This window comes from Nerophis ophidion, linkage group LG01 (genome assembly GCF_033978795.1).
Source record: "Nerophis ophidion isolate RoL-2023_Sa linkage group LG01, RoL_Noph_v1.0, whole genome shotgun sequence".
In the NCBI taxonomy this organism is placed as follows: Eukaryota; Metazoa; Chordata; class Actinopteri; order Syngnathiformes; family Syngnathidae; genus Nerophis; species Nerophis ophidion.
Genome location: NC_084611.1, coordinates 85,915,102 through 86,022,601, shown reverse-complemented (window position 1 = coordinate 86,022,601; position 107,500 = coordinate 85,915,102). Strand labels below are relative to the sequence as shown.

Genomic DNA, 107,500 nt, shown 5'->3' with positions numbered 1-107,500 from the left:
GCTCTATAGCCCACAGACTTTTTTTGGGCTCTGAGAATCACTAATAAACTGGAGCTCTTTGAACGGATATTTCTTGCCGGGGTATATGGTACAATAGGATGGAGCTAGACCGTGAAGTATTTTATACGTAAGTAGTAAAACCTTAAAGGCGTCTTTTTCCACTTATCAAAAGTCGGGTCGGACCAACCACTTTGTCCAGCTTCCCGTGGGCGGTACCGGGGCATTGGGGTTACATAATCTCCACAACATGTCCTGGGTCTTTCCGTTGTCCTCCTCCTGGCCGGACATGCCCTAAACACCATACCCATGGATGAGTCTGGGGGCATCCGGACTAGATGTCCCAACAACCTTATCCGTCTCCTTTCGAAGTGGTTTTGAACGGTTTTACGACCTTTTCTGTAAACTGTTTTACAACCTTTTCTTTGAACTGTTTGTAACCAAAGGCAATGGGAGTTTATGACCCCTGTTCCTTAGAAACAGCTGTTGCCATGTAATCAGGTCCAAATAAGAGTGGAGGCGTACAATCTTTTGCCAGAGCGTGGTGAGACTGTAAAAAGAGGACAGTCCAGACGTCTCTCCTCAATTGAGCCAAATTTAATCCTGTCTCTGTTTAATTAATTGCTTCTTGTCTTGTTTAATAGATGTCATCAGTGTTTGAACTTGACAGATAGGAATGTATATCGACCAGTAAATTGAGAGCTTTGCCTTCCGGCTTTGCTCCTTTTTCACCAAGACGAATTGATACCAAGGAGTCATATTGTAGTTTTTCTCGACATTTAAAAGACTTCCTTGTGATTTATAAAACATGTGGTGCTTTGGTCTAAATTGGGAATAGATTTAGTTTTACAGATCATCTTCAAGCCTCTTTCTGGCTCTCTCTCCAGAATGCGCCAAAGTCCTCCTCCAAGTTCCGTTTGACTGCATGTCCACTTGGTCAGCCATGTTGTGTTTTTTAAGCACTTCCATATGGAGTCTACTAAAAGATATCTTTGAACTATACGTTACTTTGTATTAGAAATGGAAACAGCGGAGAATGCATGTGCATGTATGAGCCAGTCTGCCCCACAACAAGGGGATGGAGAAAAAGCTCGGGGTTGGAGAGGAGACCCTGTCCCAAGTGGAGAAGTTTAAATACCTCGGAGTCTTGTTCACGAGATAGGGAAGAGTGGATCATGAGATCGACAGGCGGATCGGTGCGGCGTCTTCAGTATTGTGGAGGTTGTATCGAGCCATTGTGGTGAAGAAGGAGCTGAGCTGGAAGGCAAAGCTCTCAATTTACCGGTCGATCTACATTCCCATCCTCACCTATGGTCATGAGCTTTGGGTCATGACCGAAAGGATAAGATCACGGGTACAAGCGGCCGAAATGAGTTTCCTCCGCCGGGTGGCGGGGCTCTCCCTTAGAGATAGGGTGAGAAGCTCTGCCATCCGGGAGGAACTCAAAGTAAAGCTGCTGCTCCTCCACATGGAGAGGAGCCAGCTGAAGTGGTTCGGGCATCTGGTCAGGATGCCACCAGAACGCCTCCCTATGGAGGTGTTTATGGCACGTCCTACCGGTAGGAGGAAACGGGGAAGACCCAGGACACGTTGGGAAGACTATGTCTCCTGGCTGGCCTGGGAACGCCTTGGGATCCCCCGGGAAGAGCTGGACGAAGTGGCTAGGGAGAGGAAAGTCTGGGCTTCCCTGATTAGGCTGTTGCCCCCACGACCTGACCTCGGATAAGCGGAAGAAGATGGATGGACACTTACCAGTAACAGACAACGAGGGAATATGGAAGCGGTATCCACTGAAGTTGTCTGGTTTTGTGTCTTCCAACACAACCAGACCCTCCTCCAGGCTGCTGGTGACCTTTCCCAGGGTGACCCTTCCTACATGGCTGCCGGGGACGGACATCAGGATCCAAAAATGAGCCACGACACTCCCCTGTCTGTACAAAACACCAACATTAGTGATGGCTTTATGCACATATGACAACACGGTCTCTGGTTAGATACAGATGTGGTACCCAAAGGCAAACACGGTGGTGCTGTTCAGGTAATGGCAAAGAACGGACCGCCTTAGAATCCCCTCTACCTGAAAGACAGTGGGGTTTTTTTTTTTCTAAATCACCAGTCTTGCATCCAATTATTCACCTGGCTCTTTCTCACTATGTTCTGAGCACCCTTGGCCTCCTCTTCAAAAGCAGGACTGCTCTGAGAGGACAGCTCATCAGAGAAGTTCCTGTTCAAGATGGTCAAGTAGGCTGCGTAACGCTGCAGAACGCGAGGCTCCAGCACCCAAACTCTGTATCCTGTTAGCGCGAGAATGGGAACAGTGCCACAGTCAGGATGGCTGGACAACAAGAGGATCGAAACGGTCGCTTTTTTCTATGAACACACCCAATAAATACCAGGCGAGCGCCATCCCTCCGGCCAAAACCAGGATGAAAAGGACAACGAGCAAAGACACGACGCACTTCAAAGGGCGTGTCTTCCAGATGGGCAAAACCACCACTTCCTGTAGACACAAAACACATTCTGGATGATCAAATGTTGTTGATATCTCTCCCAACTTTTGAAGAGTCTTTCAAATGCAGCTCAAAGGACAGAAAGGTTCTAGGTTCCATTTCCCCAAAAACTAAACACTCTACACTCACAGCTAACTAAGCTGATTCCAATACCAATCATCCATGAGTGACCGATACCGATACCAATTACATGTATTAAAAGGGTCATATTATGATTTATACCTACTCAGTGGCCCTGGGGTTAGAGATCGGTAGGTTGTGAGATCAAACCCCGGCCGAGTCATACCAAAGACTATAAAAATGAGGCCCATTACCTCCCTGCTTGGCACTCAGCATCAAGGGTTGGAATTGGTGGTTAAATCACCAAACATATTCCCGAGCGCTGTTGCTCACTGCTCACTGCTCCCCTCACCTCCCAGGGGGTTTACAAGGGGATGGGTCAAATGCAGAGGACAAATTTCACCACACAGGGGTTAGTGCATGTGCCTCACAATACAAAGGTCCTGAGCAGTCCTGGGTTCAATCCCGGGCTCGGGATCTTTCTGTGTGGAGTTTACATGTTTTTCCCCGTGACTGCGTGGGTTCCCTCCGGGTACTCCGGCTTCCTCCCACTTCCAAAAACATGCACCTGGGGATAGGTTGGTTGGCAACACTAAATTGGCCCTAGTGTGTGAATGTGAGCGTGAATGTTGTCTGTCTATCTGTGTTGGCGACTTGTCCAGGGTGTAAACCGCCTTCCGCCCGAATGCAGCTGAGATAGGCTCCAGCACCACCCACGACCCCAAAAGGGACAAGTGGTCGAAAATGGATAGATGTATTATGATTTATTTTCTACATACAGTACTTTTTTGGGGTGTACATAGCATGTAACCGTAGTTCTTTGGCCAAAATGTTTTACAGACCGTTTTCTAACAGTCTCTTCAGAAAGGACTTATTTACTTCGATTTTAATACTCTTGTATTAAAATCGGCAACAGCTGTGAATATACGTTGAAAAGGATTTGCAAATCATTTTATTCTGCTTTTATTTACCATTTACACAATGAGCCAACTTCATAGGTTTTGGGTTTTGTAATATAAGAATTGGTCGGAGCCGTTTCTTTATTTCATGGAGGAATGTAGCTATTCATGGATTTGGCATTCATTGTCATTAAAAAAAGTATTGATTTTGAATTGAGAATCATTTTGAATCGATTGAAGTGGTGCCCAAAGATCCACAGCCCTAATATAGATACACAATCTATAGGGGACTACAAATAAATACAGTCAGCCAGAGGTAGGGGTGTAACAGTACACAAAAATTTTGGTTCGGTACATACCTCGGTTTAGAGGTCACGGTTTGGTTCATTTTTGGTACAGTAAGAAAACAACAAAATATACATTTTTTTGGTTATTTATTTACCAAATTTGCAAAATCTTCCACCAAAAATATTTTTCTTATTGGAATATTTGATGTGAAGTAATGGGAACTTTGGATAGGTCAATAATGTTGCGATTAGGTGGGCGCATTGTGATGCGCGGAGGTGTCGGCCCCAAGATGCCAAAGACGGGAGCAAGCAGGAGTGGAGGTAGGAACCAGATTTAATAATAAAACACAACAAAACACTTGACAAAGGAAAAGAAAAGGCTAAATGCTATTTGTAACAAGGGTTGAGTTCAAAAGTCCGTTAGCAGCGTGGGCCGAGCGCGTGGAAATCTAAGCTAAAACTTAGCAGAGTGAAGCAATGAGGAATAACAATCGTAACTTGTTGCGTGAGCAACGGGATGGGTAGAGTCCAAAACATAATCAAAACATAGTAGGACAATACAAAAGGGGACTAAACATACTAGAAATGTGTGATCCGGAAGCCGGATCACAACATTACCCCCCCCTTAAGGGCAGATCTCAGATGCCCCAAAAAAAACCAGCAATAAAGAGAACCCCCTCCCACAATGAGACAGTCTGAAAATGAAGGGAGGGTGGAGGGAGGACCTGGTGGAGGGTCGATAAGTCCTGTGTCCCCGGATCCACCGAGGACGCGCTAAGTGGCGGCGGCGGGTGGAACGTCGCTGCCACAACAGTCCAGGCGGGCGGACCCGCAGAGGCCACCTCAGTGGCTGTCGAAGACCCGGGTGCGTCCTACTAGGAGGACGCCCGGGGTAGGGCCACAGCCGTGGCCGTCGTGGAGGTGGACGCACCCGTTGAGGGGGACGCCCGTGGTACGGCCACACCCGTTGAGGGGGGCGCCCGTGGTACGGCCACACCCGTGGCCGGAGTGGAGGTGGACGCACCCGTTGAGGGGGACGCCCGTGGTACGGCCACACCCGTGGCTGACGTGGAGGTGGATGCACCCGTTGAGGGGGACGCCCGTGGTACGGCCAGACCCGTGGCCGGAGTGGAGGTGGACGCACCCGTTGAGGGGGACGCCCGTGGTACGGCCACACCCGTTGAGGGGGGCGCCCGTGGTACGGCCACACCCGTGGCCGGAGTGGAGGTGGACGCACCCGTTGAGGGGGACGCCCGTGGTACGGCCACACCCGTGGCTGACGTGGAGGTGGACGCACCCGTTGAGGGGGACGCCCGTGGTACGGCCACACCCGTGGTACGGCCACAGCCGTGGCCGTCGAGGAGGTGGACGCACCCGTTGAGGGGGACGCCCGTGGTACGGCCACACCCGTGGCCGGAGTGGAGGTGGACGCACCCGTTGAGGGGGACGCCCGTGGTACGGCCACACCCGTGGCCAGGGTGAAGGTGGACGCACCCGTTGAGGGGGACGCCCGGGGTAGGGCCACACCCGTTGAGGGGGACGCCCGTGGTACGGCCACTCCCGTGGCCGGAGTGGAGGTGGACGCACCCGTTGAGGGGGACGCCCGTGGTACGGCCACACCCGTGGCTGACGTGGAGGTGGACGCACCCGTTGAGTGGGACGCCCGTGGTACGGCCGCGCCCGTGGCCGGAGTGGAGGTGGACGCACCCGTTGAGGGGGGTGCCCGTGGTACGGCCACACCTGTGGCCGGAGTGGAGGTGGACGCGCCCATTGAGGGGGACGCCCGTGGTACGGCTACACCCGTGGCCGGAGTGGAGGTGGACGCGCCCATTGAGGGGGACGCCCGTGGTACGGCCACACCCGTGGCCGGAGTGGAGGTGGACGCACCCGTTGAGGGGGACGCCCGTGGTACGGCCACACCCGTGGCTGACGTGGAGGTGGACGCACCCGTTGAGGGGGACGCCCGTGGTACGGCCACACCCGTGGTACGGCCACAGCCGTGGCCGTCGAGGAGGTGGACGCACCCGTTGAGGGGGACGCCCGTGGTACGGCCACACCCGTGGCCGGAGTGGAGGTGGAGGCACCCGTTGAGGGGGACGCCCGTGGTACGGCCACACCCGTGGCCAGGGTGAAGGTGGACGCACCCGTTGAGGGGGACGCCCGGGGTAGGGCCACACCCGTTGAGGGGGACGCCCGTGGTACGGCCACTTCCGTGGCCGGAGTGGAGGTGGACGCACCCGTTGAGGGGGACGCCCGTGGTACGGCCACACCCGTGGCTGACGTGGAGGTGGACGCACCCGTTGAGTGGGACACCCGTGGTACGGCCGCGCCCGTGGCCGGAGTGGAGGTGGACGCACCCGTTGAGGGGGGTGCCGGTGGTACGGCCACACCTGTGGCCGGAGTGGAGGTGGACGCGCCCATTGAGGGGGACGCCCGTGGTACGGCTACACCCGTGGCCGGAGTGGAGGTGGACGTGCCCATTGAGGGGGACGCCCGTGGTACGGCCACACCCGTGGCCGGAGTGGAGGTGGACGCACCCGTTGAGGGGGACGCCCGTGGTACGGCCACACCTGTGGCCGGAGTGGAGGTGGACGCGCCCATTGAGGGGGACGCCCGTGGTACGGCTACACCCGTGGCCGGAGTGGAGGTGGACGCGCCCATTGAGGGGGACGCCCGTGGTACGGCCACACCCGTGGCCGGAGTGGAGGTGGACACGCCCATTGAGGGGGACGCCCGTGGTACGGCCACACCCGTGGCCGGAGTGGAGGTGGACACACCCATTGAGGGGGACGCCCGTGGTACGGCTACACCCGTGGCCGGAGTGGAGGTGGACGCGCCCATTGAGGGGGACGCCCGTGGTACGGCCACACCCGTGGCCGTCGTGGAGGTGGACGCACCCGTTGAGGGGGACGCCCGTGGTACGGCCACACCCGTGGCCGGAGTGGAGGTGGACGCACCCGTTGAGGGGGGCGCCCGTGGTACGGCCACACCCGTGGCCGTCGTGGAGGTGGACGCACCCGTTGAGGGGGACGCCCGGGGTAGGGCCACACCCGTGGCCGACGTGAAGGAGGACTCTGCTTGGCAGCAGCAGACGAAGGCGCGGGGGCTGCAGCCAAAGCAGGCACCGATGCTGGCTGTTTCCTGTTACGATTTGGTGGGCGCATTGTGATGCGCGGAGGTGTCGGCCCCAAGATGCCAAAGACGGGAGCAAGCAGGAGTGGAGGCAGGAACCAGATTTAATAATAAAACACAACAAAACACTTGACAAAGGAAAAGAAAAGGCGTGCCACCGCACGGAAGCCGGATCACAACAAATAATTCATAATAACATTGATTTTGATTCAATATTATGTTTCGAGCAATGACAGTTTGAAAGGGAAAAAAACAGCTTTGTTTTATTAGTCAACGTTGCAACTATTTCTAAATTACATTTAACCTTTAAACTTTTTTGTTGCACTTTTATTTATGTTTTTGTTTATTTTAATAGTATTTTTAGAATGTGCAGTGGGCCTTTAAAACATTAGCTGTGGGCACTCCTGCTATAGAATATAAAAAATAAAATCAGATAAATCAATGGATAAAAAGCAGAGCCTGGCTCTCTCCGTCTCTGCCCCTCCCTCACCAATGCTGCTGCGTGCACAATTTGTTTGGTTTTTAACCCCTTCTTAACCCAAACATACATTGAAAATACACGCAACCCTAACTTAAAATGCCGGACATTTGAGGCATTTAAAGGGGAACATTATCACAATTTCTGAATGGTTGAACCCAATAAAAATCAGTTCCCGGTGGCCTATTTTATTTTTCGAACTTTTTCTCAAAATTTTACCCATCACGCAATATCCCGAGAAACGGCTTCAAAGTGCCTGATTTACACCATCGCTATATCCACCCGTTTATTATCCTGTGACGTCACTGCGTGAAGCCACCAGAAACAAACATGGCGGTTAGTACAGAAAGGTATAGCATAGTAGCTCGGATTCAGACTCGGATTTCAGCGCCGTAAGCGATTCAACAGATTACGCATGTATTGAAACGGATGGATGGAGTGTGGAAATTAAAGAAGAAACAGAAGCTTTTGAGCCATATTACGACAGACAGCGGCACGGGAGGAAGCGCGGACGAATTCGGCGATCGCCTTCTAACCATTGATTGGTATATGTTTGTTTGGCATTAAATGTGGGTGGAGGGAAAGGCTGGATGCAAATATAGCTACAAATGAGGCATAATGATGCAATATGTACATACAGCTAGCCTGAATGGCATGTTAGCATCGATTAGCTTGCAGTCATGCCGTGAGCAAATATGTCTGATTAGCAGACTCCACATAAGTCAATAACATCAACAAAACTCACCTTTGTGATTTCGTTGACTTTATCGTTGGAAATTCATCTGCTTTGAGTGTCGCAGCATATCCACACATTCTTGCCATCTCTGTCGTAGCATAGCTGTCGTCGGTAAAGTGTGCAGAACAAACGAGGGACTTTTGCATCTTTTGACCACTGTTGCAACTTGAATCCGTCTCTGTTCGTGTTGTTTCACTCTCCGACAACACACCGACGAGGCATGATGTCTCCAAGGTGCGGGAGAACAGTCGAAAAAACGGAAAATAACAGAGCTGATTTGACTTGGTGTGTGTAATGTGATGTGACGTCACGGGTGAAAGGTCATCGCTCCGACAGGCGAACAATTAAAAGGCGTTTGATTCGCCAAATTCACTCTTTAAGAGTTCGGATGTCGGTTAAAAAAACACGTGGTCAACATCAAAGTATATATTGACGCTTACATAGGTCTGGTGATAATGTTCCCCTTTAAGAAACTCCACCCGGACAGCCCTGCAAAAGAGGACATATCCGTTGAAAAGAGGAGGTATGGTCAGTCTATCGTAGCCCGGTCGCCGCTAGCTTGCCTTGTGTTCTGCCTCGATGTGCATTGTTTACACAACGTGCGGAACGCTACTTAATATGTCCGTGTGGAAACTCGTTCGATACACCTCCGAACCGAACCGAAACCCCCTTACCGAAACGGTTCAATACGAATACATGTACCGTTACACCCCTAGCCAGAGGGGATTAACGTTTGTGATCGGCATTAAAAAGCATTCATCGGCAATGGCGCGCGAGTACTTTTTCCGCGAAAATCGTCTGATACTGATCGATCGGCACATCCCCGAGTACTTACCTCATTTTTCAGAGGAGACGGGCTGACCTCCTGGGTCAGCTTCTCACACCCGCCGATGCCGAGCACCATGGCGTCAGTCTACATCCCGTCTTCTCCCACAGGCCATCGCAGGGTTCGAAATGCGAAAACGAGCAAGTATTTTAGCATATAATCTCGAGACCTTAGTTATAATTCCGGGTTGGAACTGAGTCAGCTGGCCAACGCTGACGCCTGGCAACGGCGACACTCCCCCAGGTGCCGACGCTCCCCTGATGACAACGAAGCAGGGCTGGGATGTTTGTGCCTCGTTTTTCCACGTCACATTTTGAAAGACGACAAGGGACGGCATATGTGTGTAGAAAAACAGTTTATTGTTCATATGCAGCATCAACCATTGCAGTAAGGATATGAATTCTAAACACAAAATAATGCAACAGAAGTATCCCACACTTCTCTTTTTGTAAAGTACATCCGTACAGCAGACTGGACAGGATAGCAACATTGGAACCATGAGAACAATAGGTAAATGATAAATGGGTTGTACTTGTATAGCGCTTTTCTACCTTCAAGGTACTCAAAGCGCTTTGACATTACTTCCACATTTACCCATTCACACACACATTCACACACTGATGGAGGGAGCTGCCATGCAAGGCGCCAACCAGCACCCATCAGGAGCAAGGGTGAAGTGTCTTGCTCAGGACGCAACGGACGTGACGAGGTTGGTACTAGGTGGGAATTGAACCAGGGACCCAATAAGTCTCCTTTAGATCCGAGCGTTGAGGTAAATAACAATCATAGATTCATAGTAGCGATGCATACCCAAATCTGCGGTCCTCCCCAAGGTTTTTCATTGTCATCCCACTGGGTTGAGTTTTTCCTTGACCTGATAGATAGATAGATAGATAGATAGATAGATAGATATCAGCATTCACAGGCCTGATGGCCTGTGGGTAGAAACTGTTTGTCAGTCTCGTAGTCCTGGATTTCAGGACTACGAGACTGACAAACAGTTTCTACCCTCACTGTTTGTCGGTCTCGTAGTCCTGAAATCCAGGACTACGAGACTGACAAACAGTTTCTACCCACAGGCCATCAGGCCTGTGAATGCTAGCTCTCGTCCCCCCCGTTTTTACTTTTGTCTTTTTGAACAAAAGACAGCTACCTTGACCACCCCCGAACTGTGAACCATCACTGTAGACACTTTTCACCTTTGATAAATAGATAGATAGATAGATAGATAGATAGATATTAGCATTCACAGGACATCAGGCCTGTGAATGCTGATATCTATCTACAGTTTCTACCTGTGGGTAGGAACTGTTTGTCAGTCTCGTAGTCCTGAAATCCAGGACTACGAGACTGACAAACAGTTTCTACCCTCACTGTTTGTCAGTCTCGTAGTCCTGAAATCCAGGACTACGAGACTGACAAACAGTTTCTACCCACAGGCCATCAGGCTTGTGAATGCTAGCTCCCATCCCCCCCCCCGTTTTTACTTTTGTCTTTTTGAACAAAAGACAGCTACCTTGACCACCCCCGAACTGTAGACACTTTTCACCTTTGATCACTAAAGACACTTTAACTGCTGTTGTGACCCAAGGTCACCTCCATATTTATACTGTTGTCTGTCAATCAGAATGTGCAATAATGTTATGTTACTTACTGTGCCTTGTATATACATTTTTATTTTATTTTTTTAGCTAAGTACCGGGTGACTTGTTGAAGGGTGGACTAGCAAAGTAAGATTTTCATTGTACTGCAAACTGTCTGTTAAACTGTGCATATGACAATAAACAATCTTGAATCTTTAGATAGATAGATAGATAGATAGATAGATAGTACTTTAGTCCTTCAGGAGAGTTCCCTCAGGAAAATTAAAATTTTCAGCACAATCCCATTCAAGATCAGACAAACATTACAGGGAGACAGAACAGGATCGCTGACGGGTCTGCCAATTTCCTCACAAAAAAGGTGAGATACAGGTAAACAAGTGGGGGGAATGGGAGAAAAAAATAAAATATTATAATAAAAAAAATCGGTCTAAGCCTGGGCCCCTGGAGAGGGGAAAAAAAAACTACTCATAGCCAGAGTATACATCCTTACAGGAGTGTAAGATGGAAACATCAAAGAAAACTAAGGACATGAAAGACATTAAAGTAGCGGAGCTGATACAACCAGCCACTTCTACATACAGCTACGAATAAAAAGTAAAAGAAACATATACACTGTGGTGGCCTCTGCGGTGTTCCACGCCATGGTCTGCTGGGGTGGAGGGAGCATGGCCAGAGACAGGAGCAGACCCAACAAAGCAACCAAGAGTGCCCACTCCACTCTCGGTTGCAGACCAACTCTCGGCCAGGATTAGCAAGGATACATCCAAGGAGACTGAGGTGTCCGATGTGGGATCTGAACCGAGGATGTCGTTGTGGCTTTTGCAGCCCTTTGAGACATTCGTGATTTAGGGCTATATTAATAAAAATTGATCTATTGATTGATTATCCCTTTTTTATGTTTTCTAAATTATTTTAATAGTATTTGTACAATTGGCCGTGGGTCGTACTTTGGACACCCCTGGCATAATGCTTTCATGTCCAGATGAATATTCAGTTATTGACTAACGTCCTCATTTTCAGGCGTCTTCCTGCAGACGGCCATGTAACCGCCACTGGAGGGTTCCACTGATGACGTCGAGTCCGCATGAGACTGGAGGAGAGCTTGCAGACTTTGCAGAGGTTGACCTAAACATCCGTAGAGGCCTGAAGGCGTGAATGAAGATGAGCACTGAGGTGAAGGAGGAAACCGGAATCTGCTGGACTTCTCGCCCAAGATGTCCTCTAAACTCTCCTCTTGACTTCCTTGTTCCTCACCCACACTGCTGATGCCAGAATCCAGGCTGGGAAGCTCGGGGCTGTCGTCATGTAGCGTGTGGACACGTTCCTTGTCGAGAAAAACCTGAATGGAGCCTTCAGTGATGCTCCCCTCACAGAACTCCTGAAGAGCTCCCCACTTGCCCGCTGTCTCTTCATCACTGCCTTCTTCTGCCGCCTCGTCACTGACCTCTTCCGGCGTCCGGACGCAACCAACCTGAAGCGTCTCGATTTTGGCGTAGTCCGAAACAACTGGCATCGCCTCACTGCCGTCGCTGCCTTGGGAGAGCTTCAGCAGAAGTTCCAGGACATTCTCCATGTCCTCATCCCAAACCTTGTTGAGGCCTTCGCCATCCCCGGGAGTCGTAATGGGCCCGTAAGGGGAGTCGGCCGCACAGGGCTCCAGGTCGCCCGCGGTGAGGGAGTGGACTGGAGGAGGCCACAGCTGGGAGTACCTGGGGTTGAAGAAACTCAAGCCAGTATACCTGCTCCTGGTCTTCTCCTGCAGCGATAGCTCTGGACGGCAAGGTGAAAAAACGTCCACATGGCCAACCGACTTCACCGGGAGAATTTCCTCGAGCTTGAAGAAGGTCTGCAAAGACTCGCTGCTGAAATGGGGACTCACCCAGGTCTGAAGGAGAAAATGTCAAAGGTAAGTGTCACGTTCAAATCTACTAAACAAGACAAGAAGCAAAGAATTAAACAGACGGAATTAAATTCGGCTCAATTTGGGGAGCGATGCTTGGACATCTAAAGTTAGAGCACCAATGATTGTCACACACACACTAGGTGTGGTGAAATGTTTCCTCTGCATTTGACCCATCCCCTTGATCACCCCCTGGGAGGTGAAGGGAGAAGTGGGCAGCAGAGGTGTCCGATCCCGGGAATCATTTTTGGTGATTTAACCCCCAATTCCAACCCTTGATGCTGAGTGCCAAGCAGGGAGTTAATGGGTCCCATTTTTATAGTCTTTGGTATGAGTCGGCCGGGGTTTGAACTTACAACCAACCCATCTGAGGGGGGAAACTCTAACCACTTGGCCACCTTGTACAGTATCATTACGCCTTCCCCTTTATTTGGACTTTCTCTGACCACATGACAACAGCTGCTTCTAAAGGACGAGTTCGTAAACAGCCATCGTGTAAGGACCGGGTCGCATGGTGTTGTTCTCCCAGGAATAGCTGACGAGCCTCGGACACAGCGTGAAGGTAAGAACAAATAATTTATTTAAAAATAAATCAGACTGTGGAAAATAAAAAACTTGCTCAAAGCACTGAATGTAAAACAAAAGAGCTTAGCATGGAAGCTAGCATAAACCAAAGAGCCTAGTGTGGAAGCTAGCAGGAACACAGAAGTCGTTACTTGTTGCGTGAAAACAAACTACGTAGCCAGACGGACTGCCGGGAGAAGGCAGGCTTAAATAACGACAGTCCATCCATCCATCCATCTGCTTCCGCTTATCCGAGGTCGGGTCGCGGGGGCAGCAGCCTAAGCAGGGAAGCCCAGACTTCCCTCTCCCCAGCCACTTCGTCTAGCTCTTCCCGGGGGATCCCGAGGCGTTCCCAGGCCAGCCGGGAGACATAGTCTTCCCAACGTGTCCTGGGTCTTCCCCATGGCCTCCTACCGGTTGGACGTGCCCTAAACACCTCCCTCGGGAGGCGTTCGGGTGGCATCCTGACCAGCTGCCCGAACCACCTCATCTGGCTCCTCTCGTTGTGGAGGAGCAGCAGCTTTACTTTGAGTTCCTCCCGGATGGCAGAGCTTCTCACCCTATCTCTAAGGGAGAGCCCCGCCACACGGCGGAGGAAACTCATTTCGGCCGCTTGTACCCGTGATCTTATCCTTTCGGTCACGACCCAAAGCTCATGACCATAGGTGAGGATGGGAACGTAGATCGACCGGTAAATTGTGAGCTTTGCCTTCCGGCTCAGCTCCTTCTTCACCACAACAGATCGGTACAACGTCCGCATTACTGAAGACGCCGCACCGATCCGCCTGTCGATCTCACGATCCACTCTTCCTCCACTCGTGAACAAGACTCCTAGGTACTTGAACTCCTCCACTTGGGGCAGGGTCTCCTCCCCAACCCGGAGATGGCACTCCACGACAGTGATTTACAAAAACAGGTGTGCGTCCGGAACAAGCGGCAGGTGAAACTAATACGTAACTATGGTGACAAAACAAACAAGGAAGTGCGACCAGGAACGAAAGAAGTCCAACACTAAAAGAACATAATTGATTACAACAATTCAAAAGAAAAGGTCGTAAACAGTTCACAGAAAAAGGTCGGTAAAAGAGTTCCAAAAGAGGTCGCCTGGAGGGGAGTCTAGTCCTGCTTCCTTTTCGCTTTTGTAGTTCTTGGGTCAGACAATATCTTTCTGTTTGTCTACAATACATGAAAGGAACAGAACACCTTCATTTTGCTTCCCCGCTCCACAGTGAAGTTTTACGAGCCTTCTTCCTGGTAGGTTTCAAAGACATCTTTTGGTCTTCTCGCTGGGAACTCATTTCAACTCAAAGTTTTTGTGATAACTTATAAACAATTATTCTAACAGTAACCAACGAGGGGTGTAAACCCTTGGGAGCCTAATGCAGTGTTTTTTCAACCTTTTCTGAGCCGAGGCACATTTTTTTTCCCCGTTGAAACAATTCTGAGGCACACCACCAGCAGAAAACATTACAAAATGAAACCCAGCAGCCGATATTGACAATAAAAAGTCATTCTCGCAACTGTTTGATTCGAATTCCAAGCATAACCAAGCATGCATCACTACAGCGCTCGTCTTGTTTTGATGTTTTCATGTGTGGAGTGTTTTAGTTTCTTGTCTTACGCTCTTATTTTGTTGTTGATTGTCATGTCATTTACGGATGTACTTTGTGGACGCCGTCTGCTCCTGCTCAACACGCTGTAAGTCTTTGCTGTCGTCCAGCATTATTTTTTTGTTTACTTTGCAGCCAGTTCAGTTTTAGTTTTGCATTACCTTCTCTAAGCTTCAATGCCTTTTCATAGCGGCACTCGCCTTTTGTTTTTTTTTTCGTTTAAGCATCAGATACCTTTTTACCTGCAAACCATTGTCGTTGTTCCCCACATCTACAAAGCAATTAGCTTTTAGCAATCATATCTCATATTTTTGACTCTTTATCTCATAATTTCCACTTTGTATCTCATAATTATGACTTTTTAATCTCATAATTTTGACATTTTATCTCAGAGTTTCGACTTTTTATCTCAGAATTTCGACTTTTTATCTCAGAATTTCGACTTTATACCCATAATTCTGACTTTATGTCTCATATTATGATTTTTTTTAACCTCATAGCTTCAACACTATAATCTCATAATTTCGATTAGTTTTATCTCATGATTATGACTTTATAGCTCATGATTTTGACTTTCTTATATAAGAGTTTTGATTTATTTCATAAAGTAAGACTTTTTCTCACATAATTATGACTTTTTCTCTCTCACAATTTCGACTTTTTATCTCATAATTATGACTTTATAGCTCATGATTTTGACGTTCTTATTTAATAGTTTTGAATTATATCATAATTATGACTTTTTCTCAGATAATTTAGACCTTTTATATCATAATCATGACCTTTTATCCCATAATTGTGACTTTTTATCTCATTATTTTGACTTTTTACCTCAGAATTTCAACTTCATATCCCATAATTATGACTTGATATCTCATAATTATGATTTTTTTTACCTCATAATTTCAACATTATTATCTCATAATTTCGATTTGTTTTATCTCATAATTATGACTTTATAGCTCATGATTTTGACTTTCTTATTTAATAGTTTTGAATTATCTCATAATTATGACTTTTTCTCAGATAATTTAGACCTTTTATTTTTGATTTATTTATTTTTTTATGTTGATGTTCCAGGCAATCTAATTTTCTGTGAAGGTATAGGATAGGCAAATATAAGCTTTGGCTTCAGCCTATTCCTTTTTTGGTCATTCTTTTTCTTTTCTTTTATGTGTAAATGTGCATTATTGTATACATATAACATGTACTGTAAAACTGATCACACACAATGGTTGATTGATTTGATTTGATTGATTATATGACCGAAATAAACTTATTTCATTCATTCATTCATTTTATCCCATAATTCCATCCATCCATTTTCTGCCGCTTATTCCCGTTCGGGGTCGCGGGGGGCCCTGGCGCCTATCTCAGCTACAATCGGGCGGAAGGCGGGGTACACCCTGGACAAGTCGCCACCTCATCGCAGGGCCAACACAAATAGACAGACAACATTCACACTCACATTCACACACTAGGGCCAATTTAGTGTTGCCAATCAACCTATCCCCAGGTGCATGTCTTTGGAAGTGGGAGGAAGCCGGAGTACCCGGAGGGAACCCACACATTCACGGGGAGAACATGCAAACTCCACACAGAAAGATCCCGAGCCTGGATTTGAACCCAGGACTGCAGGACCTTTGTATTGTGAGGCAGACGGACTAACCCCTCTGCCACCGTGAAGCCTATCCCATAATTGTGACTTTTTATCTCATTATTTTGAGTTTTTATCTCAGAATTTCGACTTTATACCCATAATTCTGACTTTATGTCTCATATTATGATTTTTTTTAACCTCATAACTTCAACACTATAACCTCATAATTTCTATTAGTTTTATCTCATGATTATGACTTTATAGCTCATGATATCGACTTTCTTATATAATAGTTTTGATTTATCTCATAAAGTAAGACTTTTTCTCACATAATTATGACTTTTTCTCTCACAATTTTGACTTTTTTCTCATAATTATGACTTTATGGCTCATGATTTTGACGTTCTTATTTAATAGTTTTGAATTATCTCATAATTATGACTTTTTCTCAGATAATTTAGACCTTTTATATCATAATCATGACCTTTCATCCCATAATTGTGACTTTTTATCTCATTGTTTTGACTTTTTATCTCAGAATTTCGACGTTATACCATAATTCTGACTTTATGTCTCATATTATGATTTTTTTTTACCTCATAGCTTCAACACTATAATCTCATAATTTCTATTAGTTTTATCTCATGATTATGACTTTATAGCTCATGATGTCGACTTTCTTATATAATAGTTTTGATTTAGCTCATAAAGTAAGACTTTTCTTACATAATTATGACTTTTTCTTGCAAATCTTTGACTTTTTATCTCATAATTATGACTTTATAGCTCATGATATCGACTTTCTTATATAATAGTTTTGATTTATCTCATAAAATAAGACTTTTTCTCACATAATTATGACTTTTTCTCTCTCACAATTTTGAATTTTTATCTCATAATTATGACTTTATGGCTCATGATTTTGACGTTCTTATTTAATAGTTTTGAATTATCTCATAATTATGACTTTTTCTCAGATAATTTAGACCTTTTATATCATAATCATGACCTTTTATCCCATAATTGTGACTTTTTATCTCATTATTTTGACTTTTTACCTCAGGATTTCAACTTTATATCCCATAATTATGACTTGATATCTCATAATTATGATTTTTTTTACCTCATAACTTCAACATTATCTCATAATTTCGACTTGTTTTATCTCATAATTATGACTTTATAGCTCATGATATCGACTTTCTTCTATAATAGTTATGATTTATCTCATGAAGTAAGATTTTTTCTCACATAGTTATGACTTTTTCTCTCATAATTTTGACTTTTTATCTCATAATTATGACTTTATAGCTCATGATTTTGACTTTCTAATATAATAGTTTTGATTTATCTCATAATTATGACTTTTTCTCAGATAATTTAGACTTTCTATCTCATAATTATGACCTTTTTATCCCATAATTATGACTTTTTATCTCATAATTTCGACTTTTTATCCCATAATTTTGACTTTTTATCTCATAATTTCGACTTTTTATCTCATAATTATGACTTTATAGCTCATGATTTTGACGTTCTTATTTAATAGTTTTGAATTATCTCATAATTATGACTTTTTCTCAGATAATTCAGACCTTTTATATCATAATCATGACCTTTTATCCCATAATTGTGACTTTTTACCTCATTATTTTGACTTTTTATCTCAGAATTTCAACTTCATATCCCATAATTATGACTTGATATCTCATAATTATGATTTTTTTACCTCATAACTTCAACATTATTATCTCATCATTTCGACTTGTTTTATCTCATAATTATGACTTTATAACTCATGATATCGACTTTCTTATATAATAGTTTTGATTTATTTCATAAAGTAAGACTTTTTCTCACATAATTATGACTTTTTCTCAGATAATTTAGACCTTTTATATCATAATCATGACCTTTTATCCCATAATTGTGGCTTTTTATCTCATTGTTTTGACTTTTTATCTCAGAATTTCGACTTTATACCCATAATTCTGACTTTATATCTCATATTACGATTTTTTTTAACCTCATAACTTCAACACTACAATCTCATAATTTCGATTTGTTTTATCTCATGATTATGACTTTATAGCTCATGATTTTGACTTTCTTATATAATAGTTTTGATTTATTTCATAAAGTAAGACTTTTTCTCACATAATTATGACTTTTTCTCTCTCACAATTTTGACTTTTTATCTCATAATTATGACTTTATAGCTCATGATTTTGACGTTCTTATTTAATAGTTTTGAATTATCTCATAATTATGACTTTTTCTCGGATAATTTAGACCTTTTATATCATAATAATGACCTTTTATCCCATAATTGTGACTTTTTATCTCATTTTTGACTTTTTATCTCAGAATTTCAACTTTATATCCCATAATTCTGACTTTATATCTCATAATTATGATTTTTTTTTACCTCATAACTTCAACATTATTATCTCATAATTTCGATTTGTTTTATCTCATAATTATGACTTTATAGCTCATGATTTTGACTTTCTTATATAATAGTTTTGATTTATCTCATAAAGTAAGACTTTTTCTCACATAATGACTTTTTCTCTCACAATTTTGACTTTTTATCTCATAATTATGACTTTATAGCTCATGATTTTGACTTTCTAATATAATAGTTTTGATTTATCTCATAAAGTAAGATTTTTTCTCACAGAGTTATGACTTTTTCTCTCATAATTTTGACTTTTTAATCTCATAATTATGACTTTATAGCTCATGATTTTGACTTTCTAATATAATAGTTTTGAATTATCTCATAGTTATGACTTTTTCTCAGATAATTTATGACCGTTTTATCCCATAATTCTGACTTTTTATCTCATAATTTCAACTTTTTATCTCATAATTTTGACTTTTTATCTCATAATTTCGACTTTTTATCTCATAATGTCGACTTTATATCCCATAATTCTGACTTTATATTTCATATTTATGATTTTTTTTACCTCATAACTTTAACATTATTATGTCATAATTTCGACTTGTTTTATCTCATAATTATGACTTTATAGCTCATGATTTTGACTTTCTTATACAATAGTTTTGATTTATCTCATAGTTATGACTTTTTCTCAGATGATTTAGACTTTCTATCTCATAATTATGACCGTTTTATCCCATAATTCTGACTTTTTATCTCATAATTTCGACTTTTTATCTCATAATTTCGACTTTTTATCTCATAATTATGACTTTTTATCTCATAATTATGACTTTATAGCTCATGATTTTGACGTTTTTATTTAATAGTTTTGAATTATCTCATAATTATGACTTTTTCTCAGATAATTCAGACCTTTTATATCATAATCATGACCTTTTATCCCATAATTGTGACTTTTTATCTCATTATTTTGACTTTTTACCTCAGAATTTCAACTTTATATCCCATAATTATGACTTGATATCTCATAATTATGATTTTTTTTACCTCATAACTTCAACATTATTATCTCATCATTTCGATTTGTTTTATCTCATAATTATGACTTTATAGCTCATGATATCGACTTTCTTGTATAATAGTTTTGATTTATCTCATAAAGTAAGATTTTTTCTCACAGAGTTATGACTTTTTCTCTCATAATTTTGACTTTTAATCTCATAATTATGACTTTATAGCTCATGATTTTGACTTTCTAATATAATAGTTTTGATTTATCTCATAATTATGACTTTTTCTCAGATAATTTAGACTTTCTATCTCATAATTATGACCTTTTTATCCCATAATTCTGACTTTTTATCTCATAATTTCGACTTTTTATCCCATAATTTTGACTTTTTATCTCATAATTTCGACTTTTTATCTCATAATTATGACTTTATAGCCCATGATTTTGACTTTCTTATTTAATAGTTTTGAATTATCTCATAATTATGACTTTTTCTCAGATAATTTAGACCTTTAATATCATAATCATGACCTTTTATCCCATATTTGTGACTTTTTATCTCATTATTTTGACTTTTTATCTCAGAATTTCGACTTTATACCCATAATTCTGACTTTATATCTCATATTATGATTTTTTTTAACCTCATAACTTCAACACTACAATCTCATAATTTCGATTTGTTTTATCTCATGATTATGACTTTATAGCTCATGATATCGACTTTCTTATATAATAGTTTTGATTTATCTCATAAAGTAAGACTTTTTCTCACATAATTATGACTTTTTCTCTCTCACAATATTGACTTTTTATCTCATAATTATGACTTTATGGCTCATGATTTTGACGTTCTTATTGAATAGTTTTGAGTTATCTCATAATTATGACTTTTTCTCAGATAATTTAGACCTTTTATATCATAATCATGACCTTTTATCCCATAATTGTGACTTTTTATCTCATTGTTTTGACTTTTTATCTCATAATTTCGACTTTATATCCCATAATTCTGACTTTATGTCTCATATTATGATTTTTTTTAACCTCATTGCTTCAACACTATAATCTCATAATTTCGACTTGTTTTATCTCATGATTATGACTTTATAGCTCATGATATCGACTTTCTTATATAATAGTTTTGATTTATCTCATAAAGTAAGACTTTTTCTCACATAATTATGACTTTATAGCTCATGATTTTGACGTTCTTATTTAATAGTTTTGAATTATCTCATAATTATGACTTTTTCTCAGATAATTCAGACCTTTTATATCATAATCATGACCTTTCATCCCATAATTGTGACTTTTTATCTCATTGTTTTGACTTTTTATCTCAGAATTTCAACTTTATATCCCATAGTTATGACTTTATATCTCATAATTATGATTTTTTGTACCTCATAACTTCAACATTATTATCTCATAATTTTGATTTGTTTTATCTCATAATTATGACTTTATAGCTCATGATTTTGACTTTCTTATATAATAGTTTTGATTTATCTCATAAAGTAAGACTTTTTCTCACATAATTATGACTGTTTCTCTCTCACAATTTTGACTTTTTATCTCATAATTATGACTTTATGGCTCATGATTTTGACGTTCTTATTTAATAGTTTTGAATTATCTCCTAATTATGACTTTTTCTCAGATAATTTAGACCTTTTATATCATAATCATGACCTTTTATCCCATAATTGTGACTTTTTACCTCATTATTTTGACTTTTTATCTCAGAATTTCAACTTCATATCCCATAATTATGACTTGATATCTCATAATTATGATTTTTTTACCTCATAACTTCAACATTATTATCTCATCAATTTGACTTGTTTTATCTCATAATTATGACTTTATAGCTCATGATTTTGACTTTCTTATATAATAGTTTTGATTTATCTCATAAAGTAAGATTTTTTCTCACAGAGTTATGACTTTTTCTCTCATAAATTTGACTTTTTATCTCAATTATGACTTTATAGCTCATGATTTTGACTTTCTAATATAATAGTTTTGATTTTTCTCATAATTATGACTTTTTCTCAGATAATATAGACTTTCTATCTCATAATTATGACCTTTTTATCCCATAATTCTGACTTTTTATCTCATAATTTCGACTTTTTATCTCATAATTTCGACTTTATATCCCATAATTCTGACTTTATATTTCATAATTATGATTTTTTTACCTCATAACTTTAACATTATTATGTCATCATTTCGACTTGTTTGTCTCATAGTTATGACTTTATAGCTCATGATTTTTACTTTCTTATATAATAGTTTTGAATTATCTCTTAAGTCAGACTTTTTCTCTCATAATTATGACTTTTTATTCCATAATTATGACTTTTTATCTCATAATTTTGACTTTTTAATCCCATATTTTTGATTTTTTACCTCATATTATAACTTTTTAAAGACACATTTTTCACATTATACCTCATAATCATGACTTATCTCCTAACCTTGACTTTCTCATATCATAATTTTGCTGTAGCTCATATATATATATATATATATATATATATATATATATATAAATATATATATATGGCTTTTTTATTTTATAATTAAACTTTTATCCCATAATTATGACTTTTTATCCTATGTTTAAAAAAAATTATCTCATAATATGACTTTTTATCTATTATATATTATTTTCATAATTTTGTCTTTTTATCTGATAGTTGACTTTTTATCATTTTGACTTTACATCTCCTAGTTTTGACTTTCTTATCTCATAATTATGACTTTTTACCTCATAACTTCAACATTATTATCTCATAATTTCGACTGGTTTTATCTCATCATTATGACTTTATAGCTCATAATTTTGACTTTCTTATATAATAGTTTTGATTTAGCTCATAAAGTAAGACTTTTTCTCACATAATTATGACTTTTTCTCGCAAATCTTTGACTTTTTATCTCATAATTATGACATTATAGCTCATGATTTTGACTTTCTTATATAATAGTTTTGATTTATCTCGCAAGTAAGACTTTTTATCTCATAATTGTGACTTTTTCTCACATGATTTAGACTTTTTGTCCCATATTTCTGACTTTTTATCTCAAAATTATGACCTTTTTAATCCCATAATTCTGAGTTTTTATCTCATAATTCTGGCTTTTTATGCCATAATTCTGACTTTATCTCATAATTATGACTTCTTCTCGCATAATTTAGACTTTTTATCTCATAATTATGACATTATAGCTCATGATTTTGACTTTCTTATATAATAGTTTTGATTTATCTCGCAAGTAAGACTTTTTATCTCATAATTGTGACTTTTTCTCACATGATTTAGACTTTTTGTCCCATATTTCTGACTTTTTATCTCAAAATTATGACCTTTTTAATCCCATAATTCTGAGTTTTTATCTCATAATTCTGGCTTTTTATGCCATAATTCTGACTTTATCTCATAATTATGACTTCTTCTCGCATAATTTAGACTTTTTATCTCATAATTATGACTTTTTACCTCATAACTTCAACATTATTATCTCATCATTTCGACTTGTTTTATCTCATAATTATGACTTTATAGCTCATAATTTTGACTTTCTTATATAATAGTTTTGATTTAGCTCATAAAGTAAGACTTTTTCTCACATAATTATGACTTTTTCTCGTAAATCTTTGACTTTTTATCTCATAATTATGACTTTATAGCTCATAATTTTGACTTTCTTATATAATAGTTTTGATTTAGCTCATAAAGTAAGACTTTTCTCACATAATTATGACTTTTTCTCGCAAATCTTTGACTTTTTATCTCATAATTATGACTTTATAGCTCATGATTTTGACTTTCTAATATAATAGTTTTGATTTATCTCACAAGTAAGACTTTTTATCTTATAATTCTGACTTTTTATCTCATAATTATGACTTCTTCTCGCATAATTTAGACTTTTTATCTCATAATTATGACCTTTTTATCCCATAATTATGACTTTTTATCTCATAATTCTGGCTTTTTATCCCATAATTCTGACTTTTTATCCCATAATTCTGACTTTTTATCTCAAAATTACGACCTTTTTTTCCCATAATTCTGACTTTATCTCATAATTATGACTTTTTCTTGCATAATTCTGACATTTTATCCCATAATTCTGACTTTTTATCTCAAAATTATGACCTTTTTTTCCCATAATTCTGATTTTATCTCATAATTATGACTTCTTCTCGCATAATTTAGACTTTTTATCTCATAATTATGACCTTTTTATCCCATAATTCTGACTTTTTATCTCATAATTCGGCTTTTTATCCCATATTTCTGACATTTTATCCTATAATTCTGACTTTTTATCTCAAAATTATGACCTTTTTTTCCCATAATTCTGACTTTATCTCATAATTATGACTTCTTCTCGCATAATTTAGACTTTTTATCTCATAATTATGACCTTTTCTCGCATAATTTAGACTTTTAATCTCCTAATTATGACTTTTTATCCCATAATTCTGACTTTTTATCCCATAATTATGACCTTTGTATCCCATTATTCTGGCTTTATCTCATAATTATGAGTTTTTATCCCATAATTTAGCCTTTTATCTCAAAATCTTGACTTTTTCTCTTATAATTATAATTATTATCTCATTATTATGACTTAGCATTGGGATATATTTTAGTTAGTGGCGGAAACGGCCTTGCACATGCATTAGTGTTTATTGCAAACCTACGTTCTGCAGGAAGGACTTTGATGGGTCTGGTAGCGGTGGCCCTTTTATCTTCTTTGCCGTTTTCACCCTGAGAGACAAAATGTCATGCCGCTTAACACATAGCAACATTTAGTGGGAATGTAAAGTATTGATGTCCGTGCTTACCAGGTGGTCCTGTCAGTTCGGAAGACGAGAACCGCCAGAAACAGGGCGAAGGCTGTGCCCGAGACTGTAATTCCTAGAACGAGCGCAAAGAAACCTGACAGAGACAACAATGATTATTCAGACTTTTAATGCTTGGTTTTGCTATTCAAACCAGTGCGTGAAAGTCACTCGGTTTAGGTGTAACAACGCGCACCTGAGGGCGTCGCCTCGGCCACTCCAATGGCTGAAGTCCACGATGCTGTAGGGCTCCAGTCGCTCCATGACGACGAGTCAAAGTCGGACGGCCGCACCCGAACGCGCGCCTCATAAGTCGTGCCACGCGTCAGCAGTTCTTCCCTCAGCTTCGTCTGGCAGCAAGACTCACATTGCCCTTCTTCGCTCCGCACCCGTGCGCCCTGATAGCCACAATAAATGCATGTCGTCTTTCCGCGGGCCGTGGACGTGTTCTTGCGTGTATACACTACACACATTCCACGGCTGATCCTTTGACTTCCACTGCAGCTGGAAGGTGTGACGGGAGATGTCGTGGTGCTCGGCTGCTTGGGGCACAGAGGAGACCGTTGTCATGTTGACTCTGGGTTCTGTCGGCGGATACAGCTTGACTGCAGGACGACAGGTGCGGCAGGTGTGTTTAGCAGCAGGACGATGAAGTATAATAGGGGTGGGCAAATTAATGCGTTAATTACGCGGTAACTCATCAATCTATTAACGCCGACAATTATTTGATCGCACATTTGCGTATGTTGTTTACATGCTTTTATTTTGTTAACGCCTTTTCTTAACAAGATGGCGTCGCCCGGATAAGCTTCGGCGTCGAGGGGCTCTTGGTAAAGATGGAACATTTGGCAAAAATACCGGACACTTCTGCAAATTTCATGGCTGGCTTACAGCGTGGTCACTCCGGGATCACTTACGACCGCCAGACAATTCTGAATGTGGATAGATCGGGCCGTTTTGGACTGAATGACGTGTGCTTGCTAGACCGGCTAGCTAGCATGGGAATACTTTGCCGGCTACATCCAGCGGCCTGTGAAGCAGCGGAGTATATGTGTTGTCTGTCTATTTATGAATAATGCAGATGAGGAGTGTTGGCTGAGTTCTTAACGTTTGCTTTTAAGAGCGTGCATATCACAACATACAAGATGCCGTCATGGCGACACACAACCTATACCGGGCTACCGCGCATGCTCGTCACTCCTGTTGCATGCTGGGTAGAGTAGTTCTCATAACATCACAATATAGTACCATGTATATGATGCGTTCAGTTTATCAAAGCACCAAGCAAACAATCGGAAAATTCCCATCGTATCAATTCCTAGATATGGTCATAATTATTTTAAGTGCACTACGCAGAATAAACACAACATTATTAATATTGCTACTACAGATAATTTGATCAAAAATTCCCTAAAACAGCCCACTACCTATAATATAGGTTTTTTAAACATAAGATCCCTGATAAAAAAAAAAAATGTTCCTGCTGTTACCTCAGAAATTGCCTGTTCAGATGTTATGATTGTGGCTCAGAGATTTGTATGTAGATTATATTTATTTTCCATAACAAACTGGATAACTTAAATACCCTGGCAGTGGCAATAAGCTTAAATGTTTGTATTTACATGTTTGGAGTTGATTTTCATAAAATATGCTATTTAACTGCTACTGTTTAACAAGGACTGATTTAAATTGTGTTTGCACAACAAATGTTTTGGCGCTTTTGTTCATGTGGGAGAATATTCCAATAAAGGTGCACTACACACTACTTTTGAATTCATTATTGGGCTTTGCGTATACAATGCAGTTAATCGCGATTAATCAGAGAAATAGTGCGATTAACTTCGATTAAAATTTTTAATCGTTGCCCCGCCCTATTCAAAAAGTATTTCCGTGAGAGCCATATCATATTATTTAACACTGAATACAACTAAATGTGTGCATTTTTAAGTAAGACCAACATTTTTAGAGTATAATAAGTTTCTTATTCTTTTTAATAACATTGTTATTCTGAAGCTAACCAATAATAAATCAAATGTCATGTCTGTTGATCATGTTTTTGTTTGGCCGTGTGCTGTTTGTCCTTTGGACTCTTTAAGTTCCTGTTTTTTTCCACTCCCTTGTCTTGTTTCCTTGGTTACTCATTTTGTCCACCTGTCTCTGGTGGACAAAATGCCCGCTCACCTGCTTCCCGAGTGTCAGGCTTGGACTACGATTGAGTGTGATCCTTCAATGCAGAGGGAATATGGGACGAGCCAGGCGTGAACTAAGGTACATGATGTTTTATTTGGATTCTAAATACAAAAATAAACAAACCAAGGGCGCTCACAAAGAGGTATAAAACCTGGCTACAAAAATACAATCAGGAAAACAAAACAACTGCTCGATGGCATGAAAGACAATGAACTAACTTAAACTTGCACTGTGGCAAAACTATGAATAACTAACACAAAAAAAACTTATTCTGACAGGTACAAGGGGCGTGGATTGCAAGGTAATTGAGGGTGCATTCTGCTTCATGCCTTCACGCACCCTCAATTACCTTGCAATCCATGCCCCTTGTACCTCTCACAGTAAGTTTTTTTTTGTGTTAGTTATTCATAGTTTTGCCACAGTGCAAGTTTAAGTTAGTTCACTGTCTTTCATGCCATCGAGCAGTTGTTTTGTTTTCCTGATTGTATTTTTGTAGCCAAGTTTTATACCTCTTTGTGAGCGCCCTTGGTTTGTTTATTTTTTAATTTAGAATCCCAATAAAACATCATGTACCTTAATTCACGCCTGGCTCGTCCCATATTCCCTCTGCGTCGAAGGAGCACAAACAATCCTAGTCCAAGCCTGACAGAAACAGAATGATATAAATAGCAGCTATGATGATTATAAACAGGTATGGGACTGAGGGCTGGGCGTGACTTGGAGACCAGCTGGAAACTAATGGGTTACTATGGAAAAACAAAACCAGGAAGTGTAAAACGGAAAACAAGAGTCCAAAAACAAAAACATAACATGACAAAACAAGATCCATAGGTGTGACACCGAGCACTAATCAGAGGCAGTTTTTAAGCTCGTCTTTGCCAGTCAGTTGCTCTGGCGTCAATGTGATCTTTTCTTGCTCTCTGTTGACTTGTTTCATGCCTTGCCATAGTTTCGTGCTTCATGCCATGCCAAGTAAGTTTTGTTTGATTTATGTTCATAGTCTGTTTATACGTTAGCTTTGTTCCTTAGCCCAAGTTGTGCCTCCACTGTGAGCGATTTTTGTTTGTATCTTTTTGTAGTTTGAATTAAATCATATTTTTACCTAAAAACCATGTCCCGAGTAGTCCGTCTGCCTTCCTGGGGGAACGACCCTGCAGCAAGCTGCGACCCCCCCATCGTGACATAAAATACTTCTTACCATTAATGCGACTTCTTGAAACAGGTGCGGTAGAAAACGGATGGATGGATTTAAATGCATGAGAATGTTTTATATTTTGCACGTTATTTTCAGCACTGTGATTACCAGCGAAATTATTCATAATTATCGTGTTAAGCAATGTCAGCTAAGATTTATCTGAGAGCCAGATGCAGTCATCAAAAGAGCCACATCTGGCTCTAGAGCCATAGGTTCCCTACCCCTGAAGTACGGTATTTACTAGGGATGTCCGATAATGTTTTTTTTGCCGATATCCAGTATTCCGATATTGTCCAACTCTTAACTACCGATTCCGATATAACTAACACATTATTGTGGCTAATTTTGTTGTCATGCTCATGTTCGTCCTTCGTTTTCAAAGATGACGAGGAGACTTCACGTTGATTTGTGTGTGCGAAGATGGCTGATGACGCCAATCCTTGCACGGAATGACCGGCTGCAGTGTGGACAGGTTATGGCTGGGGGGTGGCTGGCTGAGAGGGAAGAACAGTCTCTCGTCTTGCGGAGCTGTCGCTTCTGTTCGGCTTCATGGATATGTTTTTCCTCGAAGTCTAATTAACACGTTATTGTGCCTAATTTTGTTGTGATGCCCCGCTGGATGCCTTAAACCAGGGGTGCCCATTACGTCGATCGTGAGCTACCGGTCGACCGCGGGGGGTGTGTCAGTCGATCTCCAGCCAGGCTTTTAAAAAAATTGGACCTAAAAATGAGTGATCTTCAATCTTCACCAAGACGTCACTTAAATGACATTCATGGTACCGGAGGGTCTTGTGAGATGACGCTGGCTGCTGCAAGATCATTATTATGAAAATATGACCGAGAGGAAGGCGAGAAACACTTTTTATTTCAAGAGACTCTCGCGCCGTCAAAACTCTAAAGGCCGACTGCACATTTCCTATCTTCACAATAAAAGCCCTGCTTCATGCTGCCTGCGCTAACTAAATACAGAGTCTCGGAAAACTGGCGTGCACAAGCGATCCCTCAGAAAGCTGGCGTGCACATCACTTGTGCACGCCAGCTTTCCAAGACTCTTATTTTGTTACCGCAGGCAGCATGAAGCAGGGCTTTTATTGTGAAGATAGGAAATGTGCAGTCGGCCTTTAGAGTTTTGACGGAAGGGACGGCGCGAAAGTCTGTTGAAATAAAAAGTGTTTCTCGCCTTGCTCTCTGTCATTTTTTCATAATAATGAACTGGCAGCAGCCAGCGTCATCTCACAAGACCCTCGGGTGCCGTGAATGTCAATCAAGCAAGCTACGGAATTTGCCGCCAATGGTTTTCTTGTAAAGTGTATGGAAGCTGGATGAATTAGATGCCAAAAACCAACCACTTTCATGTGGTATTGTACAGAAAGGACAACTTTTTTTCTCCTCCATTTGAAAATGTGGGCGTTATCATCATTACTGTCTGATTCCAATCAATGCAAGTCATCAGAATCAGGTAATACACCAACTTATATTCTTGTCTTCGTGAAAGAAAGACATCTATATGTGTTACACATGCTTGTATTATCATTAAACACATTTAACTTGTTTACAAAAATGTCTCTTTCATAAATAAATAAATATAAATGATATATACAAATGAGGTAGATCCCCTCGAGTTGGTCAATTAAAAAGTAGCTCGCCTGCAGAAAAAGTGTGGGCACCCCTGCCTTAAACAATGTAACAAGGTTTTCCCAAATAAATCTCGCCTGTGTATCGGTTGGGGACATCTCTACGCTGCTGATCCGCCTCCGCTTGGGATGGTTTCCTGTGGACGGGACTCTCGCTGCTGTCTTGGATCCGCTTTGAACTGAACTCTCGTGGCTGTGTTGGAGCCACTATGGATTGAACTTTCACAGTATCATGTTAGACCCGCTCGACATCCATTGCTTTCGGTCCCCTAGAGGGTGGGGGGGTTGCCCACATCTGAAGTCCTCTCCAAGGTTTCTCATAGTCAGCATTGTAACTGGCGTCCCACTGGATGTGAATTCTCCCTGCCCACTGGGTGTGAGTTTTCCTTGCCCTTTTGTGGGTTCTTCCGAGGATGTTGTAGTCGTAATGATTTGTGCAGTCCTTTGAGACATTTGTGATTTGGGGCTATATAAATAAACATTGATTGATTGATTGAAGAATGGTAAGAAGTATTTTATTCATTATCAGTTAGCTTCAGAATAAAAATGTCATTAAAAAGACTAACAGACGTGTTATACCCTAATGTTGGTTTTACATAAAAATGCACACATTTAGTTGTATTCAGTGTTGAAAAAAAATATATGGCTCTCACGCAAATATATTTTAAAATATTTGGCTTCCATGGCTCTCTCAGCCAAAAAAGTTCCCGACCCCTGTTCTAATGGCATTATTCATCTCTTGCTCTGCCCATGTTGGATCACTCTTGTTTTTTCGGTCCATGCCATAGTTCTCAATACCGTAAGTTGTGTTGACGTTTTTTGGTTTCCTGCGTTAAGTTTTGTGCCTCCGCTGTGAGCGCCTTTTGTTTGTACCCTTTGTAAGTGATAAATTAAAACATGTATTGATTGATTGATTGATTGATACTTTTATTAGTAGATTGCACAGTACAGTACATATTCCGTACAATTGACCACTAAATGGTAACACCCGAATACGTTTTTCAACTTGTTTAAGTCGGGGTCCACGTTAATCAATTCATGGTACAAATATATACTATCAACATAATACAGTCATCACACAAGTTAATCATCATAGTATGTACATTGAATTATTTACATTATTTACAATCCGGGGGGTGGGATGAGGAGCTTTGGTTGATATCAGAACTTCAGTCATCAACAATTGCATCAACAGAGAAATGTGGACATTGAAACAGTGTAGGTCTTATTTAGTAGGATATGTACAGCCAGCAGAGAACATAGTGAGTTCACATAGCATAAGAACAAGTAAATACATTAGAAGTACATTTGAGTTGTTTATAATCCGGGGAGATGGGATGTGAATGGAGGAGGGTATTAGTAAAGTGTTGAAGTTGCCTGGAGGTGTTTTAGAGCGCTTTTGAAGGAATATAGAGATGCACTTACTTTTATACCTGTTGGGAGTGCATTCCACATTGATGTGGCATAGAAAGAGAATGAGTTAAGACCTTTGTTAGATCGAAATCTGGGTTTAACGTGGTTTGTGGAGCTCCCCCTGGTGTTGTGGTTATGGCGGTCATTACAGTTACAGTTGATGAGTGGTTTTGAATGCGATTTTGGGACTTTTAACTTTTACCGAAGTAATTTGACATGTACTTCGGTATCAAGGAGGTGTAGCAGATTTTATAGACTAGGCTCAGTGCAAGTTGTTTTACTCTGTCCTCCACCCTGAGCCAGCCCACTTTGGAGAAGTGGGTTGGATTGAGGTGTGATCTGGGGTGGAGGTCCAAAAGTAACCGGATTAGCTTATTCTGGGATGTTTGGAGTCTAGATTTGAGGGTTTTGGAGGTGCTGGGGTACCAGGAGGTGCAAGCGTAATCGAAGAAGGGTTGAATGAGAGTTCCCGCTAGAATCCTCAAGGTGCTTTTGTTGACCGGAGAGGAGATTCTGTAGAGGAATCTCGTTCTTTGGTTGACCTTTTTGATCACCTTGGTTGCCATTTTATCACAGGAAAGATTAACCTCTAGAATGGAACCTAGGTAGGTGTATTTACCTTCAAACCATGTCCGGTCCAGTTCGTTTGCATTCCGGGATAACAATCCACGCAGTAAACTGCATCAAAATCCACGTTCTTACACAACTCAAGTTATGGAAAAAAAAAGGCCAACACTGCCATATTTATTATTGAAGTCACAAAGGGCATTATTTTTTTTTAACATGCCTCGAAACAGCAGCTTGGAATTTGGGACATACTCTCCCTGAGAGAACATGAAGAGGTTGAGATGGGGGGAGGGAGTAGGAAGAGTTAGAGATGCAAGGGGTTCTGGGTATTTGTTGTGTTTATGTTGTGTTTGTCATTATTGTTTGGTGTGGGTTCACAATGTGGCGCATATTTGTGACAGTGTTAAAGTTGTTTATACGGCCACCCTCAGTGTGACCTGTATGGCTGTTGACCAAGTATGCCTTGCATTCACTTGTGTGTGTGTGAAAAGCCGTAGGTATTATGTGATCGGGTCGGCACGCAAAGGCAGTGCCTTTGAGGTTTATTGGCGCTCTGTACTTCTCCCTACGTCCGTGTACCACTCCGTACAGCGGCGTTTTAAAAAAGTCATAAATGTACCTTTTCGGAACCGATACCGATAATTTCCGATATCATGTTTTGAAGCATTTATCGGACATCTCTAGTATTAACTGTACTCACCGTGGCAGTACGGTGTGTAGTTCATCCGCACAGAGGAACAGTCCAGAGAAATTCCCAGCATGTGGTAGGACTGAAACTGCAGAATTGATTGGTTATGATTGGTAGCGATACATGGGAGATGATCACTACTCCATACATCCCTCAGGAAATCTTCTGGATGAACTTTGTAAGGGCTGAATATTACACTCAGATCTAATTATATTGCTGTGAGTGTCACTGACTCACAATGCCTGGTTTCTTGAAGATCAAAGAACACGCCTTAAGTCCCGGTGTGGAGACCTCAACTGGTGCCAGTACACAGGAAGCGTTGTAATAACGCCTAGAATTGTAATAACGCCTAGAATAAATAAAAAATAGGACACAATAAATTTCAATTTCTCTTTTGACAGCAAGAAAACTGTATTTTATAAAATCCTTTCATTGTCCCAAAACTCGACAGTGCGCCTTATAACCCGGTGCGCCCCATGTACGGAATCATTTTGATTGTGCGTACCGACCTCGGAGCTATTTTATTTGGTACATGGTGAAATGATAAGTGTCACCAGTAGATGGCAATCATACATAAGAGATATGTGTAGCAAATACAGTATTAGCTTTCACTGTTATGCTGATGACACCCAACTCTACATGCCCCTAAAGCTGACCAACACGGCGGACTGTAGTCAGTTGGAAGCGTGTCTTAATGAAATCAAACAATGGATGTCCGCTAACTTTTTGCAATTTAACGCCAAAAAAACGGAAATGCTGATTATCGGTCCTGCTAGACACCGACTTCTATTTAATAATACAACTTTAACATTTGACAACCAAATAATAAAACAAGGTGACTCGGTAAAAAATCTGGGTATTATCTTCGACCCAACTCTCTCCTTTGAGGCACACATTAAAAGCGTTACTAAAACGGCCTTCTTTCATCTCCGTAACATCTCTAAAATTCGCTCCATTCTGTCCACTAAAGACGCCGAGATCATTATCCATGCGTTTGTTACGTCTCGTCTCGATTACTGTAACGTATTATTTTCGGGTCTCCCCATGTCTAGCATTAAAAGATTACAGTTGGTACAAAATGCGGCTGCTAGACTTTTGACAAGAACAAGAAAGTTTGATCACATTACGCCTGTACTGGCTCACCTGCACTGGCTTCCTGTGCACTTAAGATGTGACTTTAAGGTTTTACTACTTACGTATAAAATACTACACGGTCTAGCTCCAGCCTATCTTGCCGATTGTATTGTACCATATGTCCCGGCAAGATATCTGCGTTCAAAAGACTCCGGCTTATTAGTGATTCCTAGAGCCCAAAAAAAGTCTGCGGGCTATAGAGCGTTTTCCGTTCGGGCTCCAGTACTCTGGAATGCCCTCCCGGTAACAGTTCGAGATGCTACCTCAGTAGAAGCATTTAAGTCTCACCTTAAAACTCATCTGTATACTCTAGCCTTTAAATAGACCTCCTTTTTAGACCAGTTGATCTGCCGCTTCTTTTCTTTCTCCTATGTCCCCCCCTCCCTTGTGGAGGGGGTCCGGTCCGATGACCATGGATGAAGTACTGGCTGTCCAGAGTCGAGACCCAGGATGGACCGCTCGCCTGTGTATTGGTTGGGGACATCTCTACGCTGCTGATCCGCCTCCGCTTGAGATGGTCTCCTGTGGACGGGACTCTCGCTGCTGTCTTGGATCCGCTTGAACTGAACTCTTGCGGCTGTGTTGGAGCCACTATGGACTGAACTTTCACAGTATCATGTTAGACCCGCTCGACATCCATTGCTTTCGGTCCCCTAGAGGGGGGGGGTTGCCCACATCTGAGGTCCTCTCCAAGGTTTCTCATAGTCAGCATTGTCACTGGCGTCCCACTGGATGTGAATTCTCCCTGCCCACTGGGTGTGAGTTTTCCTTGCCCTTTTGTGGGTTCTTCCGAGGATGTTGTAGTCGTAATGATTTGTGCAGTCCTTTGAAACATTTGTGATTTGGGGCTATATAAATAAACATTGATTGATTGATAGACTGCAATATGACTCAAGTAAACACCAAAATTAAATATGTTCCATTGAAAATATAGAACATTACACACGGCGCTCACAAATATATCAACATTTTTTAGTACGACTTTGGCAAGGATTGTACTTTACCGCTCTGTACCTACTCAGTGGCCTAGTGGTTAGAGTGTCCGCCCTGAGATCGCCAGGTTGGGAGTTCAAAGCCTGGCCGAGTCATACCAAAGACTATAAAAAAATGGGACCCATTGCCTCCCTGCTTGGCACTCAGCATCAAGGGTTTGAATCGGGGGTTAGATCATCATTAATGATTCCTGGGCGCGGCAACGCTGCTGCCCACTGCTCCCCTCACTTCCCAGGGGGTGAACAAGGGGATGGGTCAAATGCAGAGGACAAATTTCACCACACCTAGTGTGTGTGTGACAATCTTTGGTACTTTAACTTCAACATACTAGTATTTTTATGGTGTGTGTATAAGGTAAGACGTTTTGGCGTTTTGTTTCGCAATTTTATGCAAATGCAACTTTTCTTACCTTCTGGTACCTGCTGATCTGTATTTGGGAGCTGCATAAGTCCAAAAAATCTGCGCGCATCCACCTTTGTTTTCTCTATCTTCTTGTTATGGGACATTTATCCTCCACTGTTGCCATTTGTAATATAGTGTAACATTCCATCTTAAATCTGTCTGTAAACTTGCCATGAAAGCACTAAAACATACCGGTGTAGTGAATTTACATTATTCACCCAAGGAACTTTAGTTATTGGAGAGTTCCGGTCAGTCGTTTTTTGTTGTAACACCAGTGAGCCACGGATGACGAGACGCTGCTCCGTTATTGACTGAAGTAAAGTCTAAATGTCATTAAAACAGTTAGCTCCATCTTTTGAAACTTCTTCCACCTCCGTCCTTGCACGCTACACCGCTACGACAAAGATGACGGGGAAAAGACGTGCCTAAAGGCCCAATATTGTTGTCCGGGTGGAAATCGGGAGAAATTCGGGAGAATGGTTGCCCTGGGAGATTTTCGGGAGGGGAACTGAAATTCGGGAGTCTCCTGGGAAAATTGGGAGGGTTGGCAAGTATTGTCCTTGCACGCTACACCGCTACAACGAAGATGACGGGGAGAAGACGCCGTCGAAGGTGAGCCACGTAAATAATGCGCATCCTGAAGCGACTGTCAGAAAGCGGCTTGAAGATAATCTGTAAAACATCATCCATGCAACATTTTGAGCAAAGAACCACCATTACATGTTACGTAGACCACAAGGAAGTATTTTACATTTAGAAAAAAAATCATAATAATATGACTCCTTTAATGCGCCTTATAATCCGGTGAGACTTTTGAATGAAAATAAACCTCGACTAGGCCCGTTCATTAGGGCTGGGCGTATCGATACCAAGTATCGATAGTATCGATACTTGGTGAGTATCGGTATCGTATCGATACTGGCGTGATGGTATCGATACTTCACCAAATTAAGCGAATCACTCCGATTTAAAAAAAAAAAAATGTGAGCGCAGCGCTCCTCACCACTACATCCCTCCTCCCTAGTGATAAGTCGCGAACGAGATTTAAAAACACTTAAAAATTCATCTTCAACCCAAAATAAAATAAAATAAATACAATTAACATGACGTTTGGTGCGTTTGCGCACACACATCAGTATAATTCGCTCCGAGGTTCAGTCGGACACGCACACACACACACACACACACGCGTGCGTTTCCAGTGCGACTTAATGTCTTGGTTGTAAACTGTAAAGTATTTTATTGCACTAAAATAACGATAATAATTTCTCAGTTCTTTTGTTTTGTGTTCATTTTTACAACTGTTTAATAACGAGTGTTTTCTTTTTTTACTTAAGTTCTTGTGTGTTGTGAGGCGACTCGCCAAGTTCAGTATTTGTTTTCACCTTATTTGCACTACTTACTTTATTGTAATTGATATTATTACTTTTTTATTCGAATTTCTCAGTTCTTTTGTTTTGTGTTCATGTTTACAACTTTGTTCGATAACTAGAGTTTTGTTATTTACCTTAAGTGTTTGTGTGTTTCGAGGCGACCAGCCAGGTTCAGTAGTTGTTTGCACCTTATTTGCGTCACTTTATTGCTATTGATATTACTTTTGTAATAAATATTTTATTTTTTTACTTAAATCGTTGTCCTGTGTTGTATTATTATCATAATTAACAAAGGCAAAAGTACAAATTTGTTTTTTCAAAAGTATCGATACCCCGAAGTCACCCCCCCCCTCCCCCCCCCACCCCCCATCAGATGACGACACTTTTGGTATCGGTATCGGCAATACTGGCCGGTATCGGATCGGTATCGATACCCAAATTTGCGATATCGCCCACCCCTACCGTTCATCGGCAGTGCGCCTTACAATCCGGTGTGCAATTCTGGTCACGAGTTTCCATTGTTGCATGGCAGAGGTGGAGGGCTTAATCATATGTACCGTATTTTCCGGACTATCCATCCAGCCTAAACACGGAAACCCAGACTTCCTTCTCCCCAGCCACTTCGTCTAGCTCTTCCCGGGGGATCCCGAGGCATTCCCAGGCCAGCCGGTAGACATAGTCTCCCCAACGTGTCCTGGGTCTTCCCCGTTGCCTCCTACCGGTCGGACGTGCCCAAAACACCTCCCTTGGGAGGCGTTCGGGTGGCATCCTGAGCAGATTATCGAACCACCTCATGTGGTACCTCTCCATGTGGAGGAGCGGCGGATTTACTCAGAGCTTCTCACCCTATCTCTATCCGGCAGAGGGAACTCATTTCGGCCGCTTGAACCCGTGATCTTGTCCTTTTGGTCATAACCCAAAACTCATGACCGTAGGTGAGGATGGGAACGTAGATCGACCGGTAAATTGAGAGCTTTGCCTTCCGGCTCAGCTCCTTCTTCACCACAATTGATCGGTACAACGTCCGCATTACTGAAGACGCCGCACCGATCCGCCTGTCGATCTCACGATCCACTCTTCCCTCACTCGTGAACAAGACTCCTAGGTACTTGAACTCCTCCACTTGGGGCAGGGTCTCCTCCCCAACCCGGAAATGGCTCTCCACCCTTTTCCGGGCGAGAACCATGGACTCGGACTTGGAGGTGCCGATTCTCATTCCGGTCGCTTCACACTCGGCTGCGAGGTATCCTCGTAACAAATGTAACCCGGTGTAACGAGGCAATGCGGCGTTGTGGTCAGACTTACTTCTTCTCCGTAATGTGGATTCTTTCTGCGTGTACGCGGCACGGCGTGTTGTCCGTGCGTAAAACGCCGGTGTCGTTCCACAGGCACGTGATGTTTTGACTGTAGTCGTTGTAACAGATGAGACCTGAGAGAAACGGCGACAGGTGTGTTATATATTTGTTTTTGTTTCGTGCTTCTGTACAAAAATTTAAAAAGGGGATTCCGGCAACGACTGACGTTCGTGCTGGCGCTCGGGGCAGGCGGGTGTTTTGGCGGCGTGGACCCGTAGCAGGGAGAGGAGGGGGAAAAGCAGAACGGCCCTCATGTTTCTCTGCGGTCGATGCAGGATGGAAGTCACCGCTTCCTCCTCCATCTCACTCTGTGCACACGTGCAAATGAGATAACTTTTGATTTCTGCATTTGGAAGCCGGAGGCAGCGGGCGATGGGGAGAAAAAACAGAAGTAGACGTTTTAGGTTGTAAGGTTCACTTTCACATGCACACTCGTCATCACACACCTGTGATTTGCTTTTTTTTTTTTTTATATGAAAAGGAAAATAACATGGGCTTCACGGTGGCAGAGGGGTTAGTGCGTCTGCCTCACAATACGAAGTTCCTGCAGTCCTGGGTTCAAATCCAGGCTCGGGATCTTTCTGTGTGGAGTTTGCATGTTCTCCCCGTGAATGCGTGGGTTCTCTCCGGGTACTCGGGCTTCCTCCCACTTCCAAAGACATGCACCTGGGGATAGGTTGATTGGCAACACTAAATTGGCCCTAGTGTGTGAATGTGAGTGTGAATGTTGTCTGTCTATCTGTGTTGGCCCTGCGATGAGGTGGCGACTTGTCCAGGGTGTACCCTGCCTTCCGCCCGATTGTAGCTGAGATAGGCGCCAGCGCCCTCCGCGACCCCAAAAAGGGAATAAGCGGTAGGAAATGGATGGATGGATGGAAAATAGGCGGATCGGTGCGGCGTCTTCAGTAATGCGGACGTTGTACCGATCCGTTGTGGTGAAGAAGGAGCTGAGCCGGAAGGCAAAGCTCTCAATTTACCGGTCGATCTACGTTCCCATCCTCACCTATGGTCATGAGCTTTGGGTCATGACCGAAAGGATAAGATCACGGGTACAAGCGGCTGAAATGAGTTTCCTCCGCCGTGTGGCGGGGCTCTCCCTTAGAGATAGGGTGAGAAGCTCTGCCATCCGGGAGGAACTCAAAGTAAAGCCGCTGCTCCTTCACATCGAGAGGAGCCAGATGAGGTGGTTCGGGCATCTGGTCAGGATGCCACCCGAACGCCTCCTTAGGGAGGTGTTTAGGGCACGTCCAACCGGTAGGAGGCCACGGGGAAGACCCAGGACACGTTGGGAAGACTATGTCTCCCGGCTGGCCTGGGAACGCCTCGGGATCCCCCGGGAAGAGCTAGACGAAGTGGCTGGGGAGAGGGAAGTCTGGGTTTCCCTGCTTAGGCTGTTGCCCCCGCGACCCGACCTCGGATAAGCGGAAGATGATGGATGGATGGATGGATGGATGGAAAATAACATTTGTCAATACCTTGCCTTTGATAGTTTGTGAAGAGCACAAACTATCCATCCATCCATTTTATTCCCTTTGGGCTCGCCTATCTCAACTGCAATCGGGCGGAAGGCAGGGTACACCCTGGACAAGCTTCTCTGTGAATAACTTGGATTTTATTTCTACTCAGATCTAGTAAACGTAGAGCAGTAAGACCTTGGAACGTATCTCTGCCAATTTCCTCTATTTGGTTGTGCCGAAAACTTATCTCCTGCAGTAAGACGCAGACCTGAAGGGATGGTACTTCCTTGATCTCATTGTAGGATAAATCTAGTGTTTCAAGGAGCTTGAGATTCTCACACAAATCAGCGGGGAGGGCCGATATCTTGGTTCCTGACAGCGTCAGGCTCTCAAGGTTGTTGGTCCTTGTGAGGACAAACTACAAACCCCGTTTCCATATGAGTTGGGAAATTGTGTTAGATGTAAATATAAACGGAATGCAATGATTTTCAAATCCTTCTCAAGCCATATTCAGTTGAATATGCTACAAAGACAACATATTTGATGTTAAAACTGATAAACCTTTTTTTTTTGTTGTTGCAAATAATCATTAACTTTAGATTTTGATGCCAGCAACACGTGACAAAGAATCAATCAATCAATCAATGAATGTTTACTTATATAGCCCTAAACCACTAGTGTCTCAAAGGGCTGCACAAACCACCACGACATCCTCGGTAGGCCCACATAAGGACAAGGAAAACTCACACCCAGTGGGACGTCGGTGACAATGATGACTATGAGAACCTTGGAGAGGAGGAAAGCAATGGATGTCGAGCGGGTCTAACATGATACTGTGAAAGTTCAATCCATAATGGATCCAACACAATCGCGAGAGTCCAGTCCAAAGCGGATCCAACACAGCAGCGAGAGTCCCGTTCACAGCGGAGCCAGCAGGAAACCATCCCGAGCGGGGGCGGGGATGTCCCCAAGCCGATACACAGGCGAGCAGTACATGGCCACCGGATCGGATCGGACCCCCTCCACAAGGGAGAGTGGGACATAAGAGAAAAAGAAAAGAAACGGCAGATCAACTGGTCTAGAAAGGGAGTCTATTTAAAGGCTAGAGTAGGGGTCGGGAACATTTTTGGCTGAGAGAGCCGTGAAAGGCAAATATTTCAAAACGTATTTCAGTGAGAGCCTTATCATATTTTTTAACACTGAATACAACTAAATGCGTGCATTTTTAAGTAAGACCAACATTTTTAAAGTATAATAAGTCTCTTATTCTATTTAATAACATTGTTATTCTGAAGCTAACCAATAATAAATAAAATGTCATGTCTCTTGATCATGTTTTTGTTTGGCCATGTGCTGTTTGTCCTTTGGACTCTTTAAGTTCCTGTTTTTTTCCACTCCCTTGTCTGGTTTCCTTGGTTACTCATTTTGTCCACCTGTCTGTGGTGGACAAAACGCCCGCTCACCTGCTTCCCGAGCACTAATCAGAGGCAGTATTTAAGCTCGTATTTGCCAGTCAGTCGCCCTGTGCTGACTTGTTTCATGCCTTGCCATAGTTTTGTGCTTCATGCCATGCCAAGTAAGTTTTGTTTGATTTATCTTCTTAGTCTGTTTATGCGTTAGCTTTGTTCTTTAGCCCAAGTTGTGCCTCCGCTGTGAGCGATTTTTGTTTGTATATTTTTTTGCTACAAAGACAACATATTTGATGTTCAAACTGATACATTTTTTTTGTGTGCAAATAATCATTAACTTTAGAATTTTATACCAGCAACATGTGACAAAGAAGTTGGGAAAGGTGGCAATAAATACTGATAAAGTTAAGAAATGCTCATCAAACACTTATTTGGAACACCCCCCAAGGTGCGCAGGCTAATTGGGAACAGGTGGGTGCCATGATTGGGTATAAAAACAGCTTCCCAAAAAATGCTCAGTCTTTCGCCAGAAAGGATGGGGCGAGGTACACCCCTTTGTCCACAACTGCGTGAGCAAATAGTCAAACAGTTTAAGAACAACGTTTCTCAAAGTGCAATTGCAAAAAAATTAGGGGTTTCAACATCTACGCTCCATAATATCATCAAAAGGTTCAGAGAATCTGGAGGAATCACTCCACGTAAGCGGAGGAACCAACATTGAATGATCCCTCAGACGCCACTGTATCAAGAACCGACATCAATCTCTAAAGGATATCACCACACAGGGTCAGGAACACTTCAGAAAACCACTGTCACTAAATACAGTTCGTCGCTACAGCTATAAGTGCAAGTTGAAGCTCTACTATGCAAAGCGAAAGCCATTTATCAACAACATCCAGAAACGCCGCCGGCTTTTCTGGGCCAGAGATCATTTGAAATGGACTGATGCAAAGTGGAAAAGTGTTCTGTGGTCTGACGAGTCCACATTTCAAATAGTTTTTTGTAAATATTCGACATTGTGTCATCCGGACCAAAGGGGAAGTGAACCATCCAGACTGTTATCGACGCAAAGTTCAAAAGCCAGCATCTGTGATGGTATGGGGGTGCATTAGTGCCCAAGGCATGGGTAACTTACACATCTGTGAAGGCAACATTAATGCTGAAAGGTACATACAGGTTTTGGAACAACATATGCTGCCATTTAAGCGCCGTCTTTTTCATGGACGCCCCTGCTTATTTCAGCAAGACAATGCCAAGCCACATTCAGCATGTGTTACAACAGCGTGGCTTCATAGTAAAAGAGTGCGGGTACTTTCCTGGTCCGCCTGCAGCCCAGACCTGTCTCTCATCGAAAATGTGTGGGGTATTATGAAACGTAAAATACGACAGAGGAGACCCCGGACTGTTGAACGACTGAAGCTCTACATAAAACAAGAATGGGAAAGAATTTCACTTTCAAAGCTTCGACAATTGGTTTCCTCAGTTCCCAAACGTTTTTTGAGTGTTGTTAAAGGGGAACATTATCACAATTTCAGAAGGGTTAAAACCAGTAAAAATCAGTTCCCAGTGGCTTATTTTATTTTTCGAGGTTTTTTTCAAAATTTACCCATCATTGAATATCCCGAAAAAAGCTGAGAGCACAGCAAGATATAGCGACATTAGCTCGGATTCAGACTTGGATTTCAGCGGCTTAAACGATTCAACAGATTACGCATGTATTGAAACAGATGGTCGGAGTATGGAGGCAGATAGCAAAAACGAAATTGAAGAAGAAACTGAAGCTATTGAGCGAATAGCTATTGACGCTATTCAGCCATGTCTGCCTTAGCATCGCCGGTAAAATGTGCAGACCAAACCGATCGGGACTTTCCCATCTTGTGACACTGGAGCAACTTAAATCCGTCGATTGGTAAGTGTTTGTTTGGCATTAAATGTGGGTGGAGGGAAAGGCTGGATGCAAATATAGCTACAAATGTACATACAACTAGCTTAGATAGCATGTTAGAATCGATTAGCATGCCAACTTAAAAATCATGAAACCGAAGTTGACAAATTTAGTTTTTAGATATATACAGTCTCTTTTGGACTATAGAGAGAAACTAAACAAAAGCCACACCCATCTCATTTTTGGACAAATTTAATTCATGCTAATCGATGCACACTCTACGTAAACAACTTGAATCCGTCCCTGATCGTGTTGTTACACCCTCTGACAACACACCGACGAGGCATTGATGTCTCCAAGGTACCGAAAAACAGCGGCGACTGTTGAACGACTGAAGCTCTACATAAAACAAGAATGGGAAAGAATTCCACTTTAGCATAGCTCGGTTGGTAGAGTGGCCGTGTCAGCAACTTGAGGGTTGCAGGTTCGATTCCCGCTTGTGCCATCCTAGTTACTGCCGTTGTGTCCTTGGGCAAGACACTTTACCCACCTGCTCCCAGTGCCACCCACACTGGTTTAAATGTAACTTAGATATTGGGTGTCACTATGTAAAGCGCTTTGAGTCACTTGAGAAAAGCGCTATATAAATATAGTTCACTTCACTTCACTTCACTTTCAAAGCTTCGACAATTAGTTTCCTCAGTTCCCAAATGTTTATTAGAGTGTTGTTGAAAGAAAATGTGATGTCACACAGCGGTGAACATGCCCTTTCCCAACTACTTTGGCACGTGTTGCACCTATGAAATTCTAAGTTAATTATTATTTGCAACAAAAAAAATGTTAATGAGTTTGAACATCAAATATCTTGTATTTGTAGTGCATTCAACTGAATATGGGTTGAAAAGGTTTTGCAAATCATTGTATTCTATTTTTATTTACGTCTAAATCAATTTCCAGACTCTTATGGAAACGGGGTCTGTATTTTGAGTCATTTTTCAAATGACCAATTTGTACAATCTGACTAGTTTTTATTCCACACAACAAATGTAGTATATAATATCTAGAATAAACCTTTTCAACATGGAAGACTTGTTCGTGAAATACATATTTTTGTGTGGCTTTACCTGTCGTAGAAGCTGCAAAAAGTCCCTTCCAGTCCGTCCGAAGTCATGTCTATCAACACCGCAGCCTATGACGACTAAAAAGGTGAGGGAAACGTCATTTTATATCACATGTGCTGCTTTCATGTCCTCCTGGTCTGACTCCGCCCTGAAAACACACTTCAAGTTATGAACCCTGGCTATAACTGAATAAAAAAAACAAGTGCTGGCAATAGGGATGTCAATGTTGCAAACTTTTATGCAGCCTTTTTAATAAAAGGTGCACGAGTCGCTTACACGCGACATTTAAACTGTGGTGAAAAACGCAACTTTTTTTTTTTTTGGGTCCTTCGCACGTTTCCGTGCAGGAAGGAAGGCACAAGCGCTCGCCTCACTTACCTGTTTTTGAGGTTTGGGTTAAGTTCCATTAGTGACTTCCTGCTCTCAAACAAAAGCATTACATTGTGTGCTTTTAACGTTGAGTATAAATTGTTGTGGCTTGTGCAGCCCTTTTGAGACACTTGTTATTTAGGGCTATATAAATAAACATTGATTTGATTGATTGATTGATATAAAGTTTAAATTCAGTGGTGAAATAGTTCAGTGCAGGGATGTCCAAACGTTTTCCCGGAAGGATGCAAGGGCCGCTTTGATACATTGTGTACATTAAATGTCCTAAAACCAACACACATTCACGGCACCCGAGGGTCTTGTGAGATGACGCTGGCTGCTGCCAGTTCATTATTATGAAAAAATGACAGAGAGGAAGGCGAGAAACACTTTTTATTTCAACAGACTTTCGCGCCGTCCCTTCCGTCAAAACTCTAAAGGCCGACTGCACATTTCCTATCTTCACAATAAAAGCCCTGCTTCATGCTGCCTGCGCTAACAAAATAAGAGTTGTGCACGCCAGCTTTCTGAGGGATCGCTTGTGCACGCCAGTTTTCCGAGACTCTGTATTTAGTTAGCGCAGGCAGCATGAAGCAGGGCTTTTATTGTGAAGATAGGAAATGTGCAGTCGGCCTTTAGAGTTTGGACGGAAGGTACGGCGCGAGAGTCTGTTGAAATAAAAAGTGTTTCTCGCCTTCCTCTCGGTCATATTTTCATAATAATGATCTTGCAGCAGCCAGCGTCATCTCACAAGACCCTCCGGTACCGTGAATGTCATTTAAGTGACGTCTTGGTGAAGATTGATGATCACTCATTTTTAGGTCTATTTTTTTAAAAGCCTGGCTGGAGATCGACTGACACACCCCCCGCGGTCGACTGGTAGCTCGCGATCGACGTAATGGGCAGCCCCTGATCTACGGTCTGTAGTATCATCAAAAAGGTTCAGACAATCTGGAGACATTACAGATCTTTGATCCCTTAGGCGGTACTGCGTGAAAAACCGACATCCACTGCCCAATGTCGCCTATTATTGTGCTTGTTTTACGGCAAACGTCAACAATATGCTTCTGATATTTTCACCCGCTTTTATCGCTTCATTTTCTCGAAAAGGGAATCAAGCACGCTTATGAGAGCGACGAGGTAGAAGTGAGAGAGACAGACGGCAACGAAGGGGAAGCGAGGAAAGTCTAAATTGGGAATGAGATTCGAAAGACCTACTGTGCATCATGATGACGCAAATCGCAACAAACTTCCCACATAGACAAACATCGTAAAAAAACGAGTTTCCACCACAATATCGACTGTTCCATCAGGTTTTTGTATTTTTTTGTCCTCAGATTTCCCATCAAACTATAGGCTGCTGGGAGCTAGTAGCTTAGACACGGAAACTCAGCACACACAATCAATCAATGTTTACTTATATAGCCCTAAATCACAAGTGTCTCAAAGGGCTGCACAAGCCACAACGACATCACCGGTTCAGATCCCACATAAGGGCAAGGAATGGGATGTCAATGTGAATGACTATGAGAAACCTTGGGGAGGACCGCAGATGTGGGTGACCCCTCCTCCCCCTCTAGGGTAGACCAGATGCAATAGACGTTGAGTGGGTCTAACTTAATATTGTGAAAGACCAGTTCATAGTGGATCTAACATAATAGTGAGAGTCCAGTCCATAGTGGATCTAACATAATGGTGAGAGTCCAGTCCATAGTGGATCTAACATAATATTGTGAAAGTCCAGTCCATAGTGGCTATAACATAATAGTGAGTGTCCAGTCCATAGTGGATCCAACATAATAGTGAGAGTCCAGTCCATAGTGGATCTAACATAATAGTGAGATTCCAGTCCATAGTGGATCTAGCATAAAAGTGAGAGTCCAGTCCATAGTGGATCTAACATAATCGTGTGAGAGTCCAATCCATAGTGGATTTAACATAATAGTGACAGTTCAGTCCATAGTGGATCCAACAGAATATTGTGAGAGTCCAGTCCATAGTGGATCTAACATAATAGTGAAAGTCCAGTCCATGGTGGATCCATCATAATATCGTGAGAGTCCAGTCCATAGTGGATCTAACATAATAGTGTGAGAGTCCAGTCCATAGTGGATCTATCATAATATTGTGAGAGTCCAGTCCATAGTGGATCCAACATAATAGTGAGAGTCCAGCAGGGGGTGTATATTGTAGCGTCCCGGAAGAGTTAGTGCTGGAAGGAATTCTAGGTATTTGTTCTGTTGTGTTTATGTTGTGTTACGGTGCGGATGTTCTCCCGAAATGTGTTTGTGATTCTTGTTTGGCGTGGCTTCACAGTGTGGCGCATATTTGTAACAGTGTTAAAGTTGTTAATACGGCCACCCTCAGTGTGACCTGTATGGCTGTTGACCAAGTATACATTGCATTCACTTGTGTGTGTGGGAAAAGCCGCAGATATTATGTGATTGGACCGGCACGCAAAGGCAGTGCCTTTAATGTTTATTGGTGCTCTGAACTTCTCCCTATGTTGGTATACACAGCGGCGTTTTAAAAAGTCATACATTTTACTTTTTGAAACCGATATCGATCATTTCCGATATTACATTTTAAAGCATTTATCGTCCCATGATGTCGGTTAGTCTGATATTATCGGACATCCCTAGTGAACATCCCAGTAAAAGAAGTAAAGACTTTATAAACAAGTTGTGACAACGTTCACAAAACATCACCTGCTGCAAAACATCAAATAGTTTTCTTCTCCGCTGTATACTTTTAGTCTACATCTGTCTCCAATATTGTCCAAACCTGTCTCCATCTAGACCGAAACACAGCAGTGTGCTCTTGAACGCACGACGGGAAGCGAGGGAAAATGACGTTAAACCAAGCGCTTGTTTACTTCGAGGGGAAATCTCCCGAGCAAAGTCCGTGTAGTTAGTCCGCCATGATTATCAAGCTAAACTTGAAAATGCATTAATAAATGACGTTTTTTGGGGGTAATTATCATTATACCGCTTTTAACGATAAAAAGTCAAGGGTGGTCACGGTATGTTCCTGCCGCAATTTTTGGGGGGCATTACGGCGAAAGACGGTAACGGTTAAATTCCTGCCCTGCATACAAAGTCTCCAAGGCATCATTCAGCTTACTGTGTCATGAGCTATCCATCCATCCATTTTCTACCGCTTATTCCCTTTTGGGGTGGCGGGGGGCGCCGGCGCCTATCTCAGCTACAATCGGGCGGAAGGCGGGGTACACCCTGGACAAGTCGCCACCTCATCGCAGGGCCAACACAGATAGACAGACAACGTTCAGGCACTAGGGCCAATTTAGTGTTGCCAATCAACCTTTCCCCAGGTGCAAGTCTTTGGCAAATTCAATGAGCTAAACTTCATGAATTATACAGGCCACTAGATGTTGCCGAAAAACAAAAACACTTCAACTTAAAGGGGAACATTATCACCAAACCTATGCAAGCGTCAATATATACCTTGATGTTGCAGAAAAAAAGACCATGTATTTTTTTAACCGATTTCCGAACTCTAAATGGGTGAATTTTGGCAAATTAAACGCCTTTCTGTTTATCGGTCTGGAGGCGATGACGTCAGAACGTGACGTCACCGAGGTAATACAGCCGCCATTTTCATTTTCATTTTCACATTACAAACACCGGGTCTCAGCTCTGTTATTTTCCGTTTTTTCCGACTATTTTTTGGAACCTTGGAGACATCATGCCTCGTGGGTGTGTTGTCGGAGGGTGTAACAACACTAACAGGGAGGGATTCAAGTTGCACCACTGGCAAGAAATCTGCCGCCAGACCCCTATTGAATTTGCCAGAGTGTCTGCCGGCGATGCTAAGACAGACCATGAATTGATTAACGTGGACCCCGACTTAAACAAGTTGAAAAACTTATTGGGGTGTTACCATTTAGTGGTCAATTGTACGGAATATGTACTGTACTGTGCAATCTACTAATAAAAGTATCAATCAATCAATCAAAAGACATGGCACAGAGATGTATGGATAACCTGCAGATGCATTTGCAACAATAAAGTCAACAAAATCACAAAGGCGAGTTTTGTTGATGTTATTGACATACGTGCTAATCAGACATATTTGGTCGCGGCGTGACTGCCAGCTAATCGATGCTAACATGCTAGGCTAATCGATGCTAACATGCTATTTACGCTGGCTGTATGTAAATTTGAAACTAGATACCCACATTTAATGCGAAACAAACACTTACCAATCGACGGATTTAAGTTACTCCAGTGTCACGAGATGCAAAAGTCCTGATCGTTTGGTCCGCACATTTTACCGGCGATGCTAATAAGGCAGCCAGGCTATGGGCCACTTCATTAGGTACACCCACGCTATGGCCGAATAGCGTCAATAGCTATTCGCTCAATAGCTTCAATTTCTTCTTCAATTTCGTTTTTCGCTATCTGCCTCCATTCTCCGACCCTCTGTTTCAAAACATGCGTAATCTGTTGAATCGCTTAAGCCTCTGAAATCCGAGTCTGAATCCGAGCTAATGTCGCTATATCTTGCTGTGGTAACCTCCATGTTGTTTGTATTGGCAGCCCTGTATGACGTCACAGGGAAATGGATAGTGGTTTCGAAGATAGCGAAAATAAGGCACTTTAAAGCTTTATTTAGGGATATTCCGGGACCGGTAAAATTTTGAAAAAAACTTCAAAAAATACAACAAGCCACTGGGAACTGATTTTTATTGTTTTTAACCCTTTTGAAATTGTGATAATGTTCCCCTTTAAAGACTGCATACCGTATTTCCTTGAATTGCCGCAGGGCATATAGTATGCGCCTACCTTGAATAACTGCCGGGTCAAACTCGCTTCGCAAAATAATTAGCGCATGCTTAGTATTACCGCCGGGTCAAACTGGTGACGGCCTTCTTTCATCTCCGTAATATCGCTAAAATTCGCTCCATTCTGTCCACTAAAGACGCTGAGATCATTATCCATGCGTTTGTTACGCCTCGTCTCGACTACTGTAACGTATTATTTTCGGGTCTCCCCATGTCTAGCATTAAAAGATTACAGTTGGTACAAAATGCGGCTGCTAGACTTTTGACAAGAACAAGAAAGTTTGATCACATTACGCCTGTACTGGCTCACCTGCACTGGCTTCCTGTGCACTTAAGATGTGACTTTAAGGTTTTACTACTTACGTATAAAATACTACACGGTCTAGCTCCATCCTATCTTGCCGATTGTATTGTACCATATGTCCCGGCAAGAAATCTGCGTTCAAAGGACTCCGGCTTATTAGTGATTCCCAAAGCCCAAAAAAAGTCTGCGGGCTATAGAGCTTTTTCATTTCGGGCTCCAGTACTCTGGAATGCCCTCCCGGTAAAAGTTTGAGATGCCACCTCAGTAGAAGCATTTAAGTCTCACCTTAAAACTCATTTGTATACTCTAGCCTTTAAATAGACTCCCTTTTTAGACCAGTTGATCTGCTGTTTCTTTTCTTTTTCTCCTATATCCCACTCTCCCTTGTGGAGGGGGTCCGATCCGATCCGGTGGCCATGTACTGCTTGCCTGTGTATCGGCTGGGGACATCTCTGCGCTGCTGATCCGCCTCCGCTTGGGATGGTTTCCTGCTGGCTCCGCTGTGAACGGGACTCTCGCTGCTGTGTTGGATCCGCTTTGGACTGGACTCTCGCGACTGTGTTGGATCCATTGTGGATTGAACTTTCACAGTATCATGTTAGACCCGCTCGACATCCTTTGCTTTCCTCCTCTCCAAGGTTCTCATAGTCATCATTGTCACCGATGTCCCACTGGGTGTGAGTTTTCCTTGCCCTTATGTGGGCCTACCGAGGATGTCGTAGTGGTTTGTGCAGCCCTTTGAGACACTCGTGATTTGGGGCTATATAAGTAAACATTGATTGATTGATTGACTTCCCCTGTCATCATTTTCAAAATGGAGGAGGCTGATTTCAATAACGGTAATTTGAAATCGCATAAAGGGAAGAAGATTAAGAGCTATTCAGTAGGATTTAAGGTCCAAGCTTACATCACACTAAATTTTTTACTGCATGCCTTTGGTAAGTGCCGGAGTGAGAAGAGGTTTTGAAATAATTAGCGCATGCTTACTTTTACCGCATGCCTTTGGCAATTCAAGGAAACACGGTAAGTCCATTCCGGATGGTTAATAATAACAATAATAAATAGGTTAGTGCTTTTAATACCTGCCATTGTTCTGTGTGACTAATTTCACTTGAGCAAACATTTCCTAACATTGCATAAGAATTCATGCCGATATTGTATCGGATTAACGTCGGTATCGGCCAACACTACAGGTACCAGTATCGGAAGTGAAAAATTGTATCAGGACAACCTTCATTTTGAGTTATCCTCCACTGCTAAAATGTCGAATCAAATGATTAATCGGTGTTGACATTTCCCCCGCCTCGATAAATGCAAGCATGTGCGGTAATGTTCACTTATTGGAACCAGCCTTCGCTTTCGTGTAAGAGTAGGGCAGGAAGTGGTTTGTGAGGGGGTTTAGTGCGAGTGTGTAGTTCCACCTCGGTGTGTGACGGACAAGTGTCAGCTGTGGCGTTAAAGGAAGGAGGGGAAAGTCCAAATGGTAGAATAGAAGCAGAAGAGGTCTGAAGGCTGACGTGGTGTCGCTAAACCGGTTGCTGGGATTTACGACGATTTTGCCAGCTTCCTTTTCTATGGTGACTGGGAGGAATGATTAATGACTGGGAGACATGCAAACTGATGATAGTTTGACCCTAGAACAGATTATATCCATTGATTGATTGAGACTTGTTTTAGTAGATTGCACAGTTCAGTACATATTCCGTACAATTGACCACTAAATGGTAACACCCGAATTTTTCAACTTGTTTAAGCGTTAATCAATTCATCCATTCCCCTTTTTTTTCCATCAAAAGTTGTCCAAGTTCCCAAAGAGTGTAAATGTACACGAGTTAGTAATTTTTCGGTACAGTGTTCCCTCCATTATTCCAGAATTCCCACAAAGTAGTATTTCTTTTTTGGATTTATACAACTATTATATCAAATACATTCATTTTGAGTTATAATATTACATATTGAATATTATTTGTAGTTTGTTTAGTCAACTTTGACATAAAATACAGTATACAGTAGTACCTCGGCCTACAGGTTTAATTGGTCCTGTGATGGAGTTTGTACCTTGAGAAAATTTGTTTAAATTAAAAAAATGTATTTAATCGGTGCTTGGCTGCCTAAATCATCACAAATCTAACGTGTAACGTGTTTTGTTTTGTTTTTTTAATACATTTTAGATATAAAATTATAAATATATATATATATATATATATCCATCCATCCCCGCGACCCCAAGCTGGCGCCTATCTCAGCTACAATCGGGCGGAAGGCGGTGTACACCCTGGACAAGTCGCCACCTCATTGCAATATATATATATATATATATATATATCTCCATCCATCCATCTCCGCGACCCCAAGCTGGCGCCTATCTCAGCTACAAACGGGCGGAAGGCGGTGTACACCCTGGACAAGTCGCCACCTCATTGCAGTATATATATATATATATATATATATATATACACATACATACATACATATACATATATATATATATATATATATATATATATATATATATATATTTATATATATATATATATATATATATATATAAATATATATATATATATCCATCCATCCATCCATCAATCCATCCCCGCATCCCTGCGACCCTTGGGGTCATCTCAGCTACAATCGGGCGGAAGGCGGCGTACACCCTGGACAAGTCGCCACCTCATCGCAGTGTATATATATATATATATATATATATATATATATATATATATATATATATATATATATATATATATATATATAGGGCTGAGAATCTTTTGGTGTCCCACGATTCGATTCAATATCGATTCTTGGGGTCGCGATTCGATTATGGATCGATTTTTTTCCGATTCAACGCAATTCTCGATTCAAAAACTATATTTTTCCGATTCGAAATGATTCTGTATTTATTCAATACATAGGATTTCAGCAGGATCTACCCCAGTCTGCTGACATGCTAGCAGAGTAGTAGATTTAAAAAAAAAAAAGCTTTTATAATTGTAAAGGACAATGTTTTATCAACTGATTGCAATAATGTAAATTCGTTTTAACTATTAAACGAACCAAAAATACGACCTATTTTATCTTTGTGAAAACATTGGACACAGTGTGTTGTCAAGCTTATGAGATGTGATGCGAGTATAAGCCACTGTGACACTATTCTTCTTTTTTATTATTTTTATAAATGTCTAATGATAATGTCAATGAGGGATTTTTAATCACTGCTATGCTGAAATTATAACTAATATTGATACTGTTGTTGATAATATTCATTTTTGTTTCACTACTTTTGGTTTGTTCTGTGTCGTGTTTGTGTCTCCTCTCAATTGCTCTGTTTGTTGCAGTTCTGAGTGTTGCTGGGTCAGGTTTGGTTTTGGAATTGGATTGCACTGTTATGGTATCGCTGTGTAGTGGTTTGTTGGATTGATATAAAAAAAAAATAGATTTTTTTAAAAATCTGAATGAATTCTGAATCGCACAACGTATTCGATTCAATTCGTATTCGAATCAATTTTTCCCCACCCCCCTAATACATACATATATATGCAACCTAAAGGAGGTTTTCTAACTTTTAACCTGTTTTGACAAAGTTTTATACCAAATATTACAACGCGAGAGCTAGTTTGAAAGGAGAATCATTTCCTCACCCCAGGAATCAAAATCACTTCAAATCATGAGGTGCCCAAATATTCACACTCCTAGTACTTACCTTGGAGAGGGAGACCTTTCTAGTATCTCCTTTCAGCTGACCGTCCTTTACCTTGTTTACCTTCTATAATACTTGTTGTACCTTAATTTACCTTTTATTTACCTTATTGGATGCCCTCTTACCTTGCTTTACCTTCTATAATACTTGTTGTACCTTAATTTACCTTTTACCTTTTTTGACCCCCTCTTACCTTGTTTTACCTGCTATATTATTTTTCCTTTAATATACTTACCTTCCATTTAACTTATTTTACCTTCGAATCACCTTCTTTGACCGTCTTTACCTTGTTTTACCTTCTATAATACTTGTTGTACCTTAATTTACCTTTTATTTACCTAATTAGATGCCCTCTTACCTTGTTTTACCTGCTATATTATTTTTCCTTTAATATACTTACCTTCCATTTAACTTATTTTACCTTCGAATCACCTTCTTTGACCGTCTTTACCTTGTTTTACCTTCTATAATACTTGTTGTACCTTAATTTACCTTTTATTTACCTAATTAGATGCCCTCTTACCTTGTTTTACCTGCTATATTATTTTTCCTTTAATATACTTACCTTCCATTTAACTTATTTTACCTTCGAATCACCTTCTTTGACCGTCTTTACCTTGTTTTACCTTCTATAATACTTGTTGTACCTTAATTTACCTTTTACGTTTTTTGACCCCCTCTTACCTTGTTTTACCTGCTATATTTTTTTCCTTTAATATACTTACCTTTCAGTTAACTTATTTTACCTTCGAATCACCTTCTTTGACCGTCTTTACCTTGTTTTACCTTCTATAATACTTGTTGTACCTTAATTTACCTTTTATTTACCTTATTGGATGCCCTCTTACCTTGTTTTACCTTCTATAATACTTGTTATACCTTAATTTACCTTTTATTTACCTAATTAGATGCCCTCTTGCCTTGTTTTACCTTCTATAATACTTGTTGTACCTTAATTTACCTTTTATTTACCTTATTAGATGCCCTCTTACCTTGTTTTACCTTCTATAATACTTGTTGTACCTTAATTTACCTTTTATTTACCTAATTAGATGCCCTCTTACCTTGTTTTACCTTCTATAATACTTGTTGTACCTTAATTTACCTTTTATTTACCTAATTAGATGCCCTCTTACCTTGTTTTACCTTCTATAATACTTGTTGTACTTTAATTTACCTTTTACCTTATTTGACCCCCTCTTACCTTGTTTTACCTGCTTTATTCTTTTTCCTTTAATATACTTACCTTTCATTTAACTTATTTTACCTTCGAATCACCTTCTTTGACCGTCTTTACCTTGTTTTACCTTCTATAATACTTGTTGTACCTTAATTTACCTTTTATTTACCTTATTAGATGCCCTCTTACCTTGTTTTACCTTCTATAATACTTGTTGTACCTTAATTTACCTTTTATTTACCTAATTAGATGCCCTCTTACCTTGTTTTACCATCTATAATACTTGTTGTACCTTAATTTAACTTTTATTTACCTTATTAGATGCCCTCTTACCTTGTTTTACCTTCTATAATACTTGTTGTACCTTAATTTACCTTATATTTACCTTATTAGATGCCCTCTTACCTTGTTTTACCTTCTATAATACTTGTTGTACCTTAATTTACCTTTTATTTACCTTATTGGATGCCCTCTTACCTTGTTTTACCTTCTATAATACTTGTTGTGCCTTAATTTACCTTTTACCTTTTTTGACCCCCTCTTACCTTGTTTTACCTGCTATATTCTTTTTCCTTTAATATATTTACCTTTCATTTAACTTATTTTACCTTCGAATCACCTTCTTTGACCGTCTTTACCTTGTTTTACCTTCTATAATACTTGTTGTACCTTAATTTACCTTATATTTACCTTATTAGATGCCCTCTTACCTTGTTTTACCTTCTATAATACTTGTTGTACCTTAATTTACCTTTTATTTACCTTATTGGATGCCCTCTTACCTTGTTTTACCTTCTATAATACTTGTTGTGCCTTAATTTACCTTTTACCTTTTTTGACCCCCTCTTACCTTGTTTTACCTGCTATATTCTTTTTCCTTTAATATATTTACCTTTCATTTAACTTATTTTACCTTCGAATCACCTTCTTTGACCGTCTTTACCTTGTTTTACCTTCTATAATACTTGTTGTACCTTAATTTACCTTTTATTTACCTAATTAGATGCCCTCTTACCTTGTTTTACCTTCTATAATACTTGTTGTACCTTAATTTACCTTTTATTTACCTTATTAGATGCCCTCTTACCTTGTTTTACCTTCTAGAATACTTGTTGTACCTTAATCTACCTTTTACCTTTTTTGACCCCCTCTTACCTTGTTTTACCTGCTATATTCTTTTTTCCTTTATTATATTTACCTTTCATTTAACTCATTTTACCTTCGAATCACCTTCTTTGACCGTCTTTACCTTGTTTTACCTTCTATAATACTTGTTGTACCTTAATTTACCTTTTATTTACCTAATTAGATGCCCTCTTGCCTTGTTTTACCTTCTATAATACTTGTTGTACCTTAATTTACCTTTTATTTACCTTATTAGATGCCCTCTTACCTTGTTTTACCTTCTATAATACTTGTTGTACCTTAATTTACCTTTTATTTACCTTATTAGTTGCCCTCTTGCCTTGTTTTACCTTCTATAATACTTGTTGTACCTTAATTTACCTTTTACCTTTTTTGACCCCCTCTTACCTTGTTTTACCTGCTATATTCTTTTTTCCTTTATTATATTTACCTTTCATTTAACTTATTTTACCTTCTATTCACCTTCTTTGACCGTCTTTACCTTGTTTTACCTTCTATAATACTTGTTGTACCTTAATTTACCTTTTATTTACCTTATTAGATGCCCTCTTGCCTTGTTTTACCTTCTATAATACTTGTTGTACCTTAATTTACCTTTTATTTACCTTATTAGTTGCCCTCTTACCTTGTTTTACCTTCTATAATACTTGTTGTACCTTTATTTACCTTTTACCTTATTTGACCCCCCTCTTACCTTGTTTTACCTGCTATATTATTTTTCCTTTATTATATTTACCTTTCTTTTAACTTATTTTACCTTCGAATCACCTTCTTTGACCGTCTTTACCTTGTTTTACCTTCTATAATACTTGTTGTACCTAAATTTACCTTTTATTTACCTTATTAGATGCGCTCTTGCCTTGTTTTACCTTCTATAATACTTGTTGTACCTTAATTTACCTTTTACCTTATTTGACCCCCTCTTACCATGTTTTACCTGCTATATTATTTTTTCCTTTCATTTAACTTATTTTACCTTCGAATCACCTTCTTTGACCGTCTTTACCTTGTTTTACCTTCAATAATACTTGTTGTACCTTAATTTACCTTTTATTTACCTAATTAGATGCCCTCTTACCTTGTTTTACCTTCTATAATACTTGTTGTACCTTAATTTACCTTTTACCTTTTTTGACCCCCTCTTACCTTGTTTTACCTGCTATATTCTTTTTTCCTTTATTATATTTACCTTTCATTTAACTTATTTTACCTTCTATTCACCTTCTTTGACCGTCTTTACCTTGTTTTACCTTCTATAATACTTGTTGTACCTTAATTTACCTTTTATTTACCTTATTAGATGCCCTCTTACCTTGTTTTACCTTCTATAATACTTGTTGTACCTTAATTTACCTTTTATTTACCTTATTAGTTGCCCTCTTGCCTTGTTTTACCTTCTATAATACTTGTTGTACCTTAATTTACCTTTTATTTACCTTATTAGATGCCCTCTTACCTTGTCTTACCTTCTATAATACTTGTTGTACCTTAATTTACCTTTTATTTACCTTATTAGATGCCCTCTTGCCTTGTTTTACCTTCTATAATACTTGTTGTACCTTAATTTACCTTTTATTTACCTTATTAGTTGCCCTCTTACCTTGTTTTACCTTCTATAATACTTGTTGTACCTTTATTTACCTTTTACCTTATTTGACCCCCCTCTTACCTTGTTTTACCTGCTATATTATTTTTCCTTTATTATATTTACCTTTCTTTTAACTTATTTTACCTTCGAATCACCTTCTTTGACCGTCTTTACCTTGTTTTACCTTCTATAATACTTGTTGTACCTAAATTTACCTTTTATTTACCTTATTAGATGCGCTCTTGCCTTGTTTTACCTTCTATAATACTTGTTGTACCTTAATTTACCTTTTACCTTATTTGACCCCCTCTTACCATGTTTTACCTGCTATATTATTTTTTCCTTTCATTTAACTTATTTTACCTTCGAATCACCTTCTTTGACCGTCTTTACCTTGTTTTACCTTCAATAATACTTGTTGTACCTTAATTTACCTTTTATTTACCTAATTAGATGCCCTCTTACCTTGTTTTACCTTCTATAATACTTGTTGTACCTTAATTTACCTTTTACCTTTTTTGACCCCCTCTTACCTTGTTTTACCTGCTATATTCTTTTTTCCTTTATTATATTTACCTTTCATTTAACTTATTTTACCTTCTATTCACCTTCTTTGACCGTCTTTACCTTGTTTTACCTTCTATAATACTTGTTGTACCTTAATTTACCTTTTATTTACCTTATTAGATGCCCTCTTACCTTGTTTTACCTTCTATAATACTTGTTGTACCTTAATTTACCTTTTATTTACCTTATTAGTTGCCCTCTTGCCTTGTTTTACCTTCTATAATACTTGTTGTACCTTAATTTACCTTTTATTTACCTTATTAGATGCCCTCTTACCTTGTCTTACCTTCTATAATACTTGTTGTACCTTAATTTACCTTTTATTTACCTTATTAGATGCCCTCTTACCTTGTTTTACCTTCTATAATACTTGTTGTACCTTAATTTACCTTTTACCTTTTTTGACCCCCTCTTACCTTGTTTTACCTGCTATATTCTTTTTCCTTTAATATACTTACCTTTCATTTAACTTATTTTACCTTCGAATCACCTTCTTTGACCGTCTTTACCTTGTTTTACCTTCTATAATACTTGTTGTACCTTAATTTACCTTTTATTTATCTTATTAGATGCCCTCTTGCCTTGTTTTACCTTCTATAATACTTGTTGTACCTTAATTTACCTTTTACCTTATTTGACCCCCTCTTACCTTGTTTTACCTGCTATATTCTTTTTTCCTTTATTATATTTACCTTTCATTTAACTTATTTTACCTTCTATTCACCTTCTTTGACCGTCTTTACCTTGTTTTACCTTCTATAATACTTGTTGTACCTTAATTTACCTTTTACCTTTTTTGACCCCCTCTTACCTTGTTTTACCTGCTATATTCTTTTTTCCTTTATTATATTTACCTTTCATTTAACTTATTTTACCTTCGAATCACCTTCTTTGACCGTTTTTACCTTGTTTTACCTTCTATAATACTTGTTGTACCTTAATTTACCTTTTATTTACCTTATTGGATGCCCTCTTACCTTGTTTTACCTTCTATAATACTTTTTGTACCTTATTGGATGCCCTCTTACCTTGTTTTACCTTCTATAATACTTGTTGTACCTTAATTTACCTTTTACCTTATTTGACCCCCTCTTACCTTGTTTTACCTGCTATATTCTTTTTTCCTTTATTATATTTACCTTTCATTTAACTTATTTTACCTTCTATTCACCTTTTTTGACCGTCTTTACCTTGTTTTACCTTCTATAATACTTGTTGTACCTTCATTTACCTTTTATTTACCTAATTAGATGTCCTCTTACCTTGTTTTACCTTCTATAATACTTGTTGTACCTTAATTTACCTTTTACCTTTTTTGACCCCCTCTTACCTTGTTTTACCTGCTATATTCTTTTTTCCTTTATTATATTTACCTTTCATTTAACTTATTTTACCTTCGAATCACCTTCTTTGACCGTTTTTACCTTGTTTTACCTTCTATAATACTTGTTGTACCTTAATTTACCTTTTATTTACCTTATTGGATGCCCTCTTACCTTGTTTTACCTTCTATAATACTTGTACCTTAATTTACCTTTTACCTTATTTGACCCCCTCTTACCTTGTTTTACCTGCTATATTCTTTTTCCTTTAATATACTTACCTTTCATTTTACTTATTTTACCTTCGAATCACTTTCTTTGTCCGTCTTTACCTTGTTTTACCTTCTATAATACTTGTTGTACCTTAATTTACCTTTTATTTACCTTATTGGATGCCCTCTTACCTTGTTTTACCTTCTATAATACTTGTTGTACCTTCATTTACCTTTTATTTACCTTATTTGACCCCCTCTTACCTTGTTTTACCTGCTATATTATTTTTCCTTTAATATACTTACCGTTCATTTAACTTATTTTACCTTCGAATCACCTTCTTTAACCGTCTTTACCTTGTTTTACCTTCTATAATACTTGTTGTACCTTAATTTACCTTTTATTTACCTTATTTGACCCCCTCTTACCTTGTTTTACCTGCTGTATTATTTTTTCCTAATTGTCCAGGGTGTACCCCGCCTTCCGCCCGATTGTAGCTGAGATAGGCGCCAGCGCCCCCCGCGACCCCGAACGGGAATAAGCGGCAGCAAATGGGTGGGGGATAGGGTATATTTACCTTTCATTTAACTTATTTTACCTTCGAATCACCTTCTTTGACGGTCTTTACCTTGTTTTGTCTTCTTTTACTTACTATATTCCCTATTTTACCTTTTATGTATCTTATTTTACATTTTATTTCTTGTCTTTTAGATTTAGTTTATTTTTTGTCAGATTTTTTTTTTACCTGATTTGACCTTTTATTTAACTTGTTTATTACCTTTTCCTTCTTTTACCTTCTATTTACCTTGTTTTACTTTTCTTTCCCTTATAATAAAATTAATAAAAGATACAATGTATTTTATCTTTTATTTACTTCATTTACTTCCTGTATTCCTACCTTTTATTTAGTATTTATTCAATTCTATTTTATTCTATTCTATTTGTCTTCCATTGACCTTTCTTCCCACTTTTATTTTACATTTTCCCCCCATATTCTTTAACTTTTAATACCGTTATATTACTTTCTATTTACCTTTTTTACATTATATTTACCTTTGACCATCTTTTAGCGTCTTTTCGAATTGTCTTCCTTACTTAATATATTTTTATTATTAACACTTATTAAACAAATAATCGAAACGACAGAATATGAATAAAAAATTTCTTACAATCAAATTAATCGATTTAACCGATTAATCATTGCAGCCTTCGACGTTCTAAAAGACGCTCGTTCCTTACTTACATTCTTGTCCAACTGACAGATGTGTGAGCTAACCTGCTAACCAGCCTTGTCCCTTCCACGTACGAAGCAAACACTAGAACCAAAAGCGTGACTTACCTGCCAAGCAGAGCTGACTCAGACTGAGCCATTGTTTGGACTTCCCGGCAGACCTTCATTCATTGTGGCCACGCCCACAGAATGTGCCTTCCGCCAATACTCGACCCGTCAGACCGACGACAGAGTGCGTCGTCCCTTCTTGTGGTTTCATTTTCCTTCACTGCGGTCGCTCGCTCTTCACAGATGACTTTGTGTATATGAAACATTGTTTCCCTTCTTTGTCAGCCTCGTATCGCCAACCAGTCTGATGCTTTGTGTTCATGGTAGTCTTCTTTCATTGACAGGCCTTCGAATTCTCTTGCAACATGAACAGAATGTCACGTGTGGCGAGGTCGGGTCGGGGTTTGTTCTCCCGGGATGCAGAACGGACGGCTCCGGACGACAGCGTGAGGTAGGAGATCATTTATTTCTCATACATCATAAACGTACCAAAAAGACAGAACAAACAAAAGAAGAACGTGCCGATCGCACGGGAAGCTAAGGAAACGCAGGAGCAAGAATCAGGAACATCAAAACCCACTAATCAGAGGCAGGTGAAACCAATTAGCACCCATGGTAACCAAAACAAAAACCCAAAGTGCACGAAACAGGAACTAAGGGAGTCCAAAACTAACCGAACATAACTAAACAAAACATGATCCGGACCACGGATCATGACACAGAAGCTTTTCGAGAAGGCCAGAATCCCAATCAGCTTCATTTGCCAGGTGGGTTTAGGACACAAGTTATTTGACTTGCCGCTCTTTTTTTGTGATACTCTGACCATACTTGCCAACCTTGAGACCTCCGATTTCGGAAGGTGGGGCGGAGGCGTGATTGGGGTGGGGGGCGTGGTTAAGAGGGGTGGCGTATAAATCACCAACTCGAGTATTTCATATATATATTATATATATATATGTATGAAATACTTGACTTTAAGTGAATTCTAGCTATATATATTTATTTTATTACATATATATAAATAAAAGAAATAGTTTAATTTCAGACGGCACCTATCAAATACAAAGTAATAAAAACTCAGTTGTTCTACTAACTGTACTGTGCTTGCTGGTTACTAAAAAAACAACAACAACACTTACCTTTCACTATTTGAGTAACCTTTGTTCTGCCATTTGCGTATTGGCGAGCGATCTCCGAATCCGGGAACATCCTTCACACGGATTTGTTGTAGACATCCGCAAATGAGAACGGGATGTTGCTTCCAGCTATCAGCATAGCCATCTTTGTCTCAGCTTAAGATACACCACCGGGTCTCCATTTTGCGAAGTGGGCTATAATACTGGGTTGTGAACGATGCTGAGTGAATCCGTGCACAGTGTTCAATGGAGAAGTCTGTTCTACAAAATTTACAGACAACATACCCCTTACCCTTCGAACTCTACTAGATGAACTGAAATTCTTGTTTCCAATCGTTCTGGAACTTGCAAGCGTATTTCTTAATTTTGCTCGTCTACGGTGTAATATATTGGGTTGGAGTCAATAACCAGGCGACGTGATGAAGTTACGTCTCTTTACCGTGGGCTTCAGAACAGACATTCTATTTTATTTACAGTAGAGGGCAGTATTGTCCTGTTTAAGAGGGTCACAACATTGAGTCAGGTTCTCATGGAGCTGGAGTGGGCGTGGCCTCCAGCTCCGTCTGAATTTCGGGAGAAAATTTGTCCTGGGAGGTTTTCGGGAGAGGCGCTGAATTTCGGGAGTCTCCCGGAAAATCCAGGAGGGTTGGCAAGTATGACTCTGACGGTTTAGCGTTCATCAGCTTAGAAACGGTTCTTATGACGGGTTGTTCCTGACAGTGATTTGTAACGGCCACCGATGGGGGATGAGTTTGGACTAAGGTTCACACTGCAAAAAGTCAGTGTTCTCAATAATAACAAGTGCACTTTTCTTGGTAGAAAAAAAATGAGAGCGTTTTGCTCGATATGTTGAAAAATATTCTTAAATGAAGTAAATGCTAGTGCCATTATCATGACTTAATGATATGCACTCTGCATTACATTTCTTGAAACCAGCAAACCTATACTAAAAACTAATTTATTTTGTTTACCTTCTGTTAGATTTTGTTTACCTCATTTGGCCTTTTGATTCAACTTATTTATTACTACCCTTACCTTATTTTACCTTCTATTTACCTTGTTTTACTTTTTTTTACCTTATAATGAAGTAAATAAAAGATCAAATGTATTGTTGTACCTTAATTTACCTTTTATTTACCTTATTTGACCCCCTCTTATCTTGTTTTACCTGCTCTATTCTTTTTTCAACCTTTTATTTACCTTTTATTTAACTTATTTTACCTTCTATTCACCTTCTTTGACCGTCTTTTACCTTATTTTGATCTTCTTTTACTTGCCATATTCCTTACTTCACCTTTTATTTACCTTATTTTACTTTTTATTTCTATTCACCTTCTTTGATCATCCTTTACATTGTTTTATCTTCTTTCTCTTGCTATAAACCTTATTTTACTTTTTATTGACCTTTTATTCATCTTATTTTATAAGTTTTTACTACTTTTACCTTCTATATACATTACTTGACCTTCTTTCACCTTTTATTGACCTTTTATTTACATTTTATTCATCTTGTTTTACTTGTATTTACTACCTTTACATTCTATTCACATTCTAACTTTTTTTGTACATTATTTTGCCTTTTATTTATTGTCTTTCAGATTTTGTTTACCTTCTGTTAGATTTTAACTTATTTATTACCATTACCTTCTATTTACCTTTTTTTACTTTTTTTTTACCTTATAATGAAGTAAATAAAAGATAAAATATATTGTTGTACCTTAATTTACCTTTTATTTACCTTATTTGACCCCCTCTTACCTTGTTTTACCTGCTATATTCTTTTTTAACCTTTTATTTACCTTTTATTTAACATTTTTACCTTCTATTCACCTTCTTTGACCGTCTTATACCTTGTTTTGATCTTCTTTTACTTGCCATATTCCTTATTTCACCTTTTATTTACTTTATTTTACTTTTTATTTCTATTCACCTTCTTTGATCATCCTTTACATTGTTTTATCTTCTTTCTCTTGCTATAATCCTTATTTCACCTCAATTTACCTTATTTTACTTTTTATTTACCTTTTATTCATCTTATTTTATAAGTATTTACTATTTTTACCTTCTATATACATTACTTGACCTTCTTTTACCTTTTATTTACCTTATTTTACCTTTTATTTACATTGTATTTATCTTGTTTTACTTGTATTTACTACGTTTACATTCTATTCACATTTTAACTTTTTTTGTACCTTAATTTACCTTTTATTTACCTTATTTGACCCCCTCTTATCTTGTTTTACCTGCTCTATTCTTTTTTCAACCTTTTATTTACCTTTTATTTAACTTATTTTACCTTCTATTCACCTTCTTTGACCGTCTTTTACCTTGTTTTGATCTTCTTTTACTTGCCATGTTCCTTATTTCACCTTTTATTTACCTCATTTTACTTTTTATTTCTATTCACCTTCTTTGATCATCCTTTACATTGTTTTATCTTCTTTCTCTTGCTATAAACCTTATTTTACTTTTTATTGACCTTTTATTCATCTTATTTTACTTGTATTTACTACTTTTACCGTCTATATACATTACTTGACCTTCTTTTACCTTTTATTTACATTTTATTTATCTTGTTTTACTTGTATTTACTACGTTTACATTCTATTCACATTTTAACTTTTTTTTTACCTTATTTTGCCTTTTATTTATTGTCTTTTAGATTTTGTTTACCTTCTGATAGATTTTATTTACCTCATTTGACCTTTTAACTTATTTGTTACCCTTACCTTCTATTGACCTTGTTTTCCTTTTTTTTTTTTACCTTATAATGAAGTAAATAAAAGAAAAAAATATTTTATCTTTTATTTACTTTCTTTATTCCTTCCTTTACCTTTTATATACCTTATTTTATCTTCCATTGACCTTCCTTCCTACTTTTATTTGACCTTTTTCCCCCATATTCGTTTACCTTTAATACTGTTATATTACCGTCCATTTACCTTTTTTACATCATATTTACCTTTTGACCTTCTTTTACCATATTTTACCGTCTTTTCAAATTGTCTTCCTTCCTTACACTCATTAAGCAAATAATCAAAAGAACAGAATATAAATAAAAACAGCAACCAGGGACGGCTGCGTCTCCTGATTGTCAATCAGGAAAGACGTGAGAGCCCCAGTGCTAGAAAATAGTCTTCAAGGGTGAAATGGGGCCAACAGGAAGTGGAAACAAAAAATAAGAGCGCTGAACAGGAACTAATACAAAACTCGGGAAACAAATCATGACTTTCAGTCTTGTTCCTCCAAAGTAAACACCATCAAAACCACCTCCTTTATTGTTCGTCACAGTCCGGTCAAGCGCAGGTGCTTCCCGCGACCCTCCGACACCACGTTCTCAGGCACGGCGCGCGCGTACCACTCGGACCAGCCGCCGTCGTACACCGCCACGCCCGGGTGACCGCAGCAGTGGGCCGCCAGCGCCACGTGGCAGGCGGTCACGGCCGAGCCGCACGACACGCATACGGGGCGGCCGAGGTCGACGCCGGCCCCGGAAAACAGAGCCCGGAGTCTCTCCTTGGGTAGGAAGTGGCCCGACGGCGATAAGAAGGAGCGAAAAGGCATGCTGATGGAGCCGGGAATGTGGCCCGGTTCTGTGTCTGCGGGGAAGAACCAAGAGAGGGAGATTAGACTACACCAGGGGTGCCCACACTTTTTCTGCAGGCGAGCTACTTTTCAATTGACCAACTCGAGGGGATCTACCTCATTTATATATATCATTTATATTTATTTATTTATGAAAGAGACATTTTTGTAAACAAGTTAAATGTGTTTAATGATAATACAAGCATGTGTAACACATATAGATGTCTTTCTTTCACGAAGACAAGAATATAAGTTGGTGTATTACCTGATTCTGATGACTTGCATTGATTGGAATCAGACAGTAATGATGATAACGCCCACATTTTCAAATGGAGGAGAAAAAAAGTTGTCCTTTCTGTACAATACCACATGAAAGTGGTTGGTTTTTGGCATCTAATTCATCCAGCTTCCATACACTTTACAAGAAAAACATTGGCGGCAAATTCCGTAGCTTGCTTGATTGACATTCACGGCACCCGAGGGTCTTGTGAGATGACGCTGGCTGCTGCCAGTTCATTATTATGAAAAAATGACAGAGAGGAAGGCGAGAAACACTTTTTATTTCAACAGACTTTCGCGCCGTCCCTTCCGTCAAAACTCTAAAGGCCGACTGCACATTTCCTATCTTCACAATAAAAGCCCTGCTTCATGCTGCCTGCGCTAACAAAATAAGAGTCTCGGAAAGCTGGCGTGCACAAGTGATGTGCACGCCAGCTTTCTGAGGGATCGCTTGTGCACGCCAGTTTTCCGAGACTCTGTATTTAGTTAGCGCAGGCAGCATGAAGCAGGGCTTTTATTGTGAAGATAGGAAATGTGCAGTCGGCCTTTAGAGTTTTGAGAGAAGATACGGCGCGAGAGTCTGTTGAAATAAAAAGTGTTTCTCGCCTTCCTCTCGGTCATATTTTCATAATAATGATCTTGCAGCAGCCAGCGTCATCTCACAAGACCTTCCGGTACCGTGAATGTCATTTAAGTGATTGATGATCACTAATTTTTAGGTCTATTTTTTTTAAAAGCCTGGCTGGAGATCGACTGACACACCCCCCGCGGTCGACTGGTAGCTCGCGATCGACGTAATGGGCACCCCTGGACTAGACTGACCATACCTCCTCTTTTCCCCGGACATGTCCTCTTTTGCGGGGCTGTCAGGGCGGGGTTTCTTAAATGCCTCAAATGTCAGGGTTGTGTGTATTTTCAATGTACGTACAGGGTTAAGAGGGGTTTAAAACCAAATAAATTGTGAAGGTGTGCGCACGCAACAACATTCGTGAGGGAGGGGCATAGACAGAGAGATCGAGGCAGTGGATTGACTGTCAATCAAGTCATACTTGGTCAACAGCCATACAGGTCACACTGAGGGTGGCCGTATAAACGACTTTAACACTGTTACAAATATATGCGCCACACTGTGAAGCCACACCAAACAAGAATGACAAGCACATTTCGCACTGTAACACAACATAAACACAAAAGAACAAATACCCAGAATACCTTGCAGCACTAACTCTTCCGGGACCCTACACTATACACCAGGGGTAGGGAACCTATGGCTCTAGAGCCAGATGTGGCTCTTTTAATGACTGCATCTGGCTCTCAGATAACACGATAAGTAATGAATAATTACTAATCACAGTGTTGAAAATAACGTTCCAAATATAAAATGTTCTCAGATATTGGGTTTCACTATGTAAAAGCGCTGTGAGTCTCTAAAGAAAAGCGCTATATGAATACAATTTACTTCACTTCATGCATTTTAATCCATCCATCCAGTTTCTACCGCACCTGTTCAAGAAAATGTATCAATGGTAAGAAGCATTTTCTTTATTATAGGTTAGCTTCAGAATAACAATGTTATTAAAAAGAATAAGAGACTCATTATACTCTAAGAATGTTGGTCTTACTTAAAAATGCACGCATTTTGTTGTATTCAGTGTTAAAAAAAAAATATATGGCTCTCACTGAAGTACATTTTAAAATATTTGGCTTTCAAGGCTCTCTCAGCCAAAAAGGTTCCCGACCCCTGCTATACACCAACCTTTCGGTTCGGTACGTACCTCGGTTCAGAAGTCACGGTTCAGTTCATTTTCGGTACAGTAAGAAAACAACAAAATATAAATTTTTGGGTTATTTATTTACCCAATTTTCAAAATCTCTCTGTCTCTGTCCCTCCCTCATGAATGCTGTTGCGGGCACAATTTGTTTTGTTTTCAACCCCTTTTTAACCCTGAACGTACATTGAAAATACACGCAACCCGAACTTCAAATGACATTTGAGGCATTTAAAAGAACTCCACCCGGACAGCCCTGCAAAAGAGGACATATCCGTTGAAAAGAGGAGGTATGGTCAGTCTATCGTAGCCCGGTCACTGCTAGCATGCCGTGTGTTGTGCCTCGGTGTGCATTGTTTACACAACGTGCGGTACGCATATTTCCAATCATTTTGGAACTTGCAAGCGTACAGTACTTCTTCTTCTTACTCGTCGTCGCCATGTCTCCTCTTCGTTCTTCTGCTTCGTCTCTGTTATGTTTTCGGACATCACTACTTGCCGTGGTTTTGAAGCAATGCATGATGGGAATCCGGATGTTGCGTGTCAGTGGATTAACATGCCGGGTGGAATAAACATAGGCTGAGAAATAGCTCCGTGCCTGCCTACTTTATGGGTTATAGGTAAACCTATGGCTAACGGTGACATATATAATAGTCTCCTTTTCAGGTGAGACAGGACACTAAAGGCAGTGCCTAAAGGCACGGGCCCAATATTTTTGTTCCTGCTGGAAATCGGGAGAAATTCGAGACAATGGTTTCCCCGGGGGATTTTCGGGAGGGGCACTGAAATTCGGGAGTCTCCCGGGAAAATCGGGAGGGTTGGCAAGTATTGTCCTTGCACGCTACACCGCTACAACGAAGATGACGGGGAGAAGACCCTGTCGAAGGTGAGCCACGTAAATAAGGCCGCCCACAAAACGGCGACTGTCAGAAAGCGGCTTGAAGATTATCTGTAAAACATCATCTATGCAACATTTTGACCAAAGAACCACCATTACATGTTATGTAGACCACAAGGAAGTATTTTACATTTAGAAAAAATTATGATAACATGACTCTTTTAATGCACCTTATTATGCGGTGCGCCCTATGGTCCGGAAAATACGGTAATCTGCCTGGCCGACAATGGGTCGATCTTAAAGTAAAGTTAAAGTACTAGGTGTGGTGAAATTAACCTCTGCATTTGACCCTTGTTCACCCCCTGGGAGTTGAGGGAAGCAGTGAGCAGCAGTGGTGGTCGCGCCCGGGAATCATTTTTGGTGAGTGCCAAGCACGGAGGTATCGGATCCCATTTTTATAGTCTTTGGTATGACTTTGCCGGGGTTTGAACTCACAACCTACCGATCTCAAGGCGGACACTCTAACCTCTAGGCCACTAGTTTACTTGTAAACTAAACTTACTGTCTCTAGGTTCAGGTTCCAATCCTCTGAACCTGCCCGTTGGCCTCGCGTCTACCACCTGGAACTCTTTGGAGTTAATGGGTCCCATTTTTATAGTCTTTGGTATGATTCTGCTGGGGTTTGAACTCACAACCTACCGATCTCAAGGTGGACACTCTAACCATTAGGCCACTAGTTTACTTGTAAACCAAACTTACTGTCTCTAGGTTCAAGTTCCAATACTCTGAACCTGCCCGTTGGCCTCGCGTCCACCACCTGGAACTCTTTGGAGTTAATGGGTCCCATTTTTATAGTCTTTGGTATGACTCTGCCGGGGTTTGAACTCAACCTACCGATCTCAAGGCGGACACTCTAACCACTAGGCCACTAGTTTACTTGTAAACTAGGCTTACTGTCTCTAGGTATACAGTATAGGTTCCAATCCTCTGAACCTGACCGTTGGCCTCGCATCCACCACCTGGAACTCTTTGGAGGTAATGGGTCCCATTTTCATAGTCTTTGGTATGACTCGGCCGGAGTTTGAACTCACAACCTAACGATCTCAAGGCGGACACTCTAACCTCTAGGCCACTAGTTTACTTGTAAACCAAACTTACTGTCTCTAGGTTCAGGTTCCAATCCTCTGAACCTGCCCGTTGGCCTCGCGTCCACCACCTGGAACTCCTTGGAGTCCAGGTTATCCACAAGGTCCTGGTAGGTCTTGACACAACTGCGGTTCAGGGAGACCTTGAACTCGCCGGGTTGAGGTCTGACCCGTTGGTCGCTCACCGGCCGCCCCTCCCGCAGCCAGTTGATGAGCCCCCCGTCCAGCACCGACACCCGGCTGTGCCCGAACACCCGGAACATCCACCAGGCTCTCGGGGCGGAGAAGGCGCCGAAGTCGCTGGCGTCATACACCACCACGTGAGTGTCCTCGTCCACGCCCAGGCGGCCCACATAGTCTGCGAAGTCCCGCTCGGAGGGCAGCATGTGCTCCAGAGGGGAGGTTCTGTCACAGCACTCGTCCAGGTCCAAAAAGGTGGAGCCCGGGATGTGACCGCCGCGGAACTCGCTCTTGGCGCTGCGCCTCGCCTTGGGCCAGTACCAGGAAGCGTCCAGGATGCAAAGTTTCTTGTGGCGCAGTTTGGCGGCCTCCACAAGCCACCTGGAGGTGACCAAAGCCTGAACACTCATGACCGGTTGCAGTCAGATAAGACAACCGCCGCTTGCACGCACTTACAAGTGTCTGCGCTGAGGGTGGGACGAAGGCTGACCACACACACACACACACACACACACACACGCACACACACACACACACACACACTCTTGTATTGTTACCTTCTTGAGACCTCTGGAAAATGCCTACCTCTTTGGGACCACCCTTTCTTTATATATAAAGATGTGTATGTACAACATTAATAATATATATACATACTATGCAAATATAAAAAAGGTAAGATTTTAGTTAATTATATATATCAGGGGTCGGCAACCCGCGGCTCCGGAGCCGCATGCGGCTCTTTGATTACTCTGGTGTGGCTCAGCACATGCTTGCCGAACCCCCGATTTTCCCGGGGCGGGTTTCTGATTTCAGTACCTTTCCCAAAAATTGTCTGGGGTAAGCATACTCCGATTTTCACCCGTACAGCAACATTAAGGCCGGGCAGTGACGGCAAAACCCATAACTTTCTCTAAAACATGTCGTTGTTCCCCTAACCACAACACTATGTGCATGCCGGCCGGTAACGTGTTGTGTGATGATATTTTACTATATTTAAGGGACTGCAAGGCATACTTGGTCTACAGCCATACAGGTTAAATGATAAATGGGTTGTACTTGTATAGCGCTTTTCTACCTTCAAGGTACTCAAAGCGCTTTGACACTACTTCCACATTTACCCATTCACACACACATTCACACACTGATGGAGGGAGCTGCCATGCAAGGCGCTAACCAGCACCCATCAGGAGCAAGGGTGAAGTGTCTTGCTCAGGACACAACGGACGTGACAAGGTTGGTACTAGGTGGGAATTGAACCAGAGACGCTCGGGTTGCGCACGGCCACTCTACCACTGCGCCACGCTGTCCCCACTGTTACACTGAGGGTTGTGATATAAACACTTTAACACTCTTAATTATATGCGCCACACTGTGAACCCACACCAAACAAGAATGACAAAGACATTTCGAGAAAACAACCGCACTGTAACACAACATAAACACAACAGAACAAATACCCAGAATCCCATGCAACCCTAACTCTTCCGGGGCTACATTATATACCCCCGCTGCCACCAACCCCACTCCGTGCGTCGGTTGAGGTGGGCGGTACCGGGCCGCAGAATTATTTTAATTTTTTATTATTATTTTTTTTTTTTTATTAAATCAACATAAAAAAAACACAAGATACACTTACAATTAGTGCACCAACCCCAAAAAACTTACTTTTTCTTGACAAAAAAATAAAAATAACCCCACCCCCCCCCAACCCCCCGCCGGGCCGCGGGACAAATTATCAACCGTTGACTGGTCCGCATCTACAAAAAGTTTGCGGAGGGACGGCATGGCGCAGTGGGAGAGTGGCCGTGCGCAACCCGAGTGTCCCTGGTTCAAATCCCACCTAGTACCAACCTAGTCACGTCCGTTGTGTCCTGAGCAAGACACTTCACCCTTGCTCCTGACCCAACCAGCACCCATCAGGGTGCTGGTTGGCGCCTTGCATGGCAGCTCCCTCCATCAGTGTGTGAATGTGTGTGTGAATGGGTAAATGTGGAAGTAGTGTCAAAGCGCTTTGAGTACCTTGAAGGTAGAAAAGCGCTATACAACTACAACCCATTTATTTATTTATTTATTTATCACTGCATTAAAGGACACTCATAAAACTCGCGGGCCGCACTAACATTACATTTTCATATTTAATTGCGGGCCGCATGTCTGAGACCCCTGATTTTTTTACATAGCACAAAGCAACAAAAAAAAACCCTCTGTATGCAGTGTTATTTCATTATAAATTTCAAGAGTTTTGTGGCTCCCATTGTTTTCTTTATTTTGTGAAACGGGTCAAAATAGCTCTTTGAGTGGTAAAGGTTGCCGACCCCTGATATATATGCGTATATTTTTGTTAATTAGTTGTTAATCTTCATTATTTACTTCAAGTTATTACAGTATGTCTCTACATACATATGTGGAGGTTTCTTCCCTCCGGGTTCCTCGGACCACCAATCACCGACATTACTGCTCCTTTTTAGCTTTTAGAACACTTTTTTTTTTCAACAGTTTTTTTGTCTGGGCTATTCAGCAGGTGTCTCCTCCTCTGACTCTGTCTCGTTCGCGCTACAGCTCCACCTCCGACTCCTCTCTCCTCCTCGGCTGCTGCCTTTTAACAGAGCGACAGTTGATTAGATAATCAGGCCCAGGGGGCGGGGGAGCCATCTACGCACCTGTCGCTGATCTCAAAGCCGGTCCTGGCACACCCCGTTTTTCGCTGCAAGTCCGAAGGCCACGCCCCCCTCCACAACATATTTATTTTATTTTCTTAAATAAATTTTGACCAAAGAGGGCGCATTTGAATTTCTTACACACACTTGTTATTTCATATGTTGGCCAGAGGGGGAGCACTTCAATTTTTTATACACACACTTGTTATTTCATATGTTGACCAGAGGGGGAGCACTTTTAAAACCGACACACAGTCAATTTGAAAAATCCCTCCTTTTTGACACCACCCTAATTTTGATAGATTTCATCACCAGGGGTGCAAATAAGATCTGTATTTTTTATTTTTTGTAATGTGCTTAAGGCCGATGACAAAGGAGACACGGACCACAGATGACCCCCGTGCCGCACTTTGGGCAACCCAGCTGTAGAAGCTCAATCAATCAATCAATCAATCAATGTTTATTTATATAGCCCCAAATCACAAATGTCTCAAAGGACTGCACAAATCATTACGACTACAACATCCTCGGAAAAACCCACAAAAGGGCAAGGAAAACTCACACCCAGTGGGCAGGGAGAATTCACATCCAGTGGGACGCCAGTGACAATGCTAACTATGAGAAACCTTGGAGAGGACCTCGGATGTGGGCAACCCCCCCCGCCCCCCTCTAGGGGACCGAAAGCAATGGATGTCGAGCGGGTCTAACATGATACTGTGAAAGTTCAATCCATAGTGGCTCCAACACAGCCGCGAGAGTTCAGTTCAAGCGGATCCAAGACAGCAGCGAGAGTCCCGTCCACAAGAGACCATCTCAAGCGGAGGCGGATCAGCAGCGTAGAGATGTCCCCAACCGATACAGGCGAGCGGTCCATCCTGGGTCTCGACTCTGGACAGCCAGTACTTCATCCATGGTCATCGGACCGGACCCCCTCCACAAGGGAGGGGGGGACATAGGAGAAAGAAAAGAAGCGGCAGATCAACTGGTCTAAAAAGGAGGTCTATTTAAAGGCTAGAGTATACAGATGAGTTTTAAGGTGAGTTTTAATTGTTAGTGGCCACTATAGTCTTAGTCTTAGTGTTCATCCTATGGTCACATATGGGACGCGGGTTGTCTTACGTCAGCACCGGAAGTCGTAAAATTAGCTTGTTCACCTGGCGGGTTTTTCCGGGGGATGAATGGGGGAAGTCCTTCTTTAGCTGCCGTCTTGTTTTATCAATGTTAATGTGCACATTAAAACCAACAAAAAAAATCCTGACTTTGGAGCAATGTTCACGGACTCTAGTATTTGGCTCTCTGTTAGATGCAATGGTTTTCCTTATTGGGACCATGATTTTGGTCTTTACTTGTTCACCGGTTCTCATACGGAAGGTACTTTTCCGTGTTGATGTCTCAAGAAGGGTAGAAATACAAGAACACACACACACCAGCTGAAAGTGACATCTGCTTTGTCACCACCACTTCAGTCTATAAGTGAACAATGTGTTTCCCACGTATTAGTTGTAGCACAAATTTTGCAACCTTTCCACCAATTGACCAAGTTGAGGAGAGCTACCTCATTCATATATATATATCATTTATATTTATTTATTTATTAATGAAAGAGACGTTTTTGTTTTAAAGTTAAAATGTCACGGCTGGTTACACCCGTCCGTGCTTTTATGTTGGGTTTTGCTGTTGTTCTTCTCTGTTTGATGCTTGGTCCTGTCCAGCGCTCTTATTTTGGTGGTACTTTCTATTGTGTTGGTTTTTTTTCCACAACACATGCCTTCAAGCACTTTTCCCCCACTTTTAAGACCATTCAAGTCGGGGCGGCATAGCTCGGTTGGTAGAGTGGCCGTGCCGGCAACTTGAGGGTTCCAGGTTCAATCCCCGCTTCCAGAACGATGACGTAGCGGTTGGCTACGGGGTGTAAGCCAGAGGTGTCCAAAGTGTGGCCCGGGGGCCATTTGCGGCCCCCAGGTAATTTTTTTAACGGCCCCACGGCACATTTTAAAAATACAATTGAAAAACTTTTTGAAACGCAAAAAGTGATATAAATCAGTGGTCCCCAACCTTTTTGTATCCGCGGACCGGTCAACGCTTAATAATTTGTCCCGCGGCCCAGGGGGGATCTTGTTTTTTTTTTTGTTTTTTTTTCTTCTTTGTCATGAAAAAGGGACGTTTTTGTCATGAAAAAGGGAGGTTTTTGTGGTTGGTGTACTAATTGTAAGTTTATATTGTGTTTTTTAATGTTGATTTAATAAAAATAAAAATATATATGTATATATATATATATATTTTTTTTTTTAATATAAAAGTGAATATTTTTAAAATACAATTGAAAAACTTTTTAAAATGCAAAAAGTGATATAAAGCAGTGGTCCCCAACCTTTTTGTATCCACGGACCGGTCAACGCTTAATAATTTGTCCCGCGGCCCGGGGGGGTGGGGGGGATCTTTTTTTTTTTTTTCGTCTTTGTCATGAGAAAGGGACGTTTTTGTCATGAAAAAGGGAGGTTTTTGTGGTTGGTGTACTAATTGTAAGTGTATATTGTGTTTTTTATGTTGATTTAATTTTAAAAAAATACATATATATATATATATATATATATATATATTTTTTTTTTTTTTTTTTTAATATAAAAATGAATAAAAAATTATTCTGTGGCCCGGTACCCGGTGGTTGGGGACCACTGATATAAAGGAGCAAACAGGTGAAATGTAACAAGAAAATGTTGCAATTTTTTCTCCAGTAACACAAAGCTGCCATGCAGGCTCTTTCTTTCTTTAAAAAATAATAATGAATCAAAATCAATGTCATTATGAATTATTGACCTATTCAAGGCTCCAATTATGTCACGTTAAATTTTCCACTTTGAGATATTTTGGGGGGAAAATGTTGCATATTTTGTGTTTGCCATTTAAAAAAACTGAGCTGTTTTTTAAAGAAGGGCCTAAAATGAACAAACAAAAAACATAAAGAATAAAATTTATGATGGATGGATAGATCTGAAGTAGATCTCGAGATTATTGTGTTAAAAGTAAACAGTAAAAAAATGTTAATTTATTTTTTAACACTTTAATGAGTAGGACACTTTTGGATCCCCAATTATTTTAGTGTGATTTGTTTTTAAGTGTCATTGCTCAAAAAATAATAATGAATTAAAATCAATGGTGTTATTGGTTATTGACTTTTTTAAGGCTCCAGTTAGTATATAATCTCAAATATTACACTTAAAAAAATATTGGGTGATAATATTGCATATTTTGTGTTTTTTTCCATCAAAAAAACGGTTTTTCTTTCACAAAAAGAGCATACAACTTAAATCTTTAAAATCATTATATTGACAGATGGACCTATTATTGATCTGGAGATTTAAAACTTGAATAATAATAAAACAAAATACTGAATAATGACACATTTTTAATATTTTTTTGACCAAGACACTTTGGGGTCCCGGGGATCAAGCTTGAGTGGAGGCCTAAATGTATATTGGTTATACATATATGGAATTGGTTTTTAAAATAAAATAAAAATAAAAAATGGCCCCCTCTTGCTTTGATTTTTCAGTCTGCGGCCCTAAGTGGAAAAAGTTTGGACACCCCTGGTATAAGCCAATGACTTTGGCTGGGGGGGCGGGACTTTCGGGGAGAGATATGGAAGTTATGTCAATTATAGGAATGTAAGCTCATACAACTTAACAAGTTCAAAAATGTATTCGGGTGTTACCATTTAGTGGTAAATTGTACGGAATATGTACTGTACTGTGCAATCTACTAATAAAAGTTTCAATCAAAAAAGGTCACTTCCTTATCTCACCCCGGAAGTCCCGCCCCCCAGCCAAAGTCATTGGCTCACACCATGTAGCCCGCAGCGACAATATTTACTGTTATCTCAGCTTGTGCATTTATTTTAGTTATCATAAAAACTATTTAAATATTTTATTAAGACTAGCAATGGTGTTTTTGTGCACATTTAACAAAATTGTGATAATAAAGATAACCAAGACAGAAATTTGTTATATTTCATATCATAACCTTTGTCCACTTAAGTATTGTTTATTCTCAATTTTTTATTTATTTATTTATTTCGGCAATCTTCACATAAAACAAAGAACAACAACAAAAAAAGAAAAGAAAAAAACACTCATTTGAGCAATGATTGAGCCGAAAGGGTGTAGGTTGAAGCAACGCTTATATAAACCTACCCCATCACAACAAGAACAAGGTTCAAAATATATAAAATCTAAAACATGCTTCTCTTATATTACATCTAATATTCCGTTGATTATATATTATGTTTATTTTTAGACACATTTTGGTCAACTAGGTATATAATCTATAAAGCTGTGTTTTATTCATTGAAAAATCTTCTTCCGGTGTCACGGAAGTAGTGTGTTTTGTTCCACCCGGACCCATTTAGCGTTTGTACACGGATGGTACACCTCACCGGATGTTGTTCCGAAAGCTCACATGTTGACAAGTAAAATCGTTCTTTTTTTTTTTACTCTAACGGTGTTTAGGTTGTCCATTTAAACGCTAGACGTTCCGAATCATGTCGGCGTCGATGGTCAGGAGAGGACTGGAGCTGCTGAGCAATGACATCAAAAGTAAGTTTAGACTTTTTGCCTGCTAGCTTGCTAACTAGCTAACGTGAGCTACATATTTGATTTGAAATATGTATAATAATACCTGCCAAGTGTCCCTCTTATATTGTATTTGCATTATTTTAAATGAAATATAAGTGTCATTTTATAGTTCTATATGTATACTTTTAATGGTTTTATGTAGAGATGTCCGACAATGGCTTTTTTTTAAACCGATATCCCGATATATTCCAACTCATAATTACTGATTCCGATATCAACCGATACCGATATATACAGTTGTGAAAATTAAAACATTATTATGCCTAATTTTGTTGTGATGCCCAGCCGGATGCATTAAACAATGTAACAAGGTATTCCAAGATAAATCAACTCCATCTTCTTCCACTTATCCGAGGCCGGGTCGCGGGGGCAGCAGCCTAAGCCTCTCCCCAGACCTTTCGTCCAGCTCTTTCCGGGGAATCCCGAGGCGTTCCCAGGCCAGCCGGGAGACATAGTCTTCCCAAAGTGTCCTGGGTCTTCCCCGTGGCCTCCTACCGGTCGGACGTGCCCGAAACACCTCCCTAGGGAGGCGTTCGAGTGGCATCCTGACCAGATGCCCGAACCACCTCATCTACTTCCTGTCCATGTGGAGGAGCAGCGGGTTTACTTTGATCTTCTCACCCTATCGCTAAGGGAGAGCCCCGCCACCCGGCGGAGGAAACTCATTTCGGCCGCTTGTACCCGTGATCTCGTCCTTTCGGTCATAACCCAAAGCTCATGACCATAGGTGAGGATGGGAACGTAGATCGACCGGTAAATAGAGATCTTTGCCTTCCGGCTCAGCTCCTTCTTCACCACAACGGAATCGATACAGCATCCGCATTAGTGAAGACGCCGCACCGATCCGCCTGTCAATTTCACGATCCACTCTTCCCTCACTCGTGAACAAGACTCCGAGGTACTTGAACTCCTCCATTTGGGGCAGGGTCTCCCCCCCAACACTGAGATGGCACTGCACCCTTTTCCGTGCGAGAACCATGGACTCGGACTTGGAGGTGCTAAATCATCTCAAGTTATGGGAAAAAATGCCAACATGGCACTGCCATATTTATTATTGAAGTCACAAAGTGCATTATTTTCTTAACATGCCTCAAAACAGCAGCTTGGAATTTGGGACATGCTCTCCGTGGGAGCGCATGAGGAAGTTGAGGTTGGGAGGGGTGTATATTGTAGCGTCCCAGAAGAGTTAGTGCAGCAAAATGTGTTTGTCATTCTTGTTTGGTGTGGGTTCAGTGTGGCGCATATTTGTAACAGTGTTAAAGTTGTTTACACGGCCACCCTCAGTGTGACATGTATGGCGGTTGACCAAGTATGCTGTGCATTCACTTGTGTGTGTGAAAAGCCATAGATATTATGTGATTGGGCCGGCATGCAAAGGCAGTGCTTTTACGGTTTATTGGCGTTCTGTACTTCTCCCTACGTCCGTGTACCACTCCGTACAGTGGCGTTTTAAAAAGTCATACATTTTACTTTTTGAAACTGATACCGATAATTTCCGATATTACATTTTAAAGCATTTATCGTCCGATAATATCGGCAGTCCGATATTATCGGACATCTCTAGTTTTAGGATAGTTTCTTTTAAGGCATAAAAAGTCTTTTGCAAGTTGCTCATCAGATTTGTGGTTTGTTTACTTAATGTATTACCAAAAAATAAAATATCATCACTAAAATAAATTCCAATATAAAAAGTTATATCAAAGTACAAAATTCCAGAGCGCAGCCACCGCTGCTGCTCACTGCTCCCCGCCCAGGGGGGTGAACAAGGGGATGGGTCAAATGCAGAGTTTAATTTGACTACATCTAGTGTGTGTGTGACTATCATTGGTACCGTAACTTTAAAGTGCACTATCCAACTAATCATCTCCATATATATGTTATATTTTATATTGCTTTTAGTCTATTTTATACCTGCATTGTCCTTTCCATCATTTGTAACTGAGCTACTATGTGGAACAATTTCCCTTGTGGATCATTATTAAAGTTTGTCTAAGTCTAATAAGAATAATATAGAGAAAAAGAAGAAGCTCATCGACTAGGGACTACAAAGGCGGACGCGCAATTTTTCAGGATTTATGCAGATCCCAAATTCAGATCAGCAGGTACCAGAAGGTAAGAAAAGTTGGTTTTACTCGTATGATGAAGCACAGTACAATCCATCAAGCGGTGCGGCTTCATATCTTACCAAAGTTGTACTAAAACATTTTGATGGATTTTTGAGCGCCATGTGTAATGTTCTATATTTTCAATGGAACATATAAAATGTTGGTGTTGTTTACTTGAGTCATGCTGCAGTCTACACGTATCTCTTATGTATGACTGCCAGAGGTGGGTAGAGTAGCCAGAAATTGTACTCAAGTAAAAGTAAGGAGTAGTCACCCAAATATTTACTTCAGTAAAAGTAAAAAGTATGTTGTGAAAAAACTACTCAAGTACTGAGTAACCGATGAGTAACCTGTTTGTTTAATGATGACGGCAACAAGTAATGCACAAAAACATAAAAACAGCAATGAACAAATTCAGAGTCAGGAATATCTCTTAAGCAACTAAAACATTAATATATATTAAATAACATATATTTGGTTTTACACTGTATTGAAAAAAATTTTTTAAATGAATTTTACCTTTGCAAGCTCATGATACTATTGGCTAAGTTTTATATTCATAACTGTAAGTTACTCAATACCCGACCTGTTTTTTGTGCCTTTAAAAAATATTTAGAACTCTACATTAAAACACTCTCCCTCTAACAAGCAAAAAGCTGTGAAAACATTGATGCTGTGTTCCAAATTTAAGTTATTTACTGAGATTGAGTGAGCCTATGGCTTTGCACTTTGTTTATTTTATATATATAAATGATAAATGGGTTGTACTTGTGTAGCGCTTTTCTACCTTCAAGGTACTCAAAGCGCTTTGACACTACTTCCACATTTACCCATTCACACACACATTCACACACTGATGGAGGGAGCTGCCATGCAAGGCGCCAACCAGCACCCATCAGGAGCAAGGGTGAAGTGTCTTGCTCAGGACACAACGGACGTGACGAGGTTGGTTCTAGGTGGGATTTGAACCAGTGACCCTCGGGTTGCGCACGGCCACTCTTCCACTGCGCCACGCCGTCCCTATATATATATATATATTTTGCATTCTATTGTAGTTACTTTACTGTTTTGTACGGTTTTTATACTGTTTTGTTCTGTTTTTGTACTTATTTTGATTATTATTTTCAACTGTTTGTCCATCCATCCATTTTCTACCGCTTATTCCCTTTTGGGGTTGCAGGGGGCACTGGCGCCTATCTCAGCTACAATCGGGCGGAAGGTGGGGTACACCCTGGACAAGCCGCCACCTCATCACAGGGCCAACACAGATAAACAGACAACATTCACACTCACATTTAGACACAAGGGCCAATTTAGTGTTGCCAATCAACCTATCCCCAGGTGCATGTCTTTGGTGTTGAAATTTATAAATAAAGGTTTATAAAAAAAATAAAAGTGTGCAGTTAATCATGTGACCGCCTGGCTCTGTTTGATTGGTGAAACGGAGTCAAACGTCACCGGTGACTGCATTTGATTGGTGAAACGGAGTCAAACGTCACCATTGACTGCATTTGATTGGTGAAACGGAGTCAAACGTCACCATTGACTGCATTCGATTGGTGAAACGGAGTCAAACGTCACCATTGACTGCATTTGATCGGTGAAAGGAGTCAAACGTCACCATTGACTGCATTTGATTGGTGAAACGCAGGCATGTGATAAATCCGACTTTGAAGGTCTGTCTGACAAACCAAAATAAACAGAGCGTGCATTAACAGATGGATAAAAATCAGTAGCGAGCTGAATGGAGCGGAGTAAAAGTAGCGTTTCTTCTCTATAAATATACTCAAGTAAAAGTAAAAGTGTGTTGCATTAAAACTACTCTTAGAAGTACAATTTATCCCAAAAGTTACTCAAGTAGATGTAACGGAGTAAATGTAACGCATTACTACCCACCTCTGATGACTGCCTTCTACTCGTCACAATTATCATTTCACCATGTACCAAATAAAATAGCTTTGAGGTCGGTAAGCAAAAACAGAATTCCATACATTAGGCACACTGTCGAGTTTTGAGGGGAAAAAAGTTAAGTGCGCCTTATAGTCCGATAAATACGGTAGTTCTGTTGTACTTGTAAAAAAAACAAATGTCAACTATCGACGCCGATAGTAGGTCGATCTCTAGTTAAAACTACTAAATACTTTTAGCATGATGTTGTCTCACGTCTCTACTGGGCCTCCTGCTAGGTGACATGAGGGGGAAGAAGAAGAAGAAGCCGCCCACGCCCAGCTCCGCCACAGCGAGGGCGCTGGTGAGCACCAAGCGGCAGGGCGTGACCAGGCAGGTCAAGCGGCTGCAGGGGCGCCTTGGTCCCGGCAAGAGCAAAGCCACGGTCAAAGACAAGAGGATCAAGTGTGTTGTGGGTCAGTCACTGCAAGAATGACTCTTCTTTTTCCCTCTCCTGTGCACTGAATTATTGTCGTCTCTCTCTTCTTCCCTGCCTGAAGAGGTGTTCCGAAAGAAACAGCGGAAAAGTCTGATGAAGCAGAACCTCAAATTTCTGATGAGAGACGGATTTAAGGCCAAAATGTCAGACACGTTGAAGGTGAGACAATCAAAGATCCACTAAGGGCGAAGTAAAGCGACACAAATTTGGTCGAATGACACATTCTTGCTGTGTCTGCTAATTTGACGGAGACAAGCCAACTAACGCATCCTAAAAGGAAAGTAGCTGTAGAGATTACCCTCTAATTGGTTCTTCGGACCACCACACACTGCCAGGAGAGCCCGAAATTCAGGGTATAATAACGTTTTATTTTCATAAATATCAATAGGCTTCTGCTTTCCAGCAAAATGTATTTTCCTCCTGCGTCCGCTCATCATCACCTCCAACTCCAACCCAGTGTCTTGGTCCGCCTGCTGCTAATAAAGGCGACAGGTGATTAGATAACAAGGCCCACCTGGGCCATCCACTCACCTGTCGCTGTCTTTGAGGCCGGTCCTTGCACAGCCCAAAAATACAAGCCAGACCTCTTAAACGGAAACAAAGGTGGGCAGATCGATACAAATATTCACAATAACGATACTGAGTATAGTATCCTTGTTTTCTCAATACTACAGTGGTAATATCGATATTCATATTGATTAGGGTGTTAAGTTCCAACACGGTTTCATATTGTTGACTAATGATTTTCGATTGGGTATTGTCGACAACCTATTTTCGTCTGACTAACCTAAGATGATAACTGATCAAACAAATCCAAGTTGACATTTTACCCAACGAATAAAAACAAGACAAAAACATTGACAGAAACTAAATCTGAAAATGTTTTAATGTTGTTTAATGTTTTAATGTTGTTTAATTTAAATGGGTGGGACAAATTGGGAATATATCCAATCCCGGCATTAATCAAGGGTACCTGAACGCACCAAAATAAATGTATGCGGTACATTTTATGCCATATTATGATTTATTTGCAACCTAACATGAATGACCGGGATATTCTTTAAAAGTCCATTTTTAATCACATTGGTAATGTGAAGCTCTTTTTCAGTAGAAAAAGTGGATATGACTAGGAGTGCAAATTTTTCGATCCAATTCCTGCGGTGACGATTAAGAATCGATTATCGATTGAACTCAATTCTAGCTATGTATTATTTGGTTTATCAAAAGTACTTTATTAATCCCCGAGGGGAGAATGAGATTTTCAGCACAATCCCATTCAAGGGACAGGGGGACAGAAAAAGGATCGCTGATAGGTCGGCCAACTACCGGCACCCCTTACAAAAAAAGTTAAGAAACAGGTAAACGTTTGGGGGGTCGGGGGGAGTAAAAAATATTCAGTCAAAGGCTGGACTCCAGACTGAGGCCAAATAAAAAAAAACTCATAGCGTACAAACAAGTTACATAGAACCAACAAAACCTGCAACTGAGTAGAGGGAGTGGAAGTTACAGATGTCGGATAAGCGCCACTCAGCCGTCCATCGCCCCTAAGGGGACTCACCGCCTCCACCAAGTTAAGAATTATAATGAAGCTTTTTCAAAACAGGTAACAGGTTAGTAAAGCTCCTTTTGGTTGCATGGAGATGGCCTGAAAACAGGCTTTTTAAAATTGTATTCAACTAAAAAATACGTTTTTTACTGATTTTTTAAAATTATGATTTAGTTTTGAATCGGAATGAATAAGAATCGCGATCTGAATGGATTTTTTTTTTTGGTGCGCCCATAAATATGACCCATTTCCTCTGTGCCCCCACTCAGATCCAGAACTACAACACAGGACGGCAGTCCTGCAATCCTCTCCACGAGGATCCTCAGAAGCCCGAAGACACGCCGGTGTTCACGGAGGAGGAGTTCGAGAACTTCCAGAGGGAATATTTTGGCGCAAACTATAAACTCTGAGGAGACGTCACGCTGATCGACTGGACGGAAGAATGGACTCACTCAAGTAACAATGTCCAGTGTTGACTTATTCTCAAATTCCATTAAATAAATACTCTTGCCTGTGAGTTTTGATGCCATTCAAAGTTAATGAATTTCTTACATGTGTATTTATATTAAATGTGTGACCTCACAACTCGATAGACTTACTGTATTTATTGTGCTGCCAATTTAGTTTGAAGGACTGGGAGGGAATAAACCGCTTTGTTTGTGTATTAACTCAAGTTGACCACCAGGGGGCAGTGTGCTCCACCTGTCACCAACAACAAGAAACCAAATTGTTGTGAAGTTGAAGTAAATTGAATACACAGTCCTTATTGATGTACTCCAAAACGTGTTATGTTTTCTCAATTAGTTTTTGAAAAGCAGTTCAAATAATGGACCAACGTATCGCCTTGTAGTATCTACGCCAGGGGTGTCCAAACTTTTTCCACAGAGGGCCGCACACGGAAAAATTTACGCATGCGGGAGACATTTTGATAGTTTTCATTTTCAAACCATAACAAAATATATGGATTTTTTCTTTTAATCCTTAGGGCTCCTGGGCAGCATAGAGGGTCTCAGTCACTAAAATGTTAAAAATAAGTCAAATTATTATGTTTTATTTAATGCTTACAGTAAATCTATATCAAGTTGAGGTTAATATAAAGTAAACAAATCAGGTTTTATGCCTTTTCTGTCAAAGACAACTTTGTTTTTTTATAGTAAAACTGAAATATGCAGTATTTAGATAGATAGATAGTACTTTAGTGTTTCCTTCGGGGGAGTAAGTTCCTTCATTTAGCAATGAAAGCCCTCAAAGATCCATAATGCAGGACACCATTGATTTTAATTATTTAATATTTTTGAGTAATCACAGTGAAAAGTTAAATAAAATCCTACTAAATATATTTCAGATCCGAAAGGTTCCCCACTCATAAAGTGATGCATTTTTATTAGTTTTTTTTTTTTTTAACTTTTAACACTTAAATTTCAAGATCAACTTCCGATATATCTGTCGATTTTAAGTTTGAACTATTATTTTGTTTGTTTTATGCTCTTTTGTCAAAACTTTCATGTTTTTATATAGCAACCACACAACATATGCAATATTGTTTCCACATAAAACTTTTTAAAGTGATCGTTTTTGAGTAATAATTCATTATAACATAGATTTTTTTGTCCTTTTTTTTTGGGGGGAGCAATGAAAAAAAAAAATAAAGACAAAAGGAAAAAAACTGCCTACATGGCAGCTTTGTGTCAACATTGCCACTTTTTCTCATTAGATTTTACGTCATTCCACTTTTTTTTGAATTTTTTATTTTTGCAGCATCTCTGTCTGGACTGGAGCCTGCAATGCCTCAGACTGGAAGTCTTCAGAGAGTGGTGAGGACGGCGGAAAATATTATCAGGACTCCTCTTCCTCCTGTTCAGGAGATCGCAAAAAGCCGCTGCCTGACCAGGGCTCAGAAAATCTGCAAAGACTCCTCCCACCCGCACCAAGGACTGTTTTCACTGCTGGACTCTAGGAAGAGGTTCCGCAGCCTCCGTGCAGAACCTCCAGGTTCTGTAACAGCTTCTTCCCTCAGGCCGTAAGATTTTTGAACTCATCATACTTAAATGATCCCCTCAACTCCCCCCAAAAATGGATTGACTCGCTGGAATAAAAAGACAATATAACATACATACAACGTATTATTTTCGGGTCTCCCCATGTCTAGCATTAAAAGATTACAGTTGGTACAAAATGTGGCTGCTGGACTTTTGACAAGAACAAGAAAGTTTGATCACATTACGCCTGTACTGGCTCACCTGCACTGGCTTCCTGTGCACTTAAGATGTGACTTTAAGGTTTTACTACTTACGTATAAAATACTACACGGTCTAGCTCCATCCTATCTTGCCGATTGTATTGTACCATATGTCCCGGCAAGAAATCTGCGTTCAAAGGACTCCGGCTTATTAGTGATTCCCAAAGCCCCAAAAAAGTCTGCGGGCTATTGAGCGTTTTCCGTTCGGGCTCCAGTACTCTGGAATGCCACCTCAGTAGAAGCATTTAAGTCTCACCTTAAAACTCATTTGGACACTCTAGTCTTTAAATAGACTCCCTTCTTAGACCAGTTGATCTGCCGTTTCTTTTCTTTTTCTTCTATGTCCCACTCTCCCTTGTGGAGGGGGTCCGGTCCGATCCGGTGGCCATGTACTGCTTGCCTGTGTATCGGCTTGGGGACATCTCTGCGCTGCTGATCCGCCTCCGCTTGGGATGGTTTCCTGCTGGCTCCGCTGTGAACGGGACTCTCGCTGCTGTGTTTGATCCGCTTTGGACTGGATTCTCGCGGCGTTGTTGGATCCATTATGGATTGAACTTTCACAGTATCATGTTAGACCCGCTCGACATCCATTGCTTTCCTCCTCTCCAAGGTTCTCATAGTCATCATTGTCACCGACGTCCCACTGGGTGTGAGTTTTCCTTGCCCTTATGTGGACCTACCGAGGATGTCATAGTGGTTTGTGTTGTGGTTTGTGCAGCCCTTTGAGACAGTAGTGATTTAGAGCTATATAAGTAAACATTGATTGATTAATTGACATCCATAAACCTGGATGCATATGCAAAAGTGCAATGTATTTATCTGTACAGTAATCTATTTATTTATATCTGCACCTTATTGCTTTTTTTTTTTAAATCCTGGACTACCAAGAGCTAATGCAACGAAATTTCGTTCTTATTTTTTACTGTAAAGTTCAAATTTGAATGACAATAAATAAAAAGGAAGTCTAAGTCTATGAATTTTGCAATTTTTGCAAAATATGTGGCGGGCCAGTAAACGATTAGCTGGTGGCCGCAAATGGCCCCCGGGCCGCACTTTGGACACCACTGGATTCTACGCCACTATAACAATATTGACATGTCGTGTTTGACCTATATTCAATGTACACACGCTTCATGTATAGTCTGTCACTAGGTCTCAACCAATCAAAACGCAGAAACGCTTGTTTTGATCACCTGTACTGTCCGACTGGGCGTGTCAGTTGAGTAGCTAAGCAAAACAAACGAGCCCCGCTCACCCGCACTGTGGCGTAACGAACCGCGAACGTGCCCGCGGCGGAGGAACACACTCGGCGGTGCTGCGGTGGACAAGAGGAATATAACCGGCTGTGTCACTCCGTCTCCGTCGCTCGTGGAGTCAACAACTTCTCCGTTGTTTTTCTGTTAATTGTGCTCGCCGCGCTCCAGCGTCAAAATGGCATTTTAAAGGCGTGTGGCGGCTATCCTTGCATCGGCAACAACTGGCAGTGCAGCGGCGAATAGCAACGGCGGTTTCTGGCAACATGGCGTAAGTTTGTAATTTTTAAATGTTTTGGTAATTCTGGTTTCCGTGTGTCACATTTGGAACCGACGACGGTTGACAAAGTGATGGAATCTTTATTAATTGATACAGCCTGTTTATATACACACCCCGTGGGACAGTCAGAACAACTACCCCACCCCGACATCAAATACTCCTTTTTAAATAGTCAGGCTTTACCAAAACCTAATTAAACACAAGTAAGCTCCCACTCCCAACAGGTTTTGGCTCGTTTAGTGTGTTTTTATAAGGAAGCCGGTCGTTTGTGTACATAAATATAGTGACAACGTGGCGGGTCCAAGATGGCGCACACAGCCAATCTAAACGCCTTCGTCTCGCGCCTGTGACGAAAATGGCGGGCGCCTTTCTTCCCCCCTCCCGCGCGTCCTCGAAAGGGGGCGTGGTTACCATCGGCCAGCATGACCAAATTAGGAAGCGTACTCCGGGTGTGGGAGGAGCGTCGGCTTTTTTTAAGAGCTGCTTTGACGCTTGAGTGGAAGGATTATCTTTTAAAATTAGTCTCGGTTCCATCGCGCATGCGCTGTTGTCAGTCTTTAAAGACTTTGACTGCCCTTTAAAGCTTTGATGATTGTGCTTTAAAAGATGAATATATGTTTGAAAACGTGCAATTTGCCGACATGAAGGCATTCTCACCCATGTTGTGTGACAGTTTAAGCTTGACTTACTGTTGTTCACTGAACCATATTATTATGTATGTTATTAAAGGTATTTCAAACGTCCTCATATTCAGATTTCTGCCCCTGCCAGGATTTAACATCTCTCAATTTAATAACGCAGGTCTCTACTGGCAACTCCCCGCTTTGCTGCAGTCGACAGCAGTTTGGATCTTCTCGACTTACGAACTTCTCCACACGCCGTTTTATTTTCCTACACGCCACCGTTGCTGACCGGCAGCCATGATGACGCTCTCGCAGCTCGACTTGGAGGACGTGGAGGCCCTGTGCTTAGGTTGGTGTCTTGACGTCAACGCGACCGGAGTAACCAGTCCAACCGGTCGGTGCTGATTTGTTGATTGGTTTCCAGGGCCCTCGTTTTTGATGGCTGACCCAATGGGGCCCCTTCTGGACCACAATGAAGAGGAAGCGCTTTCACCCTCCTCCTCCCTCGAGGGGGAGGTCCCAGCTTCGCCACCCCTCTCCTTGTCCCCCTATCCCACCTTGCTGTTGCCCTCTTTCCCTCCACTCGACCACGCCCACTCCTTACTGGAAGTCAAGGGGGGAGCCCTCCCCTGGCTGGGTGCCGGCGACCTGCTCGACGCTCACGTGGGAGCAGACGACAATAAAGGTGAGGCTCAGGTGGTAATTTATGGCCAGTTGGTGAAAACCGTATCACAACATAGGTTTTATAGTGACTAATATTGGTCATAATTGATATATTTATGGCCAATTAAAAAAAAGGGGTCGGGTGAAACCTTCCTCTGATTTATAATCCCCTCAGCTGTCAAGGCCGAAAATAAAGAAAATGTTAACATAAGCGTGGAAAACTGTGTAAAATCACATTGAACACGTATAATATCCTAAAATAAAGGTGCAAACATAAGAAGTGTTTAATAAAGTGTAGAAATGTAAACGTAGTGAAACATGAGAACAATTTTTTTGCAGGTTTAGGGCCAGGAAGTTGCAGCTGTGCTCTAAAAGCAGATCTGGGCAAATTAAGGCCCGGGTGCCATATGCCGCCCGTTAAGCTTTGCAATCTGGCCCGACGGACCTTCACAAAATTTTTTTAGATCTTTAAGTTGGAAATTGTAGCTGCCATTATGGTGTTTAGTGATGTTTTCTAAGGACCATAAGTCTTCAACTACACTAAGTCTTTCAATGGTTGGAATCTGTGCTTTTGCATGATATACCAGTTACTAAGGACCATAAGTCTTCAACTACACTAAGTCTTTCAATGGTTGGAGTCTGTGCTTTCGCATGATATACCAGCTACTATGTTTTGATTGAGACTTTTATTAAAAAATTGCACAGTACATATTCCGTACAATTTGACCACTAAATGTTTTTTCAATTTAAGTCGGGGTCCACGTTAATCAATTCATGGTCATCTAATTCAGTGGTTCTCAAATGGGGGTACACGTACCCCTGAGGGTACTTGAAGGTATGCCATGGGGTACGTGAGATTTTTTTTAAAATATTCTAAAAATAGCAACAATTCAAAAATCATTTATAAATATATTTATTGAGTAATACTTCAACAAAATATGAATGTAAGCTCATAAACTGTGAAAAGAAATGCAACAATGCCATATCCAGTGTTGGCAGCTAGATTCTTTTGTGGACATGTTCCATAAATATTGATGTTAAATATTTCTCTTTTTGTGAAGAAATGTTTAGAATTAAGTTCATGAATCCAGATGGATCTCTATTACAATCCCCAAAGAGGGCACTTTTAAGTTGATGATTACTTCTATGTGTAGAAATCTTTATTTATAATTAAATCACTTGTTTATTTTTCAACAAGTTTTTACTGTAGTTATTTTTATATATATTTTTTTCCCAATAGTTCAAGAAAGACCACTAAAAATTTGCAATATTTTGCATTGTTACACAATTTAATAAATCAGAAACTGATGACATAGTGCTGTATTTTACTTTATCTCTTTTTTTCAACCAAAAATGCTTTGCTCTGATTAGGGGGTACTTGAAATAAAAAAAAATGTTCACGGGGGTACATCACTGAAAAATGGTTGCGAACCACTGATTTACTTATTTACTATGGTCATCTTAAGTCACAGCAGCTCAGAAGAAGCACCAAGCAGTGTGGGCGGGGAGCGTTTCCAGGGCCTGAAATGTGGGTGTCACGGACAGACACGGAAGGAGATTTTTGCAACAAAGTTCTAAAGCTTAGTGATACCCTTGGCGTTCATATTTTGCTGTGTTTGTTGCATTTTTATTGATTGTAAAATATGTGGATGGAGAGGGGGGGTGATGTTCATATGTTGTCAATATTCAGTGTAGGGCTAGGCGATATTGCCTTTTTTAATAACGCAATATTTTCAGGCCATATCGCGATGTATGATATATTTTACGATATTTAGCTTTAGCCTTGAATGAACACTTGATGCATGTAATCACAGCAGTATGATGATTAAATGTGTCTACATTAAAACATTCTTCTTCATACTGTATTAATATATGCTACTTTTGAACTTTTATGAAGAGAGGGAAATCACAACTAAGTCAATTGACTAAAAGTGTATTCATTAAAGTTATTAAGCAATGGCACAAACATTCAAGTCATTTCCAAAACATAAATTGGAAAATTGTCAGAGACTTTTTAAGTGTCAAATAGAAATGAGCTGCATAATAGGAAATCAAAAAGTATTCGTCCTTCACTATTTGGTATGTTACTAAGGTTAAGAAATAGTCTTCGTTCTCTAGCGAGTGACTTTACAAATGATGCTATGTATTAGCAGTAATGCTACTTTTTATAGCAACGCTTTTCCTCCCCCACAGTTGACAAATTACAGTTGTCTGTTCGACATATTTCCACTTGAAGCCGAACCACCGCCAGATGATAGAAACCCCCCTGTTTTTATTGGAAATTAAGTCTTCATTTGTTACCAGATTCGAACCATCTTTCTCTCTTACGGCTACGTTAGCAGGTAACGTTAGCCACGCCGCTACCTCTCTGCTCTGCGAGGGAGGACACGTATGGAAAAAATGTGCGCCTGCTTGTCTGTGAGAAGGAGACACAGGAAAGAGCGAGGAGAGCCTGAAGTGTACGCCCGCAGCTAAAAGTCCTGGGTGAGAACGTATACTACGATATAGTTATTTTCTATATCGCACAGACAAACTCGCGATATATCGTATATATCGCCCAGCCCTAATTCAGTGTTTTATCGTTCATATATAATATTGTAAATCCCACTTTCTTCATTTTTATGTACATTCTGAGTGTGTCATTCAGTAAAAAAATTTGAAATTCCATTTTTCATAATGTTTTTAGCACTCAATCAGACATTGAGAGGTTTTGTATTAGTGTTCCTAAAAATAATACCGGCCCCCCGACACATTTTTTTTTCCTCTAAATTAGGCACCCGAGTAAAAATGATTGCCTAGGCCTGCTCTAAAGGGTGAGCACGGCTAAAATGGTGTGGCATTAGCGGTGTTTGTGGGGACGAGCGCCTTGCATCATTTGCAGACTACTAGATCTGTCTGACTACAGTCCCTATTGTATTTTTTTTTAAACCAATTTTAAAAGAGCCGTACTCTTATCCACATTTTCTGTATTTTTAGTTTCTCCTCTTACTCCTTGCAAAGAATCAACCGCCAGACAAGCAAACTGATTGTTAATACTGTAACCCGATTGGCTGTTGGCCTGTCACTTCCTGTGTTGCTCTGTTACCAGAAAGCAAGTGTCTGTGTTCATGCAACCAACCTTGCTTCGTAACTCCCAACAAAGAGATATATATATATATATATATCTATCTTGATCAAAAAAAGTACTTTAAATATATAAAGATGTGTGTATGGCGATAATATGTTGATGTCGTTTATCGCCTTGCTCTCGTTGCATACAGTAAAATTGAAGGATGACAAAACCCTTTATTTAGTACACTAAAGGTCAAACAAATGAGTCTAATGTTCTAACCATATATTAGCTTTGTGCTGAAGATGACAAAGAAATCTAATACTTTGTTCTGCTCTTTGGACACACTTGACTTACGACTCACGTGTGTGTTTACCTTCCCGACTTGAAAGCAAGGCAGGAATGAGGTATGGTGTGCGGGGCTTAAACGATCCGGTCAGACCGGCTCAAATCCAGTTTTACGGAGTCATTTTCAATCTTTTCCGCCCAGTGACGTTTTCAGTTATGGTGAACTAAATGTTAGCACCTCCTGCTGGATGGCTGCCAACTCTCTCGGACTTTTTGGAAGACTAAGTACTTGTCTATGCAAACGTGAAAGTTTATATTACGCTAATGATCAAAGCGCCAATAAAAGACAGCCAGAGGAAACAAAACCGGTGCAATGTCTCCCTGTGTCCCGCTGCAGCAGTACAACTGGATAGCAGTCCCTTGCAAGCTCACACCATAGATGGGGGGCTTTAACTAGATAGCCCGCCCACCAGGATAGTTATGGTAGTTTAAATAATCAATCAATGTTTACTTATATAGCCCTAAATCACTAGTGTCTCAAAGGGCTGCACAAACCATAACACGAACCACTACGACATCCTCGGTAGGCCCACATAAGGGCAAGGAAAACTCACACCTAGTGGGACGTCGGTGACAATAGTGACTATGAGAACCTTGGAGAGGAGGAAAGCAATGGATGTCGAGCGGGTCTGACATGATACTGTGAAAGTTCAATCCATAATGGATCCAACACAGTCGCGAGAGTCCAGTTCAAAGCGGATCCAACACAGCAGCGAGAGTCCCGTTCACAGCGGAGCCAGCAGGAAACCATCCCAAGCGGAGGCGGTTCAGCAGCGCAGAGATGTCCTCAGCCGATACACAGGCAAGCAGTACATGGCCACCGGATCGGACCGGACCCCCTCCACAAGGGAGAGTGGGACATAGGAGAAAAGGAAAAGAAACGGCAGATCAACTGGTCTAAAAAGGGAGTCTATTTAAAGGCCAGAGTATACAAATGAGTTTTAAGGTGAGACTTAAATGCTTCTACTGAGGTGGCAGTATTTTGTGACTTTTTTTGCAGTAGAACAATCCAAAGAGCATATTTGCATTTTATTTATATTTTTACAGTAGGTCCTGAAAACAAAACACACCTGCCATGCAGAAGATCTGACTGTTAATTTCAATTCTTAAAAATGTCCGCCTGAATTTTTTCACATAAAAGAGCTGTGATTAAACATTATCTAATGCAGTGGTCCCCAACCACCGGGCCGCAGAATATTTTTTATTTTATTTTTTGTTTTTAAATCAACATAAAAAACACAAGATACACTTACAATTAGTGAACCAACCAGAAAAAAAACGTCCTTTTTCATGAGAAAACAAAAAGGGTCCGCGGGACAAATTATGAAGCGTTGACCGGTCCGCAGCTACAGAAAGGTTGGGGACCACTGATTTAATTAAAGAAATGAAAACATGCAAGGTCTTTACACGTTCAAATATACACACAGGAAGTTACAATAACTGCCCACTTAGCTTATATGCGTGAATATCTTCTCCATAATTTGAACAGTTCTTAAACAGTTATCCTGATCTGATTTCTTTTATGCAACTTTTATTACAACCTAGACTTAAAACATAACTTCCAATTGTGATCAGATGGTTATGACATGAAGGGCTTATTACAAGTGTCCATTATTAAAATGTTGAGTCAGAATGTGAGTAGTGGGGTTGGCAATCCTTTATGTAAATTAATTTTTATGTGTTTTAATGCAAATATTGGGGGGGGGGGTGCAGCAGAACTGCTGTGAGTCATTCACTTCCTACGATCGTTTTTAAAAGGAAAACACTTCCTTGTTGGCAGATGATGCGTTCACTGGCATGGACTGGATGACGGAGAAAATCGACCTCGACGATTTTGACCTGGAGTCTCTCATCGGCTCCTGCTCGTCTGAGGAGTCTCCTCGTTCCCCCGGCGACCTGCTGGCCTCCCTGCACTCCCACATGGATTTGGACGTGGACTCCTTTGACCCTCCTGCTTCCAACAACCACCTGGAGTCAGAGATGCCAAATGAGCCCACTCAGGAGGAGGCGTGGCTCGCCCAGCAGGTGGTCATGAAGTCAGAGCCCTGCTCCCCCCTCGCCCCTCAGTCTCCATGCCCCCCTCCTTCCCCAACATCTGATACGGGGGGCGAGGCGGACACAAAATCTCCCCTCGCCATCATCCCAGACCCCAGCGGCGGCAGCCCCATCATGGTGGTGGTGCTCGCCAATGAAGACACGCCCCCCCTGGTGTCCCTCTCTGAGCCCACCGTCAAGTCCTCGCCGCCATCCAGCGACTGTGACAGCGATTCCGGCATCGAGTCGGTCGCCGGCTCTCCGTCTGTCGCCGGCTCCTCCCGCACGAAACCATACGCCAAACCCGAGCCCTCCTCCCCCCGAGGCAAGGTGAAGTCGGCGTCTGGCCCACCCAAAGAGAAAAAGGTGAAGAAGATGGAGCAGAACAAGACGGCGGCCACGCGCTACCGCCAGAAGAAGCGCGTGGAGCAGGAGCTGCTGGGCGCCGAGCGCGAAGAGCTGGAGAAAAAGAACCAAGTGCTGGCCGAGAAGGCGGAGGCCATCAGCAAGGAGATCCAGTACCTCAAAGACCTGATGGAGGAGGTCCGCAAGCGTCACAGCCGAAAGGCGAGCCCGCCCACTACCTCGGAGCAGTAAGTGTGCACGCCTCCACCAAGGGCTGGGAGGTCCAGTGAAGCATCCGTACATGCTTGTCTCCCATTCCCATACCCTCGCACCCCTTATACTTCATGTAATCACTCTGTCGCCATAGCAACCATCCTCTTCTCAGCTTTAGGTCCAGGAAGGGTCCTCTGATGTCTAGCGTGTGTACATAAGCAACTTCCTGTCTATTTAAGACAACTTTGTCCATGTCCGCTCTCTGGCTTGTACAAACGCTCCGCTTTTCTTTTTTTCTAATAAACTTTTCTCCATCTCAAGCAACTTCATATCCTGGACTGGCCTCATTGCATCACAAACCTCACGTGCACCTTGAAGATTTTGGAAAAGTCCTTGAGGCTGTATGGCTCTTAGTAATCTATTTTTGTGCACTCCTATCTGAATCGCAACTATTAGATTCTAAACTGGTTCATAATTTGTGAAGAAAAATAAATATACCGTATTTTTCGGACTATAAGTCAGTTTTTTTTCATAGTTTGGCCGGGGGTGCGACATATACTCCGGAGCGACTTATGTGTGAAATTATTAACACATTACCGAAAAATATCTAATATTATTTATCTCATTAGCGGAAGAGACAAAGAAAATGTCAGCAATTGCCACGTACATGTCACCCAATAAGAATTTGGTGGGGTGGGGTCATGGCAGAAGTGCATTTTGGGTCTTGGAGTTGGCAGAGTTGTTTAGAAGCGACATGGAGGAAGAAGATTTCATGGGAATTATCGATTAGGAGTGACAGATTGTTTGGTAAACGTATAGCATGTTCTATATTTTATAGTTATTGGAATGACTCTTACCATAATATGTTAGATTAACATACCAGGCACCTTCTCAGTTGGTTATTTATGCCTCATAAAGTACACTTATTCAGCCTGTTGTTCACTATTCTTTATTTATTTTAAATTGCCTTTCAAATGTCTATTCTTGGTGTTGGATTTTAGCAAATCAATTTCCCCCAAAAATGCGACTTGAACTTGAGTGCGACGTGTATGTTTTTTTTCCCTTTTATTAGGCATTTTCTGCCGGTGCGACGTATACTCCGGAGCGATTTATAATCCGAAAAATAGGGTATGTATTTTTTTAAGTGTTAAATAGGTTTTTAGGCCATTTCATTCTACCAGAAATAGCTTTTCTAACCTGCTTTGAAATAGTGTCATTACACTTATGTCATTATTAAAATCGGTTTCAATCAAAAAGTGATTTTTAATTCAAATTACTACCCCAACAAATGGATCAACTTGTTAGAGGAGTCAACCTTTTGCCATCTAACGGATTTACTATAAAATTAAATACTTCTGTTGCTTAATTTTAAACTCACCACTTGCAGTATAGTTTTGTTTATACATAATTCAGATAATTGCCATTCAATAAACTTATAACGCAGTGTGTTTTGGTGAAGTTATTAAAGATTTAAGTTGGGCAAATGTAAAAAGTAGGTTGAACAAGCAAAAGTTAGGCTTTTTTCAAACGTAAAGGTCACTCAAACGGCGGCTAATGAAGGAAAAACAAACTTGGTTGAAGGTCAAAGTTCACGACACCTTTTTGTTCGTCTTAAATCAAATACCTTGTTTTCTTCGAGCAATTTGGAGTACAATGGAACCTCCATCTACAAACTTGGTTCTTCAACAGGGTTTGCCAACTGAAACGTTGGAACAGTGAAGCAAGAGTTCCCCAAAAGAATCAAAGTAAAAATGAACAATTGGTTTTGTGCCTCGATTAAAAAAGGAAAATCACTCTACCCTGTGCCTGGAAATATGTGTGCCATCATTAAACACTGGGAGTTATTTTTATATTTTTTAAAGATAGCGTTAACACAAACTAGCAGTGTGAGGTGATCCTTTATCGGCTTGTGTCCCGGTAGTGCCTTTACCCTATTAAGGTCTGCTCTGCGTCTTTTCTGGTCTCATCACAATTAAGGACTTTGCTGATAAAGTCGTCCAGAAACCTGAAGCCATACAGCAAGACAGAGAGTTTGGATACATTTAAAGCGTTTTCCGATCACACAGTGATTTCCTAAGACCGGCTGACTGGCACAAGGTACGACAATTGTGGGAAATAAACTCGTCACGACGTACCGCGAGCCTCCAGAGCTGAATGAGTGATGCGGTCGAGAGAGGGTGCGTACACGGTAGCATGTTTGGTGCGACCGAAAAAGATGCAAATAGCGGCGTTCGTCTATGGAGATTCTATCCTACATTAGAAAGTGGGAAAGAAAATGGGTAAACCCTCACATGGTCACCGAACAAGTGTGCAACACAACCAATGCTGCAAATAGCGGTAAGAAGCAAACTGCACACTCGGCATCAATGTTCTGGAAATTACCTTTAAAAAGTAATTACAGTTACTTTACCAAACATGTAATTGCATTACCAAGGGCAGGGGTGTCCAAAGTGCGGCCCGGGGGCCATTTGCGGCCCACAGGTAATTTTTTAACGGCACATAGTAAAAATACTATGAAAAAAAACAAAACGTGTTATAAAAGAGCCAACAGATGAAATATAACAATAAAATGTTGCAATCTTGACTAATAAAACAAAGCTGCCATGCAGGCTGATTCTTTCTTTAAAAAATAATAATGAATCAAAATCAATGTCATGAATTATTGACCTGTTCAAGGCTCCAATAACATCACATTAAATATTCCACTTCGAGATATCCTTTGGGGAAAATGTTGCATATTTTGTGTTTGCTATGTAAAAAAAGTGCCTAAAACAAACCACAATAAAATTTATAATCTGAAGTTGATATGGAGGTTATTGTGTTAAAAGTAAACCGTTAATAAAACACTTTAATGAGTAGGACCCTTTTGGATCCCTAATAATTGTTGTGTAATTTGTTTTTAAGTGTCATTGCTAAAAATAATAATAAAAAAAGAATTAAAATCAATGTTATGAGTTATTGACCTTTTTAAGGCTCCAATTATTATATAATCTCAAACATTTTATTGGGTGAAAATATTACATATTTTGTGTTTTTTCCATTAAAAAAAACGGTGTTTCTTTGACAAAATGAGCATATAACTTAAATCTTTAATAACGTTATATTGACAGATAGACTTAATGTTGATCAAGAGATTTAAACCTTGAATAATAATAAAAATAATACAGAATAATGACACATTTTTTATATTTTTTTTACCAAAACCCTTTAGGGTCCCCGGGATCAAGCCTGAGTGGAGGCCCAAATGTATATTTTTTTGTACATATATTGTATTGGTTTTTAACATAAGAAATATCAAAATGGCCCCTGCTTGCTTTGATTGATTGATTGATTGATTTTTCAGTGTGCGGCCTTCAGTGGAAAAAGTTTGGACACCCCTGACTAAGGGAATTCTTAAATAAATGAAATTAATCACTAGAGAAAGTCATCAATACGTTTACTTTAAAAAAAACTGTGTTTTTGCTTAAAAGAGACGTGCGACGTCACAGAGGGTTTCCACGCCGGAACTGTATTTGTTAGCTTTAGCCGTTAGCAGCAGCTGTCCGACGCCAGCTCTTTTTGAATCTTTTCACCGTGCGTGGCCTCTGCTTCATAAAGAGATTGAATGTGCCTCCATGGCTGTCATATCCTCTTGTCAACAAACGGGGTATTGTTTGGATGGCAAGTTTGTCACTGCATTTTGTCGTTAATGTACCAACGATTGTCACACACACACACTAGGTGCGGCGAAATTATTCTCTGCATTCGACCCGTCACCCTTGATCACCCCCTGGGAGGTGAGGGGAGCAGTGAGCAGCAGCAGTGGCCGCGCCCGGGAATCATTTTTGGTGATTTAACCCTCAATTCCAACCTTTGATGCTGAGTGCCAAGCAGGGAGGTAATGGGTCCCATTTTTATAGTCTTTGGTATGACTCGGCCGGGGTTTGAACTCACAACCTACTGATCTCAGGGCGGACACTCTAACCCGGTGCTTCTTAATACTTTGTTTGGTTGCGTCTTAATACTCCGGAGCGACTTATAGTCCGAAAAATACGGTATGTTTTTGGTAACACTTTAGTATGGGGAACATATTCTATGTAACAAAGACTTAATTTAGCGTTTTTTGGACACCAGTGTTTCCCACAAGAAGAACGGGGAGTTGGAATATAATTACACTTTACGTACATATTTATATACATATCTATATAATATTTACATATTTATATAATATGTAACTACGAGCTCCATTCACAGACAGAGTCCCATCGCTTTTATGAGCGGTCGAGCGAGTCAAAAGCCGAGAAAAAAAATAAAAAAATAGTTTATTTTATTTTTTTATTTGTGTCGGCCGTAATTCTTTCGTGGCGGGCCGCCACAAATAAATGAATGTGTGGGAAACCCTGGGCTGCAACTAACAACTAATTTGATCATTGATTAATCTGTCGATTATTACTTCGATTAATAATCGGGTAAAAGAGACGAACTACATTTCTATCCTTTCCAGTATTTTATTGAAAAACAGCATACTGGCACCATACTTATTTTGATTATTGTTTCTCAGCCATTTGTAAATGTTGCAGTTTCTAAATAAAAGTTTATTTAGAAAAAACAAATATATATATATATATTTTTTAATAAATTAAAAAAAGCAGCCTCCGCGCATGCGCATAGCATAGATCCAACGAATCGATGACTAAATTAATCGCCAACTATTTTTATAATCGATTTTAATCGATTAGTTGTTGCAGCCCTAATTCTAAGTAACAAAGACTTAGTTTAGAGTTATTTGGTTAGGGTTAGGGCCAGGGTTAGAGAGTTAGTGTTATAATAAGGCCATGCCGAATAAGGAATTAATACGTACATAATAATGACTAGTTAAGAGACAATATGTTACTAATTTGAACGTTAATAAGCAGCTAATTAATGGTGAATATGTTCCCCATGCTAAAGTGTTACCATGTTTTTTTTACTGGGGCACAAAATGAACCGAGCATCAACATCACCTTGTTCAAAGAACAAAACCAACACAGTGCATGAACCCACAACAAATTACTTCTGCTGTTGCCGTATCCGTAATACGCCGATCGGGAGAAGTTTTTATTTACACGATGAGTTGGGTGTGTCTTGACCTCCGCCGAACCAATAGGGTTCGATCGAACCCAGGTTAAGAACCACTGATCTAACCACTAAGCCACTGAGTAGAATTTAATCCGTCAATTATCAACGATACTAACAAATCCTGAGTAAGGCAAGGATCATCAAACGGATCCCTTGCAGACCAGCCGGACTGCTTCATGTTGACTGAGACGTCCGTCTCGGGTTTGGAATTAGGGACTAATTGAGCAGCTGACCAGAAGTCACCATCCACACATTTCAAGTACCAGTGAGCACAATTTTATTTTTAGCACTTGAACCGAACACCATCTTAATGGAATGTTTATGCTCCGTCACGCGTCAATGGTCCTGTGACCACTGTGGAAACTATGAACGCCACCTTTTTGGTCCCAAAATGTCAATTATGCTAAAAGCCGGAGTGTATTGCTATCAGCTCACCCCCGATTATATTAACACACCGTACTTCCCAGGCTAGAGGAGCCAACAAATTTTAGAAGAAGAAAATATTTTTTCATGTATTAGCTGCACTGGTCTATAAGCCGTGTCCTGGGCATGATAGACATTCAATCAATGATCAATCAATCAATGTTTATTTATATAGCCCAAAATCACAAGTGTCTCAAAGGGCTGCACAAGCCACAACGACATCCTCGGTTCAGAGCCCACAAAAGGGCAAGGAAAAACTCACAACCCAGTGGGATGTCAATGTGAATGACTCTGAGAAACCTTGGAGAGGACCGCAGACAAGGGAGACCGGATGCAATGGACGTCGAGTCGGTCTGACATAATATTGTGAAAGTCCAGTCCATAGTGGATCTAACATAATAGTGAGAGTCCAGTCTATAGTGGATCTAACATAATAGTGAGAGTCCAGTCTATAGTGGATCTAACATCTTGTAATAGTGAGAGTTCAGTCCATAGTGGATCTAACATAATAGTGAGAGTCCAGTCTATAGTGGATCTAACTGTAATAGTGAGAGTTCAGTCCATAGTGGATCCAACACAATAGTGAGAGTCCAGTCTATAGTGGACCTAACATAATAGTGAGAGTCCAGTCCATAGTGAATCTAACATAATAGTGAGAGTCCAGTCTATAGTGGATCTAACATAATAGTGAGAGTCCAGTCTATAGTGGATCTAACTGTAATAGTGAGCGTTCAGTCCATAGTGGATCTAACATAATAGTGAGAGTCCAGTCTATAGTGGATCTAACTGTAATAGTGAGAGTTCAGTCCATAGTGGATCCAACATAATAGTGAGAATCCAGTCTATAGTGGATCTAACATAATAGTGAGAGTTCAGTCCATAGTGGATCTAACATAATAATGAGAGTCCAGTTTATAGTGGATCTAACTGTAATAGTGAGAGTCCAGTCCATAGTGGATCTAACATAATAGTGAGAGTCCAGTCTATAGTGGATCTAACTGTAATAGTGAGAGTCCAGTCCATAGTGGATCTAACATAATAGTGAGAGTCCAGTCTATAGTGGATCTAACTGTAATAGTGAGAGTTCAGTCCATAGTGGATCTAACATAATAGTGAGAGTCCAGTCTATAGTGGACCTAACATAATAGTGAGAGTCCAGTCCATTGTGGATCCAACATAATAGTGAGAGTCCAGTCTATAGTGGATCCAACATAATAGTGAGAGTCCAGTCTATAGTGGATCTAACTGTAATAGTGAGAGTTCAGTCCATAGTGGATCTAACATAATAGTGAGAGACCAGTCTATAGTGGATCTAACTGTAATAGTGAGAGTTCAGTCCATAGTGGATCTAACATAATAGTGAGAGACCAGTCTATAGTGGATCTAACTGTAATAGTGAGAGTTCAGTCCATAGTGGATCTAACATAATAGTGAGAGTCCAGTCTATAGTGGACCTAACATAATAGTGAGAATCCAGTCTATAGTGGATCTAACATAATAGTGAGAGTCCAGTCTATAGTGGATCTAACATAATAGTGAGAGTCCAGTCTATAGTGGATCTAACATAATAGTGAGAGTCCAGTCCATGGTAGATCTAACATAATAGTGAGAGTCCACCTGCACGCTGTCTCCCGCAGTGCTCTGCATATTGGGATCACCACAAACCATCCTTGACGCGTTCCGACTTCCACAAAGCAATTTAGATACTGATATGAAGTATTACATGGATACCCTGCCAAGATTTATACAGCACAGGCATGAGACAACAGCACATTATTATGATTTGCAAAAAAATATTTTTTGGACCAATTAGGTGAAGTTGCATAATTTCCCACGGCACACCTGACAAAACTAGTGTGCCGCAGCAACATACTTGCCAACCTTGAGACCTCCGATTTCGGGAGTTGGGGCGGGACGGGGTTAGGAGGGGAGGAGTATATTTACAGCCACAATTCACCAAGTCAAGTATTTCATATATATATATATATATATATATATATATATGAAATACTTGACTTTCAGTGAACTCTCTCTCTCTCTCTCTCTCTCTCTCTCTCTCTCTCTCTCTCTCTATATATATATATATATATATATATGTATGTATATATATTTATTTTATTGTATATATATATATATATATATATATAAAATAAATACTTGAATTTCTGTGTTTATTTATTTACACATATACACACACATAACAACATAACACCCATTTACTCATTTTTGAGTTAAGGGTTGAATTGTCCATCCTTGTTCTATTCTCTGTCACTATTTTTCAAACCATGCTGAACACCCTCTCTGATGATGCATTGTTGTGTCGCACGCACAAAAGTGCTTTCATCAAATGCACTAGAGTCTGGAGTCTTTCATCGTCGTCTCCTTGCTGTGTGCGCAGTTGTCCACTGCACTCTCTAAAAGCCGTAGATGTTATTGTCACATATGCATGTACAGTAGATGGCAGTATTGTCCTGTTTAAGAGTGTCACAACATTGCTGTTTACGGCTGACGAAAACGTGACTGCTGTTGTTGTGTGTTTTTACCACGCTGGGAGGATGTTAATGAAACTGCCTAACAATAAACCCACAACTCGCCCTCAATCATTCTACAGTTATAACGTCATTCGGCAGACACGCTGTTTATATTGTGGGAAAGCGGACGTGAAAACAGGCTGTCCTCACTCAGGTCCGCATGGAGCTGGAGTGGGCGTGGCCTCCAGCTCCGCCTGAATTTCGGGAGAAAATTTGTCCCGGGAGGTTTTCGGGAGAGGCGCTGAATTTCGGGAGTCTCCCGGAAAATCCGGGAGGGTTGGCAAGTATGCGCGGCACAGTGGTTGAAAAACATTGGTTTAGAGCTGAAACAATTATATTTGGTCTCAGAGTTGATCCCTGGGGTACACCACAATACTGTTGTTGTTGAGCAACACAAAGCTCTTGTTGCACTTTATTTTGATATATTTACATGAAACCACAACCTAAAAATCATCCATTTGATGGTCCAATAGTAAGTATTTTGTTAAATGACAAACAGAAGTACACTTTTTAAAATATTTTCAATAAGTAACATTTTGCGTCTTGTAGAGTTGAACTTGTTTATTACTCATATGAAGAATAAAATGGAGAGTTGCCAGGGCTAGTGTATACACCTTTAAATCAGTCAAAGTTTGTCACATGCAAAGTTATTTACACGCACATGAGCTCGTTTTTTTTTTTTTTTTTAAGCATCGCCGCATCACATGCTTTTATTGTGGTAAATGGGAACTACACGGACGTCCGCGTGAGAGCGCGTGGGTCGCGTCACGTGACATAAGACAATTACTTTCAGCTGAGAGCAGATGACCTCAGTGTGTCCTTCTATAACGAGTTCATACTGTAATGTGCTTACTTCCTCTCTACTTAGTCCAACTCACTGGATTGTTCTATTATTTATTCCTATTTTATCATGCCTGTTATCACATGTTTTGTTGTATTTAATTTTACATTTGTATTTATTTCTTTTTTTGTATATAATTATTATTTATTTTTACTTTTTAACACAGTATTTACTGTTATTTTTTGTTAGTATTAAAGGCCTACTGAAATGAGATTTTCTTATTCAAACGGGGATAGCAGGTCCATTCTATGTGTCATACTTGATCATTTTGCGATATTGCCATATTTTTGCTGAAAGGATTTAGTAGAAAACATCGACGATAAAGGTCGCAACTTTTGGTCGCTAATAAAAAAGCCTTGCCTGTACCGGAAGTAGCAGACGATGTAAGCGTGATGTCATGGGTTGTGGAGCTCATCACATCTGAACATTGTTTACAATCATGGCCACCAGCAGCAAGACCGATTCGGACCGAAAAAGCGATGATTTCCCCATTAATTTGAGTGAGGATTAAAAGGTAACATTATCACAATTTCAAAAGGGTTAAAAACAATAAAAATCAGTTCCCAGTGGCTTGTTTTATTTTTCAAATTTTTTTTCCAAATTTTACACCTCCCGGAATATCCCTAAAAAAAGCTATAAAGTTCTTGATTTTCCCTATTTGCGATGCGTCTGTCCATTTCCCTGTGACGTCATACAGGGCTGCCAATACAAACATGGCGGTTACCACAGCAAGATATAGCGACATTAGCTCGGATTCAGACTCGGGTTTCAGCGGCTTAAGCGATTTAAAAGATTACGCATGTATTGAAACAGATGGTCGGAGTATGGAGGCAGATCGCGAAAACGAAATTGAAGTAGAAATTTAAGCTATTGAGCGAATAGCTATTGACGCTATTCGGCCATAGCGTGGGTGTACCTAATGAAGTGGCTCATAGCATGGCTGCCTTATTAGCATCGCCGGTAAAATGTGCGGACCAAACGATCAGGACTTTCGCATCTTGTGACACTGGAGCAACTTAAATCCGTCGATTGGTAAGTGTTTGTTTCGCATTAAATGCGGGTATCTAGTTTCAAATGTACATACAGCTAGCGTAAATAGCATGTTAGCATCGATTAGCGTAGCATGTTAGCATCGATTAGCTGGCAGTCATGCTGCGACCAAATATGTCTGATTAGCACATAAGTCAACAACATCAACAAAACTCACCTTTGTGATTTCGTTGACTTAATCGTTGCAAATGCATCTGCAGGTTATCCATACATCTCTGTGCCATGTCTGTCTTAGCATCGCCGGTCAAATGTGCAGACACTTTGGCAAATTCAATGGGGGTCTGGCGGCAGATTTCTGGCCAGTGGTGCAACTTGAATCCCTCCCTGTTAGTGTTGTTACACCCTCCGACAACACACCCACGAGGCATGATGTCTCCAAGGTTCCAAAAAATAGTCGAAAAAACGGAAATTAACAGAGCTGAGACCCGGTGTTTGTAATGTGAAAATGAAAATGGCGGGTGTGTTACCTCGGTGACGTCACGTTCTGACGTCATCGCTAAAAGACCGATAAACAGAAAGGCGTTTGATTTGCCAAAATTCACCCATTTAGAGTTCGGAAATCGGTTAAAAAAATACATGGTCTTTTTTCTGCAACATCAAGGTATATATTGACGCTTGCATAGCTTTGGTGATAATGTTCACCTTTAAAGATTCGTGGATGACGAAAGTAAGAGTGAAGGACTAGAAAAAAAAGACTATACAGTGGAGCGATTCAGATGTTATTAGACAAATTTACTAGGATAATTCTGGAAAATCCCTTATCTGCTTATTGTGTTACTAGTGTTTTAGTGAGATTAGATGGTCGTACCTGTACAACCTGAAGGCTGGCCCCGCACCTTTCTTCAGCACCATTCGACGGGTGGTGGCGATGCCCATCTCTGCCCTTCGCAAGGAACCCTCTTCGAAATACGATCTTTCGAAATGATCGCTGCATAATACACTGTACTTTGTGCGTGTGGTCCAATACAACCGTGTTCGCCTGTCTGCTATGTTTCAGAGTAAAGTTTCACCGTCATCTTTCGGGAGTGTAAACAATGAAACACCGGCTGTGTTTGTGTTGCTAAAGACGGCCGCAATACACCGCTTCCAACCTACAGCTTTCTTCTTTGACGTCTCCATTATTCATTGAACAAATTGCAAAAGATTCAGCAACACAGATGTCCATAATACTGTGTAATTATGCGTTGAAAAGAGTCGATTTATAGCTGTGAATGGTGCTGGAACAAAATGTCCACCACAATGCGTGACGTCACGCGCACGCATCATCATACCGCGACGTTTTAGCATGATACTTCCGCGCAAAATTTAAAATTGCAATTTAGTAAACTAAACCGGCCGTATTGGCATGTGTTGCAATGTTAATATTTCATCATTGATATATAAACTATCAGACTGCCTGGTCGGTAGTAGTGGGTTTCAGTAGGCCTTTAACTTCAACCTATTTCATTATTATGTATTAATTCTGATTATTTACTCTTTCATTTTTTTTTTCTTAACACTGCACAATCTACAGTTTATACCGTCAGTCTTTTCAATATTAACCTCATCCTTGATTTTATATTTATTCATTTTGTCTATTCTTATATAATTGACTTGTGTTACAATTGAATCTTAAACTTTTTCATTTCTATTTTTTATTTTTTCCAAGCTAAAGTATATACTGTCATGTTTTTACATTTTTCTTCTAACTTATTTTAGATTACAATAATGAAATACATTCATTTCTACTTTGTTTACTCTAATAACATTTTTGTTTTTATTTTTTATTTCATATTTTTCGGCACAAACAAGCTACAGTAAAGACTGACACATTTTTATTCTCGCCTTGCCTATTCATCACTGCTTAATATTTATCCATAACGCATTTATTTCTTAAATTCTGATGTTTTTGCAATTTCTAAATAACTTTTTTTATTCATCCGTCCTCAATACATTTATATTAGAAATATTTACTTGCACTTATATTTATAATTAATTATGATAGGTTGATTGGCAACACTAAATTGGCCCTAGTGTGTGAATGTGAGTGTGAATGTTGTCTGTCTATCTGTGTTGGCCCTGCGATGAGGTGGCGACTTGTCCAGGGTGTACCCCGCCTTCCGCCCGATTGTAGCTGAGATAGGCGCCAGCGCCCCCCGTGACCCCGAAAGGGAATAAGCGGTAGAAATGGATGGATGGATGGATGGATATTTACTTTTTTTTTTACTCCTCGATTGTATTTTTAATTTTCATATTAACATTTTGTTCCTCATTCTTTTATTTATCATTTAATTTACTAAATATTAATTGACACTAATTGATAGAATATCAAACAAAATCCTGAATAAAAAGAAGCATGAAAATATGTATAGACCTATATTATCTGCCACTAATTTACACAAATGCCACATTATTTATTTCCTGCGATGAGAGGGCGACTTGTCCAGGGTGTACACCGCCTTCCGCCCGATTGTAGCTGAGATAGGCACCAGCGCTCCCTGGTACCCCAAAGGGAATAAGCGGTAGAAAAATGGATGGATGGACAACATTATTTATTTCAATCAGAAGACTGTTAAGCCATATATATATATATATATATATATATATATATATATATATATATATATATATATATATATAATATATATATATTTTTTTTTTGTAAGTTATTTTTTCTTTGAACATGTACGAAACAATTACTTGATGGAAAAAATATGTCAAATTTTTTATGGATGTGTGTGTGTGTGTGTGTGTGTGTGTGTGTGTGTGTGTGTGTGTGAGTGTGTGTGTGTGCGTGTGTGTGTGTGTGTGTGTGTGAGCGTAATAATGCAATCTGCTCGGGCCTTTAGTAGCTCAATGTTTCCCTCTAGTGGCTTCTTTTCAAGTGTTTGTCGACATAATGATATATCTGAGCTTTGAACAACCATCCATCCATCCATTTTTTACCGCTTTTCCACAATATGATAATTGCTGCACGTATAAAAAAAAAATGAAACACGTACCTTGATACATGTTCTGCAATAAAGCTGCCAAAATTAATGGATATATGCGAAGCTATCTTAACAAAACATTAACTTTGTTTTATAGCTGACAATGTAACATATTAGTGATAATAACTAAGTTATCTTTGATCTAGGCAGTTTGGATCTGTTTTATGATTTTTCCATGGGCGTAAAATAATTTGATAATCTTATTAGGATACATGAGTAGTTTTTATGTTTATGGTCCAGCAGGAAAAAAACATTTTCATAGGAAGCACATTGTCGTTAAATATCACATCAAAACTGTAAAATCTTATGATATACAAACTTTTTTTTAAAATAATCATACAGGGTGCATGAGAAAGTGTAACCACATCAGTGTTTTGCAGGACAGAACCAATGTTGTAACAGCGGCAGGGGGCAAACTGCATTACGAGTGCTGATTATAAACAATCCATCCATCCTTTCTTTTTTCTACCGCTTGTCCCTTTTGGGGTCGCTGGAGCCTATCTCAGCTGCATTCGGGCGGAAGGTGGGGTACACCCAAACAACGAGTACTTTTAATGGTGTTATTTCAAAGCGCACGCGGAGTTCAATCAAGCTGCTGAGCATACTTCAAATACTATCTAGAGTTTATCTAAAAAAACAAAAACAGTGCATAGGTTGCCTAAAGCTGCATTTTATTGTTGTATTTTTTCACAAACATGCCGTCAGCCTACAAAGAAACTACGGCTGGATGTTATTGAAGAAAAATGGACAATGGATTAAAAACTGCGGCTTCCTCCCACCTCCAAAGACCTGCACCTGGGGATAGGTTGATTGGTAACACTAAATTGGCCCTAGTGTGTGAATGTAAGTGTGAATGTTGTCTATCTATCTGTGTTGGCCCTGCGATGAGGTGGTGACTTGTCCAGGGTGTACCCCGCCTTCCGCCCGATTGTAGCTGAGATAGCCACCAGCTCCCCCCCGCGACCCTAAAAAGGGAATAAGTAGTAGAAAATGGATGGACGGATGGACATTTATTATATGTGTGTCATGATCTGTGGTCTGGATCATGTTGTTTGTTATTTTCTGTTAGTTTTGGACTCTTTTAGTTCCTGTTTAGCTCCCTTGTTTCGTTACTATGACGACTCATTAGTTCCACCTGCCTCATGTGTTCGGATCACGCACCTGCTCTAATCAGAGACTATTATTTAAGCCTGTTTTTGCCAGTTAGTAGGCCTGGCGACGTTACTCTGTATTTGCTCTGTTCATGCCATTGAATCATGTTCTGCCAAGTAGGTTTTGTTTATTCATGCTACAGTTAGTGAGTTTTGTTCCGTGTCCATAGTTTCGGCCTATGTGTTAGTTTTTGTATCATACGCTAAGTTGTGCCTTCGCCTTTTGCACCCTTTTTGTTTTCACTTTTGAGTCCGATGATTTAAATATGTTCCTACCTTCACGCCTGGTCCAGAGTAGTCCGTTTGCATCCCGGGAGAACAATCCTCGCAGTAAGCTGCGACCCCTTCCGT

At 40.6% G+C, this 107,500-nt stretch overlaps 5 protein-coding genes across 13 annotated transcripts in view; 2 read left to right on the top strand and 3 right to left on the bottom strand.

Annotated features, from left to right (window-relative positions):
- LOC133561183 (transmembrane protease serine 6) overlaps nucleotides 1–2,606 on the bottom strand; it is a 36,281-nt gene extending 33,675 nt beyond the window's left edge. Inside the window, exons 1-5 of the mRNA XM_061914509.1 lie at nucleotides 2,553–2,606; nucleotides 2,380–2,497; nucleotides 2,149–2,291; nucleotides 2,007–2,074; nucleotides 1,750–1,928 (exon numbers count right to left, since the gene is read on the bottom strand). Coding sequence (XP_061770493.1) covers nucleotides 1,750–1,928; nucleotides 2,007–2,074; nucleotides 2,149–2,291; nucleotides 2,380–2,497; nucleotides 2,553–2,606 — 562 coding nt within the window. The remainder of the gene's footprint in view (nucleotides 1–1,749; nucleotides 1,929–2,006; nucleotides 2,075–2,148; nucleotides 2,292–2,379; nucleotides 2,498–2,552) is intronic.
- A 6,659-nt stretch (nucleotides 2,607–9,265) lies between these two features.
- LOC133561071 (interleukin-2 receptor subunit beta-like) lies at nucleotides 9,266–59,917 on the bottom strand. Of its 9 annotated transcripts, XR_009808567.1 has the most exons (12): nucleotides 59,841–59,917; nucleotides 43,315–43,388; nucleotides 37,606–37,747; nucleotides 37,390–37,513; nucleotides 32,420–32,531; nucleotides 32,195–32,270; nucleotides 24,967–25,100; nucleotides 24,692–24,893; nucleotides 24,499–24,592; nucleotides 24,355–24,421; nucleotides 10,475–12,414; nucleotides 9,266–10,124 (listed from the first exon to the last, which is right to left on the bottom strand). XR_009808567.1 is itself a non-coding variant. In XM_061914259.1 (10 exons), the coding sequence occupies exons 2-10, from the start codon at nucleotides 37,739–37,741 to the stop codon at nucleotides 11,524–11,526; spliced, it is 1,836 nt and encodes a 611-aa protein (XP_061770243.1). In that variant the 5' UTR covers nucleotides 37,742–37,747; nucleotides 43,315–43,775; the 3' UTR covers nucleotides 9,266–11,523. The 9 variants fall into 9 exon arrangements, 1 of the variants encoding a protein (XP_061770243.1); XR_009808570.1 differs by lacking the exon at nucleotides 59,841–59,917 and having other exon boundaries at nucleotides 24,967–25,034; nucleotides 43,315–43,780; XR_009808568.1 differs by lacking the exon at nucleotides 59,841–59,917 and having other exon boundaries at nucleotides 37,606–37,782; nucleotides 43,315–43,776.
- Nucleotides 59,918–64,083: 4,166 nt separating this feature from the next.
- Nucleotides 64,084–69,125, bottom strand: LOC133561065 (3-mercaptopyruvate sulfurtransferase-like). The gene is made up of 2 exons (XM_061914241.1): nucleotides 68,549–69,125; nucleotides 64,084–64,518 (listed from the first exon to the last, which is right to left on the bottom strand). The coding sequence occupies exons 1-2, from the start codon at nucleotides 69,123–69,125 to the stop codon at nucleotides 64,205–64,207; spliced, it is 891 nt and encodes a 296-aa protein (XP_061770225.1). The 3' UTR covers nucleotides 64,084–64,204.
- A 6,640-nt stretch (nucleotides 69,126–75,765) lies between these two features.
- rps19bp1 (ribosomal protein S19 binding protein 1) lies at nucleotides 75,766–82,625 on the top strand. Its single transcript, XM_061914229.1, has 4 exons — nucleotides 75,766–75,964; nucleotides 80,295–80,471; nucleotides 80,556–80,653; nucleotides 82,310–82,625. The coding sequence occupies exons 1-4, from the start codon at nucleotides 75,910–75,912 to the stop codon at nucleotides 82,448–82,450; spliced, it is 471 nt and encodes a 156-aa protein (XP_061770213.1). The 5' UTR covers nucleotides 75,766–75,909; the 3' UTR covers nucleotides 82,451–82,625.
- Nucleotides 82,626–85,559: 2,934 nt separating this feature from the next.
- Nucleotides 85,560–93,416, top strand: atf4a (activating transcription factor 4a). The gene is made up of 4 exons (XM_061914217.1): nucleotides 85,560–85,803; nucleotides 86,614–86,784; nucleotides 86,860–87,120; nucleotides 92,276–93,416. Exons 2-4 carry the CDS (start codon nucleotides 86,733–86,735, stop codon nucleotides 93,124–93,126), a joined length of 1,164 nt encoding a protein of 387 aa, XP_061770201.1. The 5' UTR covers nucleotides 85,560–85,803; nucleotides 86,614–86,732; the 3' UTR covers nucleotides 93,127–93,416.
- The last annotated feature ends 14,084 nt before the right edge of the window (nucleotides 93,417–107,500 follow it).

Bases quoted from the DNA above. Each gene is read 5' to 3' on its own strand.
- LOC133561071 (XM_061914259.1), bottom strand. From the start codon at position 37,741: ATGGAGGAGGAAGCGGTGACTTCCATCCTGCATCGACCGCAGAGAAAC. The intron at 32,532-37,389 runs GTAAGTCTGACC...TATTTATTCTAG, and splicing joins ATCCACATTACGGAGAAGAA to GCGTTATTACAATTCTAGGC. The intron at 24,422-24,498 runs GTAAGCACGGAC...TTTGTCTCTCAG, and splicing joins CGAACTGACAGGACCACCTG to GGTGAAAACGGCAAAGAAGA.
- rps19bp1 (XM_061914229.1), top strand. From the start codon at position 75,910: ATGTCGGCGTCGATGGTCAGGAGAGGACTGGAGCTGCTGAGCAATGAC. The intron at 75,965-80,294 runs GTAAGTTTAGAC...GCCTCCTGCTAG, and splicing joins GCTGAGCAATGACATCAAAA to GTGACATGAGGGGGAAGAAG. The intron at 80,472-80,555 runs GTCAGTCACTGC...CCCTGCCTGAAG, and splicing joins GAGGATCAAGTGTGTTGTGG to AGGTGTTCCGAAAGAAACAG.
- atf4a (XM_061914217.1), top strand. From the start codon at position 86,733: ATGATGACGCTCTCGCAGCTCGACTTGGAGGACGTGGAGGCCCTGTGC. The intron at 86,785-86,859 runs GTTGGTGTCTTG...ATTGGTTTCCAG, and splicing joins CGTGGAGGCCCTGTGCTTAG to GGCCCTCGTTTTTGATGGCT. The intron at 87,121-92,275 runs GTGAGGCTCAGG...CCTTGTTGGCAG, and splicing joins GGGAGCAGACGACAATAAAG to ATGATGCGTTCACTGGCATG.
- LOC133561065 (XM_061914241.1), bottom strand. From the start codon at position 69,125: ATGAGTGTTCAGGCTTTGGTCACCTCCAGGTGGCTTGTGGAGGCCGCC. The intron at 64,519-68,548 runs GTAAGTTTGGTT...TCTTCCCCGCAG, and splicing joins GGAACCTGAACCTAGAGACA to ACACAGAACCGGGCCACATT.